The sequence below is a fragment of the Somniosus microcephalus genome, chromosome 1 (genome assembly GCF_052327205.1).
Source record: "Somniosus microcephalus isolate GS21.2 chromosome 1, FLI_Smic_1.0, whole genome shotgun sequence".
Classification (NCBI taxonomy): domain Eukaryota; kingdom Metazoa; phylum Chordata; class Chondrichthyes; order Squaliformes; family Somniosidae; genus Somniosus; species Somniosus microcephalus.
In genome coordinates, this window is record NC_140987.1 from 70,146,148 (window position 1) to 70,290,326 (window position 144,179).

The 144,179-nt window shown below is 46.9% G+C and overlaps 2 protein-coding genes and 1 pseudogene across 4 annotated transcripts in view; 2 read left to right on the plus strand and 1 right to left on the minus strand.

Annotated features, from left to right (window-relative positions):
- Window positions 1-23,345: 23,345 nt before the first annotated feature.
- Window positions 23,346-72,276, minus strand: saraf (store-operated calcium entry-associated regulatory factor). Its single transcript, XM_085982835.1, has 6 exons — window positions 72,123-72,276; window positions 68,354-68,532; window positions 45,464-45,863; window positions 39,663-39,801; window positions 33,660-33,775; window positions 23,346-24,803 (listed from the first exon to the last, which is right to left on the minus strand). The coding sequence occupies exons 1-6, from the start codon at window positions 72,184-72,186 to the stop codon at window positions 24,778-24,780; spliced, it is 924 nt and encodes a 307-aa protein (XP_085838961.1). The 5' UTR covers window positions 72,187-72,276; the 3' UTR covers window positions 23,346-24,777.
- On the plus strand, window positions 54,411-55,351 carry LOC147124152 (syncytin-B-like; annotated as a pseudogene).
- A 56,384-nt stretch (window positions 72,277-128,660) lies between the features above and the next one.
- LOC147124153 (leptin receptor overlapping transcript-like 1) overlaps window positions 128,661-144,179 on the plus strand; it is a 49,107-nt gene continuing 33,588 nt past the window's right edge. Inside the window, exons 1-3 of one of the 3 annotated variants that reach the window (XM_085982866.1) lie at window positions 128,661-128,795; window positions 129,384-129,459; window positions 139,974-140,160. In XM_085982866.1, coding sequence (XP_085838992.1) covers window positions 128,780-128,795; window positions 129,384-129,459; window positions 139,974-140,160 — 279 coding nt within the window. In that variant the 5' untranslated portion in view covers window positions 128,661-128,779. Of the gene's footprint in view, window positions 128,796-129,116; window positions 129,284-129,383; window positions 129,460-139,973; window positions 140,161-144,179 lie in introns of those variants that run through there. The other 2 variants (XM_085982845.1, XM_085982855.1) reach the window with 2 other exon arrangements.

Genomic DNA, 144,179 nt, shown 5'->3' on the forward strand with positions numbered 1-144,179 from the left:
TCAGTGCTGGGACCCCAACTTTTTACAATCTATATTAACGATTTGGAGGAAGGGACCGAGTGCAACGTATCCAAGTTTGCCGACGATACACAGATGAGAGGGAAAGCAGTGAGTGAGGAGGACATAAAAAACCTGCAAAAGGACATAGACAGGCTAAGTGAGTGGGCAAAAATTTGGCAGATGGAATATAATGTTGGAAAGTGTGAGGTTATGCACTTTGGCAGAAAAAATCAAAGAGCAACTTATTATCTAAATGGAGAGAAACTGCAAAGTGTTACAGTACAAAGGGATCTGGGGGTCCTGGTGCATGAAACACAGAAGGTTAGTATGCAGGTACAGCAGGTGATCAAGAAGGCCAATGGAATCTTGGCTTTTATTGCAAGGGGGATGGAGTATAAAAGCAGGGAAGTCTTGCTGCGGTTATACAGGGTACTGGTGAGGCCACACCTGGAATACTGCGTACAGTTTTGGTTTCCATATTTAAGAAAAGATATACTTGCTCTCGAGGCAGTTCAGAGAAGGTTCACTCGGTTGATTCCGGAGATGAGGGGTTTGACTTATGAGGAAAGGTTGAGTAGTTTGGGCCTCTACTCATTGGAATTCAGAAGAATGAGAGGCGATCTTATCGAAACATATAAGATTGTGAGGGGGCTTGATCGGGTGGATGCGGTGAGGATGTTTCCACTGATGGGTGAGACTAGAACTAGGGGGCATAATCTTAGAATAAGGGGCTGCCCTTTCAAAACTGAGATGAGGAGAAACTTCTTCACTCAGAGGGTAGTAAATCTATGGAATTTGCTACCTCAGAGAGCTGTGGAAGCTGCGACATTAAATAAATTTAAAACGGAGATAGACAGTTTCCTAGCTGATAAGGGAATTAGGGGTTATGGGGAGAAGGCAGGGAAGTGGACGTGAGTCTAAGTTCAGATCAGCCATGATCCTATTGAATGGCGGAGCAGGCCCGAGGGGCCGTATGGCCTACACCTGCTCCTACTTCTTATGTTCTTACGTTCTTATGTAGAACAAGTTGACGTCTGTTAAAACAAGTGAAAGGAAAAACTGGGACAGGTATCTAGAAAAGTGTGCAATACCTGAAGTGATCTGCAGCTGGGATCGTGAATCTTAAACTCTATTCAAGAAATGTACTGTGGAGAAAGTAAAACATTTTTTAAAATCTTGGATGGATGAACTAAGATGGACCCTCGTGCATCAATCTTGTGGTCTTTCATTCAGTTCTCCGCACTGCAGTGATTGCAGCTCCAGACGATGCTGGGTGATAAAGAGATTGATGACATGTCTTTTGAAGTAAAATTCATTAACGAGATTCTGATCTTAACAGTGAGGGCAAGAAATCAGTGCCCAGCAGTATAATGGAAATTAATATGTGCTGAGATACAGCTCTTAAAAATGCTTGTTAGTGATTTAATTAAAACATTACAGCACAACTGTTTAGGCCAATTAAGTATGCATGTGGATATAGGGCCCTTTCTGTGGTTAAGATTTAAGAGAGAAGCCTTTCTACATAAAAACTTCCTAACAGTTATTTTCAATTTTAAAATCAACAGCCCCAAAAATCTGCAGCCATTCTGTTGGACTCCCCATGTAAGACTTACGTGAGCATACTGGAAACCGTACAAACTTGGTTGGGTCCTGTCTTTGCATTGATGCTTTGGGCTTCCCTTGTGAGGGCAGAGCATCCACCTACCCCTGCAAGACTATTACATAAAAGGGCGGGACCAGTGATGGGGCACTTCATTTCCACGGTACATGTGAGCTTAACCCCAACTACAGGTGTATCGGCCCACGGCTACTGGAAATTCTGGCAGCCACTTGCTCTTAGTGGGTGGGGGGGGGCTGCCCTGGCACCCCCCACCTACAACCTGAGCTTGGGGGTCAATCCTCAGTAATTCTAAAAATAATTACAGCTTTTTTTCAAAGGTTACGGCTGCTTCCCTTTAGCTTTCCAGTGTGACAATAGTGTGACAATTTCAGTTGTAAGTTGCAGTTTGTTTTTGTGCCCTGTTGCAGTATGGTTATTCATGGTAAGCATTCAATTTGTCTGCTTGGATAAGGTTTTATGAATGCTTTGGATAGAGCAGCAGTAAATGTGTAACCAGTTACGAGTGTACAATTCATAATGCCTATTTGAGGTCCCCTTTGCAAAATTGGTCAGCCAGGCTGGCAGCATTGACGAAAACATAGTCTACATGCGGCCTAACCTCTGTCCTTAAAGTGGCTTCACCCAACTCCATGGCAGTGACAAAGACAGTTTCCGGCTCCCACCCTACTCCTTCCCGATGTCCCCTCTGTCCCGATCGCCCCTCCCTCCTGATTACTTCTCCCCACTCTTCCAATTGCCCCTCACATTCTTAATTACAACTGTGCAGGAAATAGAATCTTCAGATCTGCACCCGGGCATGCAGGGTATTTTAAAAACGGACGGATAACAACCCTGCACATTATGGAACATTACTGTAGATAATGGGACATTTATTAATTCCCTTATGATATGTGTAGTTATAGCACCATCTAAGGGCATAAGCAGCAATTCTTGTGTAACACTTTGCACAAAACAATGAATTTGATCGGATTTGAATTAACTTTACACATATAGTTACAGCTAAATGAAATTAAGCGTTCCACGTCATGATCTATATGTAGCACTCACATTCTACATGCCCATGGAATCTTTAGGCATAAGTGGCCAGGAATTTCCATGGAGTTTCTCCCTGCTCAGCTGTTGAAACTTCACCAGAAGTGCATCAGAAACCCTGTTTCCAGCTAAGTTACGGCAGTGGAGGGAAAGCATCTCCAAGGAAATTCCCAATTCTGTAATGCAGCTTTAAGCATTTATAGGGATACCCCATGCACTTGTGCCAACTTTCTTAGTAAAAGAAGTGATGAGGAATTTCACCCCTTAAACACAGCAATGCACTATTGTGAATATTCCTGGACAATTGGTATGAGGAAACCAGAGTAAGATGTAGGGTTAGAGGTGAGAAAAATTGAATATGCAGCCTTAGCTCTAGGCATTGGTTTAGTTCCATGGGTGTAGGCCAAGTGCAACAACAACTTGTATATTTATATAGCACCTTTAACGTAGTAAAACATATCAAGGTGCTTCACAGGAGAGTAAATTGACACCAAGCCAAAAATAGAGACATTAGGACAGAGGTAGGTTTTAGTGAGTGTCTTAATAAAGGAGAGACAGGCAGAGAGGTTTAGGGAAGGAATTCCAGAGCTTAGGGCCTAGACGGCTAAAGGCACGGCCGCCAATGGTGGGGTACAGGAAGTAGGGGATGTGTAAAACGTCAGAGTTGGAGGAACACAGAGCTCTCGGCAGTTTTGGGCTCCTTATTTAAGGAGGGATATACTTGCATTGGAGGCAGTTCAGAGAAGGTTCACGAGGTTAATTCCTGGGATGAAGGGGTTGTCTTATGAGGAAAGGTTGAGCAGGTTGGGCCTATACTCATTGGAGTTTAGAAGAATGAGAGGGGATCTTATTGAAACATGTAAGATTCTGAGGGGGCTCGACAGGGTAGATGCTGAGAGGATGTTTCCCCTCCTGGGGGAATATAGAACAAGGGGGCACCATTTCAGGATAAGGGGTCGCCCATTTAAAATGGAGATGAGGAGGAATTTCTTCTCTCAGAGGGTCGTGAATCTTTGGAATTCTCTACCCCAGAGAGTTGTGGAGGCGGAGTCATTGCATATATTCAAGGCGGAGATAGACATATATTTGAGCTACAGGGGAGTCAAGGGTTATGGGGAGTGGGCGGGAAAGTGGCGCTGAGGTCAAGATCAGATCAGCCATGATCTTATTGAATGGCAGAGCAGGCTCGAGGGGCCAAATGGCCTACTCCTGCTCCTATTTCTTATGCTCTTGTGAAAGGTTGTAAGGCTGGAAGAGGTTACAGAGATAAGTTCATCAATTATTATACATACTTCTCAGGAAAGTTACTAAAAAGGTGGATGCCTTCTTATATTTAAATTACAGTTTAGTTTGGCACAAAACATGTCAATAATGGCTTGACATTCTACAAAGATAAAAAGCAAAGCTAATAATGGTGTGATTTGGGGAAGAGTTCCTCCAAAGTTCTGCGATCAATAAAACGTTACCAAGAAAACTGACTCACAGCGTTGGACCAGAATGAGAAATTAAGAGATAGTAAAGAGAAACTGCATACCTTGTGTTAGCCTTGGCTTGGTGCAAGCACACTGTCACATCTGAATCCAACAGCTGTGGGTTTAAAGAACTGAGAGCAACCTACCTTTCTTTCTGGGTTAGGTTCAGTGTGTCTTTGTTGCTGGGCTGAGATCAGTGCTGCTTGACTACGATCCTCCTACTGATGTTGATTGGAGTAGCGTCAGACAGCTGCTATTATTGGTTGGGATCAGCCTGCTCGTGCTTTTCCTACATTGCCTTGCACTGCTGCCTTGCTATTGTTTTCTTTCTCTGGTGCCTGACTTCAGTGATCTGGGGCCTAATCTCGTGCCTTTACAGGATGCTCTCCTTTCAGTGGCTGGAGTACTGGAATCAGCAGGCTGCCGTGTCTCAATCAAAGGTGGTCTTTGCCTAACCTTCTGCCACTCCCCACCGATCGTCCCAGCCTTCCCCTTTAAGAGCAAACTTCCGACTCAAATCCATGGATCGGGTGACAGATATCCCACTTCCCTCTTCCCCAGTTGGCGAGCTGCCTATCAGTGCTCATTTAGGGAGGGCATCTCTGATTCTATTCAAATAAGGCTTGCCCATGAAGATGGTTCAGGCTTCAGGCAAGCTTCATCAAGAAGGCGGTGGAGTCGCTCCTCCCTCGACTTTCCGGATGAATGGAGCTACATGTAAATCGCCCCCCATTATCTTCAAATTTTACATCGGAAAGTGTGTCAAGCTGAGTGACAGAGAGAAGACAAAGAAATGCTGTCCTCTAGTTTGCAATGAATCACTGTATGCATAAAGTTGTGGGTTCAAGCCCCACTCCAGTGACTTGAACACATAATCTGGGCTGGCACTTTGTTGCAGTACTGAGGGAGTGCTACATTGTTGGAGGTGCCATCTTTCAGGTGAGAGGTTAAACCATAGTCCTGTCTGCCCTCTCAGGTGACATAAAAGATTCCATGGCACTGTTCAAAGAAGAGCAGGGGGCTTTTCCCTGGTGTCCTGGCTAACACTTATGCCACAACCACAGCTAAAACAGATCATCTAGTCATTTATTTTATTGCTGTTTGTGGGAACTTGCTGTGCACAAATTGACTGCTGCGATTCCTACATTACAACACTAAATACACTTGAAACAGAACTTCATTGGCTGTAAAGCACTTTGTAATGTCCTGGGGTTGTGAAATGCGCTGTATAAATGTAAGTATTTCTTTTCTTTCACCCTTTACATGGAGGAAGCATTGTAACTCTTGGACCTATAAGACAATGTGTCAGCAGTTGGTCATGAAATTCATCATCTCCTGTCTCCAGTTGTTCTTTTACAAATGCTACGTGCCATCATAGTACATTGACTGCTTCAGCTCATGTACTGTTGATAGTGAGCTGTGGCCATTAGCTCATCTACCCATATTAACCTATCTTCTACTTCTGTCGTCTAAAGTGTGCCACAGCAACATGCTGCTGAACAGCACACAGAGGAACCTAGTTTCTCCATTCCTGACTCACCAGGCCCCTCTACTCTTCCATTAACTCTCTCCCTACCAAACACCAGCCTGGACATACCCATCTAGGGGCAGTAGTTAGTGAAATTAACTACTGCCCCTAGATAGAGGCATACATTAAGTACATGGACAGCAGGGGAGAGCATGATAAGGGAAAATACGAAGAGATTAGGAGAGAAGTCAAAAAAAATTAGGAAGGCAAAGAGGAACTATGAAATTAAATTATCAAGGAACATAAAACAAAATAGTAAAATATTTTACAGGCATATCAATAAAAAAGGAAGGTCCGGATGGGAATAGGGCTACTAAGGGATGGACAGGATAATACCACAGGCAGTGATAGAGAGATGGCAGAAATATTAAATAATTATTTTGCTTCAGTATTTACCAGGAAGAAAGAACAGGTGGGCATGACATTGGATCAAGAGATTAGTAATGAAATAACTGCATTTAAATGAACTAATCAAACTCAAAGAGGAAAAAAACCCTGGTCTGGATGGATTACATCTGCGCATTTTAAAAGAATCTAGGGAAGAGATAGCAGATGCATTACTACACATATTGAATAATTCATTAGAAAAAGGTGTAGTGCCAGAGGACTGGCAGATAGCTAACTATATTTAAGAAGGGGATAGAACATGTCCAGAGAACTACATCGGTGGTAGGAAAAATAATGGAATCCCTACTAAAGGAGAAAATAGAAGAACATCTAGAAACCAAAAATATAATAATGAATAGTCAGCATGGATTTCAAAAGGCTTGATCAATCTTTTGAAGAGGTAACAGAGAGAGTAGACAATGGTAATGCAGTAGATGTACTGTATCTAGATTTTCAAAAGGCCTTCGATAAGGTACCACATATAGACTACTGAATAAGGTCAGAGAATGCGGAGTCAGGGGACAAGTAGCAGAATGGATAGGTAGCTGGCTTCAAGACAGAAAGCAGAGAGTTGGGGTAAAGGATAGCTATTCACGGTGGCAGAAGGTGGATAGTGGTGTTCCACAAGGATCAGTGCTGGGACCACTGTTGTTCACAATTTATATTAACAATTTAGACTTTGGAATCAAAAACACAATTTCTAAATTTGCGGATGACACCAAATTGGGGGGGATAGTTAATACTGGGGAGGACTGCAACAAATTATAGGAAGACATTAATAAACTTGCAGAATGGGCATATAATTGGCAAATGAAATTGAACTCAGATAAATGTGAGATATTACATTTTGGTAAGAAGAATAGGGAGGTCACTTATTACTTGGAGGGTGCGAGTCTGAGTGAGGTAGAGGAGCAAAGAGATCTTGGAGTACAAATACACAAATCACTAAAGGTAGTGACATAGGTTACAAGGCCATAAAAAAAGCAAACCAGGTACTCGGGTTTATTTCTAGAGGGATAGAATTGAAAAGTAGTGAAGTTATGCTAAATTTGTATCGAGCCTTGGTTAGACCACTGTGTACAATTCTGGTCGCCATATTATAAAAAGGATACAGAGGCACTGGAGAGGGTGCAGAGAAGATTTACAAGGATGATACTAGAAATGCGAGGGTATACCTTTCAGGAAAGGATGAACAGGCTGCGTCTATTTTCTCTTAAAAAGAGAAGGCTGAGGGGTGACCTAATTGAGGTCTTTAAAATTATGAAAGGTTTTGATAGAGTAGATACAGAGAGAATGTTTCCACTTGTGGGGAAGAGCATAACTAGAGGCCATAATTATAAGATAGTCACCAAGGAATCAAATAGGGAATTCAGAAGAAACAGCTTTACCCAGAGAGTGGTGAGAATGTGGAACTCTCTACCACAGGGAATAGTTGAGGCAAATAGTATAGTGTAGGAATGCTTGAACTCCTAACGAAAGTACTGAGACTGAAACTAGCAGTTAACCAAACATGGTTTAATGCACCAGTAAAAGTTACAAACAAAAACGCAGGAGAAACTCTATACAGGTCTGTACACCAACTGGTTCCACGAGGACAGAGGGGGAACGCCTCTCCCCTCTGACGTCATGACGTCATCACGTTTCCCACCGTTGGGAACATCACGTGACCTGCGTGATGACGCCATCGCGCTGGATCGCCATTTTACCGAACCCGCGCTGTTTATACAGAGCAAACACTTAAAGGTAACAAGCCCCTGTTAAAGGCAATTATATACATTACTGCAAGAGTCTCTTGGTGGCTTTGCCACATACGCCCCCCCAGAATTGTCTTTAATAAGGAAAGTCAATCGCAGAGGATGTCGGACAAGCCTGTTTGAACGACTCCTAAATTCGCGGAGAGGAAAACGCTGAGCAGCTGGTGAGCTGGAGGGGATAGCGGCCTGGCCAGGTGCGGCAGCAGCCGGCGGTCGACCCCTACGCGGTGGCTGAGCGGGCTCGACTGGCTGTTCAAGGTCCAAGTGCGCAGGCTTGAGGCAATCAACGGAGATGTGGTCCGGCCTGCCCCCGAGGTCGACCAAAAAAGTCTTAGCCCCTGTCTGTAAAACCCGGAAAGGACCCGTATACGGAGGCTGGAGCAGGCTGCGATGGGCGTCTTGATGAACGAACACGAATTTGGCCTTCATCAACTCCACTGGAATGTGGGAGGCAGGAAAACCGTGTTGCGACGTCGGAACTGGCTGGAAGCACTGGGCCGCTTCCCGGTGGGCTTCCCGCTGAGTGGCTGCGGACCACGGCTGTGTAGAGGACGGCAGGAATTCGCCTGGCACCTGGAGCGACTGGCCGTAAACCATTTCCGCGGCCGAAGCCTGCAGGTCCTCCTTTGGCGCCGTGCGCAACCCCAGCATAACCCAAGGCAGTTTATCGATCCATGCCGCGTCCAGGAGGCTGGCCCTGAGCGACGCCTTCAATGAACGATGAAAACGCTCACACAGCCCATTCGCCTGCGGGTGGTAGGCCGTGGTGCGATGGAGTTTGGTGCCTAAGGCTGAGGCCACCGCGTTCTAAAGTTCAGATGAGAATTGTGGACCGCAGTCGGACGAAATATCCATCGGAACCCCAAAGCGCGCTACCCATGATGAGATAAAGGCTCGAGCGACATCTGCAGAGGTGGTAGACGTCAGGGGAACCACCTCTGGCCATCTCGTGGTGCGATCTACCATCGTCAGAAGGTGTGTGAAACCCCGCGATGGCGGGAGTGGCCCCACAAGGTCGAAATGGACGTGGTCGAACCGACGTTCCGGTACCTCGAAGGCGGCCAAGGGGACCCTGACGTGTCGTTGTACTTTGGCTCATTGACAAACCACACATGTGTTCGCCCAGTCGTGGATGTCCTTGCGCATCCCTCTCCAGACAAATTTGGATGCTAGCAACTTCTGCGATGCCTTCACACCAGGATGCGAAAGTCCGTGTATGGCGTCGAAAACTTTCCGACGCCAGGTGGACGGAACAATCGGACGGGGGTCTCCCAAGGAGACATCACAGAGTAAAGTGGTGCCCGCCAAATGGAACGGCACATCCTTCGGTTGAAGGCTGGCGGAGTCAGAACGAAAGGCTTGAGTGTTCGGGTCGGCAGCTTGGTCGGCCGCCATTCTCGCATAATCGATCCCCAACTGCATGGCTTGGACGGTGGCGCGGGAAAGTCAATCCGCTACCACGTTGTCCTTGCCGGCCACGTGCCGGATGTCGGTGGTAAATTCAGAAATAAATGTAAGCTGTCGCTGCTGTCGAGCCGACTATGGTTCGGCAGTCTTGGCCATCGCGAATGTCAGCGGTTTGTGGTCGACAAACGCAGTGAAGTGGCGCCCTTCGAGCAGAAAACGAAAATGGCGAATGGCCAAAAACAACACCAACAGCTCCCTGTCAAAGGTACTGTACTGGCATTCGTGCCGTCGCAGCTGGTGGCTAAAAAACGCCAGTGGTTGCCACGTGCCGTCGACCCATTGCTCTTGGATGGCCCCTATGGCGTAGTCCGACGTGTCAGTCGTGAGAGCGATGGTGGCTCCTGGCAGGGGGTGTGCCAACATTGTCGCATTTGCGAGGGCGGTCTTCGTGTCCCTGAAAGTGCGGTCCATTTCCAGCGTCCAAACTACGGGCTCCTTTCCCGGCATCCCTCTGAGGACCTCGTAGAGCGGCCGCATGAGCTGTGCAGCCCTGGGATCAAAACGATGGTAAAAATTTACCATACCCAGGAATTCCTGGAGTGCCTTCACGGACTGCGGCCGCGGGAATGCGGCGATCACCTCCACCTTAGCCCGAAGCGGCATTGCCCCCTCTATGCGATGGCCTAAGAAGTCGATTTGCTGCAGGCCGAACTGGCATTTGGCCGGGTTGACAATGAGGCCGTGCTGCTGAAGGCGACGAAAGAGAATGCGCAGATGCTTGAGATGGTCCTGGGGTTGTGAAATGCGCTGTATAAATGTAAGTATTTCTTTTCTTTCACCCTTTACATGGAGGAAGCATTGTAACTCTTGGACCTATAAGACAATGTGTCAGCAGTTGGTCATGAAATTCATCATCTCCTGTCTCCAGTTGTTCTTTTACAAATGCAACGTGCCATCATAGTACATTGACTGCTTCAGCTCATGTACTGTTGATAGTGAGCTGTGGCCATTAGCTCATCTACCCATATTAACCTATCTTCTACTTCTGCCGTCTAAAGTGTGCCACAGCAACATGCTGCTGAACAGCACACAGAGGAACCTAGTTTCTCCATTCCTGACTCACCAGGCCCCTCTACTCTTCCATTAACTCTCTCCCTACCAAACACCAGCCTGGACATACCCATCTAGGGGCAGTAGTTAGTGAAATTAACTACTGCCCCTAGATAGAGGCATACATTAAGTACATGGACAGCAGGGGAGAGCATGATAAGGGAAAATACGAAGAGATTAGGAGAGAAGTCAAAAAAAATTAGGAAGGCAAAGAGGAACTATGAAATTAAATTATCAAGGAACATAAAACAAAATAGTAAAATATTTTACAGGCATATCAATAAAAAAGGAAGGTCCGGATGGGAATAGGGCTACTAAGGGATGGACAGGATAATACCACAGGCAGTGATAGAGAGATGGCAGAAATATTAAATAATTATTTTGCTTCAGTATTTACCAGGAAGAAAGAACAGGTGGGCATGACATTGGATCAAGAGATTAGTAATGAAATAACTGCATTTAAATGAACTAATCAAACTCAAAGAGGAAAAAAACCCTGGTCTGGATGGATTACATCTGCGCATTTTAAAAGAATCTAGGGAAGAGATAGCAGATGCATTACTACACATATTTAATAATTCATTAGAAAAAGGTGTAGTGCCAGAGGACTGGCAGATAGCTAACTATATTTAAGAAGGGGATAGAACATGTCCAGAGAACTACATCGGTGGTAGGAAAAATAATGGAATCCCTACTAAAGGAGAAAATAGAAGAACATCTAGAAACCAAAAATATAATAATGAATAGTCAGCATGGATTTCAAAAGGCTTGATCAATCTTTTGAAGAGGTAACAGAGAGAGTAGACAATGGTAATGCAGTAGATGTAATGTATCTAGATTTTCAAAAGGCCTTCGATAAGGTACCACATATAGACTACTGAATAAGGTCAGAGAATGCGGAGTCAGGGGACAAGTAGCAGAATGGATAGGTAGCTGGCTTCAAGACAGAAAGCAGAGAGTTGGGGTAAAGGATAGCTATTCACGGTGGCAGAAGGTGGACAGTGGTGTTCCACAAGGATCAGTGCTGGGACCACTGTTGTTCACAATTTATATTAACAATTTAGACTTTGGAATCAAAAACACAATTTCTAAATTTGCGGATGACACCAAATTGGGGGGGATAGTTAATACTGAGGAGGACTGCAACAAATTATAGGAAGACATTAATAAACTTGCAGAATGGGCATATAATTGGCAAATGAAATTGAACTCAGATAAATGTGAGATATTACATTTTGGTAAGAAGAATAGGGAGGTCACTTATTACTTGGAGGGTGCGAGTCTGAGTGAGGTAGAGGAGCAAAGAGATCTTGGAGTACAAATACACAAATCACTAAAAGTAGTGACATAGGTTACAAGGCCATAAAAAAGCAAACCAGGTACTCGGGTTTATTTCTAGAGGGATAGAATTGAAAAGTAGTGAAGTTATGCTAAATTTGTATCGAGCCTTGGTTAGACCACTGTGTACAATTCTGGTCGCCATATTATAAAAAGGATACAGAGGCACTGGAGAGGGTGCAGAGAAGATTTACAAGGATGATACTAGAAATGCGAGGGTATACCTTTCAGGAAAGGATGAACAGGCTGCGTCTCTTTTCTCTTAAAAAGAGAAGGCTGAGGGGTGACCTAATTGAGGTCTTTAAAATTATGAAAGGTTTTGATAGAGTAGATACAGAGAGAATGTTTCCACTTGTGGGGAAGAGCATAACTAGAGGCCATAATTATAAGATAGTCACCAAGGAATCAAATAGGGAATTCAGAAGAAACAGCTTTACCCAGAGAGTGGTGAGAATGTGGAACTCTCTACCACAGGGAATAGTTGAGGCAAATAGTATAGTGTAGGAATGCTTGAACTCCTAACGAAAGTACTGAGACTGAAACTAGCAGTTAACCAAACATGGTTTAATGCACCAGTAAAAGTTACAAACAAAAACGCAGGAGAAACTCTATACAGGTCTGTACACCAACTGGTTCCACGAGGACAGAGGGGGAACGCCTCTCCCCTCTGACGTCATGACGTCATCACGTTTCCCACCGTTGGGAACATCACGTGACCTGCGTGATGACGCCATCGCGCTGGATCGCCATTTTACCGAACCCACGCTGTTTATACAGAGCAAACACTTAAAGGTAACAAGCCCCTGTTAAAGGCAATTATATACATTACTGCAAGAGTCTCTTGGTGGCTTTGCCACATACGCCCCCCCAGAATTGTCTTTAATAAGGAAAGTCAATCGCAGAGGATGTCGGACAAGCCTGTTTGAACGACTCCTAAATTCGCGGAGAGGAAAACGCTGAGCAGCTGGTGAGCTGGAGGGGATAGCGGCCTGGTCAGGTGCGGCAGCAGCCGGTGGTCGACCCCTACACTGTGGCTGAGCGGGCTCGACTGGCTGTTCAAGGTCCAAGTGCGCAGGCTTGAGGCAATCAACGGAGATGTGGTCCGGCCTGCCCCCGAGGTCGACCAAAAAAGTCTTAGCCCCTGTCTGTAAAACCCGGAAAGGACCCGTATACGGAGGCTGGAGCAGGCTGCGATGGGCGTCTTGATGAACGAACACGAATTTGGCCTTCATCAACTCCACTGGAATGTGGGAGGCAGGAAAACCATGTTGCAACGTCGGAACTGGCCAGAAGCACTGGGCCGCTTCCCGGTGGGCTTCCCGCTGAGTGGCTGCGGACCACGGCTGTGTAGAGGACGGCAGGGATTCGCCTGGTACCCGGAGCGGCTGGCCGTAAACCATTTCCGCGGCCGAAGCCTGCAGGTCCTCCTTTGGCGCCGTGCGCAACCCCAGCATAACCCAAGGCAGTTTATCAATCCATGCCGCGTCCAGGAGGCTGGCCCTGAGCGACGCCTTCAATGAACGATGAAAACGCTCACACAGCCCATTTGCCTGCGGGTGGTAGGCCGTGGTGCGATGGAGTTTGGTGCCTAAGGCTGAGGCCACCGCATTCCAAAGTTCAGATGAGAATTGTGGACCGCGGTCGGACGAAATATCCATCGGAACCCCAAAGCGTGCTACCCATGATGAGATAAAGGCTCGAGCGACATCTGCAGAGGTGGTAGACATCAGGGGAACCACCTCTGGCCATCTTGTGGTGTGATCTACCATCGTCAGAAGGTGTGTGAAACCCCGCGACGGCGGGAGTGGCCCCACAAGGTCGAAATGGACGTGGTCAAACCGACGTTCCGGTACCTCGAAGGCGGCCAAGGGGGCCCTGACATGTCGTTGTACTTTGGCTCATTGACAAACCACACATGTGTTCACCCAGTCGTGGATGTCCTTGCGCATCCCTCTCCAGACGAATTTGGATGCTAGCAACTTCTGCGATGCCTTCACACCAGGATGCGAAAGTCCGTGTATGGCGTCGAAAACTTTCCGACGCCAGGTGGACGGAACAATCGGACGGGGGTCTCCCAAGGAGACGTCACAGAGTAAAGTGGTGCCCGCCAAATGGAACGGCACATCCTTCGGTTGAAGGCTGGCGGAGTCAGAATGAAAGGCTTGAGTGTTCGGGTCGGCAGCTTGGTCGGCCGCCATTCTCGCATAATCGATCCCCAACTGCACGGCTTGGACGGTGGCGCGGGAAAGCAATCCGCTACCACGTTGTCCTTGCCGGCCACGTGCCGGATGTCGGTGGTAAATTCAGAAATAAATGTAAGCTGTCGCTGCTGTTGAGCCGACCACGGTTCGGCAGTCTTGGCCATCGCGAATGTCAGCGGTTTGTGGTCGACAAACGCAGTGAAGTGGCGCCCTTCGAGCAGAAAACGAAAATGGCGAATGGCCAAAAACAACACCAACAGCTCCCTGTCAAAGGTACTGTACTGGCATTCGTGCCGTCGCAGCTGGTGGCTAAAAAACGCCAGTGGTTGCCACATGCCGTCGACCCATTGCTCTTGGACGGCCCCTGTGGCGTAGTCCGACGCGTCAGTCGTGAGAGCGATGGTGGCTCCTGGCAGGGGGTGTGCCAACATTGTCGCATTCGCGAGGGCGGTCTTCGTGTCCCCGAAAGTGCGGTCCATTTCCAGCGTCCAAACTACGGGCTCCTTTCCCGGCTTCCCTCTGAGGGCCTTGTAGAGCGGCCGCATGAGCTGTGCAGCCCTGGGATCAAAACGATGGTAAAAATTTACCATACCCAGGAATTCCTGGAGTGCCTTCACGGACTGCGGCCGCGGGAATGCGGCGATCACCTCCACCTTAGCCCGAAGCGGCATTGCCCCCTCTGAAGTGATGCGGTGGCCTAAGAAGTCGATTTGCTGCAGGCCGAACTGGCATTTGGCCGGGTTGACAATGAGGCCGTGCTGCTGAAGGCGACGAAAAAGAATGCGCAGATGCTTGAGATGGTCCTCCTTCGTGGCGCTGGCGATCAGTATGTCATCCAGATAGACGAACAAAAATTTGGGATCCCGCAGCACCGAATCCATTAGGCGTTGGAATGCCTGCACCGCGTTTTTAAGTCCGAAAGGCATGCGGAGGAACTCAAACAGGCCAAAAGGGGTGATGACCGCTGTCTTTTGGACGTCCTGGGGATGCACTGGTACCTGATGGTACCCATGGACGAGGTCAACCTTGGAGAAGATCGAATTCCCCGCCAAATGTGCAGAGAAATCCTGTATGTGCGGTATGGGGTACTGGTCAGGGGTCGTGACATCATTGAGGCAGCGGTAGTCGCCGCAGGGCCGCCATCCACCCCCGGGCTTAGGGACGATGTGGAGAGGCGAGGACCAGGGGCTATTCGACCGGCGAATAATCCCCAACTTTTCCATGGCGGCGAACTCCGCCTTAGCAGCCGCGAGCTTGCTGGGTTCTAGCCACTGTGCCCTGGTGTAGACGGGAGAGCCGGTCATCGTTATATGGTGCTCCACCCTATGTTTGGCGGTCGAAGCCGAGAAGGTGGGCTTAGTCAGCTCTGGAAAGTCCCCGAGGAGGCGGGAGAAAACGTCGGGGGGTGGCCGAGCGCAGGAGACCGAGTGCAGTGCGACCGTGCTGCGCACACAGGGAATACAGTCGAACGTGGCGGCCTGAATGAGCCGACGATTTTTTAAATCAACCAACAGGCCGTTGGCACATAAAAAGTCGGCGCCTAGGAGTGCCTGTGAAATTTTGGCGGTGACGAAGTCCCATATAAAGCGTTGGCCACTGAAGCAGACCTGGACCCGCCGTGTCCCCCAAGTACGAATTGCACCCCCGTTGGCAGCTTGGAGGGGAGAACCACGCCTGCCGGACCGAAGGTCGAGGACTGACGTGGGAAGGATGCTGCACTGCGCCCTTGTGTCGCACAAAAAACGACGGCCTGAGATGGAGTCGGTTAAATAAAGTAGTTTCCCGGAATCACCGATCGCCATCGTGGCCGCGGGGCACGCCCCGGAGTCGGTGTTCTTGACGCGCAGTTGCTTGTTCAGTGTTTTGGGCACGAAACTGCAAGGCGGACGGCAGCTTCTGGCTTTCACGCCAAACCGAGCGTGGTAATAACAGAAACCGGTTGTTGGAGGCGTCAAGGCAGGGCCCTTTGGGGCGGGGCGGGGCGTCTCGCGACGGCGCAGTGTGGTTGTCGGACCGCGTATATTTTATCCGCCTCTTCGGCGAGCGCTATGCAATCCCCGGCATCCGATCTGGCGAGGGCCGCCTGCACCTGTTCGGGCAGTTGACTGAGGAACAGTTCGTGGAACAGGAAACATTGTGGTTCAGACCCCAGGAGTGTGAGCATCTGGCTTATCAACTCCGAAGGTTTGGATCTCCTAACCCGGGCAGCGTGAGTAGGCGGCGTGCGCGCTCTGCCTTAGTAAGGCCGAATACCTGCATTAGCCGTGCCTTAATGGCGACATACTTGTCGGTGGCCGGGGGGTTCTCCAGTAGGCTGATGATCCTCGACACCGTCGAGCTGTCGAGTGCGGAGACCACGTAAAGATAACGGGTCTGATCCTGCATGATGTTGCGGAGCTCGAACTGCGCCTCCGCTTGTACGAACCAGGAGGCTGCCTGTTGTTCGCAAAATTGGGGGAGCTTCAAAGCCACTGCGTTGGCTTCCATCATGGCCCTGCGTTCCGTTTCCGCCGCGAAGAATGTCCACGAGGATTCGGGGTCACCAATGTAGGAGTGCTTGAACTCCTAATGAAAGTACTGAGACTGAAACTAGCAGTTAACCAAATGTGGTTTAATGCACCAGTAAAAGTTACAAACAAAAACGCAGGAGAAACTCTATACAGGTCTGTACACCAACTGGTTCCATGAGGACAGAGGGGGAACGCCTCTCCCCTCTGACGCCATGACGTCATCACATTTCCCACCGTTGGGAACGTCACGTGACCTGCGTGATGACGTCATCGCGCTGGATCGCCATTTTACCGAACCCGCGCTGTTTATACAGAGCAAACACTTAAAGGTAACAAGCCCCTGTTAAAGGCAGTTATATACATTACTGCAAGAGTCTCTTGGTGGCTTTGCCACAATAGATGCATTTAAGGGGAGCTAGATAAGCATATGAGGGAGAAGGGAATAAAGGGTTATGCTGATAGAGTTAGATGAGGAAAGAGGGGAGGAGGCTCGAGTGGAGCATAAACGCTGGCATGGACTGGTTGGGCCGAATGGCCTGTTTCTGTGCTGAAAATCCGATGTAATCCTATGTAAATTAAAGGGAGCACACAAGCTGATGCACTGAGCATAATTGCCTCCGTATCTTGCTGTTTCTCCTGGCCAATCATTGCTGGCTGGAGGGTCAGAAGATGCCAACCATTGGCTGGGGAGTCTCAGGACCCACATCTGAAGCATTTAAAGGAAGGGTGCTTGCAGAGCATGTAAGCTACGTTGAGGCATTGGAGATAGTGTCACAGAATGTGCTGCTATTGGTGGCTCATTTGGAGAAGTCCACTACCTACATTTGCAGCACCATGAATGTGTGTATAGCTATGTACTCAACCCTGGAGCACATGAAAACTCCAGAACAATCTGCAGCAGAGGCTCACCCAGCAAAGGGAGTAAGGACTGTTGGAGCTTCTGGGATGGCAGCTGTGACTTCTGCCATTGATGCCTTGGGCGCCAGAGTAGAGAGCGATTTCTCTGGGCTTCACTGTTCTGGTTGGTGCTCTTTAATTTGCTTTATCAAGGAGCCACAGCCGAGTACTAATGATCTGGCAGGGATAAACTCCCACAATGATGCACATAGTAGACAGAGGCCTAGAAATTCAGTATCGCCACATTTGGGGCGCTACAGCCGTGCGTTCGCTAAATTTAGCGCCCGGCGCAACTTAGCGCCACCTTCACCGAAATTGAGTTGCATCACCCCAAGAGGTTGCTGCTGCACTAAAGCAGGCGATGCACGACTATCAGAAGGCGCTAAGCCGGTGAGCCGAGGCGCTAACACCAAGGGCGGGCGCAGCGCAGGTGCGGCGAGTTTCTGAATGAAGGCAGACACACTGGCGCCGGTCAGCTCTTAAAGGGGGAGGGTTGACTTGTTTGGCTGCCATGCCCTGCACACTGCAGCCCTGAAGCAAGGCCTGACCATTGCTGGTTCATCAGTTCTACGCCCAGGACCATGGAGAAGCCCGCTATTCTTCCAAATCCCATTGCACGCTCTTGCTGCTTGTCCAGGGTCATGGGGAAGGAGATGTACTGACGTCTCCTTCTGAAAAGAGCATTGGTCACCTGGCGGATGCAGCAATGTACTGCGAACTGGGAGATGTTGGCAATGTCCCCAGTAGCGGATTGGAAGGAGCCGGTGGCATAGAAGTTGAGAGCCACCGTCACCTTCACTGCCACCGACAGAGACGTCCTGCTCCTCAGCTGTGGCTGCAGATCTCTGCGAAGCAGGTGGCAGATCTCAGTGACCACCTCCCTTCTGAATCGCAGCCTCTGAACACACTGTTCCTCAGACAGAGTTCCTCATATGAGAACTGCTGGCGGTATACCCTGGGTGGATAAGGCCTCCTGTGCCGACACCTATTGGCCCTTCTCCGTCTGGCCATGACTGGCACTCTCTCACGGCGTCTCTGAGCCCTTTGAATGCAATGAAGAAGCCCAACATTTCCACCAACATTGCAGCCCCCATTTTATGTGGCAACTCAAGGCTATGGCACTGAACGTTAAATCCAAGTGCAAAGCTCTGGCCTGAAGCCAGAAGTACCTGTGCGAGTGCTGAGTCAAAGCAGAAAGCTCTCTCCCTTTGTCTCTCTCCAAATATCTGTCTCTCACACAGGATTGGCACAAAATGGCTGCCACTTATACTGCAGGAGGAGTCCCCTTTAATTAGCACCCCCCGCGCCTCGCAGCGACTGGGAACCGCTCCCCTCTACCAGTCGCGGGGGGGCACCAGGCGCACAATAGGCCGGCGCCACTGAATTTCCGGTTCGGGGCACACAAAGGGCGTTGCACCATGAAATGACGTCAGGATCTGCGCGCGCAGCTGAGAGGGCACTGCGGTTTTGCGCCGCCGCTAAATCTTGAATGAAGTTCACGAGAGGCGCAGATTACGCCGCGCCCGGGCGCTAGCCGCTTAGCGCCCCACTTCTCCTCCTCCTAAGGCGCTTGCGGCTGGCGCTAACAACTGAATTTCTAGGCCAGTGTTTCTAGCCATGGGTTTCCAATATCATGCCTAGACACACAATCTTGTATTAGGGTTTATTATGATTAGGGATTTGGTGCTACAATCTCTGACCCGTTTCCCTATTGCAGACAACCCACATCCATTTGAAAATGGGCCATAAACAAAAGGAAAATCTAGATCTTAATCTTAGGGGGAAAGATCCTGCAACAATTGCTCTGGCAAGTAAACAAAACTTAATCTGGGCAATGCTGTCAAGGCATTTAATGGCCATCCTGAATTGCCCTGAGGGCATTAAGAGTCAACTGCACAGCATGGGACTGGAGTCATGTGCAGACCAGAATAGGAAGTCACATGTAGGCCAGAGGAGACAGTTTCCCTTCCCTAAAGGAAATTAGTGAACCAGTTGAGTTTTTACAATGTTTCAATGCTCATTTTACTGCTGATAATCCACAAATTATCAGATTTATTTAATTCAGTTTCACAACTTCTCATGGTGGGATTTGAACTCAATGCCCTTGGGTCGTTGCACTATTGCATCCCAAATTCTAGGTATCTTCCTTGGTTTGACAGTTCCATTTTCCCAACAGTTCAGCACCCACTAATGAGTGAAGATTTTTTTGTTTCAGTGCTCGGCCATTCAGCTCAATGGACAGGAAATCACAGGCTCATGTGCCGGGAGCATTGAAGCAAAATATTCCCCATACAAATATAACTCATTCATACACAGAAATTATAACAAGCTAACAGTCTGTGTCCGTGTTTACCCTCCATGCGACCAAATATTTCTAATCACATTTACCCACTCCGTTCCCATACATGTTTAACTTCTTTTCTTCATCCACCTATCCAATCTAATCCTGAATGTTGACAGTTTCCCTCCCCCAGGGAAAAAACTCTCCACTGGCTGGAGTCATACCTAGCACAAAGGAAGATGGTTGTGGTGGTTGGAGGTCAATTATCACAGCCTAAGGACATTGCTGCAGGAGTTCCTCAGGGCAGTGTCTGAAGCCCAACCATCTTCAGCTGCTTCATCAATGACCTTCCCTCCAACATAAGGCCAGAAATGGGGATGTTCGCTGATGACTGCAGTGTTCAGCGCCATTCACAACTCCTCAGATAATGAAACAGTCCATGATTACATGCAACAAGAGCTGGACGATGTTCAGGCTTGGCTTATAAGTGGTAGGTAACATTCGCGTCACACAAGTGCCAGACAATGACTATCTCCAACAAGCAAGATTCTAACCACCGCCCCTTGACATTCAACTGCATTACCATCGCCAAATCCCCCATCCACACCCTGGGGGGTCACCATTGACCAGAAGTTTAACTAAAATCAGCCACATAAATACTGTGGCAACAAGAGCAGGTCAGAGGCTAGGTATTCTGCGGTGTCTCCCCTCCTGACTCCCTTTCCACCATCTACAAGGCACAAGTAAGGAGTGTGATGGAATACTCTCCACTTGCCTGGATGAGTGCAGCTCCATCAACACTCAGGAAGCTCGACACCATCCAGGACAAAGCAGCCCGCTTGATTGGCACCCCATTCACCACCTTAAACATTCAATCCCTCCACCACCGGCGTACCGTGGCTGCAGTGTGTACCATCTACAAGATGCACTGCAGCAACTCGCCAAGGCTTCTTTGGCAGCACCTCCCAAACCCATGACCTCTTCCACCTAGGACACGGGCAGCAGGTGCATGGGAACACCACCACCTCCAAGTTCCCCTCCAAGTTGTAAGGGGTGGTGTTGTGGGTTGTTTGTCAGCTTCACCTCTGACTCCTTTGAGCGGTTCAAATCGCTCCCACTCCCTTTTGTTCTAGACTTCGGACTTATTTGGGGGTTGTAATGAACTTGCAACAGGCACCTGGGTTGGTTAAAAGAATCAAGATCTTTATTTTGAGACAGGAAAATATACAATACAATAAAACTTATACTCTAAAAGGGTGGGGAACACTCAGAATATGCGAGGGAGAATTACAATAGACAAAATCCCTTACCCTCCCAACCCCTCTATCCTCACTAGGTTGAAATCCAGAGCACCAGGAAATGCTCACCAATCGACTCCCTTGACAGATTGTAGAAGTTCACGATTTCAGGGTTCTCCTTAGTTGTGATGGTTGGGGCCTGCCGTACCCCGGATGTGGTAGAAGACTGCACCTGCGTTGGGTCTTCAGTTTGGGTTTGTCCGCTGATGCGGTTAGTCACGCTGTTGGATGTATCGGGTAAGTACCCAATTTTCTTTGGTTAGGTTAAGTTTTAGGGTCTTTTGTGTCAAAATCTTACCCTGGGGTAAGTCAGACTAGCCTGTAGAGTGGAAACAAGTCTTTGGTTTGTGAATTTTCGGCGGTTGGTTTCTTGTTGGTCGCGGTGGCCCAATATTACCTGGTTGGTGGTAATATTGGTAGTTGTTGGTCTCTTTAGGCCTTCGGTTGCCGCGACTTTCATTCTCCTTCTGTTTCTTCAAGTCTCCGATTCTGATGATGATCCGTTGAGCTGTACTGTGCTCTCGCTGACTCTTGAAACTGCTTCTGATGATGAACTGTCTGTCGAACTGAACTGACTTTTTGAACAAAGCAGGCCTCAATTATACTGGTTTGAGGCCTGGCTTATCTGACCGCCAAATCTCGGGTTTCTTTGTTAAATTTGGCGGGCTTGTTATTTTTAATAGGTTTTAAAACTTTAACGAGCTTCGGGGATGGCCCATCTACTTTTAACAAGCTTCGGGGATGGTCCATCTAACTTTAATCGGCCTTTAACTGGTTTTGGGATTGCCCTGAAACTAGTTTAAAAATGCAAAATGTTTGTAAATCTCCTTGATTGGTTTTGGACTGTAGTTTAATTGTTGGTTCCTGTTGGGCTATGTTCTTTCCTTTGTGTTTTTGCTGTGGGCAGGTACTGTTTTATTCATGTACTTTGGGTCTGTGAGTTTTGGCAGGAAACAGGTTTCATTGTCTTTATGTAAAGGCTGAGGTGGTCTAAGACATTCCCAGACTGTCCAATATCCAAACTCGGGGGCCCGCCCCACCTCCCGTGTCACAGCCTTTCGTAAGTCTGAACATGCCTTTTAAACCAGCCAAATCTGCCTGGGGTTTTGATTTTTAAAATCTCTTTGGCCCAATAATTTTTTCAATCTAATATCTCTTCTTCCTTTGGGGGAAAATGTGTAATTTTGCAATCCTTACAAGTCACACACCATCCTGACTTGGAAATATATCACTGTTCCTTCATCATCACTGGGTCAAAATCCTGGAACTCCCTCCCTAACAGCACGGTGAAAGTACCTTCACCACAGGGACTACAGCAGTTCAAGGAAACGACTCAATACCACCTTCTCAAGGGCAATTAGCGATGGGCTTTGCCAGCAACACCCACATCCCATGAACGAATATTTAAAAAGTTTCTGCTTCAACCACGAAACCTGGAAGTGAATTCCACAGCTTCACAACTCTCTGTATGAAGAGGTGCCCTCTGCTTGAAATCCCTTAACATTTAATTTTCAAGTACCTCCTGGCCCACAAGGAAACATAAAAGGTCCTCGATCCAGCTCCCGGCAGACCTACTGCTCCCCCGCTAAGGTCTTTGGTTAAAAGTCACAGATCGAGTCCCAGTGAAGTCATCGGAGCCCGATCTGCATATTTAAAGAGGACATAGCCAGCTTGGGGGCGGGTGCCCCTGCTGCCTACAATTTAAAATTGCAGTCGGTCAGATCAGGGCAGGAAAGAAGCGATACGTCCCCCGCTCTAGTCTACCTTTCCCCCATCCACCCCTGGCCTGGCTTTTGATCATTTGCACCACTTTGTATGACTGCCGAAACCCTCTGCCGCTCATTTACATAGCCCCGCTCGGTGCAAAAGACTAGCTTACGGGAACTTCCTGGATTTAGACCAACAACGCTCTGGCATATATTTGCACTCAAAAATTTAGATGCAGCGCATCCCAAAGTCACCCATTAGCGTAACTTAGATTTCTGGAGTTTGAAAGCGATTTCCTTTGTGTTTTTTTTTAATTCTTGCACTATACTGACAAAGTGCTGTCAGTCATAATGCACCCCAAATTTTAAAAAGAGCCCTCCCCCACACATTTACAAGGACTAAGCAGCTGGAATGTCCTTCTGAATGGACATACCCATGGTCAGCATAATGATGGAAGAGGAAAAGGAGCAGCAGAGGCTAGAGGCTCCGAGAGTGAAGTGCCATAGCAGAAGACTGCAACCCACTCGCTATTGCTTGTATTGGTCGCACTGTATTTTTGCTTATTTTACACCGGTTTTTACATTCCAATGTAGGCAAATAAATGCAGGAAATTTCAGCACAAGTTCCCGGTGGAAATTTGTGGCCTACAACACATGGTGGGCTGTGTTAGCCATTCATTCACTCTTGGCAGGTGATGAGTAGCAATAATGCATTACCAACTACTGTAACTTTTCAACATCTTTTAAAACGTACGCAAGACATTACAGGGAAAGAAAAGCACAAAATGATTGCAAGCGGTGTCTTCACAGAGGAAAAAAGGTCAGAATTTTAATCTGAGGAAATTACAATGTTTTAGTTACAAATTGAGCCGCATTGCTGCCTCTATCACTATTAATTTTATGCTTCTGTGCAGTGCTCATTAGAGCAAAAGAAAGATGACCTACTGTGTAGAACCTTTATTTGGGGGAATGGAAGTGGGTCACAAGGAGACATCAATGTCAACCTGTCAAAGGATACAAAAAGGGTGACTTTGGGCCTATTGTTTCCAAACGTCTCTACCATTGGGGTTTTCCTCGGGTCATTTCTGGGTCTGTTGTAAACTAATTGATAAAGATTGATTGCTATGATTGATTAGTTAACAACTACTATTGTTGTATCATCATGTGACTACCAGGATGGTAGGAGAGTGAGGTGGACCTTGGTCTTTCTACTTTTAGCAATTCCTATATTCCATGATTCTTCCCTCACATCCCATCTAGCACATAGGCTGACTCCAGCAGTAGGTGGAGGATATGAGGACAAGTATTTAATTATTCAGTCACTTCTTTTCCATTGTAAGATTTGAAAACAGTGAAACCAACCAAAGAATATCCCCGTGTATTGGAACATTGAGCCTCCTGTGTCTTTGAAGAACTCATGTAAATACACTCCATACTCTTGTGCAGAGCAGAGGGGAATTTATTACTACCAGGCCAACAGGGACAGAAGTGGGGGCAGAGGGCAGGGAGGAGTAACTGGAGTAAATCAATGGCTGGATCCCTAGGAAATCCCATGAGTCAGGACATGACCTCGTCTTGAAGAAGTAAAATTAAATACTGAGCAGGTCCTGCTGCTGAATACCGAGCCAAATCTGAATTTTTAACGGTCAGCTGCTCTCTCCTCCCCAAACAATATTCATAGTTATTTAACTTGCCAATACACTGGATTTCCTATACAGCTGCAGAAGGAGAGAATTCTCTTAGTGCAACAACTGGTGGGGAGAGTGATAGCCGAGATGGCAAATTGAAACGTTACCAAAAACACTTAGTTACAACAAATATGATTTTTGTTCAGTTCCTCCCCCTCCCTTCCCCCAGAATATTTGCACAGGTGTGTGGGGGGAGAGGATGTATTGAATCTTAGATTACCAAATATTTTTTTCCTTTAAATGTAGAATAAATTATTGCAAACTGACTGCAATTAATTAACAGAACTCCACTGCTTGGCTCAAATGCTCATACATACATAAATATTTCTCACATTTTGTAGTACACCCTCATTATTATTACAGGTTCTGAATACAGTAGTTGGAAGTTTACATAAGTCAACAGAATTAAAGTTCTAAAATTATTCAACTGTGCAAGCAGCTCTCTTGTTTACACACAATGCCACAGCCTCATGATGCAGTCAGGCTGAAGCAGCAACGTTTGAACAATTGTACAACCAAATCTTCAGTTCTTTCACTTTTCATTTCCTCATCTTCTTTTTGTCCCACCAAAGCCTGTCAAAGCAAAAGTGAGAAAATAATTTGATCTCTTTAATTGCAGGGAATGATTAAACACAACTTTCTTTGCAACTACATTCTATATCTGCTTTTTTTTGTGGATTTGGATAATAGGATAAGTTAAAGCACAACACACAGCCTGCTTATTGCTGCAGAAAAGTTACAAGCTCCATTTATCATTTTGAATTTATCCTGCTGAGTAAAATAATCGGTGTTAAATGCAATATCCCAAACTGGTATTAAAGACTAGGCTGGGTAATTTGTGTTGCTTCTTGACTGTATCCAGGAAGTTCCCATTTATCACTTCCTCTGATATTTCAAGTTTCAGTCCTTTTCATGAATTTATGACCAAATTTATCACCAAAATGTTGGTAACAATGCCCAGTACTGTGTATGGGGGTGGGTACATGTCCTGTAGTTCCTAGAGGATGTATGGCATCAGTCATGGTAGCACTCTCGCCTCAGAGACAGAAGCTGTGGGTTCAAGTCCCACTCCAGAAACTTGAACACTTAATCTAGGCTGACACTTCAGTGCTCTGAGGGAGTGCCTGCACGGCTGGTCTAACGTCTCATCCAAAAGACAGTATCTCCAAGGTCCCATCTGCCCTCTCAGATGGACGTAAAAGATCCCATGGCACTATTGGAAGAAAAGCAGGGAGTCCTCCCTGGTGACCTCGCCAATATTTATCCCTCAAACACCATCACTAAAAAACAGATTTTCTGGTCATAATCACATTACTGTTTGTGAGACCTTGCTGTGCACAAATTGGCTGCCTCGTTTCCCTACATCACAACAGTGACTACACTTCAAAAGTACTTCATTGGCTATAAAGTGCCATGGGACATCCTGAGGTCATGAAAGGCACTATATAAATACAAGTTAGTTCTTTCTTTCTGTGGAGTGAAGTGTATATTCTGTTTGGAACTCTGGGGCTAGCCAGAATGACCAAAATTATCTTTTCCTTTCCCATACATTCCTATGAATACCTGGGGCTCCTTCCACCCCAAACAAGGTCACCTGCATCGGAGAGTTTGTGGCCCAAGAGGAGAGGGGACATCCAGGCTGGGGATTTCATGAGCTAGCGGAACAGCAGGATCTGGTATGCCTCATGAAAGGAGGCGCGACACCTACATCAGGGACTTAGCCTGGTTCCCACAAGATTGTGAAGGTTTGGAAGACTTTCTCGGCCCCTTTATAAAAGGGGGCTGATGGGTCATATTGCAGCATTTCTCTTCTCTCTCCCGCCCCCCACCCCATGCACCCCCAAAATGGGCAGCCTCAGCTGCATTTTGTGGCTTCCCTATCTGGCAGGTGTCAAAGATGCACCCATAGAGGCGAGGGTTGAAAACGCTGACCTCCCCTGACCCCACATACTCTGGCAGGGCCACGAGTGCGCGTAACTTGTGGGCGCATTGCAGCACTTACACCAGGATCTTGACTCCATTGTGTATTTTAGCTGTGACAGGCCAAAACAGCAGGTGGACCTGGGCAACTCGCACCACAAAAATGGGAGGACTAATGAGAAGGCATGAATGTTATCTATTAATAGGATCAGGCATTAACATTACACTTTAGGCATTATTGTCACAAAAGCATTATTAAATTATAACTACAGGAGAGGGGTGTAAAAAATCTCATGGAATCTATAATATATTAAGATTGGTACGTGTCACACACCCCATTGAAAACTGCAATGTAAACATTTCCTATGGAAATTCCAATATAAAAATGTCCACAGCTACCAGATACATTTTCTGTGACCCCCCCTCAGGATTTTCAATGCTGAATCTGATAAATGATATAGCTCGCTATAACACTGCCATGTGGCACTGTATTATCATTTCCCCACAAATCACACAAAATGCTTTCTGGAAAAAGTTTTAGCTGCCGATTTATTTCTCAATAACTAACATTTCTTACTTCTAAAATAAAGTTTTAAACAAATAAAAAAATTCAGAAAGTTACATATTTTACAATAGCATGATTAAATGTATCCACTGAATTGTCTTGTGTCTTTTAATGCCTTCATTTAAAAATATTAACTAAAAGGCCTCAGCCTCTCCCAAAAGTCTGGACTTGGCCTTGAAAACTTCTGCCTACAGCTGTGATTGTTAGTTGGATACAACTGGTGCTGTGTTCCTATTTTCCCAGGACACATCAGTACCACTCAGTCAGTTTTACTGATGGATTTTTTCAAAGCTTCTAGCAGATTTTCCTCAGTTATTTTTCAAAATTATTTGAAAAAGAGCTAGGGATCAAATTTCCAAAGCTTCAGTCAGGTAAAGTTTATTTCAGTCTTTTTTTAAAAACCTGTGCGTGTGCAGCTTTTGTTTTGTATTCAATAAACTTTAGAAAGCACATTAAGCAGAGAGAGACTTTCCTCATCCTAATTTAATTTTTTTTAATGAGTTGAATTTTGAAGCAAACAGAAAGCCTTGAATTATCTCATGTGTATCTTGTCGACAATTAGAAAATGTAAATGTTCGAATTGTTGACACCTGTGAGGTTGAGTCAGAAAGACAGGGAAACAGGTTTTCCCACATCCTCACTTTTGTTTAAGAAAAATAAGTTGAAAATAAAATCTCTGAGGAAAATTGATAGGAGGGAAGAGTAGGACAGAGCGAAACAGGCTGAGAGTCAGGGGGCCTCTGTCTTGTTGCCCATTCGCCCTTGGGGGAAGCAAGTGGGGTGAGGGGCGAGTCGATAGAGGGTTGCAGAGCACAGGAGAGGGGAGGATACAGGGGTTGAGTAGGTTACATGGGGTAACAGTAGCAATGGGGAGAGTGGCAGAGCATGCGGAGTGAGGAAGTGGTAGGAAGGGGAGAGGATAATCCTTAAAGTAGGATGGGAACAAGGGGGTGAGGGGAAAGGGGTGATGGGGGTAGATGATGGGAAGGGAGTTACTGATGGACAAATTTTTCCTGCATCCCTTGCCAGAAAGTGCAGCCTGCAGCCACTGGCTGCTCCATTTCCCACCCCATCCCACCACACTACAAATACCTTCCATCACTTAAAAGGGAAGAACTAAAAAAACAGAAAAAGCATAAGAGGACAAAGAGAGAAGCAAAAGAGAAGACAGAAAGAAATGGAAGAGATGCAGAGAGAGAAACAACACAAAGACAACAAAGACAGCTAAAAAAGAGACCATGTTCCTCAGCCTAACATGTACAATCCCATGGGAGCTCTGCTGGATTTATATATAGATGTTAGATAAAGGAAAACCAATGACCTATGATTTTGCTCAGGATGAGTTTAGGTTTTTATAATTTTTAGTATCAAAGTCACTGATTTATCAGTATTAGGTGCAGCTCTAGGATCACTGAGAGGAGGGCCCTGGGAATGAGGACACTGCAGAGAAGGGCTCTGGAAGCACTGGGCCAGGACCTGTGAAATGGGAGAGGGGTCCTGGGAGCATTGGACAGGAAGGTCCTGGCAGGGCTTGTTCTTAGCCTCTTTGAGACCATCGGGTGTTCCCTTCTCCAAAATCTCAGCCTCCTGCCCAACTTGCATGTGTTCACTTTTCAACAGTCGGGCACCACCCTACTACTTTCTCCCTTGTGCTGGTTCTGGCCTTTAAAGCACTCAGTGCATTATTAGTGTGTTTACTGATTTATAATGCACAATTTTCCCAAAACAAACAAAAATTAGCTCATAACACTCAAAAAAAATCTTAATTAATGCAATTTTCAAGCTCATACAAACACCTTTAAGCTGCAAGAATGGTTTATTGCTTTTCGCAGAAGAGAATTTTTTTTAACCGACTTTGCAGCTAAATAAAGAGAGTGCTCCTAGCAAAAAATACTGAACTCGGAGAGGTTCAACAGAAAAGGTTTAATTGTTGAGGCTGCATGCTGAACACAAAATGGAGTCAGAGACTACACAAAGCACAACTGCCTTTCATCAGTGCACAGCTTCGACTGTTCCTCCCCCGCTCTGGGCTTAACTATATGCAGATCGAGTTTCTCAAAGGTGTGATCCTTCTTAAAGACATGACGCCTGATTTATAGACTACGGACCGGAAAGCAGATTGTGTCCGTTCTGTGATTGGTACGCCACACAGCCCCCCCCAGAATCCGCTAGTAGGGAGTGTACGAACCGGCGTGGCGGCTTGATGGCACGGCCGGAACGGCTCTTGGCAGTCGGTGTCGGGAGCGGGGCGGTCGGACGAGTCGGGCTCTTAGGCGGTCTGCCCCGCGGTGGGGGTTGGCCCACTTGAACAGGTTCGTCGGGCTCTAGGTGCGCCAGCTTGAGCCGGTCGACCGACACCTTGTCAGTTCTGCCGCCCACTTCGAGGAGGAAGAACTTGTTCCCCGTCTGGAGTACCTTGTAGGGTCCGTCGTATGGGGGCCGTAGAGGTCCTCGGTGGGCGTCATGGCGCAAGAAAACAAATTTGGCCATGTGCAGGCTAGGTGGTACACGGGTTGCTGGTTCGCCGTGCTGGCCGGTGGGTACCAGACCGAACTGTTGTGCTCGGTTGGTGAAAGCGCGGCGTTGCTGGTTAGCTGACCAGGGAGTCATGGCGGTGGGCAGGAACTCTCCGGGTACGCGCAGCGGCTGGCCGTACACGAGTTCCGCCGCCGAGGCTTGCAGGTCTTCCTTGACCGTGGAGCGTAGGCCGAGTAGCACCCACGGGAGGCGGTCGATCCAAGCCTCGTCCTCGAGGCTGGTGCGGAGGGACGCCTTCATGGACCCGTGGAATCGCTCGCACAGTCCGTTGGCTTGGGGGTGGTAAGCCGTGGTGCGGTGAACGGCCACCCCGAGGTTTCGGGCGATGGCGGCCCACAGATCAGAGGTGAACTGCGGGCCTCTATCTGACGTCATGTCAGAGGGGACGCCGAACCGAGCGACCCAGATACTGATGAACGCCCTCGCGATGTCGGCGGTGGTGGTCAGTGGAATGGCCTCGGGCCAGCGGGTGGTACGGTCCACGATTGTCAGCAGGTGCGTGTGACCTTGTGATGGCGGCAGAGGGCCGACGAGGTCGATGTGGACGTGGTCGAACCTTCTTTCTGGCACGGTGAACTCCTCGAGTGGGGCTTTGACGTGCTGGTGGATTTTGGCACGCTGGCAAGCTATGCAGGATCTGGCCCAGACGCGCACATCTTTGCGCAGGCCGCGCCAGACAAATCGGTTGGCCACCAGTCTAATGGACGCGCGGGTGCCAGGGTGTGAGAGGCCGTGGACGATGTCGAACACCCGTTTTCGCCAGGACGCCGGGACGGGGTTGCGCCAAGGAGGTGTCACATTTGACTGACGGCGGACGGGCCGCAGGCGACGTCAGTCAGTCGCAGCCCTGGAAGGGTTGTGGGCGCGGAGAGCAGATCGGGGTCAGTGCGTTGCTCTGCTGCCAGTTGAGCATAGTCCACTGCCAGGTGGGTGCCGTGGACGGCGGGGCGGGATAGGCAGTCGGCCACCACGTTGCCTCGACCGGAGATGTGCCGGATGTCCGTGGTGAATTCGGACACCGCGGCGAGCTGGCGTTGTTGCCTGGCTGACCACGGGTCCGCAGATTTCGCCATCGCGAATGTCAGGGGTTTGTGGTCGACAAACGCGGTGAAGGGGCGGCCCTCCAGAAGAAATCTAAAATGGCGGACTGCCAGGTACAGTGCGAGGAGCTCGCGGTCAAAGGCGCTGCATTTGGCCTCCGGGGGGCGCAGTTGGCAGCTGAAAAAGGCTAGCGGTTGCCAGGCCCCGTCGACCCACTGTTCGTACACGGCGCCGACCGCGTGGTCGGAGGCGTCCGTGGTGAGGGCCACCCTGGCATTGGGCTGTGGGTGAGCGAGCATGGTGGCGTCGGCGAACGCCTTTTTGGTCGAGTCGAAAGCGGTCAACATGTCCGCCGACCACTCGATCGCCATTCTGTCTTTCTTACCCCGGAGGGCTTCATATAGGGGCCGCATGAGGGAGGCCGCTCCGGGAATGAAGCGGTTGTAAAAGTTGATCATCCCCAAGAACTCCTGGAGGCCTTTGATGGTGGTAGGCCGGGGGAACTGCTGGACGGCTTGCACCTTGGCGGGCAGGGGAATGGCTCCGCCCTGCGTGATGTAGTGGCCGAGGAATTCGATCCTGCTGAGGCCGAATTGGCACTTGGCTGGGCTGATGATGAGCCCGTGCTCACTGAGCCGCTGGAACAGGGTGCGAAGGTGCTCGATGTGTTCCTGCTTGGAGGAACTAGCTACCAGGATGTCATCCAGGTAGACAAAGAGGAACTTCAGGTCCCGGAGGACCGAGTCCATGAGCCGCTGGAAGGCCTGGGCCGCGTTTTTGAGGCCGAAGAGCATTCGGAGGAACTCGAATAGCCCAAAAGGGGTGATTATGGCCGTCTTGGGAACATCCGTGGGGTGGACTGGCACCTGATGGTAACCGCGCACCAGGTCGACTTTGGAGAAGACTGAGCGGCCGGCCAGTCTAGCCGAGAAGTCCTGAATGTGTGGTATGGGGTACCGATCCGGCGTGGTGGCATTGTTTAGGCGCCGGTAGTCCCCGCAGGGGCGCCATCCCCCGTCGGGTTTGGTGACGATGTGGAGTGGGGAGGCCCAGGGGCTGTTGGAGCGGCGGATGATGCCGAGCTGTTCCATTGTGGCGAACTCGGCCCGCGCGATCTCCAGCTTGGCCGGGTCCAGCCTGCGGGCGTGGGCATACACCGGTGGGCCTGTGGTGGGGATGAAATGTTCTACCCCGTGCTTAGCAACCTTCGCGGAGAAGGTCGGGTTGGTGAGGGCTGGGAACTCAGCCAGGAGTGCTGAGTAGTCGTCCGTTGAGCGGGCGCGGCACTGCCACGCCATTTCGGCGGGTTGGGGGGGAGGGCCATGGCGCCCGGGGCAGGTGACATGGTGTTCATGTCCACGAGGCGGCGCCGAGGCATGTGGACCAACAGGCCATGGGCGCACAGGAAATCCGCACCGAGGAGCGGGGAGAGCACCTTGGCGGTGATAAACTCCCAGTGGTAGCGGCGGCCTGCGAGGTCGATGGTGACGGTGTGGGTGCCGTACGTCCGGATGTCGGTGCCAGCGCAGGGCCGCCTCGCTGGATCTCGAGGGCGGACGCGGGGATGATGCTGCGCTGCGCGCCCGTGTCGCATAGGAAACGGCGTCCGGAGGCGCTGTCCGTAACGTACAGCAGCGCGCCTGCTTGCCCCACGGCCATCGTGTAGGCCGGTGTGGGGGCGGTTGGAAACGTGCAGGGATGGCTGCAGCGGCGTGTCCGTGCGCCGAACCGGGTATGGAAGTAGCAGTAGCCCTGGGTCGGAGGGCTTGGGGGACGTGGGGGCCTGGGGGGCCTCGTGGCCGAGCTGTGTGGCCACACGATAGAGGGTGGAGCGCGCGCAGACGCTGCGGAGGCCAGGTCGGGGGTGACGGCGTGGTTGGAGCTGGCGGACAGGAGCTTATCGGCTTCGTCGGCCAGGGCCTCGAGGTCCGTGAGGCTGGACGCCACGATCGCCGGGTGGATACTGGGAGGTAGTTGGCGGATAAAGAGCATGCGGGAGAGAGAGCCGGGCGGTTTCTCGTCGGTCAGAGCAAGCATGTGTGAGAGCAAGTCTGACGGCGTGGAGTCACCGAGGCCCGGGGAGGTCGAGGAGGTGGCAGTTGCGCAAGAATTGGGAGGCTGTGAATTTTTTAATGAGCGCGGCCTTGAGATGTGCGTACTTGCCTTCCTCCGGAGGGTTTTGTAGTGTTGTCCAGACTTTCGTGTTTGTGGAGCTGCCCAGGGAGGCGAGGAGGTAGTCGTACATCGTTGGTGATGCCACGGAGTCGGAATTGCGATTCGGCTTGAAGGAACCAGGCGGCGGCCAGGTTCTCCCAGAACTCCGGCAGCTTCACAGAAACTGCGTTTGTCTCAGCCATGGTTACGCTTAGGAGTCGTCCTGAGCGTCGGGGTCACCAATGTAGGAGTCTACGTACTCCTAGCAAAAAATACTGAACTCGGAGAGGTTCAACAGAAAAGGTTTAATTGTTGAGGCTGCATGCTGAACACAAAATGGAGTCAGAGACTACACAAAACACAACTGCCTTTCATCAGTGCACAGCATCGACTGCTCCTCCCCCGCTCTGGGCTTAACTATATGCAGATCGAGTTTCTTAAAGGTGTGATCCTTCTTAAAGACATGACGCCTGATTTATAGTCTACGGACCGGAAAGCGGATTGTGTCCGTTCTGTGATCGGTACGCCACAAGAGGACCTTGCCGTGACATACATGGACAGCAGCCAATAAGGAGGAATCCAATCATTCAAATTCATTCTCCAGCAAGGTTTAAACCACTTTACAAAAAAAAACTATTAACTTTTGCATTGAGAAAAAGAAATACTTGGTTTTGTGCTGGCAACAAAAAAAACCCTGGTGCTGTTCATCACACACATTGTATAAAAGGTTAACGAAAGGCAAAAGGATCAGTTGTTAATAGTTTAAATGTGAAACTTGCCTGACATAAAGCTTTGAGAAGTCAATCTCCAGTTTGTTTTGAAGTTTTGGAAAAAGCAAAGAAACTCTAAAATCTTCACAGAACTTGCCTTCCTGTTATTTCTCCAGCAGCAGACCCAATGCTGCCTCAAAAGGAAGACATTGAATGAAAAATTCAAACTTTGTGTGTAAGATGCATTCAGGTATATAGGGGTAAAGTAAACCTAGCTTGTACTTTGTTACTGCTCTAACTCAGCATACATGGTAACCCTCAGTTCCACTTTGCAAGTTATTCCGCCCAGGGTGTTTGCAATATTACAAATGGGCAACCACATACTGGCATGCACATAAAAGGACATTTTGGACATAACTGAGGACAATGAAAAGCAGCAAAACCATGGTGAGAAACACTGCAGTCTTGTCTACATCACATCTGAGCGGAAACCATGTTTACCTGAAGCTGTTCTGGTTCCTGTGCTTTCAGGTTGCCAATTAGTCTCCTGCCTTTGCTGTGGGCGATACGCAGAATAACCCCGGGAGAATGGATAGGATGAAGCACTTGGTTGTGATCTGAATGGAGAAAATTCAAGAACATTATTACTTATCCTTCTAATCAATCTTTTTTATTAAAATGAAGTTTACCTGCCACAAATATTCAAAGTATTTACACTACCGTGTGCAAAAAGCAAGGGAAGTCACATTCCCTTTCACTCATTGTAGCTCCATGAACTTTCCCTGGTATTGTCTAAAATCTGTAGGGGTAGAAATTGGTATGCATTGCACCCATTTTTCAGGAGTAAAATGGGCGTAGCACTGACCATTTTAGCAGTGGGACTGCCAATGCTCAATCCTAAAAACCAGCGCTAGGCCCTTAAATATGTAAATGAGGGGCCTAATGCCTATTGAAGAACCCCATTGAGACATTTGTCAGCAATGAGTGGCTAGGCATCAGGCCTGCACCGCTCAGGATTCTTCAGCGGCCCCCATGACAGCCAACTCCAGGTAAGTTAAAAAAAAATCCTGTGGAGCCAAGAGGATCAGGAGTGCTCCTCCGACTCCACAGTCATCGCGATCACCACCCTCCCCCCGCCACTGCCATAACCCGTAGCCAACTCCAATCGCCCTCCCAGGGCCGCTGACAGCAAGGCAGGCTGGCATGGATACCAATGCTTGGGTGAGCTGCCAGAGAAGGCGTAACCAACGCGAGCAGCTCGCACCAAGTATGTTGATGAGGCCCGAAGACCAGTGCCAAGTACGCGCCCAACAGAGGTCTTCGAGAATCTGAGGGGTTAGGTTTTAGATTAAAGTTCAAGAGCTCAAGGGAAGGTATCTCAGGATTACTCCTGATAACGTGCTGGACAAGTTAGTGAAATTGGTCACATTCTTGCCATTATCTTTGGGGAATTATTAGAAAATAGGAACAGTCCTCAAGTTTTGGAAAGTAACTAACATAACATCAAACCTTATAAATGGGCATTCCTGGATGGAATCCACATGGAATAAGTTAGGCATATGGACGACTGAGGAAACTACAGGCCAGTGAGGCTATTGTTGATAAAGTTTCAGAAAGCATTCTAAGAGGGGATAATAAAATACCAAAGTCTGGAAATTCGGGAGCCACTCCCCCCAAGAAGGTTATGTAACCTGCGCATGAATGGTAGGGTCCGAGAAGGCAGGATATTGGGCCTTGAACCATATTCTCATATCAATGAGGCTGAGGGAGGAGGTCACGCAGGTAACCAATGAAAGTTCAGGCCGCTGCTAGCTTATTTCAACACCTCCCAGACCCCTGACTTTAACAACAGAGAAGGATGAGAGCAACAATATAATGGGAACACATCACCTTCAAGTCACACACCATCCTGACGTTGATATATATCATCATTCCTTCATTGTCAGCGAGTCAAAATCCTGAAATTCCCTACCCAGCACCATATTGGGACTGCAGCAATTTGAGAATGAGACCCGCTAGCGCCTTCTCGGGGCAACTAGGAACGGGCAATAAATGCAGCCTTACCCATGTCACCTAGATCCCGAGAACAAATCGAAAAAAAGCAGCACTAGATGGATGTCTATTGGGAGACTAGGATTAACTTCTACATCCATTGCTGTTGCCCCCACTGAAAAGTTTTCTGCCCCACATCCACCAGCAAGAGATGTGTGCCATGTAGCATTGGTACATTGAAAGTGTGCACAGACGAGCAATAGATGTGCACAATGCTTGAAATCGTACCTCAGAGGATGTAGGAGTTTCCAACTTAGGTTTGCTCCATCCTAAATGGGTCCCATAAGAAATGTGTGTGCGACAAGGAGAAGCACATTTATCATCAGCTGCCTTCGGATAGAAAACATAGAAAAATAGGAACAGGAGTAGGCCATTCGGCCCTTCGAGCCTGCTCCACAAGGATACCAGCAAGCCTCTATTTGCAGCCAGGTGCAGGGGACCTGGGTGAGTTGTGAACTCCGATACATGAGCTTTTACTGGACAGTAGTCTTCAGCCCCAAATAGAGCCATCCTTCTTTGGTCCATCTCCTACACTGAGGCTATAATAGTTTTCTATTTCCACCACAACTTCCCTTTTAGAGGCTAGCTGCAGACTACAGAAAAGAGTTGCACCCTTCCAAATTTTCTACTACACAGCCAAGTGCTACAGGCGTCTCTGGGCAAGTTTTTCTTGTGCTTGTAGCCAATGTTCCCTTTGAGCTGCACAGCCATCTGGAGGTCCCACGCAGCCAGTTCACTGGTTTTTAAATGGAAAAAATGTATATGTGCAGAAATTTGAATGGGCCACGCAGCCCATTAAAGGGCCCACGCACCCAAACAAAAATTAGAGGGAATTGCCTGTAGCCTATTCAAATTATCAGGAGGAGCTCCCATAGGAAAATGGGCCAGGCCAGCCGTGGATATTTTTACTGGATTTAGTACATAACAGCTTTAGAGTCCATAATACAGAATTAAATTAATGAACACTTATAGAGACATGGGTTAATCAGGGACAGTGAACAGGGATTTGTAGAATGCTAAACCAAATTAATTACATTTATTTAAGGAACCCAGAAATGTATAGCTAAGGGGAATGCAATGGATGTTTATTTGGGTTTTCAGAAACCATTTGATAAGGTGCCACATAGGAGAAGTGTTACAAAAATTAATGAATTTGGTATTAAAGGGAATGAAGCTACATGGATCAAGGGTTGGCCACAGGGATAGAAAGCAACAAGTAGCAGTATAATGCATTGGTAGGATGCAGGTATCAGGTATCTGTGCTAGGACCGCTTTTGTTTTCCATCCTTTTTCAGGATTTGGATGGAGGCATATAAAGATTGATTTTTAAGTTTGTCAATGCTACCAAATTAATGGTCATAGCGAACTGCGAGTAAGAATGAAGAGATTGCAGAATAGGTATGGGGAATGAGCAGGTAAATGGTCGATGAAGAGACATTTTGGCAAAAAGAACAGTGAAAGGAAATATACCCTGCATCAGTTTTGCCTAATATAAATTGCTGCTGAGCCATAGGTGTCGTTACAGCAACAATTTTAGTCACATGCACTAATTATAGCCGTAGGTGGTCTTGACTGCGCTGAAGAATCCACGCACGTCGCGGTTGTTGGCTAGCTGCTGGATCTCCTGCGCTTTCTCCACCCACCATCTGTTCTTTAGGTCACGAGTTTTTTGTTGGACCTCGGCCTTCAAGCGTCTGTAGAGCTGCTTTCTTGCTCTCGAGTTGTGTTGCTGTTTCCAGATCAGGAATGCCTTGCACTTCACAGAAATCACAGAAACCCCACAGTGCAGATAGAGGCCATTTCGGCCCATCGAGCCTGCACCGACACATATCCCACCCGATCCCCGTAACCCCTACACCAACACATATCCCACCCTATCCCCGTAACCCCACGTATTTAATCCCCCTAACACTAAGGGTCAATTTATCATAGCCAATCAACCTAACCCGCACATCTTTGGACTGTGGGAGGAAACCGGAGCACCCGGAGGAAACCCACGCAAACATGGGGAGAATGTGCAAACTCCACACAGTCACCCGAGGCCGGATTCGAACCCGGGTCCCTGGCGCTGTGAGGCAACAGTGCTAACCACTATGCCACCGTGCTGGCTTATTAGCTCCTGGATGTTCTCGTCAAACCAGTCTTGGTGTTTCCTGGTCGAGTGACCGAGCGTCTCTTTACAGGTGCTGATTATGGAGGCCTTGAGTGCAGACCAGGCGCTGTAGACACCATGGGCTGGATTTTCATTAAGCTGTCGGGAAGGAGGCGGGACTACAACGTTCGGGTTTTAGTCCCGCCTCCATCGGCATCCGGCCAATCGATGCGATTTTCCCTTGATTGACCTTGTTGAGCCCGCCCAGCGGGCTCAGCAGGCCAATTAAGGGCCACCCGGCAACAGGTGACATCACAGACTGAAATTTCATCTGTCAAGAGTTTTTGACAGATGAAATATCAGTGTTTCACAGCTGTTTGAAGCTGTCAAACACTGACAGTCTGACTTCTAACCTGAGTCCTTCTACGCAGACTCAGTTAGAACTGTCACCGGCACTGAAAGCTGAAGGCTGTCACTTTTGACAGATCGCAGCCATTCAGCTTTCAGTTCCGGCTGAGTGATGGACTCCCGACGCCTCGAGGAAGAAAGGCTGTTCAGGAAGTACAGGTAAGTAAAACTTCTTTACACACTTTAGACACACCAAACACACTTACCTTTGCACTCATGCACCCATCACTCACCTGAACACCGACATCGCGACCCCTCCAAGCCGTCGGGAATCCCATACGACATCCCTCAAAATAGGGATTAGGCTAAAAACTGCCTGTTAACTACCTGTTAACAGGCAGTTAATTGGCACTAATCCCTTCCCGCCTCGGGTCGGCGGGTCCCAGTGCGGGGCGGGTACCCGCCTCCCTTGAAACTTATGTGGAGGCGGGTTTTGGGCGGGATGGTGTTGGGACCCCCGAATTCGGGATTTTTGCCCCCCGCACGCCTGAAAGCCCGCCTCACGGCACACTGAAAATCTGGCCCTATGTCTCTGCATCACTGGGAGTTGTCAGGTTGGTTGTGAGGCGCAGGCTGAATAGGGCTTTCTTAGCTGGAGGGGGGGGGGGGCGTCTTTGAGTGTACCAGCGTTGATTTTCCTGCAGCATTGTTTCTGTTGCCACCGCTGTTTTGGGGCTACATTGATGGAGATGAGAGAGCGGATTAGGCGGTGGTCTGTCCAGCAGTCGTCAGCTCCTGTCATGGCGCGGGTGATACGGATGTCCTTGCGGTCCCTCGCTCAGACGATGACGTAGTCCAGCAGATGCCAGTGCTTGGAGCGAGGGTGTTGCCATGAAGCCTTGTACTTATCTCTGTCGGTACAGGGTGTTGGTTATGACAAGGCCATGTTCTAAGCATTTCGTCAGGAGGAGGGTACCATTGGAGTTGGCTTTCCCTACCCCCTCTCTGCCGATCACACCTCACCAGAGGTTTGTGTCCTTTCCAACTCTGGCGTTAAAGTCGCCAAGGAGGATCAGCTTGACGCCCGTTGGGACTCGGGACAGGGCTGGAGTAGAATTCCTCTTTGGTCTCGTCTGTGGCTTCCAGTGTTGGGATGTACGCACTGATGATGGTAGCGCACTGGTTCCGGGCTAGGGTGAGCCGAAGAGTCATGAGGCGCTCGTTTATACCGCAAGGGGAGTCTGAGACGCCCAACTAGTTCATTTTTTATGGCGAAGCCTACCCCATGGAGGCGGCGTTCTTCTTCAGGTTTGACTTTCCAGAAGGTGTAACCACCACCTTGTTCCTTGAGCTGGCCTTCCCCTGCCCACTGGGTCTCACTTAGGACAGCGATGTCAATGTCGAAACGTCTGAGCTCCCGGGCAACGATAGCAGTACGGCGTGTCCGGTCTGTCACTGTTGGGGTTGTCCATGAGGGTCCTGACGTTCCAGGTCCCGAACTTCATTTTAAAGGGTGGAAGATGTCTGTGCATGAATTCTTTTAACGTGGGGTGGCCGTTGCACACCAGCTACCACACGGGCTTGACAGAGCAAGGTCTTGGTCCAATGGCAAAGGGATCCAAGACAATTGGAAACCAGGCTCTGCTACAACGGCCTAGCACACACACAAACATACTCCTACTGTCCTCCTCCCTCTTTTCCACAGGTCCTCTCTGCCTGGGTTTCGTAGGATGCATTGTGGTCCTCCCGGCCAGGCTGTTGGCCCGTGCCGCACCTTCCTTGGGCCCCGACCCCACTGCTGGGCTCGTCCTTGGACATGAATGATGTTGTCTCTCACATGATCAAATTAGCACTGATAATCTGGTGAAGGTTAGCCAGCAGGAGGTGGGGGGAGGTTAGTGGAGCCCCATCAGTTTTTTGTATTTGTATTCCTGGGCCCGAGCCCGCCACGCAATTCCTGTTCTAAACCGTGTGTTCACATCTATTAAACTTTAAGACTATAAATGACATACCTTCTGCTGCCAAACAGGTACCCAAGCAAACCACCTGCTCCCATTCCAGTCCAAAATCCTGGTCCTGAGCTACCGCCCTGTTGAGAACCAGTAGAGTCTCGATGGTTCGTGCCACAAAACTTGTCATCTGCTGTGCTACCTGGAAACAAAAAGGAATACTTGCATATTACACCAGGTAGAGAACCCACAAGGCATATTGGATTTGTCCCCAACTAATGAGTAATCAGCAAGTTGAAGTAAAGGAACATTTGGCATCTAGTGATCATAGTTGTTCATTTTAAATTCAAATGAGGACAGGACAGATGATAAAAATAAATCGGACTGGAGGAAGGTGTTCCCCAGGGGTCGGTTCCAGGACCACTGCATTTCTTGATATATATTAATGACTCGGTCGTGGGTGTACAGGGCACAATTTCAAAATTTACAGATGACACTAAACATGGAAGTATAGTGAACAGTGAGGAGGATAGTGATAGACTTCAAGAGTAAGAAGTCACACAACACCAGGTTATAGTCCAACAGCTTTATTTGAAATCACAAGCTTTCGGAGCGCTGCTCCTTCTTCAGGTGAAGTGGAGAAATGCATAAAGACACAGCTTATATAGTCAGAGAATCATGTCAGATGTTTACAAGTAACCTTTCCAACTGCCATTTATCACACCTCGGCAGAGAGATAATCACAGCAGTGACTTCAAGAGGGCATAGACAGACTGGTGGAATGGTTGGGCACATGGCAGATGAAATTTAACACAAAAGTGTGAAGTGATACATTTTGGTAGAATGAGGAAAGGAAATATAAACTAAAGGGTACAATCCTAAAGGGGGTACATGAACAGAGACACCTAGGGGTATATGTGCACAAATTGTTGAAGGTGGCAGGGTAGGTTGAGAAAGCAGCTAAAAAAGCTTACAGGATCCTGGGCTTCATGAACAGAGGTATAGAGTACAAAAGCGTGGATATGATGATGAACCGGTATAAAACACTGGTTCGGCCTCAACTGACCTTAAATCGGAGCTCTCTCGTTACCTACCCTTCAGCCATTGGAAACAGTTTTTCTTTATTTACTCTATCTAAACCCTTCATGATTTTAAACACCTCTATCAAATCTCCTCTTCGCCTTCTCTGCTCCAAGGAGAACAACCCCAGCTTCTCCAGTCTATCCACGTAACTGGAACCATTCTAGTAAATCTCTTCTGTACCCTCTCCAATGTCTTCACGCCCTTCCAAAGGTGCGGTGCCCATAAGAACATAAGAAATAGGAGCAGGAGTAGGTCAATCGGCCTCTCGAGCCTGCTCCACCATTCAATAAGATCATGGCTGATCTGATCCTAACCTCAAATCTACTATCACTCTACATCACTCCCGAACCCATGTGATCTCCTGGGAGAGGCGAAAAACCAGGTAAAAAACCCAGTGGCCAATTTGGGAGAAAAAAATCTGGGAAATTCCTCTCCAACCCATCTAGGCGATCGAAACTCGTCCAGGAGATCACTGTCCCTATATTTTCTACAGTACTTACCTTCTGTAAAAGGTGATCTCCACCCCAGCCAGGAACAGGAATAGAACCATCTCCTGAAATCTAACACATAATTAGAACACAAGAAGTAGGAGCAGATATATATTCCACTGAGGAAAAAGGGGAGTAAAAGAAAAGACAGCCATCCGTGGCTTAGTAAAGTAATAAAGGATAGTATCCGACTGAAAACAAGGGCATATAAAGTAGCCAAATCTAGTGGGAAGATAGAAGATTGGGAAGCATTTAAAAGCCAGCAAACAATAACTAAAAGATTAATTAAGAAAGGGAAGATAAGATTATGAAAGTAAACTAGCAAAAAATATAAAAACAGATAGCAAGAGTTTCTACAGCTATATAAAAAGAAAAAGGGTGGCTAAAGTGAACGTTGGTCCCTTAGAGGATGGGACCGGGAAACTAGTGGTGGGGAACGTGGAGATGGCAAAGACGCTGAACAAATATTTTGTATCAGTCTTTACAGTAGAGGACACTAAAAATATCCCAACACTGGACAAACAGGGGGCAATGGGGGGGGGGGGGGGGGGGGGGGAGGGGCTAAACATGATTAAAATCACTAAGGAGATGGTACTCTGTAAAATAATGGGACTTAAGGCGGATAAATCCCCCGGACCTGATGGCCTACATCCTAGGGTCTTGAGAGAAGTGGCGGTAGGGATTGTGGATGCATTGGTGATTATTTTCCAGAACTCCCTGGACTCAGGAAAGGTCCCGGCAGATTGGAAAACTGCTAATGTAACACCCTTATTTAAGAAGGGAAGTAGACAAAAAGCTGGAAACTATAGACCAGTTAGCCTAACATCTGTGGTTGGCAAAATGTTGGAGTCCATTATTAAGGAAACAGTAACAGAGCATTTGGATAAACATAATTTAATAGGACAGAGTCAGCATGGTTTTATGAAGGGGAAGTCATGTTTGACAAATTTGCTCGAATTCTTTGAGGATGTAACTTACAGGGTGGATAAAGGGGAACCAGTGGATGTAGTGTATTTGGACTTCCAAAAGGCATTTGACAAAGGTTCCACACAAAAGATTACTGATCAAGATAAGAAATCACAGGATTGGGGGTAATATACTGGCATGGGTGGAAGATTGGCTATCTAACAGAAAACAAAGAGTTGGGATAAATGGTTCATTCTCGGGCTGGCAATCAGTAACTAGTGGTGTTCCGCAGGGGTCAGTGCTGGGACCCCAACTCTTTACAATCTATATTAACGATTTGGAGGAAGGGACCGAGTGCAACATATCCAAGTTTGCCGACGATACAAAGATGGGAGGGAAAGCAATGAGTGAGGAGGACATAAAAAAACCTGCAAAAGGACATAGACAGGCTAAGTGAGTGGGCAGAGATTTGGCAGATGCAATATAATGTTGGAAAGTGTGAGGTTAAGCACTTTGGCAGAAAAAATCAAAGAGCAAGTTATTATCTAAATGGAGAGAAACTGCAAAGTGCTACAGTACAAAGGGATCTGGGGGTCCTGGTGCATGAAACACAAAATGTTAATATGCAGGTGATCAGGAAGGCCAATGGAATCTTGGCTTTTATTGCAAGGGGGATGGAGTGTAAAAACAGGGAAGTCTTGCTGCAGTTATACAGGGTATTGGTGAGGCCAGACTTGGAATACTGCGTGCAGTTTTGGTTTCCATATTTAAGAAAAGATATACTTGCTCTCGAGGCGGTTCAGAGAAGGTTCACTCGGTTGATTCCGGAGATGAGGGGGTTGACGTACGAGGGAAGGTTGAGTAGGTTGGGACTCTACTCATTGGAGTTCAGAAGAATGAGAGGCGATCTTATCGAAACATATAAGATTGCGAGGGGGCTTGATCAGGTGGATGCGGGGAGGATGTTTCCACTGATGGGTGAGACTAGAACTAGGGGGCATAATCTTAGAATAAGGGGCTGCCCTTTCAAAACTGAGATGAGGAGAAACTTCTTCACTCAGAGGGTAGTAAATCTATGGAATTTGCTACCCCAGAGAGCTGTGGAAGCTGCAACACTAAATAAATTTAAAATGGAGATAGACAGTTTCCTAGCAGATAAGGGAATTAGGGGTTACGGGGAGAGGGCAGGGAAGTGGACGTGAGTCTAGATTCGGATCAGCCATGATCCTATTGAATGGCGGAGCAGGCCCGAGGGGCCGTATGGCCTACTCCTGCTCCTACTTCTTATGTAACCAGGCTACACGGCCCCTGGGCCCGCTCCGTTACCCACAGAGCCATGACCGTTCTGAACATAGACTCATGTCCAATTTCCTGCCCGCTCCCCGTAACCCCTAATTCCCTTTACTTCTAAGAAACTGTCTATTTCTGTTTTAAATTTATTTAATGATGTAGCTTCCACAGCTTTCTGGGGCAGCAAATTCCACAGACCTACTACCCTCTGAGTGAAGAAGTTTCTCCTCATCTCAGTTTTGAAAGAGCAGCCCCTTATTCTAAGATTATGCCCCCTAGTTCTAGTTTCACCCATCATTGGGAACATCCTCACCACATCCACCCGATCAAGCCCCTTCACAATCTTATATGTTTCAATAAGATCGCCTCTCATTCTTCTGAACTCCAATGAGTAGAGTCCCAATCTACTCAACCTCTCCTCATATGTCCACCCCCTCATCCCCGGGATTAACCGAGTGAACCTTCTTTGTACTGACTCGAGAGCAAGTATGTCTTTCCTTAAGTATGGACACCAAAACTGTATGCAGTATTCCAGGTGCGGTCTCGCCAATACCTTGTACAACTGCAACAATACCTCCCTGTTTTTATATTCTATCCCCCTAGCAATAAAAGCCAACATTCCATTGGCCTTTTTGATCACTTGCTGCACCTGCATACTAACTTTTTGAGTTTCGTGCACCAGGACCCCCAGATCCCTTTGTACTACAGTACTTTCCAGTTTCTTGCCATTAAGATAATAACTTGCTCTATGATTTTTCCTGCCAAAGTGCATAACCTCACACTTTCCAGTATTGTATTCCATCTGCCAAATCTCTGCCCACTTACTTAGCCTGTCTATGTCCCTTTGCAGGTTTTTTATGTCCTCCTCACTCACTACTTTCCTTCCCATCTTTATATCATCTGCAAACTTTGATATGTTACACTCGGTCCCCTCCTCCAAATCATTAATATAGATTGTGAAGAGTTGGGGACCCAGCACTGACCCCTGCGGAACACCGCTAGTTACTGATTGCCAGTCTGAGAACGAACCATTTATCCCAACTCTCTGCTTTCTGTTAGATAGCCAATCCTCCACCCATGCCAGAATATTACCCCCAACCCATGATTTTTTATCTTGAGCAATAATCTTGTGTTGCACCTTGTCAAATGCATTTTGGAAGTCTAAATACACTACGTCCACTGGTTCCCCTTTATCCACCCTGTATGTTACTTCCTCAAAGAACTCAAGCAAATTTGTCAAACATGACTTCCCCTTCATAAAACCATGCTGACTTTGTCCTGAATTGGACACAATACTCCAGCTGTAGCCGAACTAGTGTTTTACATAGGTTTAGCATAACTTCCTGGCTTTTGTACTCTATCCCTCTATTTATAAAGCCCAGGATCCCTTATGCTTTATTAACTGCTGTGTTAACCTGTCCTGCCACCTTCAAATATTTATGCACAGACACCCCCAGGTCTCTCTGTTCTTGTACTCCCTTTAAAATTGTACCATTTAGTGTGTACGGTCTCTCCTCATTCTTCCTGCCAAAATGTATCACCCCACACTTTTCTGCATTGAATTTCATCTGCCATGTGTCCGCCCATTCTACCAGCCTGTCTATGTCCTCTTGAAGTCTATTACTATCTTCCTCAGTGTTTACTATACTTCCAAGTTTTGTCTCATCTGCAAATTTTGAAATTGGGCCCTGTACATCAAAATGTAGATTAAAAACAGCAGTGGTCCTAGTGCTGAACCTTGGGGAACTCCACTGTATACCTCCCTTCAATCTGAAAAACAGCCATTCACCACAACTCTTTTTTCTATCCCTTAGCCAATTAAACACAGAATGCCCCATCAGAGAGAGGGGTGGAAGCAGAATATATAGCAGCTTTTTAAAAGGAAAAAGGATGAATACTTGAAAAAGAAACATTTAAACAGGCAAGAGGAAAGGGGCAGGGAACGGGATTAAATGGATGACTCATTCAAAGAGACAGCACATGTACAATGGGCCAAATAGCCTCCTTCTGTGAAGTAAAACTCAATTATTTTAATAGCCATTGCTTCCTATGTCTATATTGTGCTTATATTATCTTAAAGAATGCTAGTGGATTTACCTGTGTAGGATGGTTTAAAGCCAGGAGGCGGTGGAGGTGCAGAAGGGCCTGCACTGTTGCAGCCTTGGTCAGGATCTTCGCCAAAGTCTGGGGCAGACCGGTTCTGTTGGTTTCTCGAACATATTATGTACACCACATAGGCGAGAGAAAACAGTACCAGTATCACGACAAAACTGGATGAATCGTTGGAAACCGTGGGATTTTCATAGCCGTCCGACCCATGAGCGAATCCAGAGTTAGCTTTCTTTCTCTGAAGGCCTTCCTTGGTAAGCTCTATGACATATTCCAGCCCACAAGACCCCCTCAAAATATAAGGATCTTCTGGATAGTTGTATCCTTCACAACTGACTGTGATTGCTCCAAATCGATAAGCGTTGTCCATGTCTGTCCTGCATTCCCACTGTGTGTGTGTGGGGAAGAGAATAGAATTAAATTTTTATAATACATAAAATAAGGTAGTTAGAAATGTTCTTTTTCAGATTTCCAGCATCCGCAGTTTTTTGTTTTTGTTTTTAGTTAGAAATGTGCTTGTATCAAATAATAGTTTTATTGGCCAGTATAAAAGGGCAGTCTTAGAATCATACAGCAGAGGAGCCAGCCATTCGGCCCATCGTGCCTGTTAGCTATTTGAAAGAGCTATCCCTTTAGTCCCACTCCCTTGCTTTTTCCCTGTAGCCTTGCAATTTTTTTCATTTTCAAATACATGTCCAATTTCTTTTTGAAAGTTACTATTGGATCTGCTTCCACCACCCTTTCAGGCAGTGCATTCTGGTTCATGTTGGTCACTTGATGTGCTGTAACCTACAGGGCTACGGACCAAGAGCTGGAAAGTGGGATTAGGCTGGATAGCTTTTACGGCCGGCACAGATAAGATGGGCCGAACGGCCTCCTTCTGTGCCATAAATTTCTATGATTCTATAACTTGCTGCATAATTCTAATCTCCCTTGTGGTTCTTTTTCCCCTCTATCAAATTGTTCTCCAGGTATTTATCCAGCTGTCTTAAATTTGCTATCAGCCCCATCAGCCCCCACTGCCTCCCATAACAGTCCATTCCATACATTCACCACCCTCTGTTTAAAGGAATTAAATCGAAACCCTACCTCTTCTAAGTTTGAGGCTATGTCCTCTTGTTGTAGAATCTGTGACTGTGTTAAACATATTGGCCCAGAAATTCGGGTCGGGGGCTTCCCGCGGGTGTAAGCCCCCGACCTGCACTTACCTTGCGCGCCGGCAGTTGAGCTGTGGGCCCCCGTGGAATTCCGATCCTGGGCCTGCTCCAACTGCCGGCGTGCAGTGCTTGCGTATCCCAGGGGCGCAGTTAGTTCGATGCGTCCCCTGGGATCACGTGGGCCGTGGAGAGCCAATCGGAGCAGGGAATGCCCATTCATAAGAAGACCTGTCAAAACTTGTAAATACTACATCACACAAAAAATAAACATCACATTTTTTAAATCTATATATATAAATCGGTACTTCTGTCATTCTGTCTGTCTGTCTATCTGTCTGTCTGTCATCGCGTGTGCTTATGGGTATGCACTCGAAAGTTACAGGCCGTACCTACGCGCGCGTTACCTCCAAAGAAAGCTTACGCTTCCGAGACGGTTTTAAGCGTATTTACGTTTCGGCCGGGCTAAAATCCCGCCCGCGGTATCCCAAAAACCTTCAACGTTCCGCTCATTAGCATCTCATTAGCGACAGAGTGACCTCGAGCTCGACCAATCGTACGCCGGGTTGCTGGCGTGTGCCGCCGGGCCAATCGGTGCGCGTGTGGCCGGGCTTTATTGTTCTGAACCGAGGTGAGTCGCTGCCATCTTGATTCCAAACTTTTCCTTTCTTTTTCCCGCTTTCTGCGTCTTAAAAAAAAACGTTGCTTTTAAAACACATAGGGCTAGATTTTCAGTTGCTTGCGCCAGCAGTTAGCGCCTTAAGAGAAGTGATTTTCGGGCGCTATGCGTGTAGCGCCCGGGCGCAGCGCAGTTTGCGCCCCGCCCCAAATTAAGTTGCCCGTTAGCGCCGGCGCAAAGTTTAGCGGCCGCCCAGATGCGCGCGCAGAAAATGATGTCACATCCTCGTGCAACGCCCTTTGGCCGCCCCGAATCCAAACTTCAGTCAGACCGCCCCATTGTGCGGCTGGCGTCCAGAGCGTTTGTAAAATGGAACGCAACACACCCTGGGGAGCGCAAATTAAAGGGCACTCCTCCTGCACTATAAAAGGCAGTCTGCATGTGTTGTGTGGAAGGATCCAGTGTGTTGTTGTGAACGGTGTATTTGGGGGGGGGGGCCGCCACCCTCGGGGGGGGGGGGGCCGCCACCCTCGGGGGGGGGGGGGGTGCCGCGCGCGCAGCAGGAGCAGCTGAGACGCGGCGTCTCTCTCTCTGGCTTGGTCAGCGTCACCGTTGCCCTGGCAACCGGGCCCGCCGGCCGAGAGAGACGCCGCGTCTCAGCTCCTGCTGCGCGCACAATCGGCGGTCTTCACCTCGGGGGGGGGGGGCCGCGACCCTCGGGGGGGGGCGCCCCCCGCCCTTCCCCCCCGCCCTTCCCCCCTCCCTTCCCCCCCCGCCCTTCCCCCCTCCCTTCCCCCCCGCCCTGCCCTCCCTTCCCCCCTCCCTTCCCCGCCCCTCCCTCCCTTCCCCGCCCTCCCCCTCCCTCCCCTCCCCTCCCTCCCTTCCCCCTCCTCCCTCCCTTCCCCCTCCTCCCTCCCTCCCCTCCCCGCCCCCCCTCCTCCCCCTCCCCCCTCCCCTCCAGTCACGCTCTCTCTTCCCCCCAGTCGCTCTCTCTCTTCCCCCCAGTCGCTCTCTCTCTTCCCCCCAGTCGCTCTCTCTCTTCCCCCCAGTCGCTCTCTCTCTTCCCCCCAGTCGCTCTCTCTCTTCCCCCCAGTCGCTCTCTCTCTTCCCCCCAGTCGCTCTCTCTCTCTCTTCCAACAACAACATTCCCTCGAAAAAGCCTCGGCACCGCCGGGCACTTCAGCTAGTAAACTATAAATTAAATGAAATAACTATTTTAAACAATAATTTAAATTTTTGAAAAAAATAATTTTATTTTCTAACGGGGATAAAAATTAACTTACCTTGCTTTAAAGTATTTAAAAATAATAAACCTGTGGAAAAAATGTTTTAATTTTAATTAATTCACCACTTACCTTGTAAACAGCAGGTCTTACGCCTGCTTTTTATATGTGTAACTTCTGGAGACTTACCCTCCCGGGAAAACCTGCAAGAAAAACATAAGTTCGATGCGCACGCGTTCGAACTCTGAACCCCTGCTTTCAGGGGAACGGAAGTGCCGGTTTCCCGCGCGTGCGCAGTGCATGCAGGAAACCGGCACTTCCATTGGGCTTACGGGTGAGTACCCAGTGCGTACTCACCCGTGGAGACCCGAATTTCTGGGCCAATGCCATTTATCTTGTATCTGTCCTCGGATCTTGAATACTTCACCCCCAAGCCTTCTCTTGTCCAGTGTAAACATTCCCAACTTCTGCAGCATTTTCTAATAACTCAGGTACCTAACCTCAGATATCAGTTGCTCTGCGCTGCACCCTCTCCAATGCCTGGATCTCTTTCTCATAATACGGTGACCAAAGCTGTACATAGTACTTCAGGTGAGGCTGGACCAGTGCTCTGTACAAACTCAGAACCAATTACTCAGATTTGTACTGTATTTCTCTCACTATACAACACCAGAGGCTGGTGTCGGCAGCAGTGAGACCGGAGACCCAGTGAGTATTTAAACTCACTTTCGTGGGCTTTCTTTGCAGAGGCTGGTGTCGGGAGCAGTGAGACCGGAGACCCAGTGAGTATTTAAACTCACTTTCGCGGGCTTTCTTTGCAGAGGCTGGTGTCGGGAGCAGTGAGACCGGAGACCCAGTGAGTATTTAAACTCACTTTCGCGGGCTTTCTTTGCAGAGGCTGGTGTCGGGAGCAGTGAGACCGGAGACCCAATGAGTATTTAAACTCACTTTCGCAGGCTTTCTTTGCAGAGGCTGGTGTCGGGAGCAGTGAGACCGGAGACCCAATGAGTATTTAAACTCACTTTCGCGGGCTTTCTTTGCAGAGGCTGGTGTCGGGAGCAGTGAGACCGGAGACCCAATGAGTATTTAAACTCACTTTCGCGGGCTTTCTTTCGCGGGCTTACCAATCTCAGACCGGCGGCGGCGTTCCAGAGCCACGTCACAATTCAAAATGTGACGCGGGCAGGAGGGGGCAGCTGATTGGGTGAGTATAGCCAGGGAGTATTTATGCTACTCTATAGCTGACAGTTAAGGTTCATAGTTTATAAAGTTTAGAAGGTCTTAATTTTTTTGTGGTTATAGTTTCTAGTGCTAGTAACCAAGGGCCCTTGAGTATATCATTTAATTGTAGTGTAATTGGTGGTATTGATTTGATTTAAGCTAATTTAAATTAATTGAAGGGTGTGGAAATGTACCTTTTAAAACTGAATATAGTTACATGTGCCCCTATTTGACAAACAAAATGGAGTCCCGGTCCTCCCAGAAGCCTCTGCAGAAATGTCCTCGTTTCCTTCCTTAAACATGTGAACCTTGACTAAACACTGTAAACCGTTGTTTATCTGCGTTGTAAACAAAGACCATTTACATGAGTAAAGGGAACCTCTTGCAAGCCACCTGGCCAGAGGCTTGGCCACCAGATAACAGAAGAAACATATTGTATGAAGTAACTACATCCCAAACAATACTGATAGTCTTAATTAAATAGTCTAGAATAAATAACTACCCATTCTATTGTCAATAGTCTTTCTCTACGCCAGACTTTATTTAGAAATATGTAGAAACTTGGTTAAGGATTGAAGAACTCTTTGTCCCTTTGTCTGACTAGGAAGACACATGATGAAACCATAACCTGTTTACTTTACTGTATAAATATGTTGTTAATCTGTAATTCTGGAGAGAGTCTCGGCTAGCCTTTGAATTAGCGGGATGCTCTCCTTGCGGCAAGTAAAAATTTATTAAAAGGACATCTACCGGAGCTGGGCGTTTCAGAGTCTCATTGAGTCGAGATTTCGACAGTTACTTCTTGGAAGTTCCACCGAGATCGCTTACTCTCTAGTCTGTGAGTGAACAGATGCCGGCATAGTGCCTCTTCAGTGAAGGGCTTAACTGGCCAGAATAAGGTGAGCCTTTTTGCTCACAAAGAGTCTCTTTACTGTTGAACTGCATATTCAATCTGTTGTCCGCAGCGGAGGTACTGCGATTTTCATTAGTAGAAGGTAAGAGGAGCGCTTTAGAAATCGATCGATTATCCTTGTGTGATAGGATAATTATCCTTGTGTGATAGGATAAGACAAGTCCGTGAAGGGACAGGATCCTTGTTTGATAGGATCATAGCGAGATGAATAAGATTTTTTAATAAATTAGGATAAGTTAAGCACTCGGTTTGTAGTGGCGTACAACGCAGACTGAGAATTGACTATTTGTTTAGATAGAGTTTAAGGCTATAATTTGTATACCCGCGTGGATGTTGTTTGTCCTAGTTGTCCTTGTTATACTGTTGTGTTCAATACTTTTGTGCGATATTGCAATTTAAGAAACGGGAAGAGTCACTAGGGAAAATTGTGATTCGGAAAAACATTCGATTGAGAAAGGAAACAGTGCCTAATTGATCGACTACGGTTGGTTCGTGTCAACATATCTCACACACCCAGACTGAGCCTGAATTAAGAGCCTTTTTAGGCCACATGACGGCCAGTAGAAGTGGGTGTAGAGAACTCAGTTGACCGAAAAGGATTGTGAGATCAGAAACTGTAAAAACTCTCAATCAATCAGAATGGGTGCCGGAGCAAGTAAAACACCACCAAAGGGCCGCCAGCCTATTTTATGCTCCGGAATTGTGGTCAGTCTTCAACTGACCACTTACAAAATTGGACAAAATGGACTAAGGATGGAAACAGGCCATTTCCACCTGATGGTTCCTTTAATTTAGAAAGAATAACATGTCTAGAGGAGTGTCTTATAGACAGAGACCCAGGCAGAAGAGGTAAAAAGAAAGTAAATTGGTCGGCATTTGGGGGAGGTGCTGGGAAGCCTTACACAAGGTGTTCCCAAAGAAAACAAATTGGTCTAAAATTATGGAAACCACACAAAGAAAGGATGAGGATGTTGAGGATTACGTTGAGAGGGTGCGAGAAATTATGAGCCAATGTTCAGGCATGAAAACAGAGGAATTAGATTCTCCCGTGCTCAGCGCCATTGTAAACGGACTACGACCTGAACTCAGGGATCCCTTTAAATTAGTTTGTTTCGGATGGCGACAGGAAACGCTATCCAAGGTTGTTTCTATGTTAAAAGACATACAAGATCGAAATAGAGAAACTAAAAGCAAGGTTACCGTGTTCATGGAGCGAGCAGCTCCAACGGCACCAGCCCCAACAACACCCACCTATTACCCACAACGTGGTAGGGGAAGAGGACGGGGTGGTGGAAGAGGAAATTTTAGGGGTAGAGGCGGTGGAGGTGTAGGACGAGGATAATCCGGTGCCTGTTACAATTGTGGCCAGACTGTGCACTGGGCTAAAAATTGCCCATCAAAACAGCAGCAACCAAATTATAACTGGACTCAACAGGCTGGTAACGGGCCACCTCCTCCACCTCCAGAACCCAATCCGTATGTGACCCGAGCCCAGGTACATGCTAGACCTCAAACTAAATTTTCTTTTCAAAATCCATTTGGACCACAATATCAAAATTCAAATCAATTCAGCCAAGGATTCAATTGTCCGTATAATCAATGAAATCTTCTGCGAGCCATTCAATGTCCTTTAAAACTTGCCATTATTAAATGCCGAGCACATACAGGCCACTTGGATGAGGTAGCACTTGGAAATGCCAGAGCTGACAATGCAGCTAAATCAGCAACTCTGTCAGACAAAGGGGAACAAGTATCAGTGTTCCCAGTAAAGGAAAATAATTCCACAGATCAACTATTAATGATGTGCTGGCCTTTCAGTCAGTTCCCGTATTTTAGTCAGGCCAGTACGGATGAGGTATTAACCTGGGCAAGGGATCAATGTTGTAAAACTCAAGAAGGAATATGGGTTTACCATGACAGCCGCATGGCGGCACCCAAATCCTTACTTCCATGGATTGCCCGATGTGTTCATACATTCACACATGCACACATGCGGTCAAAGGGCGGATGGCGGATTATATTTTGGCAACTTGGTATGCACCAGGTATTTCGGCAATTGCAAAACAAATTTGTGAAAATTGTGTTACCTGTCAGACAATGAATCCGGGTAAGATGGAAAAGGTAAAACCTGCCTCCCACCCAAACCCAACGGGACCTTTTGTACATTTACAAATGGATTTTATTGAATTACCTATGTGTATGGGATTTAAGTATGTATTAGTTATTGTAGATGTGTTTTCTAGATGGATTGAAGCTTTTCCTTGTAAAAAGGCCGATGCCACTACTTTCACAGAACAGATTCACAGAAACCCCACAGTGCAGATAGAGGCCATTTCGGCCCATCGAGCCTGCACCGACACATATCCCACCCGATCCCTGTAACCCCTACACCAACACATATCCCACCCTATCCCCATAACCTCACGTATTTAATCCCCCTAACACTAAGGGTCAATTTATCATAGCCAATCAACCTAACCCGCACATCTTTGGACTGTGGGAGGAAACCGGAGCACCCGGAGGAAACCCACGCAAACACGGGGAGAATGTGCAAACTCCACACAGACAGTCGCCCGAGGCCGGATTCGAACCCGGGTCCCTGGCGCTGTGAGGCAACAGTGCTAACCACTATGCCACCGTGCTGCCCACTACTGTTGCTAAATATTTGTTGAAAGAAATCGTGCCACGCTTTGGAATTCCTGTTAAACTTTCAAGTGATAATGGGTCTCATTTTACTGGAACTGTTATAAAAGAAATGTGTAAAGCCTTACAGATTAACCAACATTTCCATTGCAGTTATCATCCACAATCAGCTGGACTTGTTGAGAGATATAATGGAATGCTTAAAAACAAACTGGCGAAACTATGCAAGGACACTGGACTAAAATGGGTAGAACTGCTGCCTTTAGCCTTGATGGTAATGCGATCTGCAACTAACAGAACAACAGGCCTGTCACCGCATGAGATAGTTATGGGACGTCCCCAACGGCTACCTTTTACAGCACCGTTTACTGCAAAACAAATGGACATCCATAAAATGGAAGAAAATATGTTGAATTATTGTATTGCACTAACCAAATGTATTTCCAGCTTTCATTCACAGGTAAAAGCTCAAGTCGAACCAGCAGAAGGGAAGTACCATAACCTGGAGCCCGGAGAATTCGTTTACATCAAGATTTTTAAACGAAAAAGCGGTCCACAACCCAGAATTGAAGGACCATACCAGGTTTTGCTGACAACTAATACTGTAATCAAGATAAAAGAAAGACCAACATGCATCCACGTGTCCCATTGCAAAAAAAGCACCCGATCCGGAGGAAAAGGAGAAGGAACCAGAGAGAGAGAAAAAGATTTACACAGACTATGGGGACCGACAGTACTATGCTTAACAGGATTATGCTTTGTGTTACTGATAGCACCAGAGGTACAGACACGAGAACAAAGGGAACTACATATAAATGCATTCATGGCACTGAGTCATGAGTATGCACAAGAGATTTATCCAACTGTTGGGTATGTGCACGTGCCCATTCACTCGAAAGGAGGCATCCCTCTAAGACCCATTCCCTTTAACAAATCAGACATGGCTGAGTGGATAATCAGTCACAACGATACGCGTGGTAATACTTCCCAGAAAAGGCACACATCCTATAGGGGCACTACTAGTACAGAGGATTGGAGGCCGGAATGGGAATCAGCAGGCTATAATCTCACTGCCTTTCAGGGGTGGTACCAACCCAAATATAATCGGACTCAGCAGCCCCCATTCCCAGTTCTTACTAATATCTCAGGTATAGGGGCCCCAATGGGTAAAATATGTTTAGTAAGGAACACAGCAGGGGGCGAGAACGTGGGAAAAAGCAAATGCGCCCAGAATTTTACCATAACTCGGCCCCACAACTGGCGCGATGTGGGTCAGTTTGACATGGCAAATGTCCGTAATAAGACGAGTGGGGGTACCTGGACAGGTTCCAACCCTATGATGACAAAGAAGAAGTTGCAATTCACTTCTTATAATGGAACCTATTTTATCTGTGGTCACAAGGCCTACCCCTGGTTACCACAATCATGGACGGGATCCTGTTACTTAGAATATGTGATACCCTTCATTAGAACAACAAAGACCCTGACGGATGCCTATGAAAGCTATCGACCTAAACGGGATTTGACATGGTTGAATGGAATGTTCAAGGTAATGATAACACCCTATGGAACAATGTCAAACGAGTGGGAAATACGGGAACTGGCTAAATTAGTAGAATCAGTAGCCAACGCAACCTCACAAACCTTCGAAAGGGTAAATGACGAAATAGTAGCCAGTCGGACAGTGGCTCTCCAAAATCGTATGGCCCTAGATTATCTCCTAGCCAAGGAAGGAGGGACATGCGCTTTGATTGTACGTACATCCCGGATCACTCAGAAAAGATCAGCAGTCTGGCAGAACTTATTAGAGAGAAGGTAATAGAGTACAAACAAAGTACAGGCCTCGGCGGTACCACTTTGTGGGGTTGGGCATCTGGATGGCTAGGATCCCTGGGAAAATCACTGGTACAGGGCCTGATCATATTCTTGCTGATAATCTTTTCCCTATACCTTCTGTTTGTATCAATCAAGTGCTGCTGTGTCAGAGTGGGAAAAACAGTGTTACCAACAGCAACCACTACTAAGGTCATGGTAGCAACAACTACTGAAGGATTCTGCGCGGAAATGGAAATAGAAAGACTAAGCAGGATTGGAATCGATTAAGTTGTCCTTGTGAAGGACAAAAAGGGGGAATGTGGAAATGTACCTTTTAAAACTGAATATAGTTACGTGTGCCCCTTTTTGACAAACAAAATGGAGTCCCGGTCCTCCCAGAAGCCTCTGCAGAAATGTTGTTTCCTTCCTTAAACATGTGAACCTTGACTAAACACTGTAAACCGTTGCTTATCTGCGTTGTAAACAAAGACCATTTACATGAGTAAAGGAAACCTCTCGCAAGCCACCTGGCCAGAGGCTTGGCCACCAGATAACAGAAGAAACATATTGTATGAAGTAACTACATTCCAAACAATACTGATAGTCTTAATTAAATAGTCTAGAATAAATAACTACCCATTCTATTATCAATAGTCTTTCTCTACGCCAGACTTTAGAAATATGTAGAAACTTAGTTAAGGATTGAAGAACTCTTTGTCCCTTTGTCTGACTAGAAAGACACATGATGAAACCATAACCTATTTACTTTACTGTATAAATATGTTGTTAATCTGTAATTCTGGAGAGAGTCTCTGCTAGCCTTTGAATTAGCGGGACGCTCTCCTTGCGGCAAGTAAAAATTTATTAAAGGGACATCTACCGGAGCTGGGCGTTTCAGAGTCTCATTGAGAGTCGAGATTTCGACAAGGGTAAGTCATGGCAGGACAGCTCGGTGCCGTGGTATGCTCCTCCTGCACTATGTGGGAAATCAGGGACACTTCCTGTGTCTCTGACGACCATGTGTGCGGGAAGTGTATCCAGCTGCAGCTTCTGGCAGACGGCGTTGGAGCTGCGAATGGATACATACTGGAGCATTCGCGATGCTGAGCATGTCGTGGATAGCACGTTTAGGGAGTTGGTCACACCGCAGGTAAAGGCTGCACAGGCAGAGTAGTAGGCGCAGGCAGGTAGTGCAGGGGTCCCCTGTGGCCATCCCCCTCTCAAACAGATATACTGCTTTGGATATTGTTGGGGGGGGGGGGTATGGCTTATTGGGGGAAGACAGCAGCAGCCAACTTCCTGGCACCATGGGTGGTTCTGCTGCACAGGGCAGGAGGAAAAAGAGTGGGAGAGCTATAGTAATAGGGGATTCTATTGTAAGGGGAATAGATAGGCGTTTCTGCGGCTGCAAACGAGACTCCAGGATGATATGTTGCCTCCCTGGTGCAAGGGTCAAGGATGTCTCGGAGCGGCTGCAGAGCATTCTGGAGGGGGAGGGTAAGCAGCCAGTTGTCGTAGTGCATATAGGTACCAACGATATAGGTAAAAACCGGGACGAGGTCCTAAAAGCTGAATATAGGGAGTTAGGAGGTAAATTAAAAAATAGGACCTCAAAAGGTAGTAATCTCAGGATTGCTACCAGTGCCACATGCTAGTCAGAGTAGAAATAGAAGGATATTTCAGATGAATACATGGCTAGAGGAATGGTGCAAGGGGGAGGGATTCAAATTCCTGGGACATTGGAACCGGTTCTGGGGGAGGTGGGACCAGTACAAACTGGACGGTTTGCACCTGGGTAGGACCGGGACCGAGGTCCTGGGGGAGTGTTTGCTAGTGCTGTTGGGGAGGGTTTAAACTAAAAGGGCAGGGGGTTGGGAACCTGTGCAGGGAGACGGGAACCTGTGCAGGGAGACAGAGGAATGAGAAACAAGGATAGAAGCAAAAGACAGGAAGGAGGAAAGCAAAAGTGGCAGGCAGAGAAGTCAAGGGTTTAACTAAAACATGGCCACAGTAAATAATAGTTCTAAAAGCTCTGAGTGTTAAAAAAAACAAGCCTGAAGGCTTTGTGTCTTAATGCGAGGAGCATTCGTAATAGGGTGGATGAATTAGCTGCGCAAATAGATGTAAATGGTTTTGATATGATTGGGATTACGGAAACATGGCTCCAGGGTGACCAAGGTTGGGAACTCAACATCCAGGGGTGTTCCATATTCAGGAAAAACAGGCAAAAAGGAAAAGGAGGTGGGGTAGCATTGTATGGGTAGAGCGGAGAAATACCATGGGGCAGAAAACGTTAGTGGGAGTTGTATACAGAGCCCCAAACAGTAATGCCGAGGTTGGGGATGGCATTAAATGGGAAATTAGAGATGCGTGCAATAAGGGCACAGCAGTTATCATGGGTGACTTTATTAATAATAATAATAATAATAATTCAACTTTATTGTCATTGCACAAGTACATGAACAACAAAATGTGATCTTGCAAGCTCCCATGACTGGGAGAAGCAAAGCCGCTGCGTCGGTGCGCGCCGCCATTCCATTTCCACCATTCCTCCTGTCCGACAATCTTCAGCCCACCGCCCGGGCCTGCTCTACATATAGATTGGGCTAACCAAATTAGTAACAATACTGTGGAGGAGGAATTCCTGGAGTGTATACGGGATGGTTTCCTGGACCAATATGTCGAGGAACCAACGAGAGATCAGGCCATTTTAGACTGGGTATTATGTAATGAGAAAGGATTCATTAGCAATCTTGTTGTGCGAGGCCCCTTGGGGCGGAGCGATCATAATACGATCGAATTCTTCATTAAGATGGAGAGTGAAGTAGTTGACTCAGAGACTAGGGTCCTGAATTTAAATAAAGGAAACTACGATGGTATGAGGCGCGAGTTGGGCAGGATGGATTGGGGAATGTTACTTAAAGGGTTGACGGTGGATAGGCAATGGCAAACATTTAGAGATCGCATGGATGAACTACAGAACTTGTTCATCCCTGTTTGGCATAAAAATAATACAAAAATGGTGACTCAACCGTGGCTAACAAGGGAAATTAGGGATAGCATAAGATCCAAGGAGAGTACATATAAATTGGTCAGAAAAAGCAGCAAACCTGAGGATTGGGAGCAGTTTAGGATTCAGCAAAGGAGGACAAAGGGATTAATTAAGAGGGGGAAAATAGAGTATGAGAATAAGCTTGCAGAGAACATAAAAACTGACTGTAAAAGCTTCTATAGATATGTGAAGAGAAAAAGATTGGTGAAGTCAAGCGTAGGTCCCTTGCAGTCAGAATCAGGGGAATTTATAATGGGGAACAAAGAAATGACAGACCAATTAAATACATACTTTGGTTCTGTCTTCACAAAGGAGGACACAAATAACCTCCCAGAGATGTCGGGGAACATAGGGTCTAATGAGAGAGGAACTGAATGAAATCAGTATTTGTAGGGAAATGGTGTTAAGGAAATTGACGGGATTGAAGGCCGATAAATCCCCAGGGCCTGATAATCTACATCCTAGGGCACTTAAGGAAGTGGCCCTAGAAATAGTAAATGCATTGCTGGTCATCTTCCAAAATTCTATAGATTCTGGAACAGTTCCCATGGATTGGAGGGTAGCTAATGTTACCCCACTATTCAAAAAAGGTGGCAGAGAGAAAACGGGGAATTATAGACCGGTAAGCCTGACATCGGTAGTGGGGAAAATGCTAGAGTCCATTATAAAAGATGTAACAGCAGAGCACTTGAAAAACAGTGACAGGATCGGACAAAGTCAACATGGATTTACAAAAGGTAAATCATGCTTGACTAATCTACTGGAATTTTTTGACGATGTAACTGGTAGAATAGATAAGGGAGAATCAGTGGATGTGGTGTATTTGGACTTTCAGAAGGCTTTCGATAAGGTCCCACATAAGAGATTAGCGTGCAAAATTAAGGCACATGGGATTGGGGGCAAGGTACTGACTTGGATAAAGAACTGGCTGGCAGACAGGAAGCAAAGAGTTGGAATAAACAGCTTTTTCCAAGTGGCAGGCAGTGACTAGAGGGGTACCGCATGGATCACTGCTAGGACCCCATCTATTCATCACAATATATATTAATGATCTAGACAAGGGAACTAGATGTAATATCTCCAAGTTTGCAGACAACACAAAGCTGGGTGGGCGTTGTGTGCTGTGAGGAGGATGCCGAGAAACTCCAGTGTGATTTGGACAGGTTGGGTGATTGGGCAGATGTATGGCAGATGCAGTATAATGTGGATAAATGCGAGGTTATCCACTTTGGTGGCAAAAACAGGAAGGCAGATTATTATCTGAACGGCAATAGATTGGGAGAAGGGGAAGTGCAACGAGACCTGGGTGTCCATGTGCACCAGTCGCTGAAGACCTGGATAACATTCAGACTTGGGCTGACAAGCGGCAACATTCGCACCATACAAGTGCCAGGCAATGACCATCTCCAACAAGCGAGACTCTAACCATCTCCCCTTGACATTCATAGATACATAGATACATAGAAGATAGGAGCAGGAGTAGGCCATTCGGCCCTTCGTGCCTGCTCCGCCATTTAATGAGATCATGGCTGATCCTTTAATTCAGTATCCCGTCCCCGCCTTCTCTCCGTAACCCTTAACCCCTTTTGCCCGTAGAAATATATCTAATTCCCTCTTAAATATATTTAATGAGCTGGCGTACACTGCCCTCTGTGGCAATGAGTTCCACAGGTTCACCACTCTCTGAGTGAAGAAATTCCCCCTCATCTCTGTCCTAAATGGTTTAGCCCTTATCCTTAAATTATGTCCTCTAGTTCTGTTCTCACCCGCCAAGGGAAACATTCCTTCTGCATCCAGTCTGTCTAGACCTGTCAGAATTTTATACACTTCTATGAGGTCCCCTCTCAATCTTCTAAACTCCAGTGTGTACATCCCTAAACTACATAGTCTCTCCTCATAGGTCATTCCCGCCATTCCTGGTATCAGCCTGGTGAATCGCCGCTGCACCCCCTCCATGGCAAGAACATCCTTCCTCAGATGAGGCGACCAAAACTGTACACAGTACTCGAGGTGTGGTCTCACCAGTGCCCTGTACAGCTGCAGCAAGGTATCCCTGTTCCTGTATTCTAACCCTTTTGCTATGAAGGCCAGCATACCGTTTGCCTTCTTGACCGCCTGTTGCACCTGCATGCTCGCCTTCAGTGACTGGTGTACAAGAACACCCAGGTCTCTCTGTACTTCCCCCTCTCCCAATCTATTGCCATTTAAATAATAATTTGCCCTCCCGTTCCTGCACCCAAGGTGGATAACTTCGCACTTGTCCACATTATAGTGCATCTGCCATTTATCCGCCCAATCGCCCAGTCTGTCCAAATCGCTCTGGAGCTTCCTGGTCTCTTCCTCTGAGCCCACCCCACCTCCTAGTTTAGTGTCGTCTGCAAATTTGGAAATGCTGCATCCGACTCCCTGATCCAGGTCATTAATGTAAATTGTGAACAGCTGGGGGCCCAGGACAGATCCCTGTGGTACCCCACTTGTTACTGCCTGCCATTCAGAAAATGAGCCGTTTATTCCAACTCTCTGTTTTCTATCTGACAGCCAGTTCCCTATCCACGCCAAAACTTTCCCCTTTATCCCATGAGCCTCAATTTTCCATGCTAATCTTTTATGTGGGACCTTATCGAAGGCCTTTTGGAAGTCCAGGTACACCACATCTACTGGCTCTCCCCCATCTATTCTACCAGTTACTCCCTCAAAAAATTCCAATAGATTAGTCAAGCACGATTTACCCTTTGTAAATCCATGTTGACTCTGTCCTATCCTGTCCCCATTTGCTAAGTGCTCCGCTATTGCATCCTTAATGATGGACTCCAGCATTTTGCCCACAACTGATGTAAGGCTTACAGGTCTGTAATTACCTGCTTTTTCCCTACCCCCCTTTTTGAATAGTGGGGTAACGTTAGCTACCCTCCAATCCATCGGCACTGTTCCCGAGTCTAATGAATTCTGAAAAATCATCCTTAGTGCATCCGCTATCTCTAGGGCCACCTCCTTCAGTACCCTAGGATGCATGTTATCAGGCCCTGGGGATTTGTCCACCTTCAATCCCTTTAGCTTCCTTAACACCATATCCTTAGAGATATTGATTTGCGTCAGTTCCTCCTTTGCCAATGTCCCTATTTTTCCCGATATCCCAGGGAGGTTTTTTGTGTCTTCCTTCGTAAAGACTGACCCAAAGTATGCATTTAGTTGATCTGCCATTTCCTTATTTCCCATTATATATTCCCCCGTATCTGACTGCAATGGACCAACTTTGGTTTTCACCAGTCTTTTCCTTTTGATATATTTATAAAAGCTTTTGGAGTTAGTTTTTATATTTTCCGCCAGCTTGTTTTCGTAAGCTATTTTGCCCCTCTTGATCATGCCCTTTGCCCTCCTTTGCTCTATCTTAAACTGTTCCCAATCTTCCGCTCTGGCGCTTTTTTTGGCTATTTTATACGCCCTATCTTTGGATTTTATGCTGTCTCTAATTTCCCCTGTTATCCACGGTTGAGTCACCTTTTTAGATTTCCTTTTATGCCAGATTGGTATAAACAATTTTTGCAATTTTGTCATTCTATCTTTAAATGTTTGCCATTGTTTATCTACCTCCAGTCCTCTCAGGAACGTTGTCCAATCAGACCTACTCAGTTCCCGTCTCATGGCATCATAATTCCCCTTGTTTAAATTCAGGACCTTAGTCTCTGAGTCAATTTCTTCGCTCTCCATTTCGAGTGAGAAATCGATCATGTTATGATCGCTCTGACCCAAGGGTCCCCGTACAACAAGATTACTGATTAGTCCCTTCTCATTGCACAGTACCCAGTCCAATATAGCCTGTTCCCGAGTTGGTTCCTCGACATATTGATCCAGATAACCATCCCTTAAACACTCAAGGAATTCCTCCTCCTCATTATTTTTACTGATTAGGCTAGTCCAATCTATATGTAAGTTAAAGTCACCTATGATGACAGCTGTGCTCTTATTGCACGCTTCTCTAATTTCCCTCGTGATGCCCTCCCTAACCTCTATTTTACTATTTGGAGGCCTATATACCACTCCTATTAATGTTTTTCGCCCCTCGCTATTTCTTAGCTCCACCCATATAGATGGCATTACCATCGCTGAATCCCCCACTATCAACATCCTGGGGTTACCATTGATCAGAAACTGAACTAGACCAGCCATATAAATACTGTGGCTACAAGAGCAGGCCAGAGGCTGGGAATTCTGCGGCGAGTGTCTCGCCTCCTGACTCCCCAAAGCCTTTCCACCATCTACAAGGCACAAGTCAGGAGTGTGATGGAATACTCTCCACTTGCCTGGATGAGTGCAGCTCCAACAACACTCAAGAAGCTCGACACCATTCAGGATAAAGCAGCCCGCTTGATTGGCACTCCATCCACCACCTTCAACATTCACTCCCTCCACCACCGGCGCACTGTGACTACAGTGTGTACCATCTACAAGATGCACTGCAGCAACTCGCCAAAGCTCCTTCAACAGCACCTTCCAAACCCACGATCTCTACCACTTAGAAGGACAAGGGCAGCAGACGCATGGGAACATCACCACCTACAAGTTCCCCTCCAAGCCACACACCATCCTGACTTGTACCTGTATCGCCGTTCCTTCACTGTCGCTGGGCCAAAATCCTGGAACTCCCTTCCTAACAGCATTGTGGGTGTACCTACACCATATGGACTGCAGCGGTTCAAGAAGGCGGCTCACCACCATCTTCTCAAGGGCAATTAGGGATGGGCAGTAAATGCAGGCCTAGCCAGCGACGCCCACATCCCATCAATGAATTTTTTAAAAAAGGTAAGCATGCAGGTGCAGCAGGCGGTTAAGAAGGCAAATGGTATGTTGGCCTTCGTAGCGAGACGTTTCGAGTTCAGGGACACAAGGATGTCTTGCTGCAGTTGTACAGGGCCTTGGTGAGACCACACCTTGAGTATTGTGTGCAGTTTTGGTCACCTTATCTGAGGAAGGATGTTCTAGCCATGGAGGGAGTGCAGCAAAGATTCACCAGACTGATACCTGGGATGGCAGGAATGACGTATGAGGAGAGATTGGGTCGATTGGGCTTATACTCGCTGGAGTTTAGAAGAATGAGAGGGGTTCTCATTGAAACTTATAAAATTCTAAGAGGACTAGGCAGACTAGATGCAGGAAGGATGTTCCCGATGGCAGGGGAGTCCAGAACCAGGGGTCACAGTCTAAAGACAAGGGGTAAGCCATTTAGGACAGAGAGGAGGAATTTCTTCACCCAGAGAGTGGTGAACCTGTGGAATTCTCTGCCACAGAAGGCAGTGGAGGCCAGTTCATTAAATATATTCAAGAAGGAGTTAGATATATTTCTTAAGGCTAAAGGGATCAAGGGATATGGGGAGAAGGCAGGGACAGGGTACTGAGTTTGGATGATCAGCCATGATCTCATTGAATGGCGGAGCAGGCTCAAGGGGCCGAATGGCCTGCTCCTGCTCCTATCTTCTATGTTTCTATTTACTCTCTGCGCTGTGCTGATGATTTCAGTGATCTATCTACCAGTGCCACAAAATCCCTCTCCTGTAGAATAGTACCATTTAGCTTATATTGCTACTGTTTATTACCCTTTCCCAAGTCATGCCCCACATTAAATGACATTTGCCACTCAGCTCCCCAATCTCTTCAGGTCTGTTATTTGATCAGCTTGTTCCGTTAGTTGCAGTCCCTCTCAGTTTGGCATTAACTCCAGAGTTTTGTTTTTGTGCCCACTTCAAAGCCCATTATGTATATTCTAAGCAGCAATGGCCCCAGCAGTAATTCTCAAGGCACCCCACTAGTTACCTCCTTCCATCCAAACAAGCTCTTCGAACAAAAATGCTTTAGCCAATTCTTGATCCATTTCACAAGCACTGCACCTATGACTAAACTTCTATGAGGCACTTTAGCAAAAGCTTTTCTGAAATTTAAATAAACAAAATTCAGAGATTCCCCTGTCCACAAGATTTGGTATCTCCTCAAAAAAAACTCCCAAGAGATTCATCAGGCAGAATTTTCTTCCCATAAATCCATGCTGACTCTTCAATAGCTCGGTATTTCTCCAGGTGGTTCATTATTCATTCCTTCAGGATGCCCTCCAATACCTTCCCTGCAGTGGATGTCAGGCTGACTAGCCTGTAGTTCCCGGGGTTATCTCTTTGCCCCTTTCTGTAGATTGGCAATTATGTTCCCTTGTCTCCTTTCCTCAGCACACAGACAGCAGGACTGTGCCTAGTACATGTCTAATTTCATTAAATACCCTAGGGTGCAATCTGCCGGGACACAGGACCTTGGCATCCTTCATTGCCTTCACCGTCCATCAGTTACAGCTATTTTTCCTCACAATCTCATCATCTTGATCTAGAAATCCTATCTCAACAGTAGAAAGGCTGTCTGGGGTTTCATAGAAACATAGAAGATAGGAGCAGGAGTAGGCCATTCGGCCCCTCGAGCCTGCTCCGCCATTCAATGCGATCATGGCTGATCATCCAAATTCAGTACCCTGTCCCTGCTTTCTCCCCATACCCCTTGATCCCTTTAGCCTTAAGAAATATATCCAACTCCTTCTTGAATATATTTAATGAATTGGCCTCTACTGCCTTCTGTGGTAGAGAATTCCACAGGTTCACCAATTTCAATTTCAATTTTATTTATCACATAGCTAAATACAAGAAGTGAAATCTAGTCAGTGAAATGCTTTTTCCTTGACGAGCCAAGAGCACCAAGCGGCAAGAACACTTCGCTGCCTGGTACGCACGGAGCCTGCAAGGACGGCAGCCATCTTCATCGGCGCCATCACAAAAAAACACATACCGACATATACACGCATACATACTTTAAATATAAATAAAGCAGACATAAAATAAATAAGACAGCACATAAAATGAACAAGCAATAATGTAAAAAAAGTAATTTCTGCAGTAATTACATTGATATTTCTACCCAGGCTTCTAGAATAATCTCTGGCTACAGGGTGGCCGCTCTGGGAGAGCATCATGAGGAACTCACAACTTATAAATTAAATAAATTAAATTAATTAATAAAATTAAATAAATAAAGTGCTCCCTCAGTCTCTCTCGATGTTTCCCCTCAGTCTTTCTCGATGTTTCCCCTCAGTCTTTCTCGATGTTTCCATCTTGGTCTCTCTCGATGTTTCCCCTCAGTCTTTCTCGATGTTTCCCCTCTCTCGATGTTTCCCCTCAGTCTTTCTCGATGTTTCCATCTTGGTCTCTGGGTGAAGAAATTTCTCCTCATTTCTGTCCTAAATGGCTTACCCCTTATCCTTAGACTGTGACCCCTGGTTCTGGACTCCCCGACCATCGGGAACATCCTTCCTGCATCTAGTCTGTCCAGTCCTGTCAGAATTTTATAAGTTTCAATGAGATCCCCTCTCATTCTTCTAAACTCCAGCGAGTATAAGCCCAATCGACCCAATCTCTCCTCATACGTCATTCCTGCCATCCCAGGTATCAGTCTGGTAAATCTTCGCTGAACTCCTTCCATGGCAAGAACATCCTTCCTCAGATAAGGCGACCAAAACTGCACACAATACTCAAGAATGTGGTCTCACCAAGGCCCTGTACAACTGCAGCAAGACATCCTTGTTCCTGTACTCAAACCCTCTCGCTACGAAGACCAACATACCATTTGCCTTCTTAACCACCTGCTGCACCTGCATGCTTACCTTCAGCGACTGGTGCACAAGGACACCCAGGTCTCGTTGCACTTCCTTCTCCCAATCTATTGCCATTCAGATAATAATCTGCCTTCCTGTTTTTGCCACCAAAGTGGATAACCTCGCATTTATCCACATTATATTGCATCTGCCATGCTTCTGCCCAATCACCCAACCTGTCCAAATCATACTGCAGTTTCTCGGCATCCTCCTCACAGCACACACGCCCACCCAGCTTTGTGTCGTCTGCAAACTTGGAGATATTACATCTAGTTCTCTTGTCTAGATCATTAATATATATTGTGAATAGCTGGGGTCCAAGGACCGATCCCTGCGGTACCCCACTAGTCACTGCCTGCCACTCGGAAAAAGACCCGTTTATTCCAACTCTTTGCTTTCTGTCTGCCAACCAGTTCTCTATCCAAGTCAATACCTTGCCCCCAATCCCATGTGCCTTAACTTTACACGCTAATCTCTTATGCGGTACCTTATCGAAAGCCTGCTGAAAGTCCAAATATACCACATCCACTGGTTCTCCCTTATCTATTTTACCAGTTACATCCTCAAAAAATTCCAGTAGATTAGTCAAGCACAATTTACGTTTTGTAAATCCATGTTGACTTTGTCCGATCCTGTCACTGTTTTCCAAGTGCTCTGCTATTACATCTTTTATAATGGACTCTAGCATTTTCCCCACTACCGATGTCAGGCTTACCGGTCTGTAATTCCCCGTTTTCTCTCTACCACATTTTTTGAATAGTGGGGTAACGTTAGCTACCCTCCAATCCATTGGTACTGTTCCAGATTCCATCGAATGTTGGAAGATGACCAGCAATGCATTTACTATTTCTAGGGCCACTTCTTTAAGTACCCTAGGATGTAGATTATCAGGCCCTGGGGATTTAGCGGCCTTCAATCCCGTCAATTTCCCTAACACCGTTTCCCTACAAATACTGATTTCTTTCAGTTCCTCCCTTTCATCAGACCCTATGTTCCCCGACATCTCTGGGAGGCTATTTGTGTCCTCCTTTGTGAAGACAGAACCAAAATATGTATGTTTCCTCTGTGAATACAGATACAAAGAATTCATTTTGAATATTTGCTGCTCCTCTAGCACTTGATATAATGACCCCTGTTAGAGTCCTTCAGGAGTCCCACTATTTTCCTGACTGACTGTTTGCTCCAAATATATTTTCTATTCCCAACATTCCTGATCTCCCTGTATGTTTTGACTCTCCTGACCAGTTTCTTACCCTCCTTAACCAGATTCCTGTCCTCTGGTTTACATGCCATTTTTAGTTGATCAATAAGGAAAACAAAGAAACAAAATGTACAAGTGCCCCCTCGTGAAGAAGCACAACTAATATAATTCAAATATAAAGTATAACTTGAAAAGGATTGATAATGGGCCGGATTTTGCGGTCAGCGGTGAACGTGCACTTGCCCATCGACAATCTTTTGGCTTTTGCACTGGAGGTTGCTGTCAGCCAACTATCCAAAAAGCGCGGCGCCCTCCTCTACAGCGCATCTGGGACCTGTGTGAACAGGGAAAGCAACTGTGTATCTCCTTAACCAATCAGATTGAAGAATCGTTAATGAGCAGCATGAGTCGGAACCAGGAAGTGCTAGTTAGAATATTGAATTCAATGTCAGGTACAGAAAGCAAAATAAAGAGAGGGAAAGAAAGATGGGATTGAGAGAGAGGTAAGCGACAGAAAGAAAACGTTTTTAAAACAATTAATATTTTAATTTTTTTTTAAAGCTCCAACAATAACTAAAATCTGGAGGAATGAGAATCCACACTTGTAAAAGGTTATTTTCAGTGCCGGAGAGGTTGCTTGGCAGTAATTAAGACTTATCACACCGTTAAAAGAGTACTTACACTGGAATGGAGAAGCCCTACCTTTTAGATGAGTTTAATCCGTATCTGTGAGGTATGTACAACAACTTCACGCCATTCAATGCATTGGAATATTGAGTCAGACGACGAGATGCTCTTATCTGGAAACCTTTGGAGGGGCACTGCATCTCCGACAGTAACTTGCTGATTGTCATGTGCGGTCGCCAGAAGTTGCTGTCTGATTTCCGCGTAAACGGTAAGCGCCGTTAGCCTCACCATTATTTCTACTGCAAAACCCAGCCCATTATTATTATATGCGTCTATCAGACACTCTATTCCCTGCGGTGCACACCGGTCGCAGAAGCTTTGTATAAAGAAAAGTCTTTTTTTGTTCGTTCTTCTCATCCACATTTGTCTCTTGACTGCATTTCTTACCAGGTGTATTGACAATATTCCTGAGAGTGTTCCACTTTTCCTCTATACTTCTCCCTATGAGAAGTCTTTCCCAGTCTCCACCCATCAACTTACTCATCATTCCCTCAAAAAACACTTTCCCAAAATTGAGAATTTGTGTAGTAATCCTCTCCTTCTCTAGCATAAGCCCGAAATTAAACTCCACCCTACTATGGTCACTATTTCCAAAGTGCACCTCTCACTGTGAACTGCTCCAACGTCATCTGGTTATAAATCGAAATTAGACTGTAGCATTCAGTTGCATACCTGTACGTCATAACCATCCCAGCCTTTGTTGTAACACTGCACCACTTGTGGAAAGTAGGCACTGCAGCCAGCTGTGCCACCAACACACTGTAGCTGGGGCACAGGACTTGATCTGCGGCCATTGGTAAACCGTCCGCTGTATAGTGTCAGGGCTTGGACATCTCGGAGAAGGACTCTTTCTGAAGGAGAAAAGAGAGACATTACACAAACTCTTAACAGCTATTTTCACTGGAGAATTATTGACACATTACATTTAATTTCAGACTTGAGAGGGGTGGGGATGGGAGGGGAGCGGTGTTAGGTGGGAAAGAGAAATACATAGTGTGAATACAGAGAAATGAAGGCAGCTCTGTGTAAATACTGGGAATTAATGCACCCGTGAATGTAAGACAGTTACTGCGCATCAGGGGGATTATTGCATTCATTGTGAATGCTGAGTGATGAATACAGCTGTGTGAACGCAGAACAATTAATGAAGGGAAATTGACGGCGCTCGCCGTGAACGGCGGGCGATGGACGGCGCTCACCGTGAACTGAACGCCCCTCGCCGTGAACACCGGGCAATGAACGCCCCTCGCCGTGAACACCGGGCAATGAACGCCCCTCGCCGTGAACACCGGGCAATGAACGCCCCTCGCCGTGAACACCGGGCAATGAACGCCCCTCGCCGTGAACACCGGGCAATGAACGCCCCTCGCCGTGAACACCGGGCAATGAACGCCCCTCGCCGTGAACACCGGGCAATGAACGCCCCTCGCCGTGAACACCGGGCAATGAACGCCCCTCGCCGTGAACACCGGGCAATGAACGCCCCTCGCCGTGAACACCGGGCAATTTACACAACTTTATCGCCCCAAAATGACAAAAACATTCTTGTGTTTCAAAAGCTCGACTTACTAATAGAAGAGGAGCAGGGGAGTTCTGGCCAATATTTATTGCTCAATCAACATCACCAGAAAATGGATCATCTGATCCTTTATCTCATTGCTGTTTGTGGGACTTTCCTGTGCTCAAATTGGCTGCTGCGTTTCCGACATTACAGCAGTGACCACACTTCAAAAAGTACTTTGGGTTATCTTGATGTCATGAAAGGCACCATATAATTGCAATTTCTTGCTTTTCTTACACTTCAATATCGGTCCACAAAGGTCTCACTGGTCAATGTCATATACTCTGCACATAGTGCATGCCACCTCTAGGTGACAGGCCCAAAGCAAACCTCATAGATTCTTTCAAGTCACCAACAAACACCACAATTGCTATTAGGAACTGCTCTTTCATTGCCTGGCCCACACTCAGCTCCACATTCTCCACTCATCTGCAGGAAGGCGAGTACCAGGATATCCAAGCTCGATTTATATAGACAAAGAGACTTTAGATCTTGTTCTGCACAAAGCTCGTATCCAGCTCCGGGGACAGTAGATCTCACCTTGACGTGGCTCATGACAAGTCAGAGATTTTACAAGGCTATTATGAAAGGTAGTATTACTAGAAACACTGGCGTAGCCCTGCAATCTGGCAGTACTGGGATGAGGTCTGAGTCTAACAGTACTTTGAGGTGGGCTCCTTGAGACTGGGAGCACTGGGAGGGAACCAGGCCGAGTCCTCTCTCTTTACAGCCCCAGGCCAGGGACTCTTCATTTACAGACCATAGACAAATTTACAGACCTGGGTCTGGGCTGCTTTAAAGACCCAGACTGGGGTTTCATTACATACCAACCGCACAATCAGGCCAGGGCCCCTTTAGTTACAGGCCTGAGCTATGGTCCTTTTATTTAGAGACCCCAGAACCAGGCGAAGGCTGCAAAATATACAGACCCTAGCCAGCTTCTCTCTACTTACAGACCTGGGCCACATCCACTTGACTTACAAACCCCAGACTGGGGCCAGAGTTTCTTTATTCAACCCCCAGATCTGGGCCAGGGTCTCTTTATTCAGATCCCAGACCCAGGTCTCTATTTACACACCCGTGGCCAGGTTCCATTTAGTCACGGACCCCAGACCGGGATCCTATTTAACCCCGAGCTGAGCTTCTGACTCCATATTCTCTCCATCACCAAGGCTGCCTACTTCACCCGGCTCCACCCTGGCCTCAGCTCATCTGCTGCTGAAACCCTCATCCATGCCTTTGTTGCCTCCAGACTCGACTATTCTAATGCTCTCCAGGCCAGCCTCCCACCTTACACCCTTTGTAAACTCAAGATCATCCAACTATTTGTTGCCCATCTCCTAACTCGCACCAAGCCCCATTCACCCATCACCCCTTTGCTCTGAGCTGTTCTCAGTCCACCCACCAACACCTAGATTTTTAAATTATCATCCTGGTCTTCAAATCCATCCATGACCTCACCGCTCCCTAACTCCCTAACCTCCTCCAGTCCTCGAAGATATCTGCGCTCCTGCAATTCTGGCCTCTTGTGCATCTCCGATTTTAATCGCTCCATCATTGATGGCTATGCCTTCAGCTGCCAAGGCCCCAAGCTCTGGAATTCCCTGCCTAAACCTCTCCGCCTCTTTATTTTCATTCTTTCATGGGATGTGGGCGTCGCTGGCAATGCCAGCATTTATTGCCCACCCCTAGTTGCCCTTGAGAAGGTGGTGGTGAGCCACCTTCTTGAACCGCTGCAGTCCGTGTGGTGAGGGTACTCAAACCTAGGACCTCAAACCCGGCACCAAGCTCATGGTCTACAGAGCAGCAGTGATACCCGCCCTGCTGTATGCTTCAGAGACATGGATCGTGTACAGCAGGCACCTCAAAGCACTGGAGAGGTACCACCAACACTGCCTCCACAAGATCCATTGGCAGGATAGGCGTACCAACGTCAGTGTTCTTGCTCAGGCCAGCAACGAAGCTTTGTCCATGCTCGATCAGCTCCGATGGACGGGCCACATCGTCCGCATGCCCAATACTAGACTCCCAAAACAAGCGCTCTACTCGGAGCTCTGACACAGCAAAAGAGCCCCAGGTGGGCAGAGGAAACGCTTCAAGGACACCCTCAAAGCCTCCTTGAAAAAGTGCAACATCCCCACCGACATCTGGGAATCCCTAGCCCAAGACCGCACAAAGTGGAGGAGAAGCATCCGGGAAGGCGCCAAACACCTCGAGTCTCTTCACCGGGAGCAAGCGGAAACCAAGCGCAAGGAGCGCACGTCAACCCAAGCACCCGACCCACCCGCCCCTTCAACCACTGTCTGCCCCACCTGCGACAGAGACTGTAGGTCCCGTATTGGACTCATCAGTCATCTGAGAACTCATTTTTAGGGTTGAAGCAAGTCATCCTCGGTTCCGAGGGACTACATAAGAAGAAGATACTCCCACAGTGCTGTTAGGGAGGGAGTTCCAAGATTTTGACCCAGCGCCGATGAAGGATCGGCGATATACTTCCAAGTCAAGATGGTGTGTGACTTGGAGGAGAACTTGGAGGTGGTGCTTGGGAGGTGCTGCCTCTCTTTCCTGTTAAGATGCTCCTTAAAACCTACTTCTTTGACCAATTTTTTAGTCACTTGTCCCAATGATACAGATCAGCCCTGATCTAACTGAATGGCAGAACAGGCTCGAGGATCTGCATGGACTACTCCTGGCCCTATGTTCCCTTTATTGGGCAGACCCCAAACACGAGGCCAGCGGAGTGCCTTTATTGACAAACCCCAGGCCGGGAGTCACTTCATTGACAGGCGCCAGGACAGGTTCCGGGCCTCTATATTTGTAGGCCCCAAAGCCGGGCTGTAACGGAGAAGCAGTGATGACGCCACCGACCGGCCCCCCTACCTGAATCCTGCGATGCCTCCGCCTGCAGCAACAACAGCAGCAGCCACAGACCGAACTGCACCATCCTCCTTCCGCTAATGACGACTCAGTGGCCTGGCTCCACTGGGGAGGGGCGCGTGCGCGCTCAGCTGTTCTGGCCCAAACGCACAATGCCATGACGCGAGCGCCCAGCGCGTCAGAGACGTCTGCTGACGTCATTCCCGATAAGACGCCGCCCCTTTCGCTGCGACTGGTGCCCCCCCCGCCCCCCGCAGATTCCCGCCCCCCAACCCCCGCCCCCCAAGACCCACACCTCCACCCACCCCCAGGTCAGGTCTGTGAATAAAAGGGACCCAGGCCTGTGTTGGGTCTGCGAATAAAGGGACCAGACCCGGGCCAGGTCTTTGATTAAAGGGATCAAAGGTGACTTCACTTGACTAAGGAGCAGCGCTCCGAAAGCTTGTGATTTCAAATAAAGCTGTTGGACTATAACCTGGTGTTGTGTGACTTCCCACATTTGGCCACCCCAGTCCAACACCGGTATCTCCACATTTTGAGTAAAGGGACCAGGCTTGGGTCAGGTCTGTGATTTAAAGGGTCCCAGGCCCATGTTGAGTCTGTGAATAAAGGCACCCAAGCCCGTGGTAAGTCTGAATAAAAGTACCCGGGTCCGTGTTTGGGGTGTGTGAATAAAGGGATCCAGTCCCAGGTGTGGGGTCTGTGAATAAAGTAACCAGCCCGGATCTGAATGTGTTAATAAAGGGACCATGGTTTGGATCTGTAGATGAGAAGAATTAAATATTCATCTCCTGGACTCTGCTGAGAGCAACCTGGGAGAAAAATGATAGGGGCATGCGACAAAATTGTGAGATGTGGCGACACGCCACTACTGGACATAATCCGCTCACGGCGGCACGGACAGTTTAAGCAGACGCCCCCAGCTGGGGGCCCTTTCCTCCAGCAACTTGTTTCCCGCAGGGACAGGCTGCCGGGAGCACTTCCTGTCTGGGGAGTATATTAGTGGTTGCGCGGGCTTTTCCAGTTCCTCTTTGCCATGAGGTTGATTAAAGCAGTTGTGTTTCACTAACTCTGGTCTCGACTCCCACGTTTGCCGCGGTATCTCAACACTGGTGACCCCGACGCTCAGGACGAATCCTAAGCTAGCATGGCAGATACAAACGCAGTCACGGTTAAACTACCGGACTTTTGGGAGAACCTGGCCGAAGCCTGGTTTGTTCAAGCCGAGTCCAGATTCCGGCTGAAAAGCATTACAGTCGACGCCACGAAGTACGACTACCTCGTCGCCTCTCTCACCTACGCCACAGTCCCCAAGGTTTGGGCAGCGCTGCAGGAGCCACCAGTGGAAGGCAAGTACGAACATCTGAAGGCTGCGCTCCTTAAAAAATTTCAAACGTCCTCTTACCAGCGCAACTGCCAACTCCTCGACCTCCCTGGCCTTGGTGACGCTTCACCGTCGGATCTGCTTTCCCACATGCTGTCCCTCTCGGACGACAAAAACACCGGCGCCCTCTTTCGCACGCTTTTCATTCGGCAGCTCCCCGCCAGCATCCACCCGCTCATTGTGGAATCTGGCTCCACGGACCTGAATGAGATAGCCGAAAAGGCCGACCGGCTGCTCTCTGCGCAGTCCGCCCGCGACGTCGCGCCCGACCTCACGGCAATGACCACGCGGTCTTCCCGGCCCACTAGGCCCGACTGCCCTACCACTCCGGGTCACTGCTACTACCACACCCGTTTTGGCACTAGGGCCCAACGCTGCACACCACCGTGCACTTTCAAACCCCCCCCGCACCGGCCCCCACGATGGCCGCGGGGCAAAAGGGGCCTCTACTGTACATCGCCGACGACAGCACCAACCGCCGATTTCTGTGCGACACAGGGGCCCAGCACAGCATCACCCCCGCCTCCGCCCTCGAAATCCAACGCAGCACACGGGGTATCATGCTGGCCACAGCCAATGGCTCTGACATCCGCACATATGGCACCCGCATGGTCACGCTCGACCTCACAGGCCGCCGCTACCGCTGGGAGTTCCTCACAGCCAGGGTCCTCTGCCCACTCATCGGCGCCGACTTCCTACGCGCCCACGGCCTCCTTGTCGACATGCCGAGGCACCGCCTCGTCGACATCAACACTATGGCCCCCATCCCTGGCGCATTCACCCCAGCCCGTTCGGCCGGCCTGACGACCTACTGCCTCGCCAGAGCCACGGACGACTACTCGGCACTTCTAGCCGAGTTTCCCGCCCTCACTAACCCGACCTTTTCGGCCAAAGCCGCCAAACACAGTGTGGAGCACTATATCCCCACCACCGGCCCCCCAGTTTCTGCCCACGCCCGCAGACTCAACCCAGCCAAGCTGGAAATTGCGCGGGCCGAGTTCACCACCATGGAACAACTCGGCATCATCCGCCGCTCCAGCAGCCCTTGGACCTCACCCCTCCACATCGCCCCCAAGCCCGGAGGAGGCTGGCGCCCTTGCGGGGACTACCGCCGCCTCAACGACGCCACCACCCCCGACCGATACCCGGTGCCGCACATCCAGGACTTCTCGGCCCGACTGGCCGGACGAACCATCTTTTCCAAGGTCGACCTGGTGCGCGGTTACCACCAAGTCCCCGTACACCCCGCGGACATCCCCAAAACGGCCGTCATCACCCCATTCGGCCTGTTCAAGTTCCTGAGGATGCCCTTCGGCCTCAAGAATGCAGCCCAGGCTTTCCAGCGCCTTATGGACTCAGTCCTCCGGGACCTGAACTTCCTATTCGTCGATCTAGACGACATTCTCGTGGCCAGCTCCTCCCAACAGGAACACCTCGAACACATTCGCACCCTGTTCGGGCGCCTAGCCCAACACGGGCTCATCCTCAGCCCGGCGAAGTGCCAATTCGGCCTAACCGAGATCGATTTTCTCGGTCACCACATCACCCCTGCTGGGGCCGTCCCCCTGCCCAACAAGGTGCAGGCCGTCCAGCAATTCCCCCGCCCCAAAACCATCAAGGGCCTCCAGGAGTTCCTCGGGATGGTGAACTTCTACAACAGGTTCATCCCCAGAGCTGCAGCCCTCATGAAGCCCCTATACGACTCCCTCCGAGGTAAATCCGGCAAGATGGCCATAGCCTGGACCACTGACACGTCAGCCGCCTTCGATGCCACCAAAAACGCGCTCGCCGACGCCACCCTGCTCGCGCACCCGAGGGCCGATGCCCGGGTCACGCTCACCACCGATGCCTCCGACCACGCAGTCGGAGCCGTGTTCGAGCAGTGGGTCAATGGCGCGTGGCAGCCACTTGCCTTCTACAGCCGCCAACTGCGCCCCCCGGAGGTCAAATACTCTACTTTCGACCGCGAGCTTCTCGCGCTACACCTGTCGGTCCGCCATTTCAGGTTCCTCCTGAAGGGCCGCCCCTTCACCGCGTACGTGGACCACAAGCCGCTCACATATGCGATGGCCAAGCACACCGAACCCTGGTCCGCTAGGCAGCAACACCAGCTCGCGGCCGTGTCCGAGTTTACTACGGACATCCAGCACGTCTCCGGTAGAGACAACTTTGTTGCCGACTGCCTTTCCCGTCCCGCCATCTGCGCGAATCACCTCGCGGTCGACTACGCGCAACTAGCAGCGGCCCAGCTCACGGACCCAGACCTCCTCTCGGCGGCTACCAGCCTGCCAGGGCTACGCCTAGCCAAGGTCGCGCACGGGCCCGAAGCCATGGCAGTCACTTGCGACGTCTCACTCGGCCAACCCAGGCCGGTCGTCCCTGCAACCTGGTGCCGCCGCAGCTTCGACGCGCTACACGCGCTCTCCCATCCGGGTGCCTGCGCATCCGTCAAACTCCTCTCCCAGCATTTCGTCTGGCGCGGCCTCAGCAAAGATGTTCGGACTTGGGCCACCTCCTGCCTCGCCTGCCAACGGGCTAAGGTACAGCTACACACAAAAGCACCCCTGGGAGACTTCGAGGTACCCAGCCGCCGCTTCGACCACGTACACGTCGACATCGTCGGTCATCTGCCGCCATCGCAAGGCCAAACTTATCTCCTCACGATGGTCGACCGCTACACACGCTGGCCTGAGGCAGTGCCGCTGCCCTCCACCACCACAGCCGACATTGCCAGGGCATTCGTTAACACCTGGGTCACAAGGTTCGGCGTACCAGCCGACATAACCTCCGACAGAGGCGCCCAGTTCACCTCCGAACTCTGGACGGCCACAGCACGCAACCTCGGGGTGACGCTCCACCGAACCACGGCGTACCACCCGCAGGCCAATGGGCTGTGTGAACGCTTCCACAGGTCACTCAAGGCCTCACTCCGCGCCGGCCTGCAGGACAGTACCTGGACTGACCGCCTACCGTGGGTGCTACTAGGCCTACGCACCGCGGTCAAGGAAGACCTCCAGTCCTCGGCAGCGGAGTTAGTCTACGGACAACCACTGCGCATCCCAGGCGAATTCCTTCCGGAGGCTACCACGCCTTGGTCGGCCGAACAGCAGCGGCTCAACTCTTTCTCTTCCGCTCAACAGTTCGCCCCACTTCCGGTCAACCGACATGGCGAACTCGCACCTCACGTCCCGCCAAACTTACAGCAGGCACGCTTCGTCTTCGTGCGACACGACACACACCGCGGACCCCTGCGACCCCCGTACGACGGACCGTACGAGGTACTACAAACCGGGGACAAGGTCTTCAAGCTGCGACTCGGCGACAGGGTCGACACAGTCTCCATCGACCGGCTCAAACCAGCACGCACAGAACCAGGGGAACAGGTCCCCGTGGCCCGACCTCCAACTAGAGGCCGTCCCGCCAGCAAGCCAGCACAGCCGGCGGCGAACCGCCCGGCCCCACCAACTAGACCGGCGACCATTCAGAGCCGCTCCGGCAGAACCATTAGACCACCGTCACAACTCGTCCACTCCTCATAAGCGGATTCTGGGGGGAGCTCTGTGGCGACACGCCACTACTGGACATAATCCGCTCACGGCGGCACGGACAGTTTAAGCAGATGCCCCCAGCCGGGGGCCCTTTCCTCCAGCAACTTGTTTCCCGCAGGGACAGGCTGCCGGGAGCACTTCCTGTCTGGGGAGTATATAAGTGGTTGCGTGGGCTTTTCCAGTTCCTCTTTGCCATGAGGTTGATTAAAGCAGTTGTGTTTCACTAACTCTGGTCTCGACTCCCACGTTTTCCATGGTATCTCAACAAGTTTTTATTTTCATTGAACACTTTTGTTTCAGTTATAAAGATATTGGGGTGGGGTCATGTTTGACTGGGCGGGGCTTTTAGAGGCAGGCGGTCATGTCATGAAACCTGCAGAAATATGTCCAATCAGAGTCCGGAACCCTAGCCAGGAGTGGAGGAGCTGACAGCCCGCACAGGCCAACATAAACAACTTGCATTTATACCTGTTCTCCCGAAGTAACAGATTGCAAGAGGTTTCCCCCTTTTGGGAGTCATTTCATAGAAACATAGAAGATAGGAGCAGCAGTAGGTCATTCGGCCCCTCGAGCCTGCTCCGCCATTCAATGTGATCATGGCTGATCATCCAAATTCAGTACCCTGTCCCTGCTTTCTCCCCATATCCCTTGATCCCCTTAGCCTTAAGAAATATATTTAACTCCTTCTTGAATATATTTAATGAATTGGCCTCAACTGTCTTCTGTGGTAGAGAATTCCACAGGTTCACCACTCTCTGGGTGAAGAAATTCCTCCTCATCTCAGTCCTAAATGGCTTACCCCTTATCCTTAGACTGTGACCCCTGGTTCTGGACTCCCCCGCCATCTGTGTAAGGTTCAAAAATTTCTGCAAAACCCCAGAACAGAAGGAAAACCTTATTTTAAATGATTTTGGAACATCACAGAAGAAATCTGTAAAAAGGGATAAAAGTGTGGTTGGGCCTAACAGAAGATTTCAAAGAGTTAAATTACACATTTTTCCCTAAGTCTGAGGAAGGAAGAAATTTTGGACTGTTTTAAGGAATTTTTGGGCCAAATGGATTTAAAATAAAAATCCCAAGAAGATTTGGCTGGTTTAAAAGACATGTTCAGGCTTGCAAAAGGCTGTGACACAGGGGAGGTGGGGTGGGCCCCCGAGTTTGGATATTGGACAGTCTGAGAATGTCATGGGCCACCCCAGTTTTACATAAAGACAATGAAACCTGTTCCCGCCAAGAATTCGCAGAGCCAGGTACATGAATAAACAGGACATGTCCCCAGCAACACAAAGGAAAGAACATAGCCCTACAGGATACAACAATTAAAACCACAGTCCAAAACCAATTAAAGAGATTGACAAACGTTTTGCATTTTTAAACTGGTTTCAAGGCAATCCAGAAACTAGTTAAAGGCCGATTAAGAGTTAGATGGACCATCCCCTAAACTCGTTAAGTTTAGATGGGCCATCCCCGAAGCTCGTTAAAGTTTTAAAACCTATTAAAAATAACGAGCCCGCCAAATTAAACAAAGAAACCCGAGATTTGGCGGTCAGATAAGCCAGGCCCCAAATTAGTATAATTGAGGCCTGCTTTTTCAGAGAGCCAGTCAGCTCAGAAGTCAGTCAGTTCGAGTTCAGCTCAGAGTTCAAGTTCGAGAAACAGCACAGTGCAGTTCACCAAGACCAGATCGGAGACTTGAAGGAAGAAAGAAGAAACGGAGATCGCGGCAACCAAAGGCCTACAGAAACCAACAACCACCAATATTACCACCAACCAGGTAATATTGGGCCACCGCGACCAACAAGGAACCAACCACCGAAAAACTCACGAACCAAAGACTTGTTTCCACTCTACAGGCTAGTCTGACTTACCCCTGGGTAAGATTTGGACACAAAAGACCCTAAAACTAGCCCTAACCAAAGAAAATTGGGTACTCACCTGATACATCCAACAGCGCGACTAACCGCATCTGCGGACAAACCCAAACTTGAAGACCCAACGCAGGTGCAGTCTTCTACCACGTCTGAGGTACAGCAGGCCCCAACCGCCACAACTAAGGAGAACCCCAAAATTGCGAACCTCTACAATGTCAAGAAAGTTGTTTTGGTGAGCATTTCCTGGCCCTCTGGATTCCAGCCCAGCTAGAGTAGTGGGGCTGGGAGGGTAAGGGATTTTGTGTATTGCAATTCTCCCTCACTTATTCCGAGTGTTCCCCACCCTTTTAGAGTATACGTTTTATTGTACTGTATATTTTCCTGTCTCAAAATAAAGATCTGAATTCTTTTGACTAACCCAGGTATCTGTTGCAAGTTTATTACTTCTGTTGCAAGTTTATTACAACCCCCAAATAAATCCAAAGTCTAGAACAAAAGGGAGTGGGAGCAATTTGAACCGCTCAAAGGAGTCAGAGGTGAAGCTGACAAAAAACCCACCACCACCCCTTACAACAGCCTTCCTGCATCTAGTCTGTCTAGTCCTGTTAGAATTTTATAAGTTTCAATGAGATCCCCTCTCATTCTTCATTGCCTCATATGGTCTGTGACTTTTACAATTCGCAAGTCATCAAGTTTTAGCGTGTGAACCTCAGATGATTGAGTTTAACTTTGTTGGGCATCTTATTACCCTAGGTCCTCAGTTTGCTGAGCATGCACAACCATCGGACTAAAGGAGCCTCATCCTTATCAAGATCCTGTTCCATTGTCTTTATCATCCTTTTAGACAGTGGTCAAATATCTTTCCACATGTCTCTGCCGCAATAGCTTCTTGCAGCTGGTAAAGTAGGCTACAGGAAACTCTCTTTTAACCGGCACCTAAAATCCGGAAATCTCTCTTAACCGGCAAAATTCAGGAGTAGGTTCAGGTAAGTTTTACTATATATTAGTGGCCGTGTAATCGGGGTTCCTGGATCTGTGGCCGTGTAACCAGGGTTCCTGCACCTGTGGCCGTGCAACAGGGACTCCTGGATCTGTGGCCGTGTAACTGGGACTCCTGCACAAGTGCCGTGTAACCGGGGCTCCTGCATCTGTGGCCGTGTACGTGGCTCTCGTACCTCTCTGTAATCCGGACTTTTTGATCAATCGGCACCACGGCGGTCCTGTCGTTGCCGGATAAAAAAGAGTTTCCTGTATTTAAAATGTTAATATTCTGCTTCCTGTATGGTTTGCTCAAGATGTTTATCATGAAGTGGAGTACTTGAAATAAACACTCGACACCAGGTCTGCGTTCAAAGATTCAAGCAGTCTTTATTCGCACCGGTGGGGAGACAACCTGCAACCTGTCTAGCCAGGCTTCGCTCCGATGATACAAAGTTTTAAGCAGTCTTTTATACAAAATATATAGGTACATAATTAGCCTCGTGCACGATCCATCTTAACAATTTGATTGGGTTTTGCCCGTGTGCACATTCACTGATTGGTTGCCTATGTCGCGTTACATTAAATTACCGCCTTTATTACCGGAAAAGTGTATGTCCGTTATCACCACAAGCTGTTGTTGCACCTATGACCTTTGTTCATGCCAGATGGGGTTTCACCGACATTGCACTTCCTACTCATTGTTCTGCTTTCCGGCCCCTCTAGGTCTCTTTACTTCTGGCTCATTGTTCTGCTATTTGCAATTGTCTCTAAGTTACACATCTTGCAGTCGTCAATCATTCTAACACTATGCAAAATCAACATGTTATTCTTAGGTTATCTCAACTGCCAGTTCAGCAACTTAGAAAAAGCTTACTACTGCAAAGGCATATTAGCTCATTCGATTCCCATTCTTAACCCTTTAATTATAGTAGAGCTTGAAAGCCCCACTTCAGTCCCCCCTTTTGGTACTTGGCTACCCGGCCCAAGACTACCACCCTAATTCTACTTCATCCTGTGTCCCCTGCTCCATTTTGTGGTGATCAGCCACGTGGTTTGGGGGACTCGGGATGTGACCTATGTCTCAGAATATTTCAGGGTGCTCGGATAACAATTTTCGCAGTTCCATAATTAAAGCCTTTGCTTTTCTCTTCCTCTGTTTCTTTCTACATGCCACACATGCCATTATGCACAGCATTATTACCAATATGAGTTGCACGATTACCAACCCACGAACCCACGGATGTATATCAACATTCAGTCCCCAATCCCATACACGTTCCCACCATTGAGTGTCTTTCAGGGTTTCTTTGATGTCCTCCGAATGCTGTAGGGAATCTTCCAGGATCTCATGATAATGTTGTATGCTCTTCTCAGTGTCCTTTTTCAATTGAGTCAAGTGTTCTTCGAGACGTGGAATGTCTTGGCAACTCGGTATCTCATATTGTTTCATTTCATCATCCCAGCTCGGGTTGTTTAAGGTGATGTTCTCGGTGTGTTCCTCTCGTTGTGGGAATAGGTATCGATTGCCTAGCTTGACGACAGTTTTACGCGTAAAACAGAACTTAGGCTGTGGGATCGCACATTCAGTGCCACCATGATTGTACTTATTTTCGTTGGTTGATATACAATACGTCCCATCATCCTTGGCTGCCACCTCGGTTTCTCTATGACTGAGGGGACTAATTTCCAACGTGCAATTAACCGTCTCGGTGAACCCGCACATCGTGCGTTGCCCTCCCTCCATGGGGTGTGCACACACTACCACATCCAAATATTGAGTGCAACTTTCGATTTGCACCCCCTGGAATGTATCACTTTGTTTTACTGCTTAAGGGGGTGTATCATGGAATTTTACCCGGGATTGACCTTGTACTTCGCCTATGTTCTGTACTGCCCACAGAGGTTCAGCCTCCAAAACCTCTATTTGTGGAATAGCTAAAATCATACCTATCAGTTTCAGTTTTTTAATAATGCAATTACTTGGATAGGAACACTTGTGTTGTCTTCCGCACATCGCAGCGGGCAATGCCGTCGCATGTCCATTTGGACAACTGATCATTACTTATCCAATCGGGTATCTTACCTTGTTTCATCTGGTTTATATTATGTTGGATATTCCCTAGTAACCATGTGCCGTACATTGCACATGCAAGTTCTTTATGTGTTTCTTGGGTTAGATTATTCAGTCGTGCACTTATTTTATTAATGGTTTGGGCATGAGGCTCTAGGATCTCCTCGACCTGTAGCATCTGTCTAGCGATTTCTCCCCCTGTTCCTGATCACCAGGAAGTCATATTGTTACCCTTCTTCAGAAGGGTCCTTAAGCATTGAGCTAAATCTTGGACTTCTTGGTCTATACTGCTTATGCCAAAGATGTTAACAGTTGCTACCCCCGCCGCATTCCCTGCTCCTGCCATTTCTAGGCCCCCCTCTTTTTCCTATTTAATCACCCTTGTGGTCCTATTAATTGTTTCTTCAACAAATTCTCCCATAATCCCGTTGTGCGTCTGTCACATCGCTCAGGTAAGGCTATCCCGCTAACATTAAGGGCAATTTTAATTATTCTGTGGGACACTCCGAAATATCCCACTTTTCCAATCCGTTTCACAAACTCAGTGAGATTTTCATTCATCCAAGGTAACCCATATCCAAAAATGGACACATATTTCCCCAAATCATCTATCTCGGTTGATGCCTTAACATGCATCATATTCTGATCCATTAGAGGCCAATTCATTAAATATATTCAAGAAGGGGTTGGATATATTTCTTAAGGCTAAAGGGATCAAGGGATATGGGGAGAAAGCAGGGACAGGGTACTGAATTTGGATGATCAGCCATGATCTCATTGAATGGCAGAGCAGGCTTGAGGGGCCGAATGGCCTACTCCTGCTCCGATCTTCTATGTTTCTATGTAAAGGCAGAATAGTCCTGTTCCCGATTTTTACCATTCTTTTAGGTTTAATACACACAATACTGTTAGATACCAGACATATTGATAATAACCTCCCTTGCATCTAATACAACATCATGTAACATTGACAACTCACTCGGAACCAACACCAATCCGTTAATTGGAGCAGGGAATGGGATGGGGCACTTTTCACTCCCCTCATCGGGTGGCATTGGTTTCTCTTTCGCCTTTAATTGAATGGCTTCTTTGGACTGATCAGGACATTGAATATTATCATAACGATTTTTAATTTAAGGATCATCGTGGGAGAAATTTCTGCTTACACACATTAATTACACTCCTGTGTAATTACTTGACCAGAAATTTGTCCAACAGTAACTTGTCCCATCAATTAACGGGGTAGCTACGATTCCTCTTGTCTTCCTCAATCTCAGGTTATTTGTGGTCTCACCTGGTGCAAACCGGAGTACTAGGAACGTCCCGTTCGGAGTAGTCTTATTTGAGCATTTTAAACAAATCCTTTGCTCCTCATACACCCTCTGCTCCATTACCCTCACTGTCCAATTATGACCTGTTACAGTTTGACTTTTAATTGTTACATTCATCTCATTTACAACAAAAAACCCTGTATCCAGTGAGGTTATGGTTCCATTGGTGCTGTTTCCGAGATGCTGTGATTCCTGATATAGTTCAATCCTATCCACTACGAGCATCAAAGCGCTCAATGTATATTGGAGTTTCCCCATCCTGGAGCTGGTAATCTTGCACCATCAACACTCATCTGGCCCCCTGCTTAAAAGGAAAACAGAGTTTTCCATTGGAATCCATTAAAGGAATCCATTGCGGCTTTCCTAAGAGCCAAATGGGTTAATTCGTCAATCCACTCAAGTGTAAAACCAAAATTTTAACAATGCCCAAAATGTTTACAAAACCCACATCTGCCTGTGGAGTTAAAAACAGAGTTCACAGCTGCTTGTGAAAAGAGTTAACTTCTTTCTTTTGCATTGCAAAAGAAGACACACAGACATCAATCACCGTCAGGTTTGGTCACACAACATCACAGCTTTCAAGTAAATCTTTACTTTTGCAAAGTCTTCTGCCTTTAAAATGAGATATCCTAAACATTCTGTGAAGCAACTCCACACAATAGCATTTCCCTTTTTTTTCTGGTCCCCCATACTTGCAATTAGTCAAAAATTTCCAAAAATTGTTAGTGTTTTTGTCACATATCCAGAACTAGTACCTTCCACTCAAATTTACACCAACCAGAATTTCACCGTGGCCACAATAAAAGCCTGGTTTTAATAGGTTAATTAACCTCATAACTCCAATTCAATCCAGATCAATTTCTTAAACTAACCAATATCACTTGAGAAAGAAAGGAAGAAGCCATAGCCACATTAACAAAGAAACAATCACCCATGCCTTGTAAACATTCAAATTCATTTTTCTCCAGGCACATTGGCAACTGTAACTTCAAGGCTGAAGCTTATCTTTTGTAAAACAATTAGCAAACTTAAAACAGCACACACTTGTCCATTGTTCAAGACAAGTCTTCAAAGGGTTAAACAGCTTTTAGCTCTCTGTACAGAAAAGTGGGTGGAATTGAAACAAATACACCAGTTTCTGGATGGGTTCCGCAATAGCCATGAAATGGGGTATTAAGTTCCAGCAATAATTAAACAACCCTAGTACCTTTCGTACTCCCCTTACTGTAAGCGGCCTTGGCATGCCACTTATGGCTATCTTTTGATCCCCGGGTAAGGTTTTAGAAACTTGACTTATTTTGTGTCCTAAGTATCTTACCTAGGTGAGTCCTACCTGAGCTTTCTTGGGGTTTACCTTGAAGACAGCTCATTCCAGCGTTTGTAGGGTGCACAGTAGTGCTCCCATGTGTCCTTCCTGGCTTTCGGACGTGATCAAGAGGTCGTCTACATACTGTACCAGGATGCTTTTATACCGGGTCAAATCCAAGTCCTCTAATGCTTGGCTCATTACCCGGTGAAATATGTTGGGACTATTGTGAAATCCCTGTGGGACTCTTGTCCAGGTATATTGTCGGTCCCCTATGGTAAAGGCAAATTTATCCTGGGACTTGTATGCCAGGGGTATCGACCAGAATCCGTTCGCTATCTCTAGGACCGTAAAAATCCTATGTTATCTTTCTTGGGGGCTCTACACACATTGCGTCAGTGCCCGAGTTTGTTACATTTATAACAGACTTCGGGTTTTCCTACCTGTTAAGTATGTGTATTGTATTGAACAATTAACACAAAGACTTAAACGTATAACTCAAACAGGTCTTTACTGGTTGGAGGTAGGGACTATACGTAGGTCTTTACTTCATGCCCACAGGCGGGAACTGAGGGGAGATCAGTACCCACAGTACTATTTATACCCCTATGGCCCGGAGTGGTACTGCGTATCACTATGCCCAACAAGTAGTGCAGTCCTGTCCATAGGTTCAAAGTAGCACACATATTACATACACAACATTCCTCCCTTCCTAGCTTTACAGTCATCTCCCCATTTAACATAACGTAATAACATATATACATATATAACTTCAGGTTTACATAACAGAATAACATAGATAACTTCATGTCAAAACAGATCACAGATTCAGTCTCTGTGGAAAACAGTTCACAGATTCAATCTCTGTGGTGGAGTCGGTTCACGTTGCTGGAGTGACTCATTCAATAGTCCTTCCATGGATTTAACAGTTTGAACTTCCGAACTGAATTGGCTCCGTTCGGAGGGACCACGTGTGTGATCTGGTAGAGGTAATAATGGTTCAGATGGGTCATCTTCTGTTTCGACTTTTCCTTTTCTGCTTCTTGGAGACTCTCTGGGCTCCACTGTCAGCTGCCAGCTGCATGCGCAGTTCCTCCTTCTCTCCCTCCTTTTTCCGTAGTAGAGCCACCTTCTCCCGATGTTCCGTAGACTTTCGGTGCTCCTCCATGATTTCTGTATGGTGGGAGTCGAAGTTACAAGTTGGGCAGGACAGGACATAGTAATATTCGGTGTCGTCCTGATCTAGGCCAGCGAGAGGGTCTTCTATTTCCTCCATACCCAGCTGGGCGTTAGCCAGCTTTTGTTCCAAGTCCAGACATCTTTCCTGAAGAGACTTCTTCATGCGTACCTCTTCATCCAGCTTTTTCTGGGCTTTCAGCAAGTCGTTTACTAATGACTTCATTTGAGATTTTACTACTTCAACTTCTTTTGGAGATTGATTGATCGGACTATTCAATCCCTCTACCGGAGCAGCTGTTTCAGCGGTCTGTTGTTCTACGTTGACGTGAGTCAGCGTACTTTTGGCATCCAAGGGCTGCTCTGTTGCAGTCATCTCAGTCTGTGTTGCCACCTCAGCTCTTCCAATAACCTTTGAGAGCTCCGAACCCCTTTCGTTTGAATATTGAAGTTCGTGTTCAAGTTTTTCCCATTTCAGAGTCCTGTCCTTCAGCATATGCAGGAGTTGGCTGACCGTTAACTCCTCTGACATCAGACGTTTTGTGTGCTCCTGCTCCATTTTCTCCATCAGCTGCTTCTGTTGTCTTTCCAGATTCTCCAACTCTATATCAAAGAACTCTTTCGTTGCATTGAACTCTTGCTCACAACGGCGAAGCATTTGTTCTAATTGCTGTTGTAGTTTGAAATGGAGTTGAGTTCGAGCCCGGTGTCCCTCAGAAATGGGCACATCAGTAGACTTGCCAGACTCAGAATCCACAGTTAAACTATGTTGTTGTTGCTCAGTGGAATTCTGTGCTGAAACTTTGTCTTTTGCACCTGAGTTGGGCTTACCATCATCCGTTCCAGAGTCTGGGCCGACTATCTTCACCGAGTTCTCACTCGTTATTGTTTGTAGGAAATGCCAGTCCATATTCATTTTCCTAATCCACTCCCGTCCTAGTAGTGGAGAACCTCCTTCAGATACATAGATACATAGAGATAGGAACAGGAGTAGGCCATTCGGCCCTTCGAGCCTGCTCCGCCATTCAATGAGATCATGGCTGATCTTCGTCTGAGATCATAGCTGATCTTACCAGTTCAGTACCCCGTCCCCGCCTTTTCTCCGTAACCCTTAATCCCCTTAGCCTTCAGAAATATATCCAATTCTCTCTTGAAAATATTTATTGAATTAGCCTTCACAGCCCTCTGTGGCAGGGAATTCCACAGGCTCACCACTCTTTGAGTGAAGAAATTCTTCCTCATCTCTGTTTTAAATGATTTGCCCGCTATTTTTAGACTGTGGCCCCTGGTTCTGTGCTCCCCGGCCATTGGAAACATTCTCTCTGAATTCAGCCTGTCCAGGCCTGCCATAATTTTATATGTTTCGATGAGATCCCCTCTCAATCTTCTAAACTCCAGTGAGTACAAGCCCAAACTATTTAATCTCTCTTCGTAGGTCATTCCCGCCATTCCAGGTATCAGCCTGGTGAATCGCCGTTGCACTCTTTCCATGGCAAGAACATCCTTCCGCAGATGGGGCGACCAAAACTGTACACAATACTCCAGATGCGGTCTCACCAGCACCTTGTACAGCTGTAGTAAGGTATCCCTATTCCTATACTCGAACCCCCTTGATATGAAGGCCAACATACCATTTGCCTTCTTAATCGCCTGTTGCACCTGCATGCTCTCCTTCAGTGACTGGTGCACAAGAACACCCAGGTCCCTCTGCACTTCCCCATCTCCCAATCTATTGCCATTTAGATAATAATCTACCCTCCTGTTTTTACCCCCAAAGTGGATAACCTCGCATTTATCCACATTATAGTGCATCTGCCACGTATCCGCCCATTCCCCCAACCTGTCCAAATCACACTGTAGCCTCCTGACATCCTCATCAGAGCCCACCCCTCCTCCTAGTTTAGTGTCGTCAGCGAATTTGGAAATATTGCATCCAATTCCCTGATCCAGATCATTTATATATATTGTGAACAGCTGGGGTCCCAGGACAGATCCTTGCGGCACCCCGCTGGTCACTGCCTGCCACTCCGAAAACGAGCCGTTTATTCCAACTCTCTGTTTTCTATCCGCCAGCCAGTTCTCTATCCACGTTAATACTTTGCCCCCAATCCCATGAGCCTTAATTTTGCATGATAATCTTTTGTGTGGAACCTTATCGAAGGCTTTCTGGAAGTCAAGGTACACCACATCCACTGGCTCTCCCCCATCTATTCTACCAGTTACCTCCTCAAAAAATTCCAGCAGATTAGTCAAACACGATTTACCCTTTGTAAATCCATGTTGACTCTGTCCGATCCTTTCCCCATTTGTCAAGTGCTCCGCTATTTTATCCTTAATAATGGACTCTAGCATTTTGCCCACAACCGATGTAAGGCTTACTGGTCTATAATTCCCTGCTTTCTCTCTACCCCCCTTTTTAAATATTGGGGTAACATTAGCTACCCTCCAATCCACGGGTACTGTTCCCGAGTCAATGGAGTTCCGGAAGATGATCCTTAGAGCATCTGCTATCTCCAGGGCAACCTCCTTAAGTACCCTAGGATGTAGTTTATCAGGCCCTGGGGATTTGTCGGCCTTCAGTCCCCTCAACTTACCCAACACCATATCCCTAGAGATACTAATTTCTGTCAGCTCCTCCCTCTCATTAGTCCCTATGTTTGCCGATATTCCTGGGAGGTTATTTGTGTCCTCCTTTGTGAATACAGAACCAAAGTATGAGTTTAATTGGTCTGCCATTTCCTTATTCTCCATTATATATTCTCCCGAATCAGACTGCAAGGGACCGACTTGGGATTTTACCAGTCTTTTCCTCCTGATATACCGATAAAAGCTTTTGCAGTCTGTCTTTATGTTTGCTGCAAGTTTACTTTCGTATTCTATTTTCCCCTTCCTGATTAATCCCTTTGTCCTCTTTTGCTGTATCCTGTACTGCCCCCAATCTTCCGGTCTGGTGCTTTTTTTTGCCAGTTGATATGCCCTTTTTTTTGATTTTATGCTGTCCCTAATTTCCCTCGTTATCCACGGTTGAGTCACCTTTTTAGGTTTATTTTTATGCCAAACCGGTATAAACATGTTCTGGAATTCTTCCATTCTATCTTTGAATGCTTGCCATTGTCTATCCACTGTCAATCCCCCCAGAAACACCACCCAATCAATCTTACCCAATTCCCGTCTCATACCCTCATAATTCCCTTTATTTAAGTTCTGGACCTTAGTCTCTGATTCAATTTCCTCACTCTCCATCTCGACTGAGAGCTCGATCATATTATGATCGCTCTGACCCAAGGGGCCTCGTACAAGAAGATTGCTGATAAGTCCCTTCTCATTGCACAATACCCAGTCTAAAATGGCCTGATCTCGAGTCGGCTCCTCGACATATTGGTCCAGATAACCGTCCCGAAAACATTCCAGGAATTCCTCCTCCTCAGAATTTTTACTAATTTGGGTAGTCCAATCAATATGTAAATTAAAGTCACCCATGATGACAGCTGTGCTCTTATCGCACGCTTCTCTAATTTCCCTTTTTATGCCTTCCCTCACCTCCATATTACTATTTGGAGGCCTATATATCACACCCACTAACGTTTTCCTCCCCTTGCTATTTCTCATTTCTACCCATACAGATTCCGTTTCATCCGAGTTAATATCCTTCCTTTCCATTGCATTAATCCCCTCCTTTACCAGCAATGCTACCCCACCTCCCCTACCTTTTTGCCGATCCTTCCTAAATATTGTATATCCCTGGATGTTAAGTTCCCAGCCTTGCCCACCCTGCAGCCACGTTTCTGTAATCCCAATCAAATCATACTTGTTTACCTCTATTTCCACAACTAATTCATCCACCTTGTTCCTAATGCTTCTAGCATTAAGATACAAAGCCTTCAGGCTTGCTTTTTTCACACTCTCATTATGAATTAGTTTGGCCCTTTGTGTTTCTCTCCTTTGCTTATTGCTTCTCACCTTTCTACCATCTATTTCTGACTTCATATGACTTCCCTCTTTTCCACTACCTAGGTTCCCATCCCCCTGCCAAATTAGTTTAAATCCTCCCGAACCGCCCTAGAAAATATTACCCCGAGGACATCGGCTCCCTCACAGTTCAGGTGTAGACCGTCCCCTTGGTACAGGTCACTCCTCCCCAAGAACTGGTTCCAATGCCTCAGGAATTTAAATCCCTCTCCCTTGCACCACTGCTCAAGCCACGTATTTAGCTTATCTATCTTACTCTCTCTAAACTTATTAGCTCGTGGCACTGGTAGCAATCCAGAGATTACTACCTTTGAGGTCCTACTTTTCAATTTAGCTCCTAACTCCCTAAATTCAGCTTGTAGGACCTCCTCCCTCTTTTTACCTACATCGTTGGTACCTACATGTACCACGACAACTGGCTGATCCCCCTCCCCCTTCAGAATGCTCTGCACCCGCTCCGAGACATCCTTGACCCTTGCACCAGGGAGGCAACATACCATCTTGGAGTCTCGGTCTCGGCCACAGAAACTCCTATCTATCCCCCTTACAATTGAATCCCCTATCACTATAGCCCTATCCCTCTTTTTTCCGCCCTTCTGTGCAGCAGAGCCAGTCATGGTGCCCTGAACCTGGCTGCTGGTGCCTTCCCCTGATAAGTCATCTCCCCCAACAGTACCCAAAACGGTAAACCTGTTTTGGAGGGAGATGACCGCAGGCGACTCCTGCACTACCTTCCTGCCTTTACCCTGCCTTTTGGTCACCCATTTACTGTCTGAGCTAGCCTTTACCTGCGGTGTGACCAACTCACTGAATGTGCTATCCACAAGATCCTCAGCATCGCGTATGCTCCAGAGTGAGTCCATTCGCAGCTCCAGCGCCGCCATGCGGTCCGCTAGGAGCTGCAGCTGGACACACTTCCTGCACACATAGTTGTCAGGGACAGTGTCCCTGATTTCCCACATGGCACAGGAGGAGCATGGCACGGGTCCGAGCTGCCCTTCCATGACTTAACCCTTGCAATACCCTTTTATTTACTACGATTTAGCTTAATTATTGAATTCTACTTAGAATAAGTTTGTGAAAGTACTCACCAACCAGTCACCTACCTGTTTTCTGGTGTTGTATTTTCACTGCCGCCTCCTGTCCTGGAACCTTTTCCACCTAGGTTAGGCTTCTGAAATAAAATAAATTGAACCTACCTTTTCAACTTCCCCTAACCCCTAAAAGGTTAGAGGAGGTGGAAGGGTGGGAGACACTACACTGTAGTGTTTCGGGTTTAGCAACAGCTCCACCTATATAAGAGTTACTGGCCTCCTGCTCTCCTGATTGCACCAGCTGTGAAAGAAAAAGCCCGCGAAAGGTGAGCTTTTAAACTCTCCCGCCTCGGGCTGCTTCCGCGCAGGTCCGCTGCTCCTCCGGTCTCGGGGCTGTGGGCCTCGGTGCCTCTGACTGCTCCCTCTCAAGCCTTTAAGCTCTCCCGCCTCGGGCTGCTTCCGCGCAGGTCCGCTGCTCCTCACATATAAGTCCATTATTTGACTGTCTTCGCCCTTGTGGACCACTGCAACCTCTATTTTCCCGATGGGGTACACTCTTTGCCCCGTGTATGTTTTCAATATAATCCCCGTATCCTGTAGGGGAATATGTTGGAATAACTTTCCGTAATCTTTCTTATTTATGACCGTCAATGCCGATCCAGTGTCCAATTCCAGTTTTACTTGGACTCCTTCTATCTGAAGAGTGACCCAAATTGTCTGGAGGTCTGCACCCTTACCAGCGTTGAGTACTCTTAAGCTAGCCAGTTCATTACAGCTTAAGCTAGCCAGTTCATTACTGCTAGCGTCTGAATCAGACTCCTGTTCGGTCACCTTGTGTACCTTTGCGTATTTTCCTTGCGGTGACTTCTTGTTGCTGGTCTTCTTCCCTGACCTGCATACTCTAGCTATATGTCCAAGCCTACCACAAGTTCTACATTCTTGGTTTTTAAACCAACACTGGTTCTGATCATGCGTTGTCTTTCCACAACGATAACATTTGCCAGAACTCACACCCAATTTGTGTGCACTGAGCTCCGGTGACCGTAGCTGCATTACTGCCGTGCCTCTCGCTGCGGCTTCGTGTGCTGCTGCCATAGTGACCGCCTTCTCAAGCGTCAGCTCATTCTCCTTGAGCAGTCGCTTTTGTGTATCCTGTTTAAATAAACCACACACAAATTTGTCTCGTAGTGCATCTGTCAGTCCCGTTCCAAACTGGCAATATTTCGCTAATTTACGCAATTCCAGCAAATATTCAGCATTGCTTTCATGCTGTAGCTGCCTTCTGTCGTAAAATTTAAATCGTTCCGCTAGCATCAGCGGCGTGGGGTTTAGATGATCTTTCAGGACAGTAACAATCTCATCGAACGTCTTATCCGCCGGTTCATCTGGTGATAACAGGTGTTTCAATTGCCCGTATGTCTTCGCACCCATTAAATTTAATAATGTTAGAGCTTTATCTTGGTCATGAATTTTATTGGCCTTACAATAATTTTTTACTCTTTCAACATATATGGCCCAATCTTCGAGGTCACTATCAAAGGTGCTAATATTCCCGTGTAGATTTGCAATTTCTCAGATTTTATTTTGTTTACTTGTTATCAAAGATGGCGGCTTCCCGCTCTTGCCGTCGTCCTCCACCCACAAAATGGCGGTTTTCCCGCGCTTGGCGGTCTTCACCCGTCCCCCGACGCCGTCTCCCTTCAGCCCCCGAGTGCGGCCCTTATCTTCGCCGCGATCGATAGCCCGCGCTGTGCACCGCGGCTCTCGCACCTTGAGCTTCTGCAGCCGCCGCGCCTTTCAGTCCGAGTGTGGCCCTTATCTTTGGTCCCGATCGCTGGCCCGCGCTGTGCCTCGCACTTGAAGCGGCTCCCGGCCTCTGGCTCACCCGCTCGCGCGGCTCTTGCTCGCTCCCTCCCGGGCTCTGGCTTACCCGCTCGCGCGTTTCACCGCGGCTCTTATCAGGGATTGCGATCGCCCTTATCTTCTCCAACTTGCAGCCAACACTGCACGGCTTACCCCACCACCTAGGTTGAACAAGGAAACTGCAGAAAGACTTCTGTCAGTCACTGGAAGCTGTCAGGATGTTTGCTGCACTCCAGTGCTCAGTCGCTGATGGAGGCTTCAGAGTCCTAAAGCCTGTCGCTTCTAGTGGGGTGGTGATGTTTGAAACCTCTCTTCAACTGCCGCAGGGTAAGAACCTGACTCGTCGCCAGTGTTAAGTATGTGTATTGTATTGAACAATTAACACAAAGACTTAAACGTATAACTCAAACAGGTCTTTACTGGTTGGAGGTAGGGACTATACGTAGGTCTTTACTTCATGCCCACAGGCGGGAACTGAGGGGAGATCAGTACCCACAGTACTATTTATACCCCTATGGCCAGGAGTGGTACTGCGTATCACTACGCCCAACAAGTAGTGCAGTCCTGTCCATAGGTTCAAAGTAGCACACATATTACATACACAACACTACCGCCCCCACTGTTTCTAGTTCCTCCACAGCGGCCACCTTTGCTTTCTGTTGGTTGTCTAGTTCGGTTGCCCATCATACTAGGCCATCATATGTTTGCATTGAGACCAGACCGGTTTTTAATATGGCTTGGTGAGCACTACTCAGTCCCTTTTTCTACATCTTTTGAAAGGCTATGTTGTTCCTGTTGGGTTGTACCGTGCCTGAATGGGCCAGAAAACTGGTCCATTTTCGTTCTCCATAGTCGTGTGCGGACTCTCCTTTATTTTGGGTGACCCCCATTATTATTCCCCAGTTTACGGGTACTACTCCCTCGCCTCTGAACAGGTCGTAATTTTGGGCAACTGTGGGTGCCACTTCGTCGCACCATATTCCGTCCCTGAAATTTTGGGCCAGTTGTCCCCACATATTCTCGCTCATTTTTGCTCTGACTAATCCTGCAATCGCGATTGTGAAAGTTGTGACATATTCGCATCTCCCTCATTTTTTGCCAAAACGGCCCATTGCTCTGTCTGGGTTTTAAATCTGGTAGTATTTGCAATAATTTTAATTTGTCACTCGGAGAGAATGACACGTATGTCGTTTTAATCTGTGGAGTGCCTGCAGGGACGACTGGATTATTCCCTACCACGAGTATAGCTGCAGTACCGGGTATAAACTCTACCTTAATGGGGGCTACTGGCATTTGTTTCCCATAAGGGGGTGGTCCATCCCACCCGTGGTCTCGGTCGTAATTGGCTGCCTTTCTACCTAAGTCTCCCCAATTTACATCGTCGTCGTCCTGTCCCTTTTTCTCATTTGATGCCGGGGGTGCAGTAGCCATTACCGGCAATTTGCACACCCGTCCTTAGTCCAACATCAAATACGTCTACTCAATTCATAATACGCGCGAGTAACTAAAACAAGGGCTTTTTCCTCTTTTTGTCTCTTTTCCGACTCCCACCATTTCCTTTGATTGGCGGGTGGGTCGTCGGATTTCCAATGTTGCTTAATCATTTTTTCAATTAGTTTCTGATTCTTGTCTGCTAGGTACAGCGTCAAGGACCCGTCCGGTCCCCACTCGAGTTTTTCACTTCCCATGGCTATTTGTTGTCAGTGGTACATCTCTTACTTACTCCCGCAGAGTGAGACCGTTACTTGCAACATTTGTTGTCAGAGGTACATCTCTTACTCCCGCAGAGTGAGACCGTTACTTGCAACATTTGTTGTCAGAGGTACGTCTCTTACTTACTCCCGCAATGTGAGACCGTTACTTGCAACATTTGTTGTCAGAGGTACGTCTCTTACTTACTCCCGCAGTGTGAGACCGTTACTTGCAACATTTGTTGTCAGAGGTACGTCTCTTACTTACTCCCGCAGAGTGAGACCGTTACTTGCAACTTACACTGATTATCAATCGCAACGTTACACAGACACTTCGACATAACTGATTGTAATCGTTTCACCTGGGAACTACCGCAGACTAGTTGAAGTTTCGAACAGACCTGCAGATTCGGATACCTGGGGTGGCTGACACAGGACAACTTCCACTCTCTCCTTACTAAGTGTGGTAATTTCAAACGTACTCACACGGTGGCTCGGTTTCATCCGTCTGTGTCCTCCGTCCATAGGTATCCTGCCGACTATGCCAATTGAAGTGGAGTATTTGAAATAAACACTCGACACCAGGGCTTCAGAAAGGCTACATGCAGAAGCAGACACTGCATCCTTCAGATAATTTTTCTTTATCCATATTGCTACACATTATAATAAAGCAAAATATTGTGGATGCTGGAAGTCTTGAAATAAAAACAGAAAATGCTGGGAATACTCCGCAGGTCAGGCAACATCTGTGGAGAGAAAAACAGAGTTAACATTTCAGGTCGATGATCTTTCATCAGAACTGACGGTGGCTCTGTTTTTGTTAACACAGGGACACAGCGCGGACCTGAGCGGGAGCGGCGGCAGCGGCATAAAGGGAGCTGAGCGGCAACTTAAAAATAACCAAATAAACAAGGAGTGACATCACAGGACAGCGGGAGGCAGAGTATAAATTGAGCGGGAGGCTCAGAGAGAGAGCAGATTGGAGCAGCGGTGGCAGCGAGGAGACGGAGTACCCCCAGTGAAAACAACAACAACAAAAGCAACAACTGCAAAACAGCTAAAGTGACATCGCAACCAAGGAAGGAGCTGATTGGTGAGTAACTGGTAAGTGTTTCTAGTTAATAGTCTATTAAGTAAAGGCATGGCAGGGCAGCTCATTCCTGTGGAATGCACCTCCCGTGCCATGTGGGGACTCCAGGACGCTTCCCGTGTCCTGGACAACTACATGTGCAGGAAGTGTCATCAGCTGCAGGAGCTCGATCTCCAGGTTTTGGAGCTTGAGCAGCAGCTGGCGTCACTGCAGTGCATCCATGAGGCTGAGAGTTTCGTGGATAGCATGTTTCAGGAGGTGGTCACCCCGCAGATAAAAAGTGTGCAGGCAGAAAGGGAATGGGTGACCACCAGACAGGAGAGGAGGACCAGGCAGGTAGTGCAGGAGTCACCTGAGTGCATCTCGCTCTCCAACTAGTATTCGGTTCTGAGTACTGGCGAGGGCGATGGTTCCTCTGGGGAGTGCAGCCAGAGCCAAGTCTGCAGCACCACGGGTGGCTCAGCTGTACAGGGAGGGAGGAAGAAGAGTGGGAAAGCAATAGTGGTAGGGGATTCGATAGTTAGGGGAGCAGACAGGCGTTTCTGCTGCCACAGACGTGACTCCAGGATGGTATGTTGCCTCCCTGGTGCCAGGGTCAAGGATGTCACCAAGCGGCTGCAGAACATTCTGAGGCGGGTGGGTGAACAGCTAGAGGTCGTGGTCCATATTGGTACCAACGACATAGGTAGAAAGAGGGATGAGGTCCTGCAGGCAGATTTCAGGGAACTAGGAAAGAGATTAAAAAGCAGGACCTCAAAAAGTAGTAATCTCCGGATTACTCCCGGTGCTATGCGCTAGTGAGTATTATAGAAATAGGAGGATAGCACAGATGAATGTGTGGCTGGAGAGATGGTGCAGGAGGTAGGGCTTTAGATTCCAGGGCATTGGGACGGGTTCTGGGGGAGGTGGGACGTGTACAGGCCAGACGGGTTGTACCTCAACAGGGCGGAACCAATATCCTCATGGGGAGGTTTGCTAGTGCTGTTGGGGAGGGTTTAAGCTAATTTGGCAGGGGGATGGGCACCAGGCTGTAACATTAGAAAGGGGAAATAAAGTACTCAAAGGATTGGGAGAGGCAGAGAGCACTAAAGTAAGAAATAGTAAGGTATTAGGTGGGGTCAAACTAAGAGAGAATACAGAATGGTATAACATGGGTTTATAGTGTCTGTATGTGAACGCACAAAGCGCAGTAAACAAGGTAAGTGAGCTGAGGGCACAAATAGCCACATGGGAATATGATGTTGTGGCAATAACTGAGACCTGGCTCAAAAAAGGACAGGATTGGGTATTAAATATTCCTGGTTATAAAGTGTTCAGGAAAGATAGGGAAGGATAGATAGGAGGTGGTGTGGCAATATTGGTCAAGGAGAATGTTACAGTGCTGGAGAGGGAGGATGTCCTGGAGTGGTCAAGGACAGAATCTATATGGCTAGAGTTAAGAAATAATAGAGGTGCCATTACACTACTAGGTGTATCCTATAGACCACCAACTAGTGGGAAAGATATGGAGGAGTAAATTTGCAGAGAAATTAGAGAGAGGTGCAGAGAAATTAGAGGCAGCGGCGCAAGTTAAGGTGGAGGTGCGGGGCGGCCGCCTGCCAGCACCTCCGTCCCCGGCCTCCTAAACTATAGGGGGAGAAATTGGGTGAGTAGCGCCACCTGTTAGCGCCTAAAGAGGCAGTCAGTGGCTGTAGCACCACTGGCTGCGTCTCCCGCGATATTCAGTAGGGGCGCTAATGGTGGCGTTAGGCTTTTGCGCTGCGCCGCCACCGATGACGTCATCGGTGTGCGCAGCACCCCATTTGTGCCCCGTTCACGATATTTGGTAGCGAATGCCGCAGTTGCGCCGCTCGTTACCCGCGCCCGGTTCACGGGGCCTTACTGTGCCGGCAGCGGCGCAAGTTAAGGTGGAGGTGCGGGGCGGCCGCTTTTTCGGCGGCCGCCTGCCAGCACCTCCGTCCCCGGCCTCCTAACCACCCCCCCGCGGCATTGCCGGCTGTTTCCCAAGAGCCCGGCACTTCTCCTTGGTGCCGGGCTCATTTGCCGGCACTCGCGATCGGGGATCGCGCTGTTGCAGGCACCTCCCCCTTAACAGTGGGAGGAAGGCCTGCAGTACCGCAGCGTGCCATGCCGCAGCATGTGGCGCTGCGGCACGTTGTGCTGCGATAATCAGTTTCAGCGTCCTAAGAGGGACGTGGAGCGCCTCGAGCCTCGCCCCATGTCCCTCGAGCGGCACTGAAACTGAATTTCTGGCGATCGGAATTACTCCGATCGCTGCGCTAAATCCTGCGCTCAGGCGACTTTTGTGCCACTTTGGTGCCCCAACCCAATTTCTAGGCCATAGAGTAGTGATAATGGGGGACTTCAACTATCCTAATATAGACTGGGATAGTAATAGTGTAAAGGGCAGAGAGGGGATGAATTTCTGAAGTGTGTTCAGGAGAACTTTCTTGATCAGTATTTTTCTGACCCAATGAGGAAGGAGGCATTGCTGGATCTTGTTCTGGGGAATGAGGTAGGTCAAGTGGAGCAAGTGTCAGTAGGTGAACATTTAGGGAACAGTGATCATAGTATCATAAGGTTTAGATTAGCTATGAAAAGGACAGGGAGCAATCTAGAGTAAAAATGTTTAACTGGGGGAAGGCCAATTTTAGTGGGATGAGAATGGATCTGGCCTGGGTAAACTGGAATCAAAGATTGGCAGGCAAAACTAATCGAACAATGGGCTGCCTTTAAAGAGGAAATCGTTCAGGTACAGTTGAGATACATTCCCACTAGGGGGCAAGGCAGGGCAACTAAAGTCAGGGTCCCCTGTATGGCGAAAGAGAGAGAGAATATGATGAAGCAGAAAAAGAGCGTGTATGACAGATGTCAGGTTGCAAATACATCTGAGAATCAGGCTATATACAGAAAGGTCAGAGGAGAAGTGAAAAAGAAAATAAGAGGGGCAAAGAGAGGGCATGAGAATAGAATGGCAGCCAAAGGTAATCCAAAAGTCTTCTATAGGCATATAAATAGTAAAAAGGTAGTAAGAGGAGGTGGTGGGGCCGATTAGGGACCAAAAAGGAAACCTATGCATGGAGGCAGAGGGCATGGCTGAGGTACTAAATGAGTACTTTGCATCTGTCTTCACCAAGGAAGAGGATGCTGCCATAGACATAGTAAAGGAGGAGGCAATGGAGCTACTTGATAGGATAAAAATTGATAAAGAGGAGGTATTAGAAAGGCTGGCTGTACTTAAAGTAGATAAATCTCCAGGAGCGGATGGGATGCATCCTACGATGCTGAGGGAATTGAGGGAGGAGATCGCGGAGGTATTGGCCATAATATTCCAACCCTCCTTAGATACGGGGGTGGTGCCAGAGGACTAGAGAATTGCAAATTTTACACCATTGTTCAAAAAAGGGTGTAAAGATAAACCCAGCAACTACAGGCCAGTCAGTTTAACCTCGGTAGTGGGGAAGTTTTTAGAAACAGTAATCAGGGGCAAAATTAACAGTCACTTGGACAAATGTGGATTAATTAAGGAAAGCAAGCAATGATTTGTTAAAGGCAAATCGTGTTTAACTAACTTGATCGAGTTTTTTGATGAGGTAACAGAGAGGGTTGATGAGGGCAATGCGGTTGACATGGCGTACATGGATTTCCAGAAGACAAAAGCAAAATATTGCGGATGCTAGAAATCTGAAATAAAAACAGAAAATGCTGGAAATACTCAGGAGGTCAGGCAGCATCTGTAGAGAGAGAAACAGTGTTAACGTTTCAGATCGATGACCTTTCGTCAGAACTGGAAAAAGCTGGGGATGTCACAGACCTTCCCTTTTGTTCTTTCCTCCCTTTCCCTGCCCCTACACTTGCTTAAAAACCTGTTCCATCTCCAGCTTTTTCCAGTTCTGACCTGAAACGTTAACTCTGTTTCTCTCTCTACAAATGCTGCCTGACCTGTTGAGTATTTCCAGCATTTTCTGTTTTTATTATTGCTTCACTTTATCCTTGGTTTAAGTTTTTTTTTAAACTGCAAAGGCTAATATATATTCTCCAACAATGCAGAGGGTTAAAAAGGGAATTCCAGAGTGTGGGACCTAGGTAGCTGAAGGCATGACCGAGTGGTGCAATGGGAAGTGGGGATGTATGAGAGATAGGATGTGGAGTTCTGGGAGAGGGGGGTTTGTAGCACTGTTGGAGGTTACAGAGATGGGGAGGGGTGAGGTCACGGATTCTTTTAAATTCTTTCTTTGGATGTGGATATCGCTGGCAAGGCTGGCATTTAATGTCTATCACTAGTTGTCCTAGAAAGGCTTAATACAAGTGAGTGGTTTGCTAGTCCACTTCAGAGAGTACTTAAGAGTCAACCATGTTGGTGTAGGACTGGACTCACATAGAGGCCAGATCGGGTAAGGACAGTAGGTTTCCTTCCCTAAAGGACATTGGGTTTTTAAAAGAATCCAACAACTTTATCGTCACTTTTACTGATACAGGTTGAGCATCCAAAATCCGGAGTTCTGGAATCCGGACTCCGGGACGATTGGTGGCAGGGTCGTCCGGAATCCATAAAATGTTCCGGAATCCGGACACCCTGTCAAACCATTTCTGCCGACAGCCAGGCCCAGTGAAAAGTCAAAAACTGAAATCCAACTACTGTACAGTGACAAAAATTGCAAGAATAAAAATGCCAATCCTACCTGTTCCAGGCCAGGTCTTCACAGTCACCGCACCGCTGCTCCTGGGTCCACAGCAACTCTGCACAGCACACAAATCCCTTTGGCCAGAATTAACCCTGCACAGCACACAAGTCCCTTTGGCTAGAACCAACCAAGCTCCTGCGCGCAAGTCCCCAGCCAGAATCAACTCTGCACAGCACACAAGTCGCTTCGGCCAGAATCAACTCTGCACAGCACACAAGTCCCTTTAGCTAGACTCAACCCCAGGTGACCCACCAACACCCTATGCTGAGACCCCAGCTGACCCAACTACATCCCATGATCAGACCCCACCCAACCTGACTCCATTGCTGTGGTGTTTTTCCCGATTTAAAGATCTGCACAGGTAAAGATTGTGAATTTGTGTTGTCATTGCAAATATGTCAAAAAGGCCAACAGATACCCCAATGGGTTCAGATAAAGGAAAGAGGACGCATAGTTCACTTTCAATTGCCAAGAAGGTTGAGTTACTTCAGAGATTAGATAGAGGTGCTTCAGTGAGAAGATTGAGTGAGGAGTATGGTGTTGGACTTTCCACCATCTATGATATTAGAAAACAGAAAGAACAGCTTGTAGTGTATGTAACCGTCTACCTTTAAGAGAACTATTGTATGTAACCGTCCACCTTTAAGAGAACTATTTTAGGGGTTGCACTACTTTATCTTGGCTGCTGTATACTATAATACCGGCGGTGACCACACCGGTATATAAGTGCTGTGCAATGATTTATTGGGCAGATCCGCCCTGACCTTCAACCAGTAAAGTCCTGTTAAAGTTACTCTTGTGGTCTGTGTAGTAATTCGCAATATAACACACAGACTTAACAGTGGCGACGAGTTCGATCTTACCCTGCGGCAGAGATACATCCAAGGCAGTTAACGGGCGTCGAGAAGAGGCATCCGCCCTCGTCATTCTGCTGAGAGAAGACTCGAGTCTGCAGAGCAAGGAAGAAGGAAGAATTCTGACACGAAGCCTTCCATCAGCAACAGGCAGTGATCGTCCCTTCTATCACGGTGGTGGGTGAGCCGATCAGCGACGAGAAGCAAGTCGGCCACGTTGACTGTGAGTAGGGGAGAAAATTTAAAAAAATCGGAGGATATAAGGGCGGAGAACTCGACCACGGCCGGGGAAAGGAGCCGGACAGAAGTCAGGGCCAGAGGCGCTGAGACTGGGGCAGCGTAGGGCACGGAAGCCGCGGTGCAGGCAAACGCAGCCGGTGTGAGAGACCGGGCTACAAGCGGGAACGCAGCCGGTGTGAGAGACCGGGCTACAAGCGGGAACGCAGCCGGTGTGAGAGACCGGGCTACAAGCGGGAACGCAGCCGGTGTGAGAGACCGGGCACAAGCGGGCTGGGAGACGCAACAGCGTCGAGAGACAGCTCGACCGCGACAGGGGAAAAGGGCCGGGCAGCTACCGAGGCCGCGAGGTGCTGCGACCGGGATCGTAAGGCGCGAGAGGGGCTGGGAGGCACAATTGAAAACCGCTGAGGGAGAGACAGAGCCCGAGCGAGCGGGAGAGACAGAGCCCGAGCGAGCGGGAGAGACAGAGCCCGAGCGAGCGGGAGAGCGAGGGAGACTGAGCGAGCGAGGGAGAACGAGACCGTTCGAGCGAGGGAGAACAAGACCGAGCGAGGGAGACCGAGCGCGGGAAACCGCCATTTTCGGAGGCGGGGAAGAAGACAAGCGCGGGAAACCGCCATTTTGAAAGTAGGCGGGGAAGAAGACAAGCGCGGGAAACCGCCATTTTTGAAAAAAAAAGTTAAAGAAAAAAATCGTTGTTGTTTCTCAAAAAGATTGTGAAGATGCCTAAGCGTGGTAACATCAACGATTTCGACCCCGATGTGGAAGATTGGGCCACGTATGTAGAACGCATAGAGATATATTGTAAGGCAAATAAAATAGCAAATGATGATAAAGCTCTAACCTTACTAAACTCAATGGGTGTGAAGACATACGGGCTATTGAAGCATCTTCTATCACCAGCTAAACCGGCGGATCAGACTTTCGCTAATATTGTTGCTGTCCTGAAGGATCATTTGAACCCCACACCGCTGATGTTAGCGGAACGATTTAAATTTTATGCGAGAACGCAACTGAAAGAGGAAAGCAACGCGGAGTACTTGGTTGAACTGCGTAGACTAGCGAAATACCGTCAGTTTGGGGAAAATCTGACAGAGGCACTGAGAGACAAGTTCGTGTGCGGATTGTCGAAGGAAGGAACACAAAAGCGACTGCTCGAAGAGAACGATCTTACACTTGATAAGGCTGTCCTTATTGCAGCATCGCACGAAGCCGCAGCGAGAGGCACTGCGGAAATGCAGCTGAAGGCAGCGGTACTCAGCGTGGATCAAATGGCTTTGGGTACAACGAAATGTTATCATTGTGGGAAGACAACACACGACCAGAACCAATGCTGGTTTAAAAACCAGGAATGTAGAAAATGTGGCAAGCTTGGTCACATAGCTAAAGTATGCCGGTCAGGAAAGAAGACCAACAACAAAAAAAAGTCACCGCCGGAAAAGTACAGCAAGGTACACAAGGTGGCTGAGAAGAGTTCGGATGAACAGAATTCGGATTCAGACTCCAACAACAAGGAACCGGGTAGTCTGAGAATTCACAATGTGAGTAAGGAAGCTGACCGACAATCTATCTGGGTCACACTGCAGATAGCAGGAGTCCACGTGAAAATGGACTTGGACACCGGATCGGCGTTGACGGTCATGAATAAACAAGATTACAAAAAGTTATTCACACATATTCCCCTACGGGATACGAAGATAGTATTGCAAACATACACGGGGCAAAGAGTATACCCCATCGGAAAGATAAAAGTCAAGGTGAGAGACAAGGGCAAAGAACACCAAGGAATGGAATTATATGTACTACCTGAGGGAGGTCCACCACTTCTGGGACGGGAGTGGATCAGGAAAATAAATATGGACTGGCACTCCCTAAAAGCAATAACGGTAGATTCCGGAAAGAAAAATGTCAAACCTGCACGATTGTCCAGAATATTGGATGAGGGCATATGCAACAGTGACAGGGACAAAACAGAGAGTGAGAACTCGGGGAAGACAATCAGCTCAGACTCTGGAACTGATGATGGTAAGACCAGCCCATGTGCAAAAGACAAGTCTAAAATGGACTTGCAAACTAATGATGGAAAAACGAAGGAGTGCATAAATGCTTCAGAAGAGAGCAAAGTATCAGAACAGTTTCCACCGAACAACAACAGCATAGTTTGACAGAGAATTCTGAGTCTGTCCAGTCTACAGACATGCACATTTCTGAGGAACACCGGGCTCGAACTCAACTCAATTTCAAACTACAACAGCAATTGGAACAAATGATTCACCGTTTTGAGCAAGAGATGAATGCAAAGAAAAAGTTCTTTGACACAGAGTGGGAGAGTCTGGAAGGACAGCTGAGGCAGCTGATTGAGAAAATGGAGCAGGAACACACAAACCGTCTGCGCGAGGAGGCCAAACGAATCAAAGCTGAGCAAGAAAGGGAATATGTCGAATTCATCGAGCAGTTGAAAGCTAAGAAGAAAGAGCACCCTTCGGTGAGCAGTGTCAGCAGTAATAAGCCACTCAGGGAATTGGGTGCAGAGGCAAAACCTGAAGATGCTGCAGAGATCAAGTTTGTTGCTGGAAGCACTACTTCCAGAGCTTTACTTCGAATTAAAGAATTGCCAGTTAAAATTGTGAAACCCTTGAAAGAGAAGATTAACATGGAGAAACATATTGTCATTTTCGAATGCAAGGTTTCCAGGTCAAATGCTGCTGTCAAGTGGTATTACAAAGACAAAGAGATTCATCCCAGTAATAAATATGAGATTGTGAGTGAAGATGTGTACAGGAAGCTCGTTATTAATAATGTCGCTTTGGAAGATGAAGGCAACTACATGTGCGACGCCATAGATGACCAAAGCACAGCAAAGTTATATGTAGAAGAGCAATCAATTGCCATCATTAAACCCATATGTGATGTGGAAGTGTCAGCGCCAAGTGACGCCATTTTTGAGTGTGAGCTTTCAGTTGCTGACGTGAAGTCTCCAAAATGGATACTAAATGGTGAAATTCTTCATGCTTCTGAAGATGTGGACATTGAGCATAGTGGCACTATTCATCGTCTCACTCTGAAAAAAACAACTTGTAAGATGACCGGCTTACTGCAGTTTATTGCAGGGAAATCAAAATCTGAGGCAAGGCTGACTATTAAACAGCCTCCGTCAAAGGTAGTCAAAGAACTACAGAACATTACAGTGGAAGAGAAGCATTCTGCTACTTTGAGCTGTGAGTTTACACTTACTCCCAAGATGGTCAGATGGTACAAAGACCAGAGCTTAATCGAAGCTTCTGACCGTTACAAATTTAAACAAAATAAGAATGTGATAGAACTTACCATTACAAATCTCACACCCAAAGACTCTGGTGAATATAGCTGCAAATCAAGTAATGCACAGACCGCAGCCACACTCACAGTTGAAGCTCCAAAAATAGAAATAATAAACCATTTAGAGGACGTAGATACTGAGGAGGACAGCAATCTAGTATATTCATGTGAGTTGTCCCATGATGATGAAGATGATGACTCATCTGAACCATTATCACCCCTTCCAGGTCACGCACGTGGTCCCTCTGAACTGAGCCAAATCAGTCTGGAAGTAGGAAAAATTCCCAAGGTACTCGAGCCTTTAGAAGCCAGCAAGGCTGGTTCGGAAGTTACGAAAGTTCAAGCTGTTAAGTCCAGTGAAGGACTATTGGATGAGTCACCCCAGCAACGTGAACCTACTACACCACCGAGAACTACTACACTACCGAGGCGTTATCCGGACCGAGTCAGGAAGCGCAGGAGGCGCCTCCGCAGAGACTGAATCTGTGAACTGTTTTCCGCAGAGACTGAATCTGTGAACTGTTTCCCGCAGAGACTGCATCTGTGAACTGTTTTTACATGAAGTTGGATATATATGTTATGATGTTATGTTTAATGGGGAATAGGTATATTGTAAGCTAAAAAGGGAGGATTGTAGTGTATGTAACCGTCTACCTTTAAGAGAACTATTGTATGTAACCGTCCACCTTTAAGAGAACTATTTTAGGGGTTGCACTACTTTATCTTGGCTGCTGTATACTGTAATACCGGCGGTGACCACATCGGTATATAAGTGCTGTGTAATGATTTATTGGGCAGATCCGCCCTGACCTTCAACCAGTAAAGTCCTGTTAAAGTTACTCTTGTGGTCTGTGTAGTAATTCGCAATATAACACACAGACTTAACACAGCTCATGAAGTTTTATGCGGAAAGTGATGTTCATAAGGAAATGAATAAGAGAAAAAGTATGCATAAGCCAAAATGTGATGATTTGGATCGAGCAGTGATGGAATGGTGGCGACAGAGTGTAATGTTATCTTATATCTTAGTATTAAGAGGCTTACGAGTAGATATCGTTGAGTACTCTTTATTAGGTCTTGAGTCAGTGCCAGCTTGTGCAGTACTGCCGCATGGCCAAGATGGCTTCCTATTTATACGACTGCCGTCAAGCAGCTGTCTTTACTACAGCTACCGTAAAGCAGCTGTCTTTACTACAGCTACAGTTATCTGTACATCTTTCCCCCTCAACGATGACATAAACAGTAAACACCATAACATAACACATAGAACACATATTAACAACATATAAAAACAGTCGGTGTAACTACTATTAATTACTATTAACAACATATAAAAACTGTCAGTGTAACTATACCTTGCAATAACTGCCGGTACATATAAACACTACCCACACCCAGAAGTCCATTAGCTGCTTACAGTCTTTCCCTTGTCTACAGGTCGAGTCTAACGACAGGCTTTCTGGTGCGCTGTGACCTGTGTAGCTGAGCGGGTATTTGCTGGGCCAACCCAGTTGTGTCCATTAAGTTCATGTCTGTACCACACGGATCCCTTGTCTCATTGTCACCCCTGTGTACTTCATCACTTTGTGGCATTGCCCTCGTCTCCTCGTCACTCTGTCGGATTTCCATCATCAGCTCATCCTCTCTGTCCTCCTGCGGCTGATAGGTCTCGGTGGTTTTCAGTAGGTGCCTCCTGTTTCTGCGATACACATTGCCATTTTCTGTCATGACACTCTATGACCTGGGGGCCACCTGTTGTAGAACGGTGGCTCTTTGATTCCATGACTCAGGCCCTTCAATGCGAACTACATCCTTCTCCTGTAGAGGCACTAGTGCAGTGGCTGTGCGGTCATGGAGCGTTTTTTGTTTCCGCTGAAGTTTCCGGGCCTTGTCTGCCCATACCTCATCTCTGTGATCAGGTGTGACATGCCTGGGAAGTCGAGTACGGATTTTGCGACCCAGTAAGAGCTCAGCTGGAGACTTGCCACTTTCCAGCGGGGCCGCCCTGTACGACATCATGGCCAGATATGGGTCAGTGTTGCTGGGTGCTGCTTTCTTTAATAGTCTTTTCACAATCTGTACCCCCTTCTCCGCTTTTCCATTGGCTTGAGGGTAGAGCGGGCTGGAGGTTACATGCTTAAACTCATACTCTGTAGCAAATGACTGAAACTCATGACTGGCATAGGGAGAGCCATTATCAGAGACCAGAGTTAGAGGGATGCCCTGCCTGGAAAAGATTGACTTCAGGTGAGTTATTACAGCTCTTGACGTGGTGCTGGGTAGGAGAGCAATCTCAGGATAATTAGAGTAATAATCAATAACTAACAAATAGTCTTTTCCTTCGTAGTGAAAAATATCAGTTCCTACCTTTTCCCAAGGTTGTGATGGGAGCTCTGTGGTAATGAGGGGCTCTTTTGTTTGCTTGTAGTGATACTCCTGACATGTAGCACACTCACTGATCATCTGGTCAATATCAGAGTTCATGTTTGGCCAGTAGAGTGCCTCACGTGCTCTCCTTTTTGACTTTTCCACACCCAGGTGCCCTTCATGTATCCTGTGAAGCATTTCTCGTCGCATAGAGATGGGCACTACAATCCTGTCACACTTAAGCAGTAGTCCATTGACCACAGAAAGCTCAGACTGAATATGATGATATTGTTTACATGACCCTTTCTTCCAACCCTCTTGAAGATTTCTCATCACTTTCCTCAGAACAGGGTCCTTTGATGTCTCTGTGGCTATCTTTGATAGTTGTTCCTGTGAGGCGGGCAATGCTGCATAGACCATATCCACATGAAGGGCCACATCCTCTTCTGTTTCACTGGTTTGTGTGGCACGAGGCGCAGCCCTGGATAGTGTATCTGCTATGAATATTTGTGTCCCTGGCACATATGTGAGCTCAAAATCATAACATTGTAGTCTCATCATTAGGCGCTGTATCCGTGACGACATGTCACACAGATTCTTTTTTGCGATCCCTAGCAGTGGCTTATGGTCAGTTTCTAGGATAACCTTGGGAAGTCTATAGATGTAAGTATGAAGTTTTTCACACCCAAATGCCAAGCCCAGGCACTCTTTCTCTATTTGCGCATACCGACACTCTGTAGCCGTCATGGAGCGTGACGCATATGCCACTGGTCGCCATTCTCCTTCATCTTCCTGTAGGACAGCCCCTAATCCATCCTTAGAGGCATCTGTGGACACTTTTGTCCTCTTTTCAGGGCAGAAGAACTTCAGTAGGGGTTCACTTGCTAGAATGTGTAGCAGCCCCTTCCATTCATTCTCATGTTCATGTCCCCATTTGAACTCTGTCTCTTGGTGCGGCAGTTTTCTCAAGTGAGCGGTTTTCACTGCCAGATTTGGAATGAATTTCCCTAGGTAATTAACCATGCCAAGGGCCCGCTGGACCCCTTTCTTGTCCTTTGGTTTTTCCATGTCATGTATGGCCTTTACCTTTGACTTGTCTGGCTGAATCCCTTCTGCAGAAATCTTGTCCCCGAGGAATGTGATTTCATTGATGCTGAACTGACATTTGTCTTTATTTAGTTTGAGTCCATACTGCCGTATCCTCTGAAGTGTTTTTTCCAGTCTGGTGTCGTGCTCTCCCTGAATGGAGTCCCATACTACCAGATCATCCACATACACCCGCACACCATCCAGGCCCTCGATGATTTGCTCCATTGCTCTGTGGAAGATTTCTGGGGCGGAGCTAATGCCGAAGGGCAGGCGCTGGTAAGAGTATCGACCAAACGGGGTGTTAAAGGTGCACAGTGTAGTGTATGTAACCTGTACCACCTTAAGAGGATACCTTAAGGTGATGGACTACTTTCTGATGGCTCCTGTACATTGTAGTACCGGTGGTGACCACACCGGTATATAAACCCTGTGGAGCAAAGTGTATTTCAGTTCAGCCCTGACCCTCAGTTACTAAAGACCTGTTTAAGTATTCTGTAGTCTATATCCAGTTATTCAGCATAACTACATTTGAAAGCACAGACTCAACAGTGGCGACAAGTCTGATCGTACCTAGCGGCAGTTTTGCATCCAAGGAAGCTTCGTCCTCAGAACGGGCGTCGAAAAGGGACATCCGCCCTCAACATCCTGCTGAGCACTGCATCGCACGGGAGGCCATCGGGAACCCGGGTTGGTTTGCTGGCCATGAAGTCCACCATCAGCAACAGGCAGTGATCATCCCTTCTACGACAGCGGCGGGTAAGCCCGATCGAGCGGCACGGAGGGGAAGTCGGCCGAGTTGTCAGTGGGAGAAGGGGAGGGAAAACGAAGAAAAGGACGGAGAACACGACCGCTACCGGTGTCAGGGGCCGGACTGCAATCGGGGCAGAGACTCGCAGCAACCAGAAAAGCGTTGATGTCCACGAGGACCGCGGGAGCGGCGGGGAACAAGAGCAGCAGCGTCGGGGGAAATAAAGGACCGCTGGGAGGCGAGAACGGCAACAGCGCGGTAATCGCCATTGTTAGTCGGCGGGGGAAGAAGGCAAGCGCGGGAAAAGCCGCCAAGCGCGGGAAGCCGCCATTTTGAAAAATAAAATAAAATAAAGGAAACTCAACAAGGATGCCAAAAACGGGTAACATCACTGCTTTTGATAGCGATGTGGAAGATTGGGCCACTTATGTGGAACGCGTTGAAGTTTACTGTACAGCGAATGAGGTACCGGTGGATAAGAAAGCACTAACCCTATTAAACTCGATGGGTGCGAAGACGTACGGGTTATTAAGGCACCTTGTAACACCAGATAAACCGGTAGGAAAGAGTTTCGCGGATATTGTTACTATCCTGCAAGAGCATTTAAACCCCACGCCGCTGCTGATAGCAGAACGATTTAAATTTTACAAAATAATTCAACTTAAAGAGGAAAGCAACGCTGAATTCTTAATCGAACTGCGCAAGTTATCAAAGTACTGTCAGTTCGGTACAGGACTAGCAGACGCTCTGAGAGATAAGTTTGTGTGTGGGCTACTAAGGGAAGGAACCCAGAAGCGACTGTTAGAGGAAAAGGATCTTACGCTGGACAAAGCTTTCAGCATTGCAGCATCGCATGAGGCAGCAGCACGAGGCACTGCAGAAATGCAGCAAAGGCCATTGGAATTCAGCACCAATGAAATGGCATTGGGCGCAGTAAAGTGCTATCGTTGCGGAAGGACAACGCATGACCAGAACCAGTGCTGGTTCAAAGATAAAGAATGCAGGCAATGTGGCAAACTTGGTCACATAGCGAGAGTATGCCGGTCAGGAAAGAAGACCAGCAGCAAAAAGTCGCCGCAGGAGAAGTACAAAAAAGTACACAAGGTGACAGAGAACAGTTCGGATGAACAGAAGATGGATTCAGACTCCAGCAGTAAGGAACTGGGTTGTCTAAAAATACATAATGTGGGTAACACAGCAGACCACCAAACTATCTGGGTCATGCTTCGGATAGCAGGAGTCCAAGTGAAGATGGAATTGGACACTGGATCGGCATTGACGGTCATGAATAAGCAAGATTACAAAAGGTCATTCTCACACATTCCCCTGAGGGATACGGCGATTGTATTGAAAACATACACGGGGCAAAGAGTATACCCCATCGGAAAGATAAAGGTAAAGGTGGTCTACAATGGTAAAGAAAGTCAGGAAATGGACTTGTATGTGTTACCTGAGGGAGGTCCGCCACTACTGGGACGGGAATGGATCCGGAGAATAAATGTTGACTAGCATTCCTTACAAGCACTAACTGTAGATTCCTGTAAAGAGGACGACGTCAAACCTAAACGACTGTCCAAAATATTGGACGATGCTAAGGAGGTGTTCCAACAGGGACTGGGAACACTGAAAGGAATTACGGCAAACATCAAGGTTGAAGAACATGCAAACCCAAAATTTTTCAAAGCCACACCGGTACCTTATGCGATACGACCTGCTGTGGAAGCAGAGCTGGAAGGGCTAGAACGTTCAGGAGTACTGTCAAAGGTGGACTGGAGCGAATGGGCCACACCCATTGTTCCCGTCATGAAGCGTTCATTGAGCAACAAGCCGGGGAACCTGGGAAGGTTCGCATCTGTGGCGATTTCAAGATCACTGTTAATCCGGTTCTTCACACGGTGCAATATCCGCTTCCGCGGATTGAGGATATCTTCGCTTCGCTGTCTGGCGGGAAACACTTCACCAAGATAGACCTGGCGCAGGCGTACCTACAGATGGAAGTTGATGAAGCGTCACGCCAGTATCTCACGATCAACACACATAAGGGATTATATCGGTATAATAGACTGGTTTTTGGAGTGGCATCGGCTCCAGCGATTTGGCAAAGGGCCATGGAGCAGGTATTGCAGGAAATTCCAGGCACTCAATGCTACCTGGATGACATTCTGATTACAGGAGATGATGATAAGGAACACCTCGCGAATTTGGAGCAGGTGCTCACCAGATTGAAAGAATATGGACTCAGAGTTAATCGCCAGAAATGTGAGTTCTTTCAGAAGTGAATCTCGTACTGCGGCCACGTCATTGACCAGGAGGGGCTTCATAAATCACCTGACAAGATCGAAGCTGTTGTGAAAGCTCCCGCTCCGGAAAATGTATCCCAGTTGAGGTCGTTCCTTGGGTTGATTAACTATTACCACAAGTTTCTTCCAAATTTATCCACGGTGTTACACCCGCTGAACGCTCTTTTGCAAATGGGAGTACCATGGAAGTGGAGCGAGGACTGTAAGCGGGCTTTTCAAAAAAGCAAGGCACTGATCACCTCTAAGGAAGTGTTGGCTCACTTTAACCCAACGCTGCCTATTCGGTTAGCTTGTGATGCTTCTCCATATGGTATCGGGGCAGTGCTCTCACATAAGTTGCCAAATGGCTTGGAAAGGCCAGTCGCGTTCGCATCCAGATCATTGACCTCCGCAGAGCGCAACTATGCTCAGATAGATAGGGAGGCTCTCAGCCTCGTGTGGGGAGTTAAGAAATTTAACCATTACCTGCAAGGCCAAAAGTTTACGCTGCTGACAGATCACCAGCCGTTGGTTTCCATTTTTAACCCTAAGAAGGGTGTTCCGGTTATGACAGCGCAGAGGCTTCAGAGATGGTCCCTTTCCTAGGGGCACATCAATATGATATCGAATTCAAAGGTACAAAGCAACATGGTAATGCTGATGGGCTGTCGCGCCTGCCACTACCTACAGCGGAAGAGGCACCGGCAGTTGACCCTGTCGAGATATTTCACTCGACCATCATCGAATGCTTACCAGTCACCAATGCGAGTATTGAGAGAGAGACCCGAAACGACCCGACACTGTCTCGGGTCTACGATTTGACAGTGAAGGGACGGCCAGCACATGGCGAACCACTGTTACCTGCATTCTCAGCCAGACGAGAACAGCTGTCCGTCTGTCAAGGAACATTGATGTATGGAACAAGGGTGATTATTCCTCCTAAATTAAGGGAGAGAGTTCTGAAGGAACTGCATGAAGGTCATCTGGGGGGAGTCAAGATGAAAAGCCTTGCTAGGGCTTATGTGTGGTGGCCAGGTATCGACAAACAAATAGAGGATCTGACTAAAAGCTGCTCAGGGTGCCAAAAAGTTCAAAACGCACCTCCAATTGCACCGCTGCATCCGTGGGAATGGCCTTCAACCCCATGGCAACGTGTGCATATCGACTTTGCAGGTCCATTCATGGATTCCATGTTTTTGATAGCGGTAGACGCACATTCTAAATGGCCAGAAGTGATTACGATGTCGACCACTACCTCTGAAAAGACGATCGCAGTTCTAAGAATCATATTTGCAAGGAATGGGTTGCCGGAACAAATATGTTCAGACAACGGACCACAGTTCGTGTCAGAAGAATTCCAGAAATTCATGAAAAAGAATGGGGTGAATCACTATACATCTGCCCCATATCATCCGGCTACCAATGGGCTGGCCGAGAGATTTGTACAAACGTTCAAAAAGGCGATAAAGGCCATGAGCGAAGACCATATTCCACTACAACACAAGGTGGACAATTTCCTGATGGCATATCGAAACGCCACGCATGCAGTGACAAATCAAAGCCCTGCCATAATGTTCTATAACAGGAGGTTGCAGTCCCGGTTGGATTTGTTAAAACCCAATGTGCGTAGGGAAGTCGAAAACAAGCAATTCCAGCACATAAATAACAAGGCCACTCGGAGTTTCGAAATAGGACAACCAGTGTTGGCCAGGGACTACAGGAATGATAAATGGCAATCCAGAACAATTTGTGCCCGACAAGGACCCTTGATGTACACGGTAGACGTTGGTGCTGACCAACTTGTGGAATCGAGAACAAGGGTCGACCCCATGTCTACGGCAGAGACACCAGTTGAAGAAGTTATTGAGCCTGTAGCATCTACCTCAGACTCGAACGTACATGATGATGTTCAATCCATAGGAGATCAAATGGATGAGTCACCCCAGCAACGAGAACCAGAGACCCCGAAAGGCGTTATCCGGCCCGGATCAGGAGGCCTCCTCAGAGACTGAATCTTTGAACAGTTTTGTGTGAAAGTTGTATATATGTTATCCATGTTATGTTTAAATTGGGGTGTACACTGTTAAGCTAAAAGGGGAGGAATTGTAGTGTATGTAACCTGTACCACCTTAAGAGGATACCTTAAGGTGATGGACTACTTTCTGATGGCTCCTGTACATTGTAGTACCGGTGGTGACCACACTGGTATATAAACCCTGTGGAGCAAAGTGTATTTCAGTTCAGCCCTGACCCTCAGTTACTAAAGACCTGTTTAAGTATTCTGTAGTCTATATCCAGTTATTCAGCATAACTACATTTGAAAGCACAGACTCAACACACAGCTTAGCACTCTCTTCATCAAGTTTCAGCTGCCAGAATCCATGCGAGGCGTCCATCTTGGAGAAGAATTTTGCTCCTGTCATTTCGCTGACTAATTCCTCTCTCTTAGGGATTTGATAGTGCTCTCTTTTTATATTAGCGTTAAGGTCTTGGGATCCATGCAGACACGCAATTTATCAGTCTTTTTTGAATTGACGCAAACCATGGAATTTACCCAGTCAGTCGGTTCCTCAGTCTTCTTTATGACACCTAGTCCCTCCATGCGGTCTAGCTCTTTCTGCAGTTTCTCACGGAGGGCCACCGGAGCTCTCCTGGGTGCGTGAATCACAGGTTGTGCGTCATCTCTCAGTTTGATGCAGTATGTAAAGGGCAGTGCTCCGAAACCCTGAAATACATCTGCGTACTTGTGTGTTATAGCATCATGCTTTATATTTGTACTGTCTTGGGGGGCACTCTGCACACAGTTCAGTTCATTAATAGTATAGACTCGTTTTACCAAGCCCAAATCCACACATGCCTTATCCCCCAACAGTGACTCATGTCCTTCAGGCACTATAACAAACGTCAATGGGTGAATGCAATTTTTTACCTTAACATTCAGCCTACACGTTCCTTTTGTTTCAATACTTTGTCCATTGTACGCCTTCAAAGCCACTGTCTTGTTCAGTATTTTTGGTCTCACTTTGAGATTCTGTGCATCACTCCAGCTTATGAGGTTTGCCTTAGCACCTGTATCAAGCTTGAAGGGAACAATGGTGCCATTTACCAGCAAGGGGGCTATCCAAACTTCAGTCTTTAGTCCTACGGAATGTACTTCCTTTTCCATATCTTTACCCTGTTTTAAGTCATTTTGCACCATTCCAACATACAAAGTCTCCAATTCCGTGTCTTCAGTCTCAATAGCATGCACTGTCTTTTTACCTTCGGTTTTCTCTTCCCAAAAGCACATTTTAGCAAAGTGATTCCTGCCTTTACATTTTGCGCAGTTCTTCCCATAAGCCGGACATTGTCTTGCCACGTGTCTATTGCCGCACCGTCTGCAATCATATGGCATCATAGTCCTGAACTCTGTGCGCCCTCTTGTGTCCCTTCTGTGTACTACATCCACTGGTAGGTTGTCCAGTCCCCGTGCTCTCACGCCCGTTGCTGTAGTTCTCCCATCGAATGTTTGCGTGTGCATGGCTGAGAGTTCACTAGCATGACATATTTTTACTGCAGCATCCAAAGTTAAGCCATTGTCCCTAAGCATTCTCTCCCTCACCTTCTTGTCAAGTATTCCGAAGACGACCTGATTGTGTATCATCGATTCCTTCAAGTCTCCAAAGTTACATGTTTGTGCTTTTGTTTTCAAGTCTGTCAGAAAAACATCAAAGGATTCTCCTTGCTTTTGCACGCGGGAGCGAAAAACAAATCTCTCGAACGTTTCATTCTTTTTAGGTGTGCAGTATTTATCGAACAAATCTCTCACCTTGTCCAGATAATTTATGTCACCTTCAGCTGCAAATGTAAATGTATTATACAGCTCAATTGCCTGCGAGCCAGCCACTGTTAGCAACAAAGCTACCTTACGTGTTCCAGAGCTAGTCGTGGTGTCGATCGCTGTGAGGTAGAGAAGAAAGCATTGTTTGAATTCGCGCCAATTTTCGTCCAGATTTCCTTCAAGTTGCAGGCTAGTCGGTGGTTTTATCCCTTCCATTGTTGTGGTATGCCCGTATCGTGTGTTCTATAAATCCTGGTACCATGTAATGTTATCTTATATCTTAGTATTAAGAGGCTTACGAGTAGATATCGTTGAGTACTCTTTATTAGGTCTTGAGTCAGTGCCAGCTCGTGCAGTACTGCCGCATGGCCAAGATGGCTTCCTATTTATACGACTGCCGTCAAGCAGCTGTCTTTACTACAGCTACCATAAAGCAGCTGTCTTTACCACAGCTACAGTTATCTGTACACAGAGGCGAAGTGAAAAGTTCCTTTGTCTGGCCCAATGGTGGTGCAACAAGCTAAAATATTCCATGTACAACTGGGGATTGAAACGCCATGCGAGTACTCTTCTGGTTGGCTAGCCAAATTTAAAAGGCGTCATGGCATCAGGCAACTGAAAGTATGTGGTGAGAAAGCCTCAGCAGATCATGAGGCAGCTGAAAATTATATTGATGAGTTCATCAAACTAATTGCTGATGAAAACCTTTCACCTGAGCAAATGTACAATGCTGATGAGACAGCACTGTTTTGGCGCTACGTACCGCGAAAGACATTACTAGCAGCAGAAGAAACGTAGCCAGCAGGTATTAAAGACGCCAAGGTTAGGTTGACTGTGCTTGCTGCTGCAAATGCGGCTGGGACACATAAGTGTAAGCTTATGGTCATTGGGAGAAGCCAGCATCCAAGATGTTTCAAGGGTTTGAGAGTATTGCCAGTGCATTATTATGCCAACAGGAAAGCATGGGTAACCAGGGTAATCTTTCTGAACTGGTTTGAGAAGAATTTTGTCCCTCAGGCGCGTGCTCATCGCACAGAAGCTGGCCTTGAGGAAAACTGCAAAATATACTTGCTGCTAGACAATTGCTCAGCACATCCCGATGCTGAGTTTTTGGTAAAGGATAATGTCCATGGAATCTACTTACCTCCAAATGTTACATCACTGATACAGCCAATGGACCAAGGAATTTTGAGATCGATGAAGTGTCTGTACAAAAACGAGTTTATGAGGTGTTTACTTAATGCTGTGAACACAGGCATGGGAATAAAAGCATTCTCAAAAGCTTTCTCTATCAAGGACGCCATATGGACAGCTGCGGATGCATGGAACTTGGTAACTGCAGACACCTTGGTCAATGCGTGGCATAACATCTGGCCATCAGCTATGTTTGCTGACGGTGATGCTGATGATGCTCCTCAGGACTTTCAAGGCTTTCGTGTGTCCAGGGAGAAAGCAATGATTGCTCAACTTTTAGATTATGCAAGAGGGCTGACTTGCGAAGCTGCGCAGGAATTGAATGAGGACGATGTCGCAGAAGTCATGGACATAGACAACGATGCTCCCATTGGGCATGCAGTGACAGATGAAGAAATCATGCAGAGGGTTTTGCATCCAGAAGAAAAGGATGAAAGCAGTGAGGATGATGATGATGCCTGTGATCAAGTCAAAAAAGTGCCGATTGACAAAGCAATCAATCTTTGTCAAGAATTAATTCACGCCTTAGAGCAATGAAGCTTCATAAGTGAAGAAGAAATACTGCAGGTCTACAGAATTCAGGAAAGATTAGTGAAAGAAAAGCCCAAATTATTTAAACAAACAACATTAAATATCTTTCAAAGGATGTCACAACAGAAGGCCCAAGACCTGCAGCGTGCAACTACACCAGTAATTTTCACATTTGATAATCCTATTGCTGGCCCATCATCAGCCCCCGACATCATAGCTGAGCCCTCTACCTCAAGCACAACCTCCAGCCAATTGTAACTGTACCTGTTTATTTTTACTCTGTTCAACAAATAAAAGCCTTCATTTACTGTTTTATATTTCATAATAACTTAACTGTTTTACAAATAAAAACCTTTATTATATTTCATGCTTTGAGTACTGTACATTCCTTTTCAAATTTGAAGATGGTAGCAAAAGATCCAGGCCGGGAAGCTCACATTAAGTACAGTTACAGAGTACTGCATTGCAAAAACAAGAGGGGGAGGCTTACCATGCGTTGCGAAGAAGCGAGGACTACAAGGCCTACGAGGAGAAGAACTACAAGGTGACGTCCAAAAACCGGAAATATCGCAACCTGGGCCCAGGCATTTCCGGACTTGGAACGTGTTTCTGATGTCCGAAGTCCGGAAACGCCCGAGCCCAGGTTGCGATATTTCCGGACTTCGGACATCAGAAACACATTCCGAAGTCTGGAAAAACACGAAAACCGGCTCGGCCTCAGTCCCGAGGTTGCCGGATTCAGGACGCTCAACCTGTACCAGCCTTCTAATTCCAGATTTTTAAAAACTGAATTCAAATTCTCAAACTGCTACTGTGGGATTATGAAGTCACATTCTCTGGATTATTAGTCCAGGCCTCAGGATTACTAGTCCAATAACATAACCACTACACTACCATATCTAATGCATATAAACACAAGGATGAGAATTTAAAATTTGAGGTTTTGTGGGGGCTGGGAGCCAATGTCGGTTGGTGAGGATAGGGCAAGAGAGACTTGGGTTTGGAATCGGCTGGCTGCAGAGTCTTGGCTGAGCTGGTTTATGGAGGGAACAAGATGGGAGTCTGGCTCCGTATGCTCTGCACCGCCTCCATTACCTCCATGTCCACTGTCTCCGACCCCATATTCTCTCCAACATGAAGCCTACATATTTCCACCTTTAACACTGGGCCTCTGCCCCTGCCTCAGCCCATCTGCTGATGAAACCCTCATCCATGCCTTTGTCACTTCCAGACTTGGTTACTCCAATGATTTCCCAGCTGGCCTTACAGTCTTTATTCTCTGTAAACCTCAACTCATCCAAAACTCTGCTGCTCTTATTCTATCTTGCAACAATTGCTTCTCAGCCACCCTCTCTCCCCCACCCACCCCCTCCCCGGCTTCGCTGATCTACATTGGCTCCTAATCCTCCAACGCATCACATTTAAAATCCATCCCTGTGTTTAAATTACTACATAGTTTTGCCTCTCCATAGCCCTGTAACTTTCTTCAATGCTGCAGCTACCCCCTCCCCACTCCCAACCACACTGAACTCTCCATTCTTCTGAATCCAGCCTCTTGTACATTTCTCCTCCCTTCGCCCCACCATTGGCGGCAGTAACGTGGGTCCCACTCTTTGGAATTCTCTCCCTAAAGCCCTCCGCCTCTCCAACTCCCCCTCCTACTTTAAGACTCTCTTTAAAATCCACCTCTTTGACCAAGCTTTTGGTCACCCCCCCATAACCTCTCCTTTGGATTAGCATTCACTTTTTGCCTATTCCTCTGTGACACCTTTTACTACATTATATAGATAAACGCATAATCCGGGACAATGAGACCAGAATTGGAGACAAAAGTAATTGTCATTTGTCACTTCAAAAGAACCAGGGGGGAGATGAGAGTTTTTTTTATGCAGCGAGTTGTTATGCTCTGGAATGCACGGCCTGAAAGGGTGGTGGATGCAGATTCAATAGTAACTTTCAAAAGGGGATTGGATAAATACTTGGAAAAGGAAACATTGGGAGGGATATGAGGAAAGAGTAGGAGTAATTGGATAGCTCAAAGATCTGGCACAGGCACGATGGGCTGAATGGCCTCTGTCTGTGCTGTATGATTCTATGATTCATTCCAATAAGATCATAAAATTTTAAAGTACCGGCTCTTTGAAAACAAATATGTACCCAAAGTCAAAAGAAGGGAGTGTGGTAAGAAAAAGCCAAGGTGGCTGACTGGTTATGTACAAAGACAAATAAGATATTGTGGCGGAGCCACCATAAGACTATGGACATTTGTATATAATTACTTTTTACAGCTTTGTTATACAGCCTGACAATGTACCTTTAAATGTATCTGTTACTATACTCAGGCTTCTCTCCTATACTCTGCGTGATGACGTCACGCCGTCCATCATGTGACTCCTCAACGGCAGGAAGAACGTGATGACGTCATGACGTCAGAGCTCGGAACCTGCTAGCAGTTGAGCTCGGAATCTGCTAGCAGTTGAGCTCGGAAACTTTTAGTTATTCCTTAGAGACTTCCAAGCAGACCAGACCTGTTTGTATCTGATCCTGTAGTTGCTATCTAGCTTCGTTTGTTCATTAAAGTTAATTACTTTAATTCACTGAGTCGAACTCCATCTTTTAGTTAGGAACAACGGTTCCTACAATATAAACAGGATTATTTCTATAAATTAAAGGCATTTAATACTCAACTAAACAGGATGTGGAGATGCCGGTGTTGGACTGGGGTGGACAAATGTAAGAAGTCACACAACACCAGGTTATAGTCCAACAGCTTTATTTGAAATCACAAGCTTTCGGAGCGCTGCTCCTTTGTCAGGTGAAGTGAAGAGTTGCATATAAGCACAGCATATATAGTCAGAGAGTACTGCCAGATGATTACAGGTAATCTTTCTAACTGCCCTTTATCACACCTCGGCAGAGAGATAATCACAGGTGTGAATGGTGTCCAAACAGGTCAGTCAGGAAAACATTACATCAAAGAACAATGAGGTGGGGTCACAAGGGGTCAAATGTTGCAGATGCTGGGGTCTGTATGAAAAACAAAAAACAAACAAAAAACTTTTTGCTGGAAATCACAGCAGGTCCGGCCGCATCTGTGTAGAGAGAACAAGCCAATGACGACTCGAGTCTGGATGACTCTACGTCAGGTGGGGTTACATGTAGCGTGACATGAACCCAAGATCCCGGTTGAGGCCATCCTCATGAGTGCGGAACTTGGCTATCAGTTTCTGCTTGACGATTTTGCGTTGTCGTGTGTCTCGAAGGCCGCCTTGGAGAATGCTTACCCAAAGATCGGAGGCTGATTGTCCTTGACTGCTGAAGTGTTCCCCGACTGGGAGGGAACACTCCTGCCTGGCGATTGTTGTGCGGTGTCCGTTCATCCGTTGTCGCAGTGTCTGCGTGGTTTCGCCGATGTACCATGCTCTGGGGCATCCTTTCCTGCAACGTATGAGGTAGACAACGTTGGCCGAGTCACATGAGTATGTACCATGTACCTGGTGGGTGGTGTCCTCACGTGTGATGATGGTATCTGTGTTGATGATCTGGCATGTCTTGCAGAGGTTGCCGTGGCAGGGTCGTGTGGTGTCGTGGTCGCTGTTCTCCTGAAAGCTGGGTAATTTGCTGCGAACAATAGTCTGTTTGAGGTTAGGCGGCTGTTTGAAGGTGAGTAGTGGAGGCGTGGGGATGGCCTTAGCGAGGTGTTCGCCGTCATCAATGACATGTTGAAGGCTGCGAAGAACATGGCGTAGTTTCTCCGCTCCGGGGAGTCGGGGAACACTTCAGCAGTCAAGGACATTCAGCCTCCGATCTTCGGGTAAGCATTCTCCAAGGCGGCCTTCGAGACACACGACAACGCAAAATCGTCGAGCAGAAACTGATAGCCAAGTTCCGCACTCATGAGGACGGCCTCAACCGGAATCTTGGGTTCATGTCACACTACATGTAACCCCACCTGACGTAGAGTCATCCAGACTCGAGTCGTCGTTGGCTTGTTCTCTCTACACAGATGCGGCCGGACCTGCTGTGATTTCCAGCAAAAAAATAGTTTTTTGTTTGTTTTTTGTTTTTCATACAGACCCCAGCATCTGCAACATTTGACCCCTTGTGACCCCACCTCATTGTTCTTTGATGTAATGTTTTCCTGACTGACCTGTTTGGACACCATTCACACCTGTGATTGCTGTGATTATCTCTCTGCTGAGGTGTGATAAAGGGCAGTTAGAAAGATTACCTGTAATCATCTGGCAGTACTCTCTGACTATATATGCTGTGCTTATATGCAACTCTTCACTTCACCTGACGAAGGAGCAGCGCTCCGAAAGCTTGTGATTTCAAATAAAGCTGTTGGACTATAACCTGGTGTTGTGTGACTTCTTACATTTGTCAAATAAACAGAGTTGAGTACAAGGAACAACGAAAGAAAACAAAGGCTGCTGTTAGATCAGCTAAAAGACTAATAGAAAAGAGGATCGTAGATAATTGTGGAAGTAATGGGAAAAGCTTTTTCAGTTATGTGAAGAGTCAGAAAATTGTCCAAGACTGTATTGGACCACTGAAGGATGTTCAAGGACAGGTTACAAAGGATTACTGGGTATGGCGGAAATATTAAATGAGTACTTTGCATTGGTCTTCACCTTTGAAGATGATGCTCGACCATTAGAATTTAATAATGTTACTAACAAAACTAGTAATATTAACATAGATGAACATATTGTTTTAGAGAGAATTAAGAACTTGAAAATAGATAGAGCAGCCGGGCCGGAAGATATCCATCTGAGGGTCTGCAGGGAGATGGGACATGTGCTGTGTAAGCCCCTAGCCTGTAATTTTAATAGCTCACTGCACTCTGGAATGGTTCCTGTAGACTGGAAGGAAGCTAATGTAGTCGCCATCTATATAGAGAGGAACATATTAGGGACACCCAACGTGGCTTCATAAAAAGATCATGTTTTACAAATCTAATTGTATTTTTTGAAGAAGTTACAAAGTTGGTGGATGAGGGAAGCCCAGTAGACATTGTCTACTTAGACTTCCAAAAAGCTTTTGATAAGATATTGCATAAGATCGAAGCCTCTGGTATTATTAGTGATAATATATTGAGCTGGATTGAGAACTGGCTGGCAGGGCATAGGCAGAAAGTAGTTATAGATGGATTTGGATCTGTTTGGAGACCGGTCACCAGCGGTGTCCCGCAGGGATCAGTATTGGGACCGTTGCTCTTTACTATTTTTATTAATGATCTGGATGTGGGTGTTGGGGGCATGATCTGCAAATTTGCAGATGATACTAAGAGGTGTGTGAGTGTTACGACTGTAGACGATGTACTGCTTCAGGCGGATCTTAATGTGTTGGGAGAATGGGCTCATGACTGGCAAATGATGTATAACTTGGATAAGTGCAGTGTTATGCATGTGGGCAGAGCAAATGCTCAACATTCATACACCCTTCAGGGAAAGGCATTAAAGAAGGTGGAGATAGAAAGAGATTTGGGCATTCTAGTGCATACATCTCTAAAGGTACATAAGCAATGCTGTGAAGCAATAGCTAGAGCAAATAGGGTGTTGGGGTGTAGCCATAGGACAATTGAGTACAAGACAAAGCACACTATTTTGTCCTTTTACAAGACCTAGATCAGGCCTCACTTGGAATACTGTGTCCAATTTTGGTTTCCTCACATGATGGGTGATATTGAGGCTTTGGATAGGTGGCAGAGGAGTGCCACTAGACTAATTCCCAGTTTAAAGCATCTTAGTTATCAAGATAGGCTGCCGATCACACCTCCCCAGAGGACTGTGCCCTTTCAAAATCTGGCGTTAAAGTTGCTAAGGATGATCAGCTTGTCGCCCGTTGGGACTCGGGACAGGAATTGTTTGAGGCTGGAGTAGAATTCCTCTTTGGTCTTGTCTGTGGCTTCCAGTGTTGGGGCATACGCACTGATGACCGTAGCGCACTGGTTCCAGGCTAGGGTGAGCCGAAGAGTCATAAGGCACTCGTTTATACCGCAAGGGGAGTCTCTGAGACGCCCAACTAGTTCATTTTTTATGGTGAAGCCTACCCCATGGAGGCGGCGTTCTTCTTCAGGTTTGCCTTTCCAGAAGAAGGTGTAGCCACTGCCTTGCTCCTTGAGCTGGCCTTCCCCTGCCCACCGGGTCTCACTTAGGGCGGCGATGTCTATGTCGAAGTATCTGAGCTCCTGGGCAATGATAGGCTAAAAGAGTTGGGATTCTACACTTTAGAGAAACATAGACTTAGAGGTGATCTTATTGAGGTTTATAAGATATTGAAGGGATTAGATTGTGTTCCAGTTGACAGTTTGTTCCAATTAAATAGGTTAGGGACGACCGGGGTCACAAATTTAAGTTGTATTAGTCCAGATCTAGGTTAGATGTCAGGAGGTGGTTCTTTTCCCAGAGAATAGTGGACCTCTGGAACTGACTGCCGTCTCGTGCGGTGGATGCTGATTCGCTGAATTCCTTCAAGCGAGAGCTGGACCTATTTCTTGCTGGGATGGCGATCACTTCTTTCAGAAGGTAGGTACTTTTAAAAAATTTGTTTATGGGGTGTGGGCATCGCTGGCAAGGCCAGCATTTACTGCACATCGCTAATTGCCCTTGAGAAGGTGGTGGTGAGCCGCCTTCTTCAACCGCTACAGTCCGTGTGGTGAAGGTACTCCCACAGTGCTGTTAGGTAGGGAGTTCCAGGATTTTGACCCAGCAATGATGCAGGATCAGCGATATACTTCTAAGTCAAGATGGTGTGTGACTTGGAGGGGAACTTGGAGGCGGTGGTGTTCCCATGCGCCTGCTGCCCTTGTCCTTCTAGGTGGGAGAGGTCGCGGGCTTGGGAGGTGCTGTCGAAGAAGCCTTGGTGAGTTGCTGCACTGCATCTTGTAGATGGTACACACTGCAGCCACGGTATGCCAGTGGTGGAGGGAGTGAATGTTTAAGGTGGTGGTGGGGTGCCAATCAAGTGGGCTGCTTTGTCCTGGATGGTGTCGAGCTTCTTTAGTGTTGTTGGAGCTGCGCTCATCCAGGCAAGTGGAGATTATTCCATCACACTCCTTACGTATGCCTTGTAGATGGTGGATAGGCTTTGGGGAGTCAGGAGGTGAGACACTCACCGCAGAATACCTACCCTCTGACCTGCTCTTGTTGCCACAATATTTATGTGGCTGGTCCAGTTAAGATTCTGGTCAATAGTGACCCCCAGGATGTTGGTGGTGGGGGATTTGGTGATGGTAATGCCGTTGAATGTCAAGGAGCAGTGGTTAGATGCTCGCTTGTTGGAGATAGTCATTGCCTGGCACTTCTGTGGCACAAATGTTAACTGCCACTTATCAGCGCAAGCCTGAACGTCGTCCAGGTCTTGTTGCATGCGGGCATGGACTGCTTCATTATCTGAGGAGTTGTGAATGGCACTGAACAATGTGCAGTCATCAGCGAACATCCCCATGCTTCTAGCTTCTAATACCTTTTATTGTCTCTTTTTTACTTCTTTTGTTTCTTTTATTCTTTTGTCCGATCGCAGCCCTGCCTCCGATCTATCTTTTCTTTCCAGTTTTGAAGAAGGGTTCGACCCGAAACGTCAACTCAAATTTCAGTCCACGGATGTTGCCTGACCTGCTGAGTTTTTCCAGCATTTTCTGTTGTTATCCCCATTTCTGACCTTATGTTGGAGGGAAGGTCATTGATGAGGCAGCTGAAGATGGTTGGGCCTAGGACACTGCCCTGTGGAACTCCTGCAGCAATGTCCTGGGGCTGTGATGTTTGACCTCCAACTACCACAACCATCTTCCTTTGTGCTAGGTATGACTCCAGCCAGTGGAGAGTTTTCCCCCCCGATTCACATTGACTTCCATGGTCTTGGCGGAACCCAAACTGGGCATCAGTGAGCAGGTTATTGGTGAGTAAGTGCTGCTTGATAGCACTGTCGATGACACCTTCCATCACTTTGCTGACGATTGGGAGTAGACTGATGGGGCGGGAATTCGCCGGGTTGGAATTGTCCTGCTTTTTGTGGACAGGACATACCTGGGCAGTTTTCTACATTGTCGGATAGATGCCAGTGTTGTAGCTGTACTGGAACAGCTTGGCTAGAGGCGCGGCTAGTTCTGGAGCACGATAGCCGGGATGTTGTCGGGGCCCATAGCGTTTGCTATATCCAGTGCGCTCAACCGTTTCTTGATATCACGTGGAGTGAATCGAATTGGCTGAAGACTGGCTTCAGTGATAGTGGGGACCTCAGGAGTAGGCCGATATGGATCATCCACTCTGCACTTCTGGCTGAAGATGGTTGCAAACGCTTCAGCATTGTCTTTTGCACTCACGTGCTGGGCTCCACCATCATTGAAGATGGGGATAATATTCATGGAGCCACCTCCTCACGTTAGTTGTTTAATGGTCCACCACCATTCACGACTGGATGTGGTAAGACTGCAGAGCTTTGATCTGATCCGTTGATTGTGGGATCGCTTAGTCCTGTCTATAGCATGCTGCTTCCGCTGTTTAGCATGCATGTAGTCCTGTGTTGCAGCTTCCCCAGGTTGGCACCTCATTTTTAGGTACACCTGGTGCTGCTCCTGACATGCTCTTCTACACTCCTTATTGAACCAGGGTTGGTCCCCTGGCTTGATGGTAATGGTAGAGTGAGGGATATGCTGAGCCATGAGGTTACAGTTTGTGGTGGAATAAAATTTTGCTGCTGCTGATGGCTCACAGCGCCTCATGGATGCCCAGTTTTGAGCTGCTAGACCTGTTCTGAATCTATCCCATTTAGCACGGTGGTTGTGCCACACAACACGATGGAGGGTGTCCTGAGTGTGAAGAAGGGACTTCATCTCCACAATGACTGTGCGGTGGTCACTGCTACCAATGCTGTCATGGACAGATGCATCAGCGACAGGTAGATTGGTGAGGACGAGGTCAAGTAGGTTTTTCCCTCGTGTTGTTTCTCTCACCACCTGTCGCAGCCCCAAACTGGTAATTATGTCCCTCAGGACTCAGACAGCTCGGTCAATAGTGGTGCTACTGAGCCACTCTTGGTGATGGACATTGAAGTACCCCACCCAGAGTACATTCTGCACCCTTGCTACTCTCAGTGCTTCTTCCGAGTGGCGTTCAACATGGAGGAGTACTGATTCATCAGCTGAGGGAGGGCAGTAGGTGGTAATTAGCAGGTTTCCTTGCCAATGCTTGACCTGAAGCCATGAGACTTCATGGGGTCCGGAGTCAATGTTGAGGACTCCCAGGGCCACTCCTTTCCGACTGTATACCACTGTGCTGCCACCCATGGTGGGTCTGTCCTGCCGGTGGGACAGGACATACCCAGGGATGGTGTTGGAGGAGTTTGGGACATTGGCTGAAAGGTATGATTCTGTGAGTATGACTATGTCAGGCTGTGGCTAGTCTGTGGGACAGCTCTCTCAATTTTGGTACAAGTCCCCAGATGTTAGTGATGAGGACTTTGCAGAGTCGACTGGGCTGGGTGTGCCGTTGCCGTGTCCGTAGCCGGTGCCGAGGTTGATGCCCGATGGTCCGTCTGGTTTCAATCTTATTATGTTTCGTAGCAGTTAGTTACAACTGAGTGATTTGCTATGCCATTTTAGAGGGCAGTTAAGAGTCAACCACGTTGCTGTGCGTCTGGAGTTGAAGTTGATGATCAGCCATGATCTTATTGAATGGCGGCGCAGGCTTGAGGGGCCGTATGGCCTACTCCTGCTCCTATTTCTTATGTTCTTATGTGATGCACAAGTTTCCACAATTGTGAGGGACAGGCTCGATGGACCAGAAGGTCTTTACCTGCCCGTCATTGTTCGTATATTTGTAAAGAACTATTCACCATTCAATTAACCACTAGCTGTGTTTTTTGTCCTTTAGCTAACATCCTGTCTATGCTACCACACTCCCTTTAATACTGTGTACTTTATTTTATCAACAAACTACCCTCATGTAGCTCTTCTTAAATATTGTTACACTGGCATGCCTCCAGTCATCTAACACAACTTCCGTATCTAAAGATGTTTAAAATATTGTGATCAGAACCAGTTACTTCCTCTCTGACATCTCAGCATGCTAGGCTACATACCAGTGGGGCTTTTTGCATTTTGAATTCCACCAACTTTTTCAGTACTACAGTACTCCCTTATGTATAGTTACACTATCTGATTGTTGCAGCTCCTCCAGTAGTATCCTTGTTAGTCGTACTGCTGTACTCTTCTATAAAAACTGAGGCACAGAACTAATTTAGTATATCCACCATTCCTCCTCCTTCATTAGCTCTAGATTTATCACGTACCTTTTTTTTAAGTCTTATTTTAATGTTAATTTCTCTACTCATCCAAGGAGCTATTTTGCTTGTGGGAATATGTCTGGCCTGTACCATCATCACCCCCAATTTCCAATTGTTTGTGCTCAGTCTTATCTGGCAATTTTTCTTTCCAGTTTATCCTGGCTAGTTCACTTTTTAGCATGAAATTAAAACAGAAAATGCTGGAAATACTCAGCAGGTCAGGCAGCATCTGTGGAGAGAGAAACAGAGTGACCTTTAGTCAAAACTGGAAAAAGTTAGGGATGTAACAGGTTTTAAGCAAAGGGGAGGGGAGGAAAGAACAAAAGGGAAGGTCTGTGATAGGGTGTTATGCAGGAGGGATTAAATGACAAAGGGGATGATGGTGCAAGGCAAAAGGAGATGGCAATGGGACAACAATGTAAAGAAACAAAAGTTGGGTCCAGAGGAGGTTGAAGCTATCATGCATGGGGTTTCCACCACAATCTCCTTACTCTCGTCACCAATTCCATTTGCCTGAGACAATGGCTGGGGAGGGGGATGATAGCTTCAGTCTTCCCAATGTTTAACTGGACGAAACTACAGCTCATCTAAGACTGGCTTTCAGACAAGCAATCTTGAGAACACGAGGCAGTGGACGGGTTGCGATGTGGTGGAGAGGTTTTAAGTTTATCTTTCTATCCCTATTCAGCCAACCTGACCTCTCTTACCCTTTGTTTTGATTTGGCTGGAGTAACATTCAATGAATGAATCGTCTGCTGACTCTTTATCATAGGCTATTGCCTATAAAAAATAGTCAACCATGTGCCCCCTTTTTAAAGGGGCACAGCAAATAAAAAACTGTAAATTAACATAAAGACGAAAGGAACCTTAACAAATCAAATTATAATTTTGTTCCCGGGGGTGATGATGCACTCGTCTCTCCAGTGCCCACCGGTCACGGAAGGCCTTGAATGTGTCGGTGGACACCGTGTGCTCCGTCTCCAGGGCCACCCGGGCGCGAACGTAGCCGTGGAAGAGAGGCAGGCAGTCGGGTCGAATGACCCCCTATGAATCGTCTGCTGACACCCACTGTCTGGGCTTTCATACCAAGCACCCCTGCAACTTTCTGCCATAGCATCTTCAGGAGAGTAGGGCAGACTCAATTACAGTAAATTACACAGTGGATCGCCCAGTCTGTAATGTGTTACACAGTGCTAATATGGTAGAAAAAAGGACAATTAGCTGTTTTCTGCAGGAAAATCAAAGCTTTTTGTTAGCTCACCTAAAAGTAAAGACTTGCATTTATATAGACCCTTTCACGACTACCAGACGTCCCAGAGCGCTTTACAGCCAATTAAGTACTTTTTGAAGTGTTCTAATGTAGGAAACGCAGCAGCCAATTTGCGCACAGCAAGCTCCCACAAGCAGCAATGTGATAATGACCAGATAATCTGTTTTTCAGTGATGTCGATTGAGGTATAAATATTGGCCTCGGACACTGGGGATAACTGCACTGCCATTGGATCTTTTATGTCCACCTGAGAGGGCAGACGGGGTCTCGGTTTAACATCTCATCCAAAAGACGGCACCTCCGACAGTGCAGCACTGGAGTGTCAGCCTAGATTTTGTGCTCCAGTCTCTGGAGTGTGACTGCCACAACCTTCTGGCTCAGGGGGGAAGAGTGCTACCCACTGAGCCACGGCTGATGCTCATCTGAGCAAGAACACAAATGAGGCACTAAAATGAGTGTGACGTACCCTGCATTGAGTGAACAGATTCAATCTGACACAAAGGAGGGAGGGAAAGAGGATGTGACAGCTGGTTGCGCGCGCAACCTCAGGCAATCCAGGGGCAGGGGTCATTTCGTGACGTATCTCCTGTTGGGGTGGCGATCGCTGAGTGACTTTTAGCCCGGAAGTGGATCTGTCTCCGTTTTGTTTTGTTTGTTGTGGCCATGGCGGGCATTAAAGGTGAGCTTCAGGCGGGGCGCCACCTCGGCCTCGGGAAACAGGCGGGTGCCTCCCCGGCGGGACTGAGCTGAGGGTTTTGTGATGCTGGTTCGGAGCCGCAGTACCGGGCGTTTCGGGGGCAGGCCGGCCGGCCGGCCGGCTTAGTGGAAAGTGCGCTCCGCCCCCGAGTGTGAATCGGAGGCGGGTCTGGGTCAGCCCGGCGGCTCTCGCCCCTCTCTGTCTCCCATCCCCTTCCTTTCTCTCTCACCACCCCACCCCACCCCATTGCTCCAGTCTCCTCCCCCCGCCCCTTTATTCCCTCTGCTTACCATCTCTGAAATTGTCAAGTGAAACCTGCTTTTGTTGGGACCTTTGGAAAGAAATCGAGTTTGTTAACCGTTGAATTGAAGAAAAGTTTACAGATAGTAACAGCAAAAAGGAGGCTTAACAGATTATATCAGCACTGCATTTTGCAGTTATTCTTTAGAGATCAGAAGGAAATATATCCCGTGTGTATAAATATATGCAGTGAGCTGGATGTGTGTAATGAGTTCACATGTCTGCTGATTTGGGTTACTTATTTGTGTTTTGTCACTTTACATGTTCCAGCTCTGATCAGCCTATCATTTGGTGGAGCCATCGGACTGATGTTTCTGATGCTTGGATGTGCCCTTCCAGAGTACAAGTAAACAATAAGTACCTCGTTTTCAGCGCTAATCCAGGGAGCACTTTATCTACTTCTACTTTTTACATTAAAATTAATGGAGGTTTAATCATTTACTGATTTCGATTCTTTTAGGAGGGGATAAAAATGATAATTACATACTAGAAGTTGAGTTCTTAAGTGAATAAGACTTGATTCACAGTTTGGAGCCTAGCTCCTCAATATAATCCTGGTTAAACACTAATGTAGGGATTGGGTGAACAGTTGAAAATTTCAGATGCAGACTTCTGGGACTCTAATTATCAGTTGTCAGGGATGCATTATCATCCTTGGTATCTATTATTGCTTGTTAACTTTTATGCATCCTTGTTTTCTTTTGATTGCACACATGAGGGAGAAGGGAATAGAGGGATACGAGGACAGGGTGGGAAGATGTAATTAGACTGGGAGGAGGCTTGTGAGGAATATAAATTCCAACAGAGACCAATTGGGCTGAATGGCCTGTTGCTGTGCTGTAGGTTCTATAAATTTTCTAAGGTAATAATCCAAGGTTCGAAGCCATGACGTAGACAGTGGTTCTAACAGTCAAAAAACGACTGAAACAAAGGCAGTGGGCGGGGCTGTATATGGAGCTGATTAACATGGAATGGGGCAGTGAATGGAGTGCCTCGGGGATCAGAACGGATGATGCTGCTACCGGTAATGTGCATAAATTGGAAGTGGGGATAGAAATAAATCTCCACGTTTGCAGATGATTACCAACTGAGAGGGACTGTAAACGAGAATAGGCTGATGGAATGTAGATATGGATAGATTGGGGAGCTGGGCTGATTAGTGGCAGATGCCATTCAGTGTGGACAAATGCAAAGTCATGAGATTGGGAAAGGATAATAAACATGGCAATATAAACTGAATGATATTCTACAAGGCATGACAAAGGAGAGGGATTTTGGGGGCACTGGTAAATAGATTATTGAAGTCATCAGCATAGTATGTGGCAATGGTAAAGAAAGCAAGTGGGTTGAGGATGGGGCCCAACGATAGATCCTCGGATTCCGGAGGCAATGGAACAGGAAGAGAAGCCATTGGTGGTGATGCTCTGGCTAAAATTTGATCTCTGGCGAGAGAATTACCAACAGAGCCAAGCTGGCCCTGCAGTCCCTTCCAGGCTGAGCAGACGGGTCAACAGGGCCAATTTATAAAAAAAAAAAAAAAGCTGATTAGGTAGCTGGAAAAGTGGAGTGAGCAGGGGGCCACAGGACTGAGCTGGCATAAGTGAGCAACGGGAAAAGCTGAGCAGCGAATGGGCAGTGGGTGTCGGAGGGGACAGCAGGACTGAATTTTAATCATCTTTGTCAACTGCGATCGGGGAGCTGCATCCAGGCCATTTTTTTTCTTTTTAGCTGCGAGTTTGGGTAGGCAGAAGAGTTGAAATAAGGAGACTGGCAGCGGGACACAGCAGGGTCATCATAAGGAAACTGGTAGCTGGAAGCAGGGCTGCAAACCCTGAAGATCTAATTATTTTAACTATAAAGCGAAGAAATCTGTATCGAAAGAAAATAATTGTAAAACCGAGTTTAAAAAGAGGCAAAAACAATATTAAAGCATAAAGTAAAAATGAAATAAGCAGCCCTTGGCAAGCTGGAAGAAATAGGGTGCATTTATTTTTAAATGTTACAGAATACAAACATGATGGATGTTAAAGATTTAAACAAATATTTATAAAAACTAAAAACATATTTCAGGAGAAAAACAAAATGGCCGACAGTGTGACAGGCAGATAGAATTTTCACATTGTTAAAGTGTTAAACTAGGAAGTTTTCATTATTAATATTGACCTAAAAAGTGTTACTCAGAAATTACGCCAACAGGATGTAGGATTTGCGAACAGAAGTGCATGTAATATACAAGTCTTTTAATTGATAAAGTAGATCAACCAAACCCTACCTCCAAATCTGAGTGTTGTACACTGTGATGTGTCTCGATCCTCTCTTGCCCCAACCAAGTGGTCTAGTTATTAGTACTCCGCCATTTTATTTTCACCATTTCAGGGAAGGCCTTTGAATCTAGCTACAGGAAACTTTGTGCTATCCGGCACCGATGGGACCGAGCTACTGCCGTTGCCTAAAAAGTGCCGTACACTCCAGAGTTAATGTTGAAAGATACGGAGATTCTTCCGTATCTGACAACAATCAATGTTGCTTAGCAACAGCTTCTAAACACTCGTGTGTGTGGCTGCAAGGGTCTGTAGCTAAAGCTGTTGCTATAGCTACAGACCTTGCACTGCTTGACTGGGGGGGGGGGGGAAAAGCAAAGAAAACAAACAAGAAGAATAAAAAATGGCACCTGATTTCTGCCGGTGGCTCCAGTTTGCCGGATAGCTCACCTCCGGATAGCACAAAGTTTCCTGTACTTCAGAACCAAACAAAATGAGTAAGTATGCAAGCTTTAACAGACAGTTCATGCCCGTAATGCAAACTTTCATCTCCCCTCCAGTGATTCTTGTTAAAAATTCACACAGAAAAATTAATATTTGTTAAAAATTAGAGATATTGGTGTTGGGAAATGGAACTGTCTGCATTTTGGGCACCTTGTGTCAGAATAAAGTGCTCCTAGGTCAGGCATAACCTGGTTAGATGGAAAGTAAAGACTCCTCTGCTCTGGCTCCACAGCCCCACCCTCAGGAAGGCTGCACCAACATGACCATTTTTTGTTTCCCACACCAGAGGTTCTATGGCCCTTCTGCATTCAGATTTCAAATTCAGTGCCAATTAATGCCATATTAAGTGTTAGCCTTGGCTCAGTGGTAGCTCTCGCCTCTGAGTCAGGAGGTTGTGGTTTCAAGTCCCACTTCAGAGACTTGAGCACATAATCTAGGATGACACTTTAGTTCAGTACTGAGCGAACACTGCTATTGGATATGTCAACTTTTAGATGAAGCGTTAAACCAAGGCCCCATCTGCCCCGTCAGGTGGATGTAAAATATCCCACGGCACCATTTTGCAGTGGAGTTCTCCCTGGTGCCCTGGCCAACATTTATCCCTTAACTAGCATCGCTGAAAGCAGATTATCTGGTCGTGATCTCATTGCTGTTTGTGGGACCTTGCTGTATGAAAATTGGCTGCTGCGTTTCCTACATTTCAACAGTGACTACATTTTAAAAGTGTCTGTAAAGCACTTTGGAATGTCCTGGGGTCTTGAAAGGTGCTATATAAATGCAAGTTTTTTTTCTTTTCAAATTTAGTGCTAGGGACACATGTCACTGGGAACTGCATTGCGACTTCCCAAACTCATTTTCACACAGAAGCATTAAAATCAACAGACGAAGGAGATTTTCATCTCGTCAGTCTAGGCTGGATTGAAACCAACTTTTGTGAAGTGAAATGATCGTGTGCCAACTCACGGTGCCATCTAATCCTCAAAGAAAAGTTTGAGCAATGGTGTGTCGAGAAGTTATGTATTTATTTTGTCGCAAACTTTGTGCGGTAATGTTACAAGGGTAATATGGGGAATCTGTTCTATTTTCAAGCTACATTTAGTGTAGCATTCTACAATGTATAGCAAACAGTTCCTCAGTGAAATGGACCGAGAAACCTAGTATGACCACTTTAAAAGGGACTGAAAGCAGATAATAAGAGATCAATATTGTGAATCATAATCCAGTGAATAACAATTTTAGATTTATGTTGTCATAGAACCATTTGGGCCTCTTGCCTGTGCAGGCTCTCTGAAAAAGCTGTTAATTAGTCCCACTACCCATAGTCCTGCAATTTTTTCCTTTTTAAGTAGAGATCCAATTCTCTTTTGAAAGTTACTATTGAATCTACTTTCATCACCCTTTCAGGCAGTGCATCCAGATCATCATAACTTGCTGAGTTTTAAAAAAAAATTCTCCTCATCTCCATCCTTGCTTTTTTGCCAATTATTTTAAATCTGTGTCCTTTGGTTATTGACCCACCTGATAGTGGAAACAGTTTATACCTATCTACTCTTATAAAAAGCCTTCATAATTTTGAACACCGCTGTTAAATCTCCCCTTAACCTTCTGTGCTTTATGGAGAACAATCCCAGCTTCTCTAGGCTCTCCAGATAACTGAAACCCCTTGTGCCAGGTACCATTCTGGTAAACCTCCTCTGCAACCACTCCTAGGCCTTGATGTCCTTCCTAAAAGTGTGGTGCCCAGAATTGGACCAGGGCCTATGACCACATATACGGCTCTAAGTGCCCCACAAGTTCCGGGTTTACGCATGGGCTGCGCGTGCACAGAATCATCTTGTCAGATCCTCCGCATCCCCGGGAAATGGACATCTGCTGGCAGAGAGTTGGGCAATTTGCCCAACGCTTGCCCAGCAAATGCCCATGAAACTCTTACGCCTTGTAAAAGCAGGTGTACGGCCGCCTTTTACCAGTGTAAGGGTGAAAATAAATATAAAAATATTTTTTAAATCATTTTAACATTCAAAACCTTTAAAATGAGTTTGTTATTTTTGGCTCTTTAAAAAATGTTTTCAGTACATTTATTTTTCAAAAAATTTAATTTTTGTTTTAAATGTTTAATGAAATTGTATTTTAATTAGTTTTAAACATGTAATTTTTTTTATTTCAAGGTTGTGTACATGTATTTTTTGGGTGATTCCTAGTAAGCTTATGGGGATTCCGTATGTAAATGGATTCTCCATAAGCATAATGGGAATCCCCCTTTCTGATTGGTTGGGCCGGCCCATGTGATCCCAGAGGCGCTTGCAAACTGCTTGCACCCCTGGGATACGTGGGCCTCTACACAGGCGTATGTGTAGAGGCCCTGGGGCGCGAGTCTCCATGGATCCAGGACCATCAGGTAGGTGCGTAAATTTATTGCAGTTCGGAGGCATCCGCCCGCAGGAAGCCTCTGACAGTAAATTCAGGCCCAATATTCTAGCTGAGGTCTAACCAGTGATTTATAAAGGTTTAGCATAACTTCCTTGCTTTCATGCCTCTTTTTTTTAATAGAGCCCAGGATCCTGTATGATTTTTTTTTTAATAGCTGCATCAACTTGACCTGTGACCTGCAAAGATTTATGCACCTCCAGGTCTCTCTGTTCTTGCACGCCCTTTAAAATTCTACCATTTTGTTTATACTTCCAAAATGCATCACTTCGCACTTCTCTACATTAAATGTCATCTGCCACGTGTCTGCCCATTTCACCAGTCTGTCTATGTCCTCCTGAAGTCTGCTACTATCCTCCCCATTGTTTCCTACATATCCGAGCTTTGTGTCATCTGCAAACTTGAAAATAATGCCCTGTGTACCAAAGTCCAGATCATTAATATATATGAAAAAGAGCAGTGGTCCTAATGCCGACCCCTGGGTGGACACGCCTGTATACTCCCCTCCCGCCCCCCTCTTCAAAAAACAACCTGGCACTACTACTCTGCTTTCTGTCTCACAGCCAATTTCGTATCTATGCTGCCACTGTCCCTTTAATCCTATGGACTTCAATTTTGGTAACAATTTATCAAACGCATTTTGAAAGTCCATATACACACTATCAACTACATTACCTTCATCAATCCTCTTCGTTATTGCATTGAAGAACTCAAATCAAGCGAGTCAGATATGATTTAACAAATTTATGTTGGCTGTCATTTATTAACCAAGTGACAATTTAATGTTGTCCCGAATGATGGTCTCTAGAACTTTCCCCACCACCGACATTAGGTTGACTGGCCTGTAATTACCTGATGTAGCTCTCCCCTTTTTTGAAAAGCAGGAGAAGCATTTCCAACCCTCCAGTCCTCTGGCACCACTCTCGTATCCAAGGAGGATTGAAAGATTGTGGCCAAAGCCTCTGTTATTTCCACCCTTACTTCCCTCAGCAACCTGGGATGCATCCCATCTGGATTGGGTGACTTTTATACTTTGAGCACTGCCAACCTTTTAAGTACCACCTCTTTATCTATTTTTATCCTATCCAATTTCTCTACTACCTCCTTTACTGTAACATTGGCAGTAACCTCTTTAGTGAAGACAGATGTAAACTACTCATTAAGTACCTCGGCTATGCCCTCTGCCTCCAAGATTTCCTTTTCGGTACTTAATCAGCCCCACCTACCCTTTTACACTTTATATGTTTATAAAAGACTTTAGTGTTCTCTTTTATGTTACCTACTAATCTTTTCTAATACATTCTAGTTGCCCATCTTATGTCCTTTTGCCATTTTGTATTCAGCTTGATTCTCTACCCTATTATTAACCTGACATTTATCATATGCCTCCTTTTTTTCTGTTTCATTTTAATCTCAATTTCTTTAGTCATCTAGGGAGCTCCAGCTTTGAATGCCTTTTCTTTCCCCCTCATACTCTGCACCCGAATGATCTCATCCTTGAAGGCTTCCCATTGCTCATTTACAGTTTTACCTGACAAATTTTGTTTCTAATCCACCTGGGCCAGATCCATTTTCAACTCACTGAAATTAGCCCTCTTCCAGTTGAGTAGCTTGACTGTTGATTTTTCCTTGTCCTTTCCCGCAACTACTCTAAACCTAATGATATTATAGTGCTAGCTTTTATTTACTCTTATATTTTTTGGGGTTGAAGGCGACAATCTTGTTGGCTGATGCAGTGAAAACTATCAAACCATAACTGAATGAACGTTAGATAGAATTATAGAAATTGCAGCACAGTTCGAGACCTTTCGGTTCATCTTGTCTGTGCTGGTGCTTCTCCAATTGAACCTATGTACACTAATCCTATTTTGCTGCCTTTTCTTCATTCTATTTTATATTCTTTTCAAATATTTATCCAATACCCTTTTAAATAATATTAAAGTTTCTGCTTCAACAGCCGCTTGTGGTAATTAGAAACAGGAGTAGGCCATTCATCCCATTGAGCCTGTCCACCATTCTATTAGATCATGGCTGATCTGTACCTCAACTCTTTTTACCCACCTTTGTTCCATATCTTGATAACTTTATCTAACAAAAATCTATCAGTCTTGAAAATGTAAACTCTCCCAGAATCCTTAGGCTTTTGAGGGACAGAGTTCCAGATTTCGACTGCTGTTTGTGGAAAAATATCCTTCCTAATTTCACTTCTAATTGGCCTATCTCTAATTTTAAGATTATGCCCTTTGTCCTGAATTTTCCTACCAGAGGAAATAATTTCTCTGTAACTACCCTATCAAATCCCCTTTTTAAACCCCTCGATTAGATCAACCGTCTAAACTCTAGGGAATGCAAGCCAAGTTTGTGCAACCTGTCCTCACAATTTAATCCTTTCAGTCCTGATATAATTCTGGTGAATCTGTGCTGTGTTCCCTCCGAGACCAATATATATTTCCTGAGCGTCAGTACCCAAAATGCAGTGCTCCAGTTGGAGTCTGACCAAGGCTCTGTACAACTGAAGCATCACTTCCTCACTTTTGCATTCCTACCCTCTTGAGATAAAGACAAACATTCCATTAGCCTTTTTGATTGATTTTGTACCTGTGCACGAGCTTTCAGTGATTTGTTTACATGGACACCTCAATCCCTCTGCTCCTCCACAGCTCTTAGTCTCTCACCATTAAGAAAATATTCTGATTTCTCTTTCTTGAATCCAAAGTGGATGGCTTCACATTGAACTCCATCTGTCGTTATTTTGCCCACTCGGTTAATCTGCCTATGTCCTTTTGTAATTTCCTGCTCCCATCTACACAACTTACTGTTCCTTCTAACTTTGTGTCATCTGCAAGCTTGGATATACGAGTCTCTATTCCTTCAACCAAGTCATTAATATATATGGTGAAAAGCTGAGGCCCCAGTACGGATTCCTGCGGAACATCAATTGTCACATTCCACCAATCTGAATATTCCCTTTATCTCTACTGTTTCCTAACTTTCAACTAATTGCCAATCCGTGTGAAGAGGTGAAAGGAGAGGCACTAACCATTATTTTCCACCAGTCCTTGCAAACGGGAATGGTGCTAAAGAATCCACCAGTGGGTCTTCCACATTCCCTGAAACTTTCTGCTTTCCACCTCCCTCTGTGAAATACTTATTAATCATTTCATCACTCTCAAATGTCCCTCTTCATGTCTCTGTGGTCCCACTCTTTCACACTATTTCTCAAATGTTCTCCTACCTTTAGGTCATGTACTCATCCTGCTTCATTACTCAAAACCAGATCTGGCCAGGCAACATACTGATTAACAGCAGCAAAATACTGCGGATGCTGGAAATCTGAAATAACAACAGAAAATGCTGGAAATACTCAGCAGGCCAAGCAGCATCCATGGAGAGGATTAACAATCCTGGGTGCATTCTAAGAACAATTTTTTTGTCTCTTTTTAGTCTACTTTTGGATAGTTAAATTTCCTAATTATTGCAGCTCTGTTACTTCTGCAAACCTACCTAAATTGCCTAGAAATGTCATCCCCTTTCTTTCCCACTATTTGGTGCATAATATAGTAACAAATCCTTTATTATTAACTCAAGTGATAGCTTGTACACTCCACCTTGAGTATTGTGTAGAAATCTGGGCGCTTGTACTGTGGTGGTGGGATGGGGGGGTGCACCTGACATGTAGGGAGTACAAACAAGGACAACTAGGTTGATAACTGGGCTTGGACATCTGAGCTGAGAGGAGAGACTAATAAGGATGTTTACATTGGGAGGGGAAAACAGATTAGAGGTGATCTTATTTAAGTATTTAGGATCTTAAAGGGAAAAGATAAACTGGATCCCAGAGACATGTTTAATTTTAATAGAAGTTCTGGGACAAAGGGAGATGGATTCAAGTTTAGGTGCAGAGGGTGTTGAATATATGGAATAGCATGCGGAGACAGTGGAAATGGTGGATGTTATAAATGTAAGTGGGCAATGGATAAGCCTGTGACAGGACTATTGAAGGACATCAGAAATAAATTGATACAAGTCTGTGACACTTGGGACTGGCCCACTGATGGCGATGGTCATTCCAGACCTATGTTCCTAAGGGTGTTGGATATTTAGGAGGGGAGGTTGATTTAAGTATGTCTAATCATGTGTCATGGGTAACCATGGTCTACTGGAGCTTGATTGACTGCCTTAGGAATTTGGGGAGGAATTTCCCTGAAATTGACTATAGGCTTTTTCCTCTTTTTTGCCTTTCCCAGGAATTAGTATTACTAGTGGTTGGGGAGGGTGGTGCACTATCTAACAGATGGAGTGAGCGTGAGCCTAATGGTATTTTCTCATCTTTCTTTTCCTATGTTTGTAAACCCAACAACAACTACTTGTATTTATATAACACCTTTAACGTAATAAAACATCCCAAGGCGCTTCACAGGAGCGTTCTAAAACAAAATTTGACACTGAACCATATAAGGAGATAATAGGGCAGATGAGGTAGGTTTTAATGAGCGTCTTAAAGGAGAAAAGAGAGGTAGAGACGTTTAGGGAGGGAATTCCAGAGCTTAGGGCCTTGGCAGCTGAAGCCACCAATAGTTGAGCGATTAAAATCGGGGCTGCTCAAGAGGCCAGAATTAGAGAGGAGTAGATATCTCGAGGGGTTGTGGGGCTGGAGGAGATTAGAGATAGGGAGGGGCGAGGCCATGGAGGGATTTGATAACAAGGATGAGAATTTTAAAATTGACCAGGAGCTAATGTAGGTCAGCGAGCACAAGGGTGATGCGTAAACGGAACATGGTGCGGGTTAGGATACTGGCAGCACAGTTTTGGATGATCTCAAGTTTACGGAGGGTAGAACGTGGGAGGCTGGCCAGGAGTGTGTTGGAATAGTCAAGTCTAGAGATTGAGTAAATTAGGCCTGTATTCTCTTGAATTCAGAAGAATGAGAGGGGCTCTCATTGAAGCATACAGAATTATTACAGGGCTTGATAGAATGGATGTTGGGAGAATGTTTCCCTTGGCTGGGGAGTCTAGAACCAGGGGCCACAGCCTCAGGATAAAGGGTAGGCCATTTAGGACTGAGATGAGAAGAAATTTCTTCACACAGAGGGTGGTGAATCTTTGGAATTCTCTACCCCAGAGGGCGGTGGAGGCTCAGTCATTGTGTATATTCAAAATAGAAGTCGATAGATTTCTGACTAGTAAGGGCATCAAGGGATATGGCAATGGGGCCAGTGAATGGAGTTGAGGCAGATGATCAGCCATGATCTCATTGAATGGCAGAGCAGGCTCGAATGGCTGACTCCTGCTCCTATTTCTTATGTTCTTATGTGACAAAGGCATGGGTGAGGGTTTCAGCAGCAGATGGGCTGAGGTAATTAAATATTTCTTATCAAATATAAGAACTTTGGTTAATTGCTGATTTTCCATTGAAGTGGTGTCTCTACATTTACCTGCACTGATTTGAATTGCAGTGATGGAAATGTATATTAGATCAGTAATGTATGTGGCAGTAGTAATATAGTAATTATGAACTAAACCGTAACATAATGTAGGAAAATGGCATGATCTAATTAGTAAGTCACAAAGGGTATTTCAATAACTTAATATCTACTGAGCATTTGGTGGGATCAAAAGGTATGATTTAAGCTTCATCTGTATTACTCTTTTTCTTTTTCTCTTACAGCAAATACTGGCCATTGTTTGTTCTTTTCTTTTACATTCTCTCTCCAATCCCATACTGCATAGCACGGAGAGTAGTTGATGATACCGATGCAGCAAGCAGTGCATGTAAAGAACTTGCCATATTTCTCACTACAGGTGTAGTCATCTCAGCATTTGGGCTGCCTATAATTTTTGCAAGAGCACAGTTGGTGAGTATCATTGCCATGTTACTGTAAAAAAATGGTCTCCAAACATTTTTACAAATGCAGGGGATAAGTAATGGCAAATATTTTATACTTTTGTAGTCAGTACTGTAGTATGTTTTAAAAATGCCGACCAATATATTGCAGATGTACTATTTTTGTAGCTGCATTTTTCATGTGATCACATGCAGATTACCAGCAGATGAATTTTTAGTTTCCAGTCTTGTTCTGGCTAAAGTTAAGTTTTTGTTTAGGCTACCACTTCATTATAATTAGTGCTCTAGTTTTCCTGACTTCATTTCTAATGCTTTGCACATTTACATACAAGAACTGCAATCCTGCCTGATCCTTTTATGTTTCTCAGCATTCTTTTTGTTTCTATTATTATTACTTCCTTCACTATTCTTTTTGTTAACCTCTCTCGTTTGCCCCAATGAATATCTCCTCATGCCTCCTTGAGATTACTATATTACAATCCTTTGCCCCTTCATTATACTTATATTTAGCTCTCTTTCTCCTCCATGAACCCCTTCAGAAAGGTAAAGTCCTTTTGACATTTGTGTCTCCCATACATAGAAGATAGGATCAGGAGTAGGCCATTCGGCCCCTCGAGCCTGCTCCGCCATTCAATGCGATCATGGCTGATCATCCAAATTCAGTACCCTGTCCCTGCTTTCTCCCCATACCCCTTGATCCCTTTAGCCTTAAGAAATATATCCAACTCCTTCTTGAATATATTTAATGTATACATGCCTACCAAGGCTGTGAATCAAGTTCCACTTTTGCACTGATGTTTAAATTGACCTGCAGTACTGCTCACAGGTAGTCTGGGACCTGACCAGGGTTGGAGCAGGAGGCGTGCCTTGAGCTGAGGTCAGAAGTGAGGGTATATCTAGGGTGGCGAGAGCAGCAGGGTCACTTCTGTATACAATAAAGCATGCTTACATTACTATTTATTACAAACTAACTGGGTTCTAGAGCATGGTTGTAATATTTTGCTGCCGACTTGGCCTGTCTTTAACTCAGGATCAGAAAAGGCAGCAGGAAAAGACTGCTTTCCTTTTGTGCTATGCTTACAAAAAAACTTTTTGTGACTTACTGGTATTTTATGAAAAGTGTGACATCTGGAGTGTGATGCTCGTTCTTAAAACTTTATGTAAACCGAAGTTACAATCCCTTGAATATACATTATTTATATTCTGTCAGCTACCTCAGAGTTCAAAAGTTTCTGCTTTTGTTAAACATGAAATTTTCACAACTAGATTCAGTGTAGTCACTGGTCCTAACAAAGCAAGAACTTTCATTTATACAAAAGCAAAATACTGCGGATGCTGGAAAACTGAAATAAAAACCGAAAATGCTGGAAATACTCAGCAGGTCGGGCAGCATCTGTGGAGAGAGAAACAGAGTTAATGTTTCAGGTCGATGGCCCTTCGTCGGAACTGGAAAAAGCTGGAGATGGAACAGGTTTTTAAGCAAGTGTATGGGAAAGGGGGGAGGGGAGGAAAGAACAAAAGGGAAGGTCTGTGATAGGATGGAGTGCAGGAGAGATTAAGAGACAAAAGCGATGACGGTGCAAGGCAAAAGGAGATGATAATGGGACAAGTTAAGAAACAAAAAATGGCTCTAGATGAAGTGTAAATGGGACTGGCAGATTGAAAGACAGCTGCCATGTGAGAGAAAAAAAGGTAGGGGCTTTCATTTCCTTTCACATCCTTAGAATCTTCTAAAGCACTTTACAGCCAATTAAGTAGTTTTGAAATGCAGACAATTTGCATGCAGCAAGGTCCCACAAACAACAGAGATAAATGGCCAGATAACCTGTTTTTGGTGATGTTGATTGACAGACCTGTTGAGCACGATACTGGGAGAACTCTCCTGCTCTTCAAATAGTGCCATGGGCTGTTTTGCATTCACTCGAGAGGGAAATGGAGCCGCAGTTTAACGTCTCATTCAAAAGACGGCACCTCCAACAGCATCGTACTGAAGTGTCAGCCAAGATTATGTGCCTAAGTCCTGGAGTGTGGCTTGAACCCACAACCTTCTGCCTCAGAGGCAAGAGTGCTGCCACTGAGCCACTAAGTTTTGATGCTCTCTGTCCATTTTCATTGAAGTGGGTGAGTGAGAGCAGAGTTTACAAACAGCAGGTCTTGGCATGTTCTGAATAGTCAGCCTTATCAGCAATCAAAAAATCCTGATCATCTATGAGGAGATTTAATTATACATAGCAAGGTGGCCCATCGAGTCTGTGCCGACTCTTTACAAGAGCAATCCAGTTAGTCCCACTCCCCCACTCTTTCCCCATATCCCTGCAATTTTTTGTCCTGCAAGTATTTATCCAATTCCCTTTTGAAAGCTACTATTGAACCTTTATAAAGCACTGGTTAGGCCACAACTGGAATATTGTGTCCAGTTCTGGTCACCACACTTTAGGAAGGATGTGAAGGCCCTGGAGAGGGTGCAGAGGAGATTTACCAGAATGGTTCTGGGGATGGGGGATCTTAGCTACAAGGACAGGTTGGAGAAGCTGGATTTGTTTTCATTAGAGCAAAGAAACATAGAAGATAAGAGCAGGAGTCGGCCATTCGGCCCCTCGAGCCTGCTCCGCCATTCAATGAGATCATGGCTGATCATCCAAACTCAGTTCCCTGTCCCTGCCTTCTCCCCATATCCCTTGATCCCTTTAGCCTTAACAAATATATCTAACTCCTTCTTGAATATATTTAATGAATTGGCCTCAACTGCCTTCTGTGGTAGAGAATGCCACAGGTTCACCACTCTCTGGGTGAAGAAATTCTTCCTCATCTCTGTCCTAAATGGCTTACCCCTTATCCTTAGACTGTGACCCCTGGTTCTGGACTCCCCTGCCATCGGGAACATATTTCCTGCGTCTAGTCTGTCTAGTCCTGTTTAGAATTTTATAAGTTTCAATGAAATCCCCTCTCATTCTTCTAAACTCCAGTGAGTATAAGCCCAATCGACCCAATCTCTCCTCATACGTCATTCCTGCCATCCCAGGTATCAGTCTGGTGAATCTTCGCTGCACTCCCTCCATGGCAAGAACATCCTTCCTCAGATAAGGCAATCAAAACTGCACACAATACGCAAAGTGTGGTCTCACCAAGGCCATGAACAACTGCAGCAAGACATCCTTGTTCCTGTACTCGAACCCTCTCGCTACGAAGGCCAACATACCATTTGCCTTCTTAACCGCCTGCTGCCCCTGCATGCTTACATTCAGCGACTGGTGCACAAGGACACCCAGGTCTCGTTGCACTTCCCCTTCTCCCAATCTATTGCCGTTCAGATAATTGCCTTCCTGTTTTTGCCACCAAAGTGGATAACCTCACATTTATCCACTTTATACTGCATCTGCCCAATCACCCAACCTGTCCAAATCATCATACTGGAGTTTCTCGGCATCCTCCTCACAGTACAGGTAGACTACCTTTTATCCGAACTTCCGAAAACTGAAACCCTCTAAAAACCAAAGGTTTTTTCGTTCAGCGTAAGTCGTGCACACGACATGACCAGAGTGACGCACGACTCCGACCCCCGCCGACGACCCCCCGCGGACCCCGACTCCCGCCGACCTGACCCCCACCCCCGACAAATTTCCCAGTCTTATAAAATACCTTCCGAAATCCGAAATTTTCCGAAAACCGAAACACGGCTGGTCCCGAGGTTTTCGGATAAAGGATAGTCTACCTGTACACACGCCCACCCAGCTTTGTGTCGTCTGCAATCTTGGAGATATTACATCTAGTTCCCTCGTCTAGATCATTAATATATATTGTGAATAGCTGTGGTCATAGGACCGATCCCTGCGGTACCCCACTAGTCTCTGCCTGCCACTCGGAAAATGACCTGTTTATTCCAACTCTTTGCTTCCTGTCTGCCAACCAGTTCTCTATCCACATCAGTACCTTGCCCCCAATCCCATGTGCCTTAACTTTGCACGTTAATCTCTTATGCGGGACCTTATCGAAAGTCCAAATACACCACATCCACTGGTTCTCCCTTAC

Coding starts and splice junctions, on each gene's coding strand:
- saraf (XM_085982835.1), bottom strand. CDS start 72,186: ATGGTGCAGTTCGGTCTGTGGCTGCTGCTGTTGTTGCTGCAGGCGGAG. Junction 68,533..72,122: donor GGAGGCATCGCAGGATTCAG/GTAGGGGGGCCG, acceptor TTTCTCCTTCAG/AAAGAGTCCTTCTCCGAGAT. Junction 39,802..45,463: donor CTTTAAACCATCCTACACAG/GTAAATCCACTA, acceptor TTTTGTTTCCAG/GTAGCACAGCAGATGACAAG.